This window comes from Phaenicophaeus curvirostris, chromosome 4, assembly GCF_032191515.1.
Source record: "Phaenicophaeus curvirostris isolate KB17595 chromosome 4, BPBGC_Pcur_1.0, whole genome shotgun sequence".
NCBI classification, from domain to species: Eukaryota; Metazoa; Chordata; class Aves; order Cuculiformes; family Cuculidae; genus Phaenicophaeus; species Phaenicophaeus curvirostris.
Window position 1 is genome coordinate 69,790,622 of NC_091395.1, and position 144,179 is coordinate 69,934,800.

The 144,179-nt window shown below is 44.3% G+C and overlaps 1 protein-coding gene across 1 annotated transcript; it reads right to left on the reverse strand.

Moving 5' to 3' along the window:
* Nucleotides 1–2,444: 2,444 nt before the first annotated feature.
* FGFR3 (fibroblast growth factor receptor 3) lies at nucleotides 2,445–46,587 on the reverse strand. Its single transcript, XM_069856581.1, has 17 exons — nucleotides 46,566–46,587; nucleotides 35,553–35,816; nucleotides 31,136–31,189; nucleotides 25,000–25,169; nucleotides 20,316–20,439; nucleotides 19,714–19,904; nucleotides 14,626–14,770; nucleotides 11,764–11,951; nucleotides 10,720–10,865; nucleotides 10,506–10,627; nucleotides 9,118–9,228; nucleotides 8,745–8,935; nucleotides 7,282–7,404; nucleotides 5,588–5,658; nucleotides 4,021–4,158; nucleotides 3,480–3,585; nucleotides 2,445–2,609 (listed from the first exon to the last, which is right to left on the reverse strand). Exons 1-17 carry the CDS (start codon nucleotides 46,585–46,587, stop codon nucleotides 2,445–2,447), a joined length of 2,331 nt encoding a protein of 776 aa, XP_069712682.1.
* Between the last annotated feature and the right edge of the window lie 97,592 nt (nucleotides 46,588–144,179).

The window sequence follows — 144,179 nt, forward strand, 5'->3', positions numbered from 1 at the left end:
GAAGTAACCTCAAACTATAAATTATTTATTTTAGGATAAGGATTTTGTGGCTCTAAGAGAAAAAAAAAAAAACTTAAAAATGAGATGCTGTCATCCTGCTGTTCTGAAACATTGATATGTAATACGCACCAGAGAAAAACTGAAAGAATTCAGGATGCAATTTGCCTTGCCTCTTTGTGGCAGTAGATAGAGACTTCTGGCCAAAAAAAAAAAGAAAAAAAAAAAACAACAACCCCACCCGCATCCCTCCCACCCCCAGCCCAAATCTCCCTCCCTGTCAGCTTGATCCACACTAATATTCTCTAGGTCACTCCTGTGCTTTTCAACAGCTATTTGACATTGAGGAACAAAACAGCACAGCATTTCAAACACAGAAAATCAGACATCACTGGCATTTTCCAATGTATTAAACACAAAAAGAAATACGCAGTCGTTGTACCTCTCCTGCAAACAGTGTCACTGTTCTGGCTATTTTGCTCACATGGTGTTTCTGAAGCCCAAAATACAACGGTACTGGCAAACGGGGAAAAAAAAAAATTATCCCGCATCATCCAAAGTCAACATTTCACTTTGCTGCATACTCGTTATTAAGTTGACCACAAAGAATACCTTCATTTGAAAATAGAAAAATAAACACCCACACCCCCTTAATGCACAGTGGTTAAACTGATGGAAGAATTCTTGGCCCTGTGTTTCTGAAATATGTAAAAATCATTTCTCTGCTGCTATTTGTTTGGTTTTAACCACTGGTGATGTACTGAAAAATAAAATTACCTCTGCTCACTGCAATCCAGGATAAACTAATATTTTTTAATGAATACATATATATATATATTTATAACATTAAATGTAATTTGTTAAAGGACTGTACACCTATACATTCTTTCAATATTTCCCATAAACAAAAAAGAAAAACTTGATTAATATATTTTTTTCTCCATTTTTAATAAGTTAAAAAAAAACACCCTTAAGCTTGGTGAAATTTAAAGTTTACAGTAATACTATGCTATTTAAACGGATGAACAGATATGTTAATATCTATAAATAACTTTACAAATATACATGTTAAGGTACAATTTTTAAAACAAAACTGTGAAGATATAAAACAAACAAACAAAATCTTTTCTTTCAACCAGATCAGTATATCCTAGATTGCAATGCTCATATTTTGAATATCTCTCTCTCTCTCTCTCTCAGTACTGCTTTTTGCTGCATTAGTATTATACATTCTTTTTTTTAATATATTTATTTATATATATACAGGATATATTTATAGATATATACACAGATTCTCTGGAATAAACCTTTTTGATATAAGTTAAAGGCTCTTGCCTACAGGTACCCGTAACTTCTTTCTCCGAGTCACTGCATGTAGATGGAGCCAAACCGCTGGCGTGTTGGGGTGGACGGAGGAGCTGCTCCCCTCCTTGGCAAACAACACTATGCAACCCCCAAAAAGCGACGTGTTTTTTTTTTTTTCTCCCCAGAATGGCTGTTCCCAAAGGTCAGGATGTAGCTTGAGACGCCACGTGGGCATCCAGTAGCCAGGTCCCCCGTAGCTCTCAGATGGGTGACGCTCTTTTCCCTTGGGACCCCACAGCTGCTGCAGGTGTCTGCTCATCCCCGGGGTCTGCTCCTCCCAGCCCAGGTCAAGGGCCAACAGCCGCTGCACCTGCCCAAATGCCATTTCAGATGACTTGACCGTCTCTTTATATATATATATATATATATTTTTTTTTTTTTCCATTCTCCATGATGATTTGCATTTTTGCTTATTTTTTTTCTCCTTCCAAAAAGGATTCCTTCTATTGTAGCTGGGTAATACAATCATGAAGCTATAAAAACGACGACAACAAAAATATAGATATTTTTATAAATATATGAATCCCTGCAGGCAACGTGGCTTTTCAGCTCCACCAAAAAGGTTCATGTACAGATTGCATAAGCAAAGAATTTCTAGATTCTTTACACTCCTTTTTTTGTTTGTGGTTTTTTTTTTTAAAAAAGGAAGATTTTGTATTTTCTCTTCTTCGTATTGCAGGCACAGAACGGCTACTCTGGCACTCGAAACGCAAGCACGGAGGCTGGAAGGTCAGCACCCTCCAGGTTCAACATTCTGCTTGGTAAAAAAAAAACAAACAACCCAAAAATGAAAAATAAACAAAAAAAATCATCTATGATAGATCATCTTGGCAAGAGATTAGTTCCTTCAGGCCAAACAGTGCTTCTTGACTTTTTATACAGCAAAAAGGAAAAAAAACAACAAAAAACCAAGTTAATTTTCTTTTTGTTTACCCTGAACAGCTCGACATCAACATAAATCTCCGGGCACCACCAAGCAGTTCCACTGGAAGATCCTTCACTATGGTTTTGTCCTCGGCATCCCACCCTTGCGCCTCCGTAGGCACACTGCCCGCCTGTCCAACTGTCTGTCTGAGGTGTCCTCAAGTCCGGATGACACCATTGCAGGAGGGGTGCTTGGGCAGGCAGGGTTCATCGGGCAGCAGGTCATGTGCAAAGACCGAGTCGTCCCCGGAGGAGCAGGTGCTGTGGGTGTCCTGGCCCGCTGGCGAGTACTGCTCGAAGGGCACAGAGAGGTCTAGGTACTCCTGCCAGGATGACAGATCATAGAATCACCAGGTTGGAAGAGACCCACCACTCTTATCAAATACTGAACCATGCCCCTCAATGCCTCGTACACCTGTCCCTTAAACACCTCCAGGGAAGGTGACTCAACCACCTCCCTGGGCAGCCTGTTCCAGTGCCCAATGATCCTTCCCGTGAAAAATTTTTTCCTAATGTTCAGCCTAAACCTCCCCTGACGGAGCTTGAGGCCATTCCCTCTTGTCCTGTCCCCTGTCACTTGGGAGAGGAGGCCACCACCCTCCTCTCTACAACCTCCTTTCAGGTAGTTGTAGAGAGCAATGAGGTCTCCCCTCAGCCTCCTCTTCTCCAGGCTAAACACCCCCAGCTCTCTCAGCCGCTCCTCATAAGGCCTGTTCTCCAGCCCCTTCACCAGCTTTGTTGCTCTTCTCTGGACTCGTTCCAGAGCCTCAACATCCTTCTTGTGGTGAGGGGCCCAGAAATGAACACAGGATTCGAGGAGCGGTCTCACCAGTGCCGAGTACAGAGGGAGAATAACCTCCCTGGACCAGTGGTCATACGGTTTCTGATACAAGCCAAGATGCCATTGGCCTTCTTGGCCACCTTGGGCCACTGCTGGCTCATGTTCAGTCGCTGTCAACCAACACCCCCAGGTCTTTCTCCTCCAGGCAGCTTTCTAGACAGACTTCTCCCAGTCTGTAGCACTGCACAGGGTTGTTGTGCCCCAAGTGCAGGACCCGGTATTTGGCCTTGTTAAACCTCATGTAAACCTCATGTAAACCTCTCAGCCCAGCGCTCCAGCCTGTCCATCAATGCCGGGTGCTCCCCGCTGGGGACCAAGTGACCCCTCCCCGTGCCCACCCCACCACACTCACGTCAGTGGACGTCACGGTGAGGACCCTGTCCAGGTCTTCCACCAGCTGCTTGAAGGTGGGCCGCTGCGAGGGGACGGCGTGCCAGCATTCCCGCATGATCATGTACCTGTGTGAGAGGAGAGGGGATTGTTACCCAGGGTGGGGCTAAGCAGTAACCACCTGTCTGCCCACCCCCTTCAAATTGCCTGAGAGAACAGCTATGGCAGCACAACTTCAGCCACGGTGGCCTTGGTGCACAGCCAGCTTGGAGGAGGAGGGTTCTGTGGAGCCACGCTCCTTGTTAATGATCAGCTCACGCATGTCCCTGCTCTTTAAGCGGGAGGAGCAATCATTCAAAAAATAACACACCAGAGTTTCACCCCCAACCGGCACCCAATAAATGAGGGTACGCGCGTTGTGTCACCCAGCTGAGCCAAAACGCATTGGGGAGGGTGAACCTACCCGCCGCCGGCCCCACAATTGCACAGCAGGGATGTCCCACCAGCCTGAACCACTGCCTGGAGTGGCATTTGGCCGCAGAGGGAAGGGGGAGTGCACTCACAAATCATGGGTGCAGTTTGCGGGTTTGTCCATCCGATGGCCTTCCTTCAAGAGTTTAAAGAGTTCCTCAACAGGAATTCCTGGATACGGAGACCCTCCCAAAGTGAAGATCTCCCATAGTAGCACTCCAAAAGACCAGCTGGAAACCAAAGAAAGATCTTTAAAATTCAATGAGGTTTTTTTCCACCCCTACATATCCCCTCCCTACCCCACTCAGCTTTATTTCTGTGCAGCCATGCATAGCTAACAAAGTCATCAATAGCATGACTAATTGCCTAGGCCATTTTTACTAGTTACTTGGAGATCTCTGCTGATCCAACTCAATAGCAAAGAAATCCCAGGCACCAAGTCTGAAATTGAAATGAGCATTTAATCAGATAGGTGACAGCCCATCTATTACCCCCAGCTCTTTGTTAGGTCTTCCACCAGCTCCACTGAATGGAACAAATCAAATTATTCATGCACAGCTTCACTGAATTGCAGGCTTGGAACCACAGGCCACTAATTGTGCAAGCTGATACCAAAACTTGCTTGTTGCAACACTCATCTCACTGGCCAAGCTGGGAGAAAAATACCTCAACAAAAATCAGCAGAGCACTAATGTTACACACTTCAGTCCTGCAGCTGTGCTCTGGTTAAAAGTCCTCTTTTTTCAGAAATATCTTTTGCCTTCTTCATTTTCTTTTTAAAAACAGGGATTATCTGTCCCTGTTTCGCTTTCACGCACGCTCGCTCTCCCGTTCTTTAGCTTTGATTTATCTGTCATGCCTGCTGCAGCATTACCAAAGCATGGAAACTATGATTTAAGATCAATAAAAGCCAAAGTATGTGAAAAATACAGAAATAGAAAAGATTCATTTGTCCAATTGCAAGTGGCAAGCCTTGGGGAGCAGGCAGGCTGGCTGCTGAATTACTGTAAAAATGCCATTATCAACTAAATATTGAAATAAAAAAGCCAGTGTGCATCTTGAGATACTGAAGCCCTTGCAAAGCTTAGGCGTGATACAGATTTTTGCTTAAGGAAGACTCTACTGTTTGCCTACCATGCAGAGGCACTAAAACAGACAAGACAGGATTAAGAAAAATAAAGGCAAATAAATGAAGCAGCAAAATTAATCCAAGAATATATTTGTTGAATATTCTTTGATCGACTCTCCTAACAGCAGACAGAATATTTCAAGATCATCCCACATACTCAACTGAAGCATAACTGTCTGGGGTACAGCGTGGAGGAAGCCAAGGGTATTTTTTTTTATGTGTGGAGGTTTTTTTTGACTGCAGGACAAACCACCTCATCTATAAACTGGACAAGAAATATCCGTGCCTGCCTTACAATAATTTTTCAGCAGCTCACTAGAGATCCTCGGATGAAAGCAGCCAGATAATGGCAAAATAAAACCACATGTGCAAAGCTGCAGCTTGGAATCAACTCATTTGCTTCATCCCCAGGCACCCCACAGCAGTGAATGAGCCCTGCTCCTGCTTAGCAGGGCATCTGACTTTAAGATACTCTAGATGTCAATTTCCCTGTAATTTTATTTTTTTAAAAAAATTGCAAGTGTGCTTACACATCGCTCTGGTGAGTATAGACCCGGTCAAACAAGGCTTCTGGAGCCATCCATTTCACAGGCAGCCGACCCTGTAATTAGGAAGACAATGGGAACATCCCATCAGCATATTCCCCCAGCCACAACGGCACCATCTGAATCTTCTTTTCTAATCCAGTTTGAAACATTTTCATTAACAACCACATCTGCCTTCCTGGTCACTGGGCAAAGCAGCAGTGGCCACATATAAACAGATTAGAGCATTTGATCCCTGGATCTTCGCTGACAATCTCTGCAGCAAAGGCTCTCTGTAAAGGACTGTATTTCACTGCCAAGGCAGGTTTAACATATCAGAGCATCTAAATCTTTGCATGGGAAATCTTTGCATCTAAATCTTTGCTCATAAATGAATCTAACAAATCTAGCTCTGCAGCAGAGCATGGGACACCACTTTGCATCTTTTTGGTTGGATGAAGCAATTTCAACTCCTGTTCGAAGGCTGCTTAGACTGAACTTCAAGGGAAACTTCCAAGAGTGAAGGCAAGGGTCTGATCTTTTAAGAATCAAATCCTGATCCTGCTGGAGGCTAAAGGAGGAAGCCTGATCCCAAATCTCCAGGGGAGCATCTTACATCAGGGTAATAAACATGGGCTGTCACATATGAGAAATATGAGACGATTAAGACTAGATCAATAATAATTCTTTGGGGCTTTGCTGGGCCCCTGGAGGAAATCAGAAAGCACTGTTTCGTGTTTGAGGCATAATCTGGCTATGGGAGGGCTTTGTCCTCTTCTGACCTGCTGTCTAACTGGTGGAGACAACTAGAGATGGGACATAGACAAGATGTACAAATAAGATTATGCTCTCAGCTGTCCAATACAGCTCAGATGGGAAATTAATCTCATGTGGAATTAAATTCCCAAGAATTTTTATTCATTTATGATTAATTTATGATTAAGAAATCCTGGCAATTAAGAAAGATTTCTGATGGGATATTGGAAACAATCAGTATAGGCATGGTGGGCTTCACAGGGCTGCCTGGACTTTTAGACCCCTTACAGTTGCCAGGCCCTCAGGTTCTGCAATACCCTCAACCTCTTCCACTGCCATCTCCGCACTTTGTTGTAGTTGTGGTTTTTGCTCAGAACTCAATGCCTGCTGAAGGGCTCTGAACTAAGACACAGGTCTTCTCTCCAGCCCCTCATTTGTAAATTCACCTCTACAGAAAATATAAATGACTTGGGGGACTCATCTTCTCACCCTTGGCAGTGTAGTGTAAGAGCTCAATTGTGAAAAAGAGAGAGCAATGCATGAAAGCCAAGTAGCTCCAGTTATACAAAAAGTGACACTCGTCTGTCAAGGGCTCTGCTGGGAAAGGAGTTGGCTCCTTGGGACCTTTATGAACAGTACTGGAGCAGACAGGAAAGGGCTCCACTCTCCTTTGGTAAAAAACTTGTTTTCTCTTAGTCTAAAGCCTCCTGGCCAGAGCTGAGACCTCACAACCAGCTGCTAGCAGCAGCAGTATCTGTCAGGAAGAAAACAGACAGACCGTAGACTCCTGGGAACTGCTTATGTATCAGGTGGGGCTACTGGCAGACTTCTTCCTCCTAAGCCCCTCCAGAAAGGGAGATGTGGAACACGGGCCACTTGCTGCAGGGATGGCCGAATTCCCAGCCAGGAGGAGAACTGCACGTGCTTGGCAGCTCTGTACTTACATTGGTGGTTTTCTTATAATAGTCGATGTTGTGAACGTCTCTAGCGAGGCCAAAATCAGCTATTTTCATCACATTGTCTTCAGTGACTAACACGTTCCTGGCTGCCAAGTCGCGATGAATGCACTGTGAAAGGTGAGCAAGTCAATAAATAAGAGCTTGTTAGCTGCTCGCGCCTGGACCCAACAGCACTGTGTAGTTTATGAGCTGCCACTTCATTGACTCCCAAGCTCATAAAGCTGTGGGCACTGCTTAACTTCTCGCTTTCTGTGTCACTGCCCCATCATGCATGCTCGGTGGGAGCCACCTCTTAGCAACACCTAATTGGCAGCCTCAGTGCTGACACAGCCACGCGTCTTTTCTCTCCAAACGGGATGCACAGATGAGAAAGCCAACCCTCCTCTTCTGTGGGTGCCTACTGGGACGTGAAGCTCCTTTCTGCCCTGCTTCCTCCAGGAAGAGGAGTCCAAGGTTGATGTTTGAAGGAAAATAATCCTCAAATTAAGACATTCCAAATACATCCAAAAGACATCACAGTTGTTAGCTGAAGAAGAAGTTAAATTAGCCTGCATTGTGCGGGGAGGGGGTTTACTACTGAACTACAGTCATAGGATCAACACATGTGACATCTGAAGCTGAACTTGTTCTTGTTGTACTGCTCCCAGCCCATAACAGGAGGTCACATCGACTGGCCCACAGCTTCCTGAACCCAAGCCTGATTCTCCACTTGCTGATGCGAGGGTAAATCAGGACGGACTAATGCCAGGGTAAATCAGGACAGACTAATGCCACGGTATGATGTAAGCAAATGCAGCAGCCAACACAGCGTCAGCAAAGTGCTCCCCAGGGAGCATCCTGGGCAGGTCCACCACCAGCTCTACTCCCATCGAGCCTACACGTGCTGGTGACAGCCACAAACACGTGAGCTACACCCAGGATCTCAGCTTCCTCATGGGTGCTCTGCATCTTTAGTGATCTCAGGAGGGAGATGGGAGTGACAGGGGTGCATGCAGCTCCTGACTGTTGACTAAAAGTAATGTCTCCCACAGGGGAAGCTCACAATTTGTTGTGATGTTCACCCTGACCACCACTGCACGAATCTCAGGATCGCACATCCGAAAGCAAACTATTTCCATAAATGATAGTTTGAATTGGTGGTGAGTGCCAAGGTTTGGGTTGCTTGTGCTTTTGTACATGTTTTGGGGATGCTGAAAGGCCTGCAGGTGACAGTGAGGGCTGTACAGCTGTGGGGCTCATGGATGCAGATGGTGTTCAAGAACTCCTGCATAGGACTGACGCTTTCTGCCAAACCCCATAATTCTTCATACTGAAAAATCTGGTCTCCAGAGGGAGAAGCCTGTAGCACTTTGCTTGAGTTGTCCTATATATACACACATAGGATGTTCCATGCCTTTGAATACACAGGTTTGACCAACAGTTCTACCAAATGAGGTTTCTCAACTCACTTTTTGAGATGCCAAGTATTCCATGCCACGGGCCACCTGGTAGGCACAGGAAACGAGGTCTTTAAATGTCAGCTGCTCCTCGGGTAGCTTGCAGGTGTCAAAGGAATAGTCCATGCCAGGTGGGCGACGTGCCCTGAGGTATTCTCGCAAGTTCCCCTTTGATGCATATTCCACCAACACATAGAGCGGTCCTGCAAGCAGAAGCACCATAAGCATCCAGTGGAGGAAAAGCACACGCTGTGCAGAGGCTAGAGGTTGACCACCAGAATCTCATCTGGGACACTCTGGGCAGCCAGTGAGTAATTACATAGAAGAGACAGTCAAACCTGAGCCTCTCACAGCCCTACAAGCTTCAGGCTGCTTTGCTACGTACCATCCTGTGTGCAGGCACCAAGGAGATTAATAATGTTCTTGTGCTTCCCAATCATTTTCATCATTTCCATCTCAGACACCAGATCAGAAAGGTCCTTGTCTGTGGCATCATCTGGAGAAAGGAAGAGAGGAAAGAAAAAACAATGTTAGGAAGAAAATAAGTGTTTTGGGAAGTAGTTAATATAATTGTGCAGCCATGTGGGGCTTTGATGGAAAAACAGTATTAAAATATCACAGCATTTGGTGCTATTTTACTTTAGGAAGAAGACTCAAAAAAATCCCAAAATCTACTACCACAAAATCAAGATACAATATCAGCTAAATGGAGGTAAATGTTCACAGAGAAATCAATGTCTTTCATCTTCTGTTTCATCCTTATAAATATTAAAGACAAGAAGTCATTTTTTGTACCTTAGATTATTTTCCTTTTTTCATTATTTCCCTCTCTTGTCTCCAGGGGCAAAGAATTAAGGATGGTGGAAGGTCAGAGCTGGGAGAGGGGCTACAGGAAGGAATGCATTTTTTTGCTTGGAAAGCTGCAATTTTTCCACAAAACTAGAAAAATTAGAAAAGTAGAAAACATTCTACAGAAGTAGAAAAATGGGGGAAATCCTCCCCAAATGAATGCTCTGGTTTGGAAAGATGGAAACATTCCTGATTCCAGAAACAACTTTAGAATGCATTGAAGGAAATGTAAACAAAAATAATCCTTTTCTGATAAGAAATATTCCTTTTTTTAAAGATATGAACTTATGTAACCTTAAACCCGCCTGCTCACTGTTGGAGAACCTGCCCTGCTGTCCCTCCCCTGAACTCCTTAGGGTAATTTCATCTGTGCGTTGTCATTGGTTATTGTGCATGGGGGAAGGATGGGAAACAGACCCACCTGAAGGTGCCAAGTGAATCCCCCATTTTGCCCTCTCTTTAACTTCTCAGGATTTTGGGATCAAGTTCCTTCAATGAAGATACTCCTCAAGAACAGGTTTGTCAATGGAATTTCTGGAAACTCCACCTGCACTTGCTACATTTTTTTGCTAAAACAGGCAGTGCTGGTTATGGGAGGAGTGAAGAGCGTATTCACCCACAGAGCTGGCTAGAAGTGAAGGTGGTTCCCCTTATTCTCAGAGATGCTATTACCCCTAGGCAGAGAACTGGGTTAATTCCCAGTCCCTCTTCCTGATGGGATCTGCACTTCTACATGCTCTCCAAGGAGACAGCCCTCACCTTCAGGCTATGTGGGTGAAGGGGAAGAAAGATTGTTCTTGCTGCTTTTTGTAGTATCTGCTAGTATAAATGATTTAAAAGAGAGGCAAAGAGAGACAAAGAGAGGACATCCCAGCGCTATATGCTGTGCAATATGGTGTTCTGCCCTCCATGGACTGTGCATACCTTTTAACATCTTCACAGCAACCGTGATGGCCTTGTTTGGCTTGTCTTTATCAATTCCAATTGCTTCTGCCATCACTACTTGGCCAAAACACCCCTCACCGAGTGGCTTCCCCAAGGTCAGGCTGGAGGGAGGAACAAGCAGGCATGTTAGCGTGTACCAAGGTGGTGATGCTACCAGCAGGCACAGGGACCCTGACCCGTGGGTTTGACTGACCGAGAGCGTGCCAATTCCCACTTGGGATCAGGAGGCAGTTCCAGCTCAGAGACGTTGGCTAGCATCGGCCCATCACTGGAGGAGAGACGTGTGATCCGGACTAGGGGTGTGTTGGAATTCATGGAAGAGTTGGATTCCAATGACACCTGCTTGGGTAGAGCAAATGAAGTGTTATTGCCAACTGTATTCCCGGGAAGAGCAGTGCCTGAGATGGATCACTCAGGGGGTTAGAGTTATCTTTGTCCACTGACGCCTTTCTGGTAATTTCTGAATGGGAAATTCCCCCTGCCCTCCATCTCTCCCCGCAACCTTGCAGAAAGGCACTGATCTAGCACCTGTGGTCAGGTTTTTAGCTGGCAGAAAGGAGGGACACGTCAACCAGTGCCCACCAGTAGGCAGGAGGTATAATCCATTCATTTGCTCTGTGTGCACCTCCATAGCATGTACAGGCTATGGAGTGACTTCTGCTGTTCTGGTACTATAAATGCCCACAAGGAGCGTGCAGCCAAAGCCATGAAATCTGTATTCTTCACTATGTGGTTTTACATATTGCTTCTTGCTCCTGCACCTCTCCAATTACATGTGGCAGAGCATCACCCAACTGCGTGGAGAATAACCTCCAAGAGAATTGGTTCAAGTGACCAGTGGCCTCTGTGAAAGCAGGACAAAGCACAATTAAACGTGCTCTTCTCCCCAAATCCACCTTTCACCAGGGAGCCTGGACTAAATTATTCCTCTGCAAGATGTGTTTTCTGTGGCATCCATGGCTGCACTGCCAGCCCCTCTTGGACAAGGGTGACAGAAACACAGCTGGTTGGGAGCTGCTTATGAACCACTCAGCTGCCACCAGCTACTGCTCAACTGAAACAGAAACAAATGAATAAATGGGAGTTAAACTCCTAGACTGCAGCCAACTTATGTCCCTCTTAGATGATGTTTTCCTGGTAGAACTTCTCACCTAGAGAGAAAATTTCAAGGTGGGGGGGGGTGGAAAGAGGGATGATCATAGCGGGGAATAGGAATCTTGTATCTACTTTCTGTTACCTGTCTCTTGAGTGGAAATTTGGAGACTTTCTGTACAGTGGGGGTGTTCATGGCTTTTTTGTTTGGCATTCTCATCCTGCAGAAAACCACAGTGACCACCACCAGGAAGACGAGAACAAAGCCAATGCCGTAACTGAGAATGCCAGCGTACACTGAGCCTGAATCATCCATTTCCATGAGCTCCTCTGCTGCAGGGTAACAAGAGATGGCAGTCAGGACGGGCTGGGCAGCTGCCTGCACACGACTACACACATGCAGCACAGAGAACGTGGGGAAGACTTGCTCATCTATGTCAATTTGCTGAGCAACTTCAATGGGGGGACTCTGCTAGGCCAGTGGTTTTCCACTTGTGGCTGTAGCTGAAACCTTAGTTCAGTTTGCCTTTTTGGGGGTAACTTTGCTGCCCTTTGATGCATCTCTGGGCTTTCCAAGACCCTTCAGCACACAGTTTGAAAACCACTGCTCTAGGCTGAAAGCATTTTCATGTGACTGTGCTGTCCCTCTGACCCAGATCTTGCTTTCCCCGCACATCCATACCACATAGTTGGAAGCCTCGGATGTGCAAAGGCTGCAGGACTAGGTTTGCTGTATTTTGCCAATTCAGCTTCTCCAGCAAGGACTTCCACCAGACCAGTGCCTGCCCTGAGGGACCAAGGGGCTTGAAGGTCACCAAGGGGTAAGACACCACACAGGGAAAAGCCTCACAAAAGCAATCTGCATAATTATTTCATGAAAACTTTGTTCTGTTGAGAAGTGGCTGGAAGGTCTGGCCCAGAGAGGTGGCTGAGGCAGGAGGGCAATGGCATAAGCCCATCAGCAGTGCCTATCTTCTAGCAAGACTTTTTTGGGACCAGCAAAGCTAAGCTGTGATTTTCCCCTTGTTCCTTTCAGGACAAGCACACAGATCAGAGGAAGGAGCCATGGTGGGACTTGTTTTCTGTCCCCGCAAAGGTGTGCTGGCATCAGAGGAACAGCCAGCAGTGGGAAACATTATACTGAAGTCATGCCTGTGGTGTTAGCTCTAACAGCTCGTGTACATCACTGCTGCCCCAAAGCAGCATCTTCAGCAAGCAGCAGGAGCTTTCCTCTGGCAGCAGCAGGTTCTGTGTCAGGTGCCTGTGTCCAGGGGCACATGGGGAAAGGGCAGCTGGTGACACTGTGGGCTGTACTAGCCCGTGTGCCAGCTGTGCAAGGTCTGATCCTGCCAAGCAGCCATCTCCTCCTGCAAGGACGGAATACCAGATCTCCTGGGATCAGGCACTACAGTCGCTGCCACAGCTCTGCAGTTTTGGGTCATACTGCCTTGTCCTCTGCTCCAGGTCTCTCCTCCCTTAGCACAGGCAGGGCTTGAAAAGCAAAGGTTCCCCAGAGAGCCTGTATCCTGCACCTTCCCTGTGGGCAGCGCTTCAGAGCCTGCTGCTGCACAGACGGCTCTCCTTCACCGCATCTGACTTCAGTATGAAGTTCCACTTCAGGTATTTTGATGGGTTTTCTCCTGCTTATTCTTTCCTTAAATCAGAGGTGTGAGTTCATACATTGTAAAAACAGGGTAACAGTTGGATGAGGCAGTATCAAGAGAGTCTCAAAATAACAGACACATTAGTTTTCAAACCGAAGGAAATTATTTCTGATCCAGTGGATGGCAGAAGCAGAAACAGATCAGAACGGCTATTATAGAGCTGGCAAATGAACAGAGAAAGACCAGCAGATCCCACTGGCAGCAGAGTCAGGCATGGAGGAGACCATCTTGAGCTCAAATAAAAGCGACTACATCTCAATCGCCTGTACAGATAAAGTCAAGATTAGAAATGCCAACGTTTCCAGTTCCTAAACACATTCTGAGATGGATGTGCTGTGAGATGGGCCCAAATGTGGTCTATGACGGGGTGAGCCAAACTACAGTGCATAGGATTTTGGGTGCCCTTTCAGTAATTGTCTATTGAGCACCTCCAGCTCTGTTTCTGCTCTCTCTGGAAGGTACAGCACCCATAAGATTCAGTATGAATATTGCTGGTACTTTTCTGGACCATGCTCAAGCCTGCTCTGTGTTTGGAGGCAGATTCTGCAGGTGAAGGGACAGCTCATTCCCCAGATTTAGAGAGCAGACCCCTCTGTTGCATATTCAGTGCTGGCTTCATTGTCAATGAGAGCTTTGCACATGAAAGTACCACAAAATTGAGGTCACTCTGGCCTCGGGTTTCAAGTCCACTGCAGCCTCCATCAATCGCAGCTGCAGCAAGCAGCATGCAATGCCCCTGGGAGCAAGGACTCCTGAGTTCTCTCAACAAGTGACTCTCCTTGACCTTCTGTTTGAGATCACTATTTTGGCCTGTTCATCCCTGAAGCAGAAATAATGCTACAGGCAAGAAAGGGTGTACACCCACCAACCACTTACGCATCTAGTTTTAGATTAAGATATGAGGTTAGACAGAACAGTTCTTTCACAGTCCATGTCTAATTTAGGTGACCTGGATCATCAGACAGGGAGGTTTCCTTCTCCTACCAGCAGTGTTAGAAGACAAATCTCCTCATTTTGGCACTTAAAGACAGTCTCCTAACAAAGAGGCTGTAAACACCTCCTTGTTATATAGATCAAAAAAAAGATACTGGGCAATTTGTATCACTACTGCAATAACAGCTTAAATCTTGAGATGCACTGTAAAAAGTGTCAGCTGTGAATACGCAACAGAGGTCTTCTACCATGCCCATTTGCCATTGGCAGAGCAAACTCCAGAAAACAGCCCTTCCTGGATAACAACCCCTCTTCCAAACAAGGGGTAGTCTATGGGAACTTGGCATTTCTAAAGCAAAACGTCAAGGCACCCTAGAGAGGAAAGGAGAGGCCAGCACAGAAGGAAATACCTGGTAGCACCGTCAGCCAAGCAGAGTGATGTGAGAACCCAATAGAATTCCCTGCGAGACAAGTATATTCCCCAGCATCCTCAAAAGTAACATTTCGCAAGTACAGAATCTCTAGCTCCTTATCCGTTGTGTTAACACCTGCCGTCTACAGGGAAAAAAAACACACACATATAGAAAGAAGGAAAACAGAGAATAAGCCACATTCCCAGCAAGTGTGAGGACACCACAGGCAATTTCAAAAGCAGAAAGGTGGGTTGGTTTTATTTTTTTCCAACGGCCCATCCTCCACATTTATTTATTCATTCCTTTATGCAACCTGCAGTCAAAAGCAAAAAAAAGTTCCCTTCACCAGGTTCTTACTCTGTCCCACTAAAAGAGCATGCAAGCAAAAGCATCCAAATGAAAAATTGTGCCCACAATATGACTGACTTTAGGTTAGTAGGATGAGTAACGGTCGGGGGGAAAGAAAAGTGGGAGGAGAGGAGAGGAGAGGGAAGACAGAAGGAAGGATAAAGGTAGGGAGATGTAGTGGGGAAAGATTCAAGTGCTGATCAGAGGAACACACAAACATTGTGATTCATTAGTGCACCAAAAAACCCCAGAATTTTATAATTTTTTAGAATTTTTCAGAGTGAGCACCTCAAAGCCATATATTCATTACACAGCCCTCGATGCTGTAATATAACTCTGGCCAATTACAAGAAGGTACCTAGAAGGAACTTTCCTGCAGTGGCACTGAACAACACAGCAGCCAAACCCTGCAGGCTTGAGACAAATCCCAGAGCCCATGAGGCTGCTGCTGCTCTCTGGTTAATATGTTTACTTGCATGAGCCAATGTTGGTATTTATTTCTCCATTACTTCTCCTAGGGACAGAAATCTGAGCACTGATTACATCAGTTTTAGGGGTGAAAAACTTGAAATAGCTTAGTTTTCCAAAGCCTTGAATGTCACAGGTCATTAACATGCAATTCTGTTATCAGCACTCAATTGCGAAGAAGGGAAAGGAAGAATATTGTGAAGAGTTGATAGTAAAATTTGACAGTCATTTTATTGTGGGAATTTTTCCATGGCAATTGCTGTATGGGCGTTACATTCTTGTAAAAAAAAAATTAGCAAGGAAATAAGATAAAGCCATTCAGCGCCAGTTGACAGGTTATAATACAAAATGAATAGTAATTTTAATCACTAGCTTCTAAAAAATGTTATAGCTCATTCTTGCAGTTGCCAGGACCTTGGGACAGAGTCTGTAGTTTACCTGGTTTTGGTTTGCGAATGTGGAGCCAAAATGGTTTTTCGGCTATGCCTACGAAATTGTTGGCTCTACACAGATATTCTCCTTCATCTTGTTCTGTCACATTGAACAGATTTAGGTTAGCATCGGCTTCAGCGTTTTTACTGATCCAAGACTGCAGGAATAGACAGAAACCTGAACTTCAGTAAACCAAACAATACCTCCATCACACCTATATTAGCTAGGATTGACTGTTCACAGCTACTTTCTTTTTAGCTGTGGCAACATCCCTGGCTCACTCTGTGGTGAGACACCTAACCTAGGACCTGGGTGAAGAAGAAAAGTTGCATTGGGCCCCGAAACCATGTGCAAGTGAATTCCCTTCCCTCTGTCAGCGGCACACACGTTACTTCTTTCTTAAAACAGGGCAAGTTCCCACTTCTCCATCTGACAGCAGTCAAAGGCCCTACAGTTTCTTAATAACTCTGCAGACAGGAGCACCAGAGAATGGGCTTAAGCAGAGATTTGTGTTTGCAACCCAGCTCAGCAAATACTGTTTCAATTATCAGATTCCAAAATAGAATTTGGAAACAAAATATAAGCAGTGGCGGTCTGAAAATCGCTGCTGACTTTGCCTTTCAGAAATTAGCTGTAATTTTTTCCACTGCTTATAGGAGCCTCTTCTTTACTAAATAAAGTGGTGCACATAAATCAAACAAACTTCAGACTGTTAAGTAGGGTTTTATTTCTCTTCTTCCACGCTGCCACAACAGCACATCAGTTTCTTCCCTAAACAGTTGGTTTTATTTTGGTTGAAAATGCACAACTGTTTTGAGTGGCTTCAGAAGTTGCCTAGGGAAAGTCTAGGAAAAATATCAGCTTCGGTTCTGGAAGTGAAAATAAAACAATTGGTCTTCTCAGAGTTTGTTCTTATGCTCTTCAGTCCAGCCTCAATGGCTTCGATTTCAAGGCCTGATCCTGCCAATATCCCACCACATCCCATTAAAATGAACCAGACCTGATAGGTTATTAGGAACTAAACCCAGCAGTGGCATCAGAGGAGCCCCAGCGTCCGTGCCTGGTGACAAACACCACCGGTTCTGACCAGATTTCATCTCTAAGGCTTATGTGCTGGCAAGTTTGTCTTCCTTGACTGGTGGGAAAATGTGCCTGCCTGCTGTTGCTCCCTTGTTTGTAATTAAACCGGGCATGTTTCAATGCAGAACGTATAATTTAGTCTTTGACAATGCTTGGGCACAGTGCTGCCAGCCCCACTCCTTAACTGGAATGCATGTAGTGCTCTTCTGCAAAGAAAAAGGGGTTTTCTTTGATCACAAATTAGCCCAGGCTTTCAGAAACTGATGCAGGTGATGGCTTGGCTTTGTCAGGCTGTTTAAAAACTGAGTTGAAAGTACGGCATTCAGTTTATCCATCTGGACCGGGGTGGATTTTGCCCATATAGATCCGAGGGAAAAAATTCATGTGCTGGGCACCTCTCTGTCCCCGTCGCTCCAATGGGGTTTGGGATACTCCATATACACAAACTGCTGCGTAGCAGCTCCTACACTCCGCAAAATCTTCTGAAAGCAGGAGGGAAGGGCAGGCTGATAAAAAAAGCCTTATCCCCCTGCAGGTACCACAGCACTGGGCTGGAATAAGCCTTTTCTAAAGCAGCTGTGGACAGGGAAGGGCTGTTAAGAGCACATTGCTACAGCAGCACGGCCAGGATGCTGGGTCAAAGAAACAGCACTGCATGGCATGAGGGGAACGAGTCCATAAAATCAATGGACTGGTCCCAAGATGACAGCGAGATCATCTCAGCAGATCTTTATTTTCAAAAAACAAGCACACACACAAGAAAAAAAAAAAATAAATCCCTGCAAAGCTGGGCCTGATACAGCTCCACAGAGGCCCAGTACGGGTGCACAAAAGATGCATCCCAAAATGGAAATGATCTGTGCCCCAGCGCCGATGCCGGCCTTAATACAATTCAAAGCATTCCTTATTAACCAGAAGTAGTAAATAGGCGTGTGCTGGTCCTATTCAGCAAAAAAATAAAACCAAACAAAACTTGTGCTTTCAAACGCCTGCCTGTGCTCCCCTTCGAGGAATGTGGAGCCTTTGCTGTCCACAGAAGAGAAGGTATTTGGCAATTCTAATTACCTAGCCACCCCGGTGCCGCTCCAACTTAATTTTAAAACACTATTTATATGGACTATTTATATGTTCTTTGCCACAGCAAAATGGGAGCTTGTGCTTGTGACACAAGGCACTGTTCGCAGCGGCTTTGCAAACTTCCAAAAGGTAGCACTTTATCCCACAGGGACCACACACAGAGCTTGGAGACTATACTAGATGGCATGTGACACAGCCAGCTATTCACAGCTTGGTACTGGGCTGTGAAACCAGGGGGAAATTAAAATATGCATAATTCAAACACATTTGGAGAGACAGAGAAAAAATAAAGTTTTATCAAATAGCGAGAAGCGCGCATTGCCAATCCTGAAGAACTGTCTCCAGCCATTTCTTCCAACCAATCTGTTATTTCAATCTGTGTAATTATTTCCAGGGTCTCTGGCTTTTATTATCATGTATGTAGCTGAGCTACAGTTTTGTAGATGCTGTCTGATAAATGGCTTTTTTTTAAAAAAACTTCATACAAAGAAAAGATGGGTGTACGCAGTAGGATGTGCATGAGGAATGTCCATGTACAGGACAACCTCAGCTTGGAACTGCAGGAACCAAATCTGTTTTCAGCTACAGCTTCAGGGCCAGAAATACTCCATTTGGCCCTATGTATTTTAATAAACATCAACAAAGGATGCCTTTAATCATTAAAAGAAAAAAAAAAAGGATTTTAGAAGTCCAATGTGCTTTTCACTCTCTATTCTCTACCTTTTATAATTGCATCAGTTCAGGGGAAAACCACACTCCCTGGCTTTGTTTTGTCTGTAATCTTAAAGTTCCCTTCCAGAAAGCATTTCAGCAAAGTAAGTGTTACTAAGTGAGTTTTTGCTCAATAAAAAAACAGCTTTCCTGAGCATGGATAATAGTAATGCTCACAAGTGTTAGTGGCTGCAACAAGACTATCTTGCCTTTCAGGTGTTGGTAGTTCAGCATTATTTAGTACGTGCATGCTGCAGTGTGTTTACTTGGAGAAGAAAAGAATGTGTTTTAATTGGGAGCCTTTTATTTTAATAAGCCCCAAAACCACCTCTGTTGAAGCTGTAAAAAAATGGTTATTTTTTACAACTTTAGGTCAAATGCAATCTGATAGCTTCTCTATTACGCTGCAGTTCTCACAGTTGCCTCAGCTCTTACAACTATTTTGCTTATCTGTGCCACTACAGTAGTTGTGTTATCTCTGGCAAACGCAAGAGTCTGCAGCATTGACTTGAGGACATTTTTGCTGTACCCCCTCCAAATGGCAGAGTACTCCACTTCGCGGGCTGAAAGCAAAGAACAATTCCAACAGCTGTCCCTGGCTTATTCTCATGATTTTTTTCTTATAGACACAAAAGCATTACAGCAAATGAGACCTCGAGCTCCCAAAAATCTTATTTAAATAATGATTACCCATCTAGGAACTGTGGCATTGAACACATTCTGTTGGGAGTTTCTGGTTCACATTGCATCGCTAGTCTAGAGCTTACTTATAAACATGTAAATAAAGTTTATGGCTTCCATTGAGGGTGAGCACTTTTACTCAGTCCCGACCTCTCTTGCCGTGAGTATGGCAGTGGATTTCTTTGAGATGCAACCCCACAATACAGCTGATGTCTCTGTAACACAAAGACCCAGATCAAGGCAGAGGAAGGACTGCCCTGAGGGTGAGAAGAAGGAGCGTGTACCAACCTTCAGCACAGTGACATAGGGCGTCCCATCGGGTCCATATTTGCTGCCGTTGACTTCCACATGTTTCAGCCACTGGATGTGAGGCTGGGCATCACTGTAGACTTTGCAGTGAAACTCAACATTGCTCCCTACCACCACAGTCTGGTTGGCAGGGAGCCCTGCTTGTAAGATGGGTCGGTGGGGCGACCTTTCTGAAAAATAGAAATGAGAGGGAAATCCTAATCTACCGGTCCTTCCTCCAGCAAGGATTCTCCTCTGAACCCTTCACCTCCTAGCTTGTCAACAGAAAGGGTGGAGACTGGGACTGCCCCCCTGGGTGTCCTGGCCACCACTCTACCCTGTGCTTCTCAAGCCAAACCGGGAAAACCCACCTGGGAATAGGGGAGGCATCTCAGTCCTGCAGTTCCTGGTCTCTGTAGACCAGCTAAGTAATTTATTGATTAAAGATCTAAGGCTGAATTGTTGGCCAAAAGGAAGCTTATTGTTGGTTTTAGAAGATGCGTGATCCAGCCCTTTGGGAAAGAAACCAAACTCCTGCTTCCCATATCCCGTCACACGCCTGCTCAACATCATCACAGATCAGTTCAACAGTGAAATCTCACCTAATACATCAAGTTGGTATGTGTGCCTAATATTGCCGTATTTGTTCTCCACAACACAAGTGTAGTTTCCTCGATCTGACGGCACAACACTCTCCATCACCAAACTCCACTGCTGGTGTCGTAACTAGAAGGAAAAACCAAACCATCAAGCTTGTGGTCAAGTACCATCACCACCAGACCACTCAAATCAGTGAACAATCAGTGAACTTCTACACACTTAGCCAGCGTGAATGGACCCCAGAGCAGGCCTGAACATCACAAGGACCCATTTCAAGGGTCATTAAAGACTTAATGTGAAAAGGAATCAAGACCCATGCCGGGAACAGTGCAACACAATGCAAAATGCCGAGACTGCAACAAGGACTTGTATATGCTTCCACAACAAAACCACTAATGAAACGAGCTGACAGCTGAGTTTCAGAAGGCATCAGCCAAGATAACTCCAATCCAACGGTCCCCTCTCCAGATCATTCTGGTCCAGAGACTCTGTCAGTTCAATATATTTTACTCTCATTTGCACAGCTTTACCAACTGGTAAATATAACCAATGAGGTGACTATAAACAATAAAAATCATACTTTTTTACCCCATCTTATAACACATTTTAAAAGATCTGTGCTACAGAAGCAACAGGGCATCAATCTGTCTGAATAGAAATATGTGCGCCCAACTGAGTTAATTCCCTGTAAAAACATGCCCAGCCTCAAGTCTGGTCCCTAGAACACTTGGTCAGCCCTTCTCTTTTGGCATCCAGTTTTATACTCGTTGGTTTTCTGGATATGCTCATATCCACAGCTGTTTGTTGTTCAGTAGCAGAAGAGAAAGCATAGCCCACCTCTCCAGTCTGACCACTGCCCTGTGCTCCTCGCTACCGCATTTGTTTCTAATGAGTATAAAGGAAATAATGGATATGGAAAGCAAATCTTGAATCAATACAAAAAGTAACCAATACTAACAAAGATGGCTTCAGGATGCATAGTGCATGAAAGCTCTCCAAATATCTGTGTATTAATTTGACGCCTTCTGCTGCCCAGAGCAGAACATTTAACTTTATTAAACATTTTGAAGGTAACTCCAAGGACACAGAAGCAGGAGATTACAATAATGCTGCACTACAGAATGTCAAGGGCTGACAGAAAAAACATGGGCATAATTGCTCCTGGAGGTTTCTTGCTGCAGCAGGTGAACTCAAATATGAAGTCATTTAACCTCTTCTGCTACAAATAAATTGCATCCACATGCTTTAAAAGGACAAGTCACAATTAAAGCCAGAATTTTGTAAAGAGAAGGGTTAAAGTCATAGGACTAGACAACTTAGTTGCAAGGTAAGCAACCAAAAGCCATTCTAATGAAGTCCCTTGTTTTGTAGATCTCTGCGTCCCTGGGAACAGCACTGCTGAGCACCCCACTTTTCAAAGACCACTGAATATAGCAATTATTTTCATTTCAGGTTATAGATAATAGGAAGTTATGGCCAGTCTACACACAAATCTCAGTTGTTGCAGATGTCTGGTCAGGTCTGGCTGTCCATTCAGAACAGCAGAGATGGAGATCAATGCAGAACCAACACTAGCCCTTTCGTAAAGCAACATCTCACTTGGCTCATCTCTTAACAGCACAGCAATTATAGGGTAGGAGGAGCTCTGAGAAGAGAGAAACTGGACCCCGAGTTCACAGCTGAACATACCAGACTGTCAAGAAAGTTTCAATGCAAATTTGTGCCTGCTCCGTGGTTCATTTACATACTGGCTTGTCTTATAGTTGTGTCTAAAGACTTCTTTTAATCCACTTTTCAGCATTGCAAAACATTTGCCTCTGGAACCCCTAGAAGCTACTCCAAGGAAATGGGACTCCAGATACATGGATGACTTCCTAGTCTGACCTGTATTATAAAACCAGTCCCCAGTTTGGTGTTTTACTTAGGATGCACTTTCAAAGACACTTTTAAGACACTTCTAAAGTTAGAACTTCATCAGGTTTATGATGGGGACTTTGGACTCTGAACAGAGAGGAGAACCTGGGGGGAACAGGCTCATGGGGCAGAACTTGTTTGGAAACTCTTATAGAAGCAGCAAGGTATTTTTTGTTAGAATGAGACTGGCGCCTAGATTTAAAGGATAATAAAAAGGGACATGGCCAAGTTAGGATAGTTGCCGTACTCGACAAAATACTAGAAACGTGAAGTGACTTAGTGCAGGCATTAATCAAGGGGGTGAGATACTGGAAATCCCTCTGACTTATTCAGTGTTGTCATTCTTGGCTCCTTGTGAAACAAACATTTGCAGACACACTTGGAACCTCAGTCAGTGTTTGCCAGACTGGTATGCAAGTCAGCGGGCTGGGGAAGGGATAATCCTCCATCTCCCCTCCCCCTCAATCTTCCCTTCTAGGGTCATTTAACACACACAAGCTTACGATATTAGAGATTCCAACAAGGATTTAACCATTAATGCTCTTCGGGAAATTTCATATGATAAGTCATATGAACTTTTTTTCTTTCCCAGTAACTATAACAAGACGAGGTTAGGCTGGACTCCATGTTTTCAACACTCTCCCTTCTCTCTTGCAGACTTTACACTGGGCAATCACATGGGATCAAAATGCCGTTTGCAAGAGGGAGAACTGGAAGAGTGGTCAGCTTTCATCTGCTGACCAGACCTTTCACAATCAGCATTTAAACTCTTCCACACGCTGAAAACAAATGAGAACATTCCTCGCTCAAGGATTTCTGGGTTAAGACCAGATCTCGAAATGAAGTAAGCCAATAAAACTTTGCCAGATCTGGATCTTGTCCATTCTTTTCAAGCTGCCTAATCCTGTTATGAAGCTAAGTTGTAACAGGGAATTTAAATCTTAAAATACATGAGATACCAATCAGGTTTTCAGTCTTTTTTTCTGGTTCAAATCTCAGCCGATATCTTTCAGTATATTTATACTGGATGAGATTTACATTAGGCCACTTACATCTAACAGCCACAAAGGAGCAAAGGCAAGCAAATAAGGGAAGGAAAATTACAGAGAAAGATGTCTTTATATCAAGGGACAAAGAACTACACCTAGACAGATAGAGAGCTTAAACCAATCTTGCTGTAATTGGCCTGACATTGCCTTCAATAGCTCTTTAAGCATCGGCTTGTTGCTGGAAGGTTCCCCTAGGGAAACAAAGCACAGCAATGCCAAAGACTGACTATCCTGTTGGATGAAATGTGTCAATTTTAACTCACAGAAAGATTAAAACCACTGGGAAGTGGGTTGGGGGATTGCTTTCAGTTTTAGATTGCATTCTGCAAGCATAATTTAGTGCAGCAAATGTCACATAGTTTTGTACAACGCCGTTGGAACAGCACACAAGCCTGAAAACACTTCATGATGATCCTTACAGCCTGCCAGTTAGTAAAAGATGCTTGTGCTTTGTGAATGTTACCTGCTGAAAGACTATTTACGCACAAGAGTTGTTAACCTCACTTCTTTTCCTTCCTTAACTTTTCAGAAGATCTAAACCTGAGCATGTCCTCAGCCTCCTAGAGCAGGGACAGGGCTGAGGAAGGAGCTTCAAAGGCTTCAGTGAAGCAACCATAAAAGGCTCGTTCAGTACCAGGTCTGAGCTAAAACGAAAGAAACAGCCCAAAACTGTGGGCAGGGAAGACTGTTTTGAATCCATTTCTGGAGCCCAGCACACTTTGCATGCCCCTTCCAAAACGCTACAGATGCGGTGGGCATCATTACAGAGCCACTCAGCAAACTGATGAAGGTGCCTTCCTAAAAATTGCCTTCCCTGTGTAGCAGCAGTGCAAAGATACGCTAGGGCTGGCAGAGAACAGGCCAATTGCTGCTCAGGAGTCCTTCCTGCTACACTGATTTTGTTACAATCAGCTGCTGCTGGTTTTATTCCCCTCAAGTAAAACCAGAAAGGACTCTGACCGTGACATCAAAGAGTCTAAGAAACAGCAACAACAAAATCAGGGAAGAGCTGATTTTCCTTTTAAAATCCTGCCAAAATTCATCACGTATAGTAGCACGGAAACTTCTGGCTAATTAAATCATTTGAGTGCAGTGTGTTTTTGTGACCCTTAGCTCTATCTGTAAACACAATCCAGAGCATTTTCAGGAACATCTCATGGTAGAAAGGAAGAAGGGAGAAGAAGCAGCCAAGGAGCAGATGCTATTACTCAGGCTACAAGGGAATCCAACACTTGACCGAGGGTCAATGATTTACACCACAAGAATGTTAATGACCACCAGCATGACGACGGTCCAGCTCTTTGGTGAGGTCCTTCCTACACCTTCAAAGGATGCCAAGTTGGTTTTCCTTGAAAGCTGGGAGGAGCTATGGTTTGGTCTGACTTGTCTCAAAGCACTGGGCTGATCTTCAGAAATTAGTAAGGAAGTTTCTGCTCCTCCATTCTCATCACTGTTCATAACGCAGCTATAAACCCAGCCTCATTTCTACCAGGTTCCCAAATGACCACTATATACAAACTCAGAGAATTGGCCCTCAAACCCAAGGAACAGCAGCCCTTTTAACACTTCGACGCTGAGCAATTGCTAAGGCTGCCAGAGACACCCCTATTCCCACACTGTTGGGACCATGCTCTTACATGTACCGATGTTAATCACTGTGAAAAATGATTTTCTGCAGCCAGAAAACTCCTGATAAAAACAGAGATCCAAACCAAGGCCTTACCTTGATGCCCCCTATCCTATGCTCTCCCTTGAACTCCTTGCCATTTTTCAGCCAATAAATGGAAGGAGTTGGGTTTCCACCCGCTGGACATCGGAAGCGAACGGTGTTGGCGGCAGGAACTGCCAGCAGCTTCTTCTCCATCTTATCTGGCCGGGTCCAGAAGGGGACACCTGAGAAAGGAAAAACCAAGTTGAACGGGCCCATTTCTGCCGCAGAAGATATCAGCTGGTGAGCAGATGCATTTGAGGAGGTTTTGGCATGTGTGGAGTGACAGTTAAATTGCTACCTGCTGCAGTTAAGATAAATGACACAGAAATGCTTTCCAGCTAAACGACTCTCATAGACAAGGTTTTGCATTTTAGGTTTGTGATGAAAGGTTCATGACCAGGTTCTTGTCTCGGTAATGTCAGTATAAATCTAGAGTAGCTGCTTTTAAATCAACAGGGAGAGTTACCCGAGATCAGGATGAGAATCTGGCCTCGGTGTGTAAAAAGACACAGATGTACCTTCAGGACAACAGCAGCCAAGAAGCATGAACAACAGTGAGATGTGGGAACTGTAAAAAAAATGTTGATAGGCCAGCTAGGGAGCACAGAAAAAGCATTAGCTGAGCGTTTTGCTTCTCCATGAGCACAAATGGTAGCACAGCCTCCTTAAGGGAAGGAAAGGGAAAAAAAAAGCCAGTGCCAAACTGGTTTATCATGTTTATGTTCTTTAAGTACAAGTGATTTCAGTTTTAAAGATTCATGTTACCTTTGAACAGGGATAAGTTTTAAAACACCAGTGTTAGCATGAGATACTTTTTATAATCTGCCTCAAGTACAGCACTGTTTCTTGGCCGTGTTACAAACATTACATATTAACTCCAAATTAAGGCAGCAGCAGCGAGCTCATTATACTGGGAACAAAGAAAATGTTTTTTAAAAAAGCCTCCTAAACTTTCATTTCTGCTTAAGGAAACACTGCAGAGCTGCACGTAGGGTATCTCCTCCACCATGCCAGGCAGCCACATCCAGCCCCTCAGCTCCGTGCTCCACACCAAGGCCAAAGGGAGGTCGGGGCAGACAGCATCTGTACTGCAAAATAGCAAAAAGGAGGCCAAGGAGGGTAACTGGCACCTCCCCCACATGGGAAAGAAGCACCCACAGACACAGAGCACCCAAACCCACTGGTTGCAGAGACCTGCGTACTTCTGGCCAAGACAAACTGAAGGTGCTGGTCCTTCAAGAACTGCCTTGGAGAACATCACGGCTGCCGGCCTCTTCCTCAATGGAAATGTGGCTCAGAAACGCCACCCAGGACTGCAGCCTCAGCTCAGTGCTACCTGGATGCCTCTGCAATCCCCTTCCCCTTAATGACAAAGGTGTACAAAGTTTTACCTCTTATTACATCCCTCTGAGATGCACCCAAGCTGTTCCCTTTCTCTAGCACTCCCCAATGTACTTTGGCCCAGTGTGTTTGGCTTCGTTAGACCCATCCTACTGCAATTCCAGGTAAGTCAGTGGTGACCTGACCTTGGTCTAAGTCCCCAGTGTTCCCCACTCAGGCTCGCTGCTGCATTTCAGCTCCAAGGATTTTGCAGGCAAGTTTATATAGCTCAACCATGGCAATCCATGCACCCACCTGCCAACACCCTCCACATGGTCCTCTCTCCCCACAGCTCCTTGCAAAGCTCATCAGGCCATGAGGAACTGGATGTCAGGAGCTACATCCAGGAGACCCTTCATCTGCTGGAAATGGTCCCACTGAGTACATCATTCTCCTATCTCAGCTGCTTTCAGACCTCTGCAGCCCGATGGCTGGACATAGGTGCCTCAGTAATGCCGTTCCAGGGAAGGAAATAACGTACTGAAAGCTTTTATCTGCCCTCAGACTGCCTTGCACAATGCTCCATGATGTCTATCAGTCAGCTCCACATATCAGACGGATCTGGTGCTCACCCATGCTGTGTATGCCTCATTTTTTAAACAATGAAACTGCTTAAGGCCCTTTTCTTGCCTAGATGGTACTCGAGCAAGAGTACAGCTGGCACAAACAAAAGCAGTTCCCATGCTCCTGCAAAATCCCAGCTACAAACTTTGCTGTAAACACACAGAACATCCAGGAGAGGCCTCGAATAGTACATGGTAATGTGCGCTAAAGCAGGACATCATGTAGCCATCTACTTTCCAGCATCTGAGCTTAGAAAACTGGTAGAACTGCACAAAAAAGGCGGAATATTCCAAAAAATTTTAGAAGCGTGGGTGCAACCCCTAAAGGAAGAGCAAGACCTGATGGTGAAGGAAGATGCTGCTACTGCATGTGTTGGGAAGGGAAGAGACCCAAGCAAAGGCTGAGCAAAAGCCTAGACAGCAGCAGGGGTGAATTTGGAGGACAGTCAGGTTGGTACTGGGAAGGCTGGAGAGAGCGCTGCAGAAACCGTGCAGGGAGACATCTGATCCTTGGTTTCTGAAGCATGGGCTATATTCTGTCCGAACTCTTCCTTTTGGCAATGCACCCTGATTTCCCAGGGACTTTGCAGGAGGGTAACGGGGCTGTGGAGGAAGAGTTCAAGGAAAGGCCAGGCATGGTTGATAAAGTCCCCCTTCCCTGCTGCTAAGAAGGGCAGCAGAATAACCTGCTGTTTGTTGTTTGATTATGTATCTGCCTACAATAAATCCCATTTTATCACTCACCCAGGCACAGAGGTGTAACTAGGTTGCACAGCCACCCCATCAGGACTGGGGTCCTCTTTGCACTGTACTTTTGGGGTGCTTTCCCCCTTCCACACCAGCTGTGTGTGCTGCGGGGCAACATTTCACCATGTTTTCTCACTCAAAAGATGAGTTTGAGTCTCCCAGGAAACCAATCAACCCCATGGCTGCAAATTTTGCCACTGAAGCCAAGGGGGATTTTGCCATCAGACATCAGGAATGAGCAAGATGGGGCCCAGGAAAGTTTCCAGTTGAAGATATTCTCCATATCCAGCAGAGGCAGGATCTGCTCCTCCTTCCTGCAACTAGCTTCTTATCTGAGAGTCTCCCATACATTTGGGTGCTTTTCCATGTGACTTGGCGCTCACCAGGGCTGGGCAGCCCTGGATTAACACACCAAGATTCAAACAGCCAGAGCACTGCTCTCAAGTCAAACTGGAACTGGAAGAAAGTGCCTACACATTGAAAATGGTGCCTTTGTTCTCACTTGCAGGAGCAGTGAATGAAACATCACTGCTTTCCATTTGCTGTGCCCCTAGAGTCCTTTCATTATAGCTTTTTAAGGGGGTGAAAATGTTGCTAATTCTTCTTTTCAAGCACGGCTCACAAAGCTCCAGAGAGTTTCTGGAGCAAGCAAGGAGGAAGGATGAAAGGCAAGAAAAATTTCTAGACCTGCTCTCTCTAAATCAATTACGAGCAACAATTCTGCATGCACAGGTGTGAAAAAAAAGGAACCCACAAACATTATCACTGGCCCTTTCCCATAACCGAATACTAAGCCTGATGGTCCGTTTTGTTTGTCAGAGACACTGGCCACCCATCTGACTGGAATGGCCAATTAAAAAAAACCGAGAGCGATACTTGGAATAATTAATACAGCCAAGTACTCATTTAGCAATTAGGAGCTGCCACAAAATTCTGTGGCAGACAGAATCAACCCTAATTGTGTAATTTCCCCAGCTGACGCCTCTGAGTACACAGCCAGATTTAATTGGAGATTATAGGGGCTCTTTGAAGGTGCTGGGGCTACACAGCAGGGGCTCCAAACAAACAGATACAGAGGGGTAGGAAGCACTGGGGCAGAAGAGCAGTGTGTGAAAAGGGAGTTTTGTTTTTGTTTCAGGGCCAGGAAAAACAGCTGTAAAGAACAGAGGTATTGGAAAGCCTCTTTCTGCAAAGGCGGATCGTGGCTTGTGACAAGGCTGCAACAAACGGGCTGATGATTTGAAGCTGCTGAAGTTCCTCTTTCTTCTTTTCTGCTGCCCATCCCTAAGGGATGCCCTGTTTCTGTACTGTCCTTGAAAGGGGATGCTTAACAGAGAGTGATCATAGCAGGGCACTACATCTGGAGGGCCTGTCTCTGAGCTCTCCAAGAGTTTTTGTACAAAATAAATATTAATTTCTTTTAGGACACATGTCTTGTTCTCTTGCTTCAGTATTTCCAGCTCCCGCTCTTTAACAGTTTTGGTCAAACCCCCAACGTTAACAAGACTGGCTTCAAACTCATGATGTTAGTGGAATCAGCTCTCCAAGATCTTTGACAACAAAAGTAAGCCAGAAAATTAACTTATTGTCATAAGGGGCTAGGAGACAAGGTTTTATTCAGTGACATGCGATATGACAACATGCAATGAGCCAGTCAGTCCTGGATGGATTGCCTCCTCTTAAATATATGAATAACTTATAAGTTATATTTTTCTTCTGCATGAAAGCATGTTTGTTGTCCTCACTCCTCTAACTACTGACTATGGTTACATCTGATGGCCAATTAGAGGCTCATACACCTCATTATTAGAGTATCTTTTTGCTGCAAGAGATGGGAGACACGGGTCTTTGGGCTGTTATAGTAGGACGTGGCACTGGCTGCACCCATGTGTCTGCAGCCCTTGTCCTGGCGGGATATTCCAGAAGCAGTGATGCCAGGGTTAACACCATGGCTTTCCAGACTCAAGAGAAGATCCGTGAAGGTTAAGTGGAGGATTTGACATCAAACAAAGTAACATAAAGCACATACATGTCATGACATGCCATGAGATTTCACCATGCTGGCATGTTACGCTAATCAACTGTTCCTAAAGCAGAAGAGAACCCAGCTTTTTATATCAAGACCTTCAAGCAAAGACAGTTGTTACCTTCAGGTCTAAAAAAAGAGACAGCCTTGAAATCAAGAAGACCCTGAATACAGGCTATAAATACACATAGCAAAATATGTGTGTTTTCCTTTTCATTGAAGAAAAATGTGTTTTTCTGTACCATAAACCAGCTGTTTTGTGATATCTGCTGCTAAGCGATGGAGTTTACTACTAACAACTAACAACATTAAAAAAAAAGTACAGAACAATTAACTGTGCTCACCAAGAGCTGCTCTGCAGCAAGAACCAGAAAATGTGACCCTCCCTATGCCTCTACCAGGCTTCAGAAGTCATCAGGAGCCCTGAGCACCTCTGCAAAGCTGCCTGTCACCTTGCAGGATCTGGCCCTTAATTAGAAGCTATCAGAAAATCATTAACTGCTGCCTACGTGTCACCTGGCACCATAACTCACCATTACTGTCCACATACTGCACGACACAGTACGAACTTACTACGGTGGGAGACCTGTTTTAAAGAGTTCTGCATGTCCAAAGTCAAGGGCAGAAGACATTTTCCAGTCATGTTGTACTTATGCCGATGTACATAGCTGACTGGGAATTCAAATGCAAGACATTTATTTATTAAAAGCACATACACAGGCAGCTCACTCTGCATATAAAAGGCATAATAAAACACAACACTAATGCCCCTGAAGCATGTAATGATCCTGATTAGTGCTACTGCACTTAAAAGAAACAAGCACCAAGATTGAAAGTGATTCAGTGTATAAACCCCACAAGCCTACATCCTGGGGCTCGCTTCCCCATGTGTGCAAAAGAAAAAGCTAGTAAAGCCAAAGGAGTTGCTCCTGCTTACAGCATCAGTAAATTTGGCCCTTGGCTAGCGTAAATTTTATGCTCTGCCACCAGCCAAGATGCTGGTAAGGACCAGAATCAAACTGACTAGAAAAATAAAACAGGTCAAGGTTTGTAGTGGTATAAAACTGGTGTGATGTCAGTGTAGTAAAAAATCCCATGCTGATAGAGTGGGTTTGTCTGGATTTTACATGCAAAGAGAACTTATAACTCAAGCTCATTAAGTCAGGTTTGCAGAATCAAGACTCCAAAAAACCCCCCATGCTACTGCTGCTCTAAGATTTTACAGCAGCGATATCACTCTAGCAGCTATTTATAAATTTCTCAGTAAACCACTGCCATGGTACCAGCTCCAGAGAGTTTGCCCTCCCATTCCTAAGGTCATTGATTTCAACATGACAGAAAGCTGCTGCTTCAACATCTGCATGAGTTGCTCCACTTGGGAGTTACATCTCTTTAGACAAAAAGGAGTCTGTATGCCAGAAAATCAAATTACCTGTATCTTCTGACTCATCATCGTCATCTTCATCATCACCCGATGAAGGGGAATCTAAGAGGAGCAGAAAGAAAGAAATGAAGTAGAAAGCAGATGGCATGCAGGGACACCACATTGGATGAGGTTGTTGGTGCAATGGTGGCTCCAGCGAGGGAGGACATTTGAGTGACAGGTCCTCCTTCCTTGCAGCTCCACCAGCTCATCCCCTACAAGCTGCTGGACCAGGGACAACCAGCCAGGAGCTTTCTGAACTGGCAGAGAGGTGCCGCGAGTTTGCCAGTGCTTTGCCACTAGGGATTGGGGGTCCAATGCCAAATACTTCTCTCTGTGTGAAGTGGTCTTCTTCCCATAAATACAATGGCAATTCCAAAAGGCAAAGTTTCTTTTTTTGCTTTTTTTTCCCCTCTAGCATTCACTCTGAAGACCTTTTATTTCACCAAGTCTCACAAGGACAGGTCAGCGTTTCTATAATTCACTTTCCCTGCATTCTTCTTTTAACTCAATACACCCGTCACACATCTCCCCTCATTAACACCTCGCTAAAACACTCAGACCAAAGCTGTTAAAACTTCCCCTTGCAATCAAACCTCTCTCTGGACAGACATTTTGACGGCTACTCCATGAACCAGTTCCTTTTAGTTATTTTCCTCCCACCTTGAGGCTGTAACTGAATACAAATTAACAGGTGAGAATTTTCCATCCGTTATCTCTCAAACCATCCTGGACTGTTTCTTCTAGTGGGGTCTAACATCTCACCTTCTCCACGCTGTCCACAATGAAATCACAGTCACTGTTACCCCCCATCAAATGACTACAGTAAAAGTAAATCCCATGATAAAAAAGCAGCTTAATATTTGCTCTATTTACAACATTTAGTACAATTCAGTGTATGGAAGATTTAGCATCACTGACTTCATATAATCTCCAGGAATTTCTGTTTTAAATAAAGGCAAAATGCTAACAATCTAGCAACCTTTGTATTCTGAGACAACAGTAAAAGAACTTGATCTTAAGCACTAGAAAACTAGAAACTATGAAGGTTTAACATGTGGCCAGAAATGTAAGTCAGTACAAGCCAGGCAGAATTTCCTTTGCTTCAAGATCCACTCGAGCTTTATGCTGTTTTCTGACCAGCTCAGTGGAGGTAAAAATGGAGCAAAACAGAAAAGCAAGAGGGAAAAAACAACAACAAAAAAAAACTAAGAAAAGGGGGAAAAAAGGTAGGGGAAGGTTAAGAACAAATACTACTTCTCTGCAGAATCTGGTAGAACTTTCTAGACATACTCAACATTTACAGAAGCAAGTAACACAGGAACCATCTCCCTGCTCCACGCTGCAGTCGTGCATCATGCTTTGCACCTTCTCTTTGGCAAAATCTTAGGAAGACTTCAAGCACGTATCTAACTGCAAATCCACAGCTGAGGTCCTGCTGGCAGCAGCAGGGAAATGCCAGGAGGCTTACTGAAAGTGAAGTGGATGTTTAGGTGCTTCAGCTGAACAAGCAGGTTTACTAACGTCCCAGCAAAGGCAGAAACCAAGGCAAATACCCACCAGCACTGACAGAGAAACCAGCACATTCTCAGCTTTGCACTCCAAGATTTGGTTACCCATATAATAACATGTGATTATAGTTTACTTCTGGTTTCCAGTGAAACAATTGTGACCATAAGTGCAGAATCGATTTTTAAACCAATTCAAGATCACTTCTGCAAGATTGTGGGAAGAGTCTTTGACCTTACTTGTGTGCTGTTTAGGTTTTAAGACAAATACCCCATGTTCAGAACTGCTGTCCTACTCAGGTTACCAAAACATAACCTTTTTCAAAAGATGACTAAAAATTTGTAAGCTGTTTGATAATCATTTACTAAAATAATAATCCTTTTCAGAAGCTGATGAGTACTGGTACCAGCAAGAACTGCTATATGGTATTCTCAGAAGGGCTTTAACTATGAATGGAAAGGGGCTTAATTTTTTTAGTCAGCTGTTTTTGAAGAGCTTAATCTTGAGCATTTTGAAAGCTCTTTTCACCAGTACCAGCCTACAGTCCGTGCTCGTCACAAGGGTGCTGCTTGGCCATTAAATCCAAAGGCTGTTCTGTGTGTGAAATGGCTGCAGAAATGAGGCTTCTGCCAGCAGGGATGGAGATCAGTTTGGGCATGCAGCCTCTATTTGCGATCCACATCAAGCGCTCAGGTTTTAAGAAGACAGTATGTTTCTTTTTGTAAACCAGCAAAACACTCAAGCCCATGTCTGTCAAGGGAGGCATATTAAAAAACACCAAACCCTGCTATTAACCAACCTCGTTTTCAACCCTGAAATGTCGGCTCCAGCATCTCCTTGCCCTAGTTTCATCCTCGAGCATCTTAGTGTGCACAGCACTAGCCACTGCAGAAGATCCAGTTTGTCACAGACCCGAAACTTACGGCCTCACATAGGAAAATCCTGATAGACTGCTAAAATCTGGAAGCTTTCCTCAAAATGGGACTTACATGTATGTCAATTATTTTGAATATACCTATCCTAGTTTTGCTCATGTAAGCACCCAGATCGGAGCAATTCCAGTTAGAACAGATTAAAACTGGTTTAACGCAGAGAACAACAACTCCAGCCTCGAACATGAGATATCCACATAAACACCTGATCAGATACCTGAGCTAATTGCTGGCATTACCTTTAAGAAGTGGGAACATAAACCACAAATCTCCGATAACAATCTCATCTCCACAGTGCCACGCTGAGCAATCAATACTAATTATTATGAAGAAATATCTGAGCGTAGAAGAGGCGCCACTATTGCCACATAAAGCAGGGCTTCAAAGTTTAAAACAAGTGCTGCTGACAGCTAAAACGGAGACTCCCACATTACCAGCACTTTGGTGGTAATGACAGTGGGCTAATAGAATCAAAGACTCATAATGCTGTCAGAAAGCAGGTTCAGGTTACTCGCTTGTTCTGAAGCTGTTATTAGCTATTATTAGCTAGGAGGAAAAACACAGGGGCTTAAACTTTTTAAAAGCAGAGGATTATCAGCCCTTCCACTATTAAAAACAATTTCTCACTTTAGGAACTTTTGTTGCTGGCAGCTGTTTCATTTGAGCATGTAACCAGCTGCCCTCTTCTGCCTCCCTGCTGCCCCTTGAACTCAAAAGCATTTTAATGTCACTTAAAAAAAAAAAAGAGAGTAACATTTCTAACAACCTGCAGTTCCTTGGATAGTTCCAATAATCATACCTAGTTAAAGAAAGCCTTTCAAGGGCCAGACAGTTCTTTAACCATTTAATTGATATGACCTTGAAGCATTCACAACAATCTCCAGTAACTTTCAATGAAAAGCAGATGTTGGTGAAGGCTTGCTGAATCGAGCTTTTATACTCATGATGGTTTGATTCTCTCACTTACAAAAAATCCTATTTCTGGCATGAGAAAGCCCTTCATGAAGTGGACATGATTTACAATGATAAACACCTCTGTGTTTGGTTTTCAGACAGAGCCCTTTACTTTTTGAGGGAAATCAACTTTTGGAGGCAAACTGCTCAGGGATACTTGAACAAACTCCTGCAGCACAAAGTTTTCAAAACTTTAGATCCATAGGGGGTTAAATCCTTCTGAAAATTCAGGCTTTTAATCTGTGTGACCAGGAGGCTTTCTATCTGCTGTAGCGATGGGTACCCATCTAGCAGTGCAGCAGCCTGAAATCATGGAGATGATCTGAGTGTTAGCAGTTTGCTATTTGGGAGTAACGTATTTTTCTGGTACTTTCTTTTTAGTAATCCAAGCTTGGACAGCTTCTAGCTGTTCTGCCCTGCTGTCCTGATGACAGAAAATATGGCCAAGCAAATGACAGCATGTGTTTTGCCAACACAGCACTTGTTTGCAATATATGAATCCCAACAAGTACCTTTGGTGAAGCACATATTTGTGATGCACACAGTTTAGAGGCAAGCTACTTCTGAAACAGACTAGTGATAACTGGCATGGAAAGAAGAGATCTATCAGCTACAACAGGGAAACAGTTTTCAGGAACCTCCAACTATTACATGCAATTTTGCCACCGATTTGTCACATAAAGTGGAAAAAGTCACTTAACCTCCCTGAGCCACAGTTCACCCACTCACAAAAGACTTCAAAGGCACATGTAGCATTGCATCTATTTGAGTGTTAAGGGGGATTTGGGGTTTAATCTGACTAGCACAGTTTCTAAGTCTCTCTCAGTATTAACATCAAGCTTTAATGTTTGGAATGGACACAGAAGCATTATTCCATTGGTTTGTTTTGTCAGTCTAATCACTGCCAGGAGTTACCAGGGAGGTAGACCTACCAAGCACAGATGAACACCACAAACCACCAGTCATGCTGAACAGATGAAAACGGGGGCGGGGGGGGGAAATCACCTAGACAGCTGTATTTCTGCACATACCTGTAACTCTGACTGTAAAGTTTCCCAGGACCTCGTTGGAATGCCTTGGCTTGCAACTGTACAGCCCCGAGTCATCATATGACACATTGATTATCTTCAACAGTTTTTGTCCAATATGAGTTCTGTTGGTAGGTGCAACCCCGATACCATCTTTAAACCAGAAAACAGACACAGAAGAGCCTTGGGTGTTACAGGTAAGTTCAATGGTATCTCCACTTCCAAACACCAACTCTTCCAGAAAGGCGGTCTCACTCCTCAAGTATTCTGCAAAGGGAGAAAGAAATGGAAATGAGTACATAATAGCAGGTGTCGGAGAACAAAAGAGCATTTAAAAAAGAAATGTATCTTATATATTCCTTACTGATGCTTTCATGTGCCCAGAGCTCCCCCCTTGCCAGAGATAAAGCTCGCCTGTCCCAGGCAGGCAGCAATGCAGCAACACAGCAGCACACAGTACAATCAGGTCTCTGGCTAATCTATGAGGATGCTTTCAGCCCTGTATCAATGAGACCTCATTGTAGAGAGGAGGGTGCTGGCCTCTTCTCCCAAGTGACAGGGGACAGGACAAGAGGGAATGGCCTCAAGCTCCGCCAGGGGAGATTTAGGCTGGACATCAGGAAAAAATTCTTCACGGAAAGGGTCATTGGGCACTGGAACAGGCTGCCCAGGGAGGTGGTTGAGTCACCTTCCCTGGAGGTGTTTAAGGCACAGGTGGATGAGGTGCTAAGGGACATGGTTTAGTGTTTGATAGGAATGGTTGGACTCGATGATCCGGTGGGTCTCGTCCAACCTGGTTATTCTATGATTCTATGAAAACAGGGCCACCCCATCAGGTGCACCGCAACATACAGCACAGACCTATATGCAGGGTCATTGCAACAACCCATTGTTGCGTGTGGAGGTGACCTGGCAGAAATACGTATGTGTGGAAAGTTCACAGTTTGGTCTCTGGATTTTGACTTCTTTATTCCTGCCAGTCTGCCCACAACCTCTGCAAGATCCAGCAACAAGGGGATACAAGGAGCAGAAATGGGGGTAAACCCTGCTTCTCAAGCGACTCTGGGTGGCCCAAAGGCAGCCTCTGTGGGCTGAACGAAACGAAGGAGAAGGCTGGACTGAATATGCAGGCTGGAATAGCTAAAATAGATGAAACCATCTCTAGCTTGCTGGAATTACTCCATGCAACAAAGAAGTGTAGAATCAAAGACTGACCACGAAACCTGAAATCCCTGTTTCATCAGTCTATTCACCAGCTGTGGCAGTTTGTTCCATGAGTGATGACAGCGAACCCTGCCACGTGCTGGAGAATTTTGTTTTACCGCAGGATAATGACACAAGGAAAGGTTCAAACTCAGAAGGCTCCCCATGGAGGAACATGGGGCATGTTGGAAGCGTGGTTCTCGTATCTGATGGTCCTCAGGCTCATTTTAGTGACAAATAAACTCACTCTTGACATTGAATGGTTTATTCATCTTTTATTCCACATTAATATAGAAGAATTAGCCCTCTGTAGCTGCCCTCAACCCAGCCAGATCAACAAAATGACTGCCATTCTCCTCACCTTGCCTATGCTAACAACTTTTCCACTTGGAATTGCCCTATCTGTATCTTCTGGCATACACCAGCTCTGAGACTGCACATTCCATGAGGCACAAGACCCTTTTTGCTTTTGCACAACCTGTATCATGGGGGATCCTATTGTACAACGAAGACACTTTGGTGCTTTGATTACATCATTAGGGAGTAAAACATAATTCACAACAGATCAATCTGAATTTAATCCTATGATCCAAACCCAGGTGGCCTGACTCGATCTCTGATGGTGATCAGATATGGATAAAGCTCCTACTTTTGCAGCTTCAACATATTTGAAGATTACAATTTGACTGTGAAACTAATTCAATTACAGCAGTTCTGAATACCTATGGATGTGGCATTGGCTTCAAGCTGCTCTTCTGTAATTAAGGGAAAGAGCTGGAACAGGTTATAGGAGAAAAATGCATTACATTTCTCTTCTTGTCATGCAAGTTCTTATTCTTGAGGAAATGTGAAAAAAAATATAAAAATGTCTAAGTAAATAGCCTTGCAGTGGCTAGGGGCCTGAAAATATGGTATTTCATGGGAGGTATCATCTCACAGGAGGCAAAGCCCACACTCATTTGGGTTACAAAGAACCTTTCCTCTGATACACTGGCAGCAATTCCAACTCAAATATTTTAGGTTTTGGCCAGAATTTTGTGGTATACGTGTAGTCAAAGGTTTAGGGTGTTGGGGATTTTTTTTCTTTTAATGAAAATATTTTCCCTGACAGCATATACTTTTAGTAAAAAGGAAAAAGACAGAACTTCAGCATTTCCTCCCTATCAGACCAGCACCTTTTGCAACATTTGAGCGTTCACCCATGGCCTCTTCCCAACTGGGAGCCATTCTTGGGGGAAATGAGGCTGAGAATATTTCTGCTTTAAGTGTTCCTTTCAGGGTTTTTTCTTCCTTCTTCTAGACTTACTCAATGGTACCAGCTTTGGCTTCCAATTAAAAATCCCTGTATACAGCTTTGCACTCGCAGGACTGGGTACTGATCTTTGTTGACTCTGATGGAAGCTCTCACTAACGTAATCTACTGGAAAACAAATCCCATGCAGCAGCACAATTCCTCCATACAAAATACACAGTTTTACCCAAGCTGTTTGCCAAATCATCAAGACTTGTATATTTTGGCTTTTATACCATAAACCTACCAAACAGGAACAAGTCCAGACTAAGCACAAGCCAAAACGTACTGCTTGGCCATTTAAAAGAAACCATTCTTTTTTGAAAGCTATGATGAACCTGGGTTAATGAAAAAGTGATGAGCTATTTTTATAAAGCATAATTAAGGAACGCTGAAACAAAAAGGAAATTTACTTTAGACTCAGTGCAGAACGATTTGGGTCTGAAGCTTCTTCTGTGGAAAGAAGCATCATCTCATTACTGACAACCTTATTTTGGCATCTCTGCCCTCAACCTTCCCATCCAGTCTCCAGCAGATATCCTGATTGCTGTTAAATGCCAAGCTCAGTCCTGGTAACTTTATTCCTACTGACTGGTACTAACATCTGGAAAGATGGAGTGGTGAATTAAAAAGAGAATGTTACTAATTGTTTTAATCTCACTTCTTTAAACAGTTTTTTAAATTTCCTTTCATATGCTTACAGCTTAAAAAATACACAGGACTCAGATTTGAGACTTCCACAAGTACTTAAATAGGCACTTAAGTGCTTAAGCACTCTGCCTAACTGTGACCTTAGAGAATGAAATTTTACTGCTATTATTCCTCAAATAGCTTTCAAAATACAATGACCAACCTGAGAGTGGAGACAGTCTCATTTCTGAGAACAGCTAGGAGTTTAAAACAGGGAACCAGAGCTCACATCTCTCACCAGGTGCCCAGAGCCCCAAACATCCTTTCCACCTTCCAGCTGCAAAGTGCTTTGCATTTCCAACACCTTCTCAACAAGGACAGTTCCTCCCTCACGAAGACATGAAGTTGCCCTTCCTGATGTCAAGCATCCAGGCATGAGATTGACTTACATTCTACATGTTGAACCACGTTGTATGAACAAAGTTTGGGGACCTGGGCAAGGGTTTGACTGCATTTTTCATCTTGTATCTTCCTTTGCTAAATCAGAGGGAAACCAGTAGAGAGAAGACGCCACTGAGCTGTCCCAACACAGTGGCATCTTGCACCTGGACATACACCTTTGATTGAGGCACTCGGAAAACTTCCCAATGCAAAGCAGCACTGTGGGGAGTGAGGTTTTCACATTTATTTGGGCTACAAATACACCTCCTGGATGTCAGTCCTGGGTCCTAAAAAAACTATCCTTGCCGTTAGCAAACAGCTATCCTCACATGTTATTTTAAAATTCCCTAACGCGTTTCTATTGCAAATCAGGTTGCACATGTCCTTGGCCTCTCCCAAAGGAAACTCCCATTTCGGATTCAACAGACATTAAGAGCATCTTTTCAAAATCCACAACAGACATAACTATAAATTACTAGGAAGTTAACTCCTTGTAGGGGTTACAAGAGCCCACTGTGCCACTTGCCAGCACAGCAGGGATTAATGAGTTTGCAACTTTAATGGGTTCTTAAAGAGGTGGAGGCAATCTAGGCTGTGGGCTCCCAGGATGACTAAAATTCAACCATTTATTAGTGTAGCCAAAGCAGTAATGTGCTGGGAACCATCACTTGAGACCATCACTTGCAGGACCATCTCTGCAGCTCTTGCAGCAAATCCGTTACGGAAAAAAGAAGCATTTTTTAAGCTATTCAGAGAAGAAAAAAGGCAGGAACTAGTTGGGAAGCACCTTCCACAACGAAAAGCAGCTGGTCCAGCAATACACTTATAAGGATAAAATACTTCATCTCCATAACTGCTTGGCTCATCCCAGTAATAATTCACTTTCTGTGCAGTTTGCAGCTCCAAGTCCTTAAGTGTGTCAGTATTTCCATCTGATGTCTGCTCTTCTTAGACATCAATACTTGTTTCTGGCTGAGCCTGGAAATGTTTTATTTCAGTTTTAATGCAGGCAGCTCTCAAGAACTGCAGGAGGATAAGCAGCGATTTATTTTTCAGGCATGAAAAGGACGAGGAAGTGGAGGGTGGTGGGGTATTCCTGGGCTGCTTATAGCCCCCCAAAAACTTCAAGACAACCTAGAGCCTGGCTGGTGCCCTGCTTAGTGTCAGGCACTACTTCCAGGTACTGTGGCAGAGAGCACCGGGGCTGACTCTGGAGAGGTGAAGGCTTAGTGGGTGGAGGAGACCTATGGTCCCGTGCCATCTTGCAGGGTGCAGGGTCCTGGCTCCAGGACACTATATCTGGTTATTTCTCTTCACTCATGTTTCTTCTCCTGGAATAGCTTCCCATGACTCTGCTTTTCCAAAAATTAAAGTGTTTGGGAGGCTCCCAAGGGACTCCTCAGGTGAGGTACATGTCTGCCTCATCCTTCTCTTCCAGTGAGCATCCCGCAGCTGGAGCACATCCACCAAGCGATCAAAACTCCACTGGACTTCCACCACAGAGGGCTCAAGGCACACTTCGGTACCACCAACAAAACATTCCTCACCCGACCTTGAACCCTGGCAATCCCAGCAAGGCTTTTTTGGGATTGCTCCATGGCCCAGTGGTGGAAGCTGCTCATTTTTAAGTGAATCATATTTTCCCCTTTTCAAGCTGGAAAAGCTGTATTTGGCATGTTAACAAGTAGAAAGATAGCAGCGCTCCACACATTTCTCTCTTCAGGTTAATTTGAAAACATTTCTTGTTCTATGTATTATATTGCACCAAATCCACTGTGATGGGATATATTGTAGGACCACAGGGGGACGATGGGCACAGTCAGTGAGCCAGCAGCTAACTCATGGAAGGATATGGAAACCTCCCCTGGCCCCTGCATCAGTGAGATGAACAAGGCCATGATGGCAAAGAACACAAACTATCTCCAGGCTCAGACCAGCGCTGAGTTCTCTAAGTGTCCCATCTGTGCCAACAGGGACCCACAGTGTTATTCACACCCCCCCCCAGCAGCGTTCTTCCCAATACCTGTGTCACTGTTTGTGGGACGGGGCCACTTCCACACCTTACTTCAGGACTTCTGCGCTGGCAAGAGCAAACCCCCACTGCCCAGAGGGATATAAACCACTTCTCTTGCTGAACGCTTTTCATTTGAGACCTGCCTTGATTTAAAGAACAGCCAGCAGAGGTGACAAGCAGCCCTAGTGCCACCCACCCCAGGAGCATCCTACCAAGACCCTGTTTCCTCCTGTTCCTTCCATCTCCCCAGAGGCTGATGGGCCTTCGGAGAATACCAAAAACCACCAAAGAAGCCCCAAGCCCTGCACCCATCAGCAGCCCTGTGAGAAGTGGGCATGATAAAACTGTGGGATTGACCAGTTCCCTCAAGTACCTGTCTTCTCAGGGAAGATAAGATTGAGGGAGCGTCCCCCACAGCAAAGCGAGCTCACCTAAAGTCACCACATACCCTCACTGCGCTGCGGGGAGCTGACACAGTATTTTTTATGGATGTATCTTTGGTGGTGCTTTATGCAAGGCAAAGCTTCCTCTCATTTACACAGCAGCCACGAGGGGGTGGGTGATGGACCCTCACGGCATGGTCACAGCCCTGCCATCCCAAAGGATATCACCAGCCTGGCAAAGCAAGATATACATAAAATAGAAGTTTTATGTGTTTTATATATATTATATTAAATATGTTTTTATATTTATATAGACCTATACATACAAATATACATATATATATTATATATAGTTGTGCATTTGATATTATATATTATATTATACATATAAAACAAAAAGTATTATATAAAATATACACCCTGTCCTCTCTTTTTCCTCCCTTCTCTCCCGCTCCAAGGTCAAGAGCCCCTCTTGGAGCACATTCTCAGTGTCAAGCTGCTGCCATCCTGCGAAGAAGGGGCTCTGGTAATCACAGCAACATGGGATGCTTTGCTGTAGTAACATTTCCCAAAGTGCTGTTAAGCTGGGTTATCTCCCACTTCAGCAAAAAAATGAAAAACCTGCTTGCTTCCGTAAAAGCCTAAACCATGGACAAGAAATAAGCCTTTAGGAAATATGGTTGGAAAAGGAGTTGCCCCCATCATTTGAAGGTACCAATTTATCTTTTCCCTGCTGTGTGTGGTTGCTGGGGGGTGTGGGGTTAGTTCTCCTGGAAAAGCTTAAAATACCTTTCTTAATAATAATAAAAGGTAAAATGTTTATACTGCATTACCACCACAGTGGTCTACACAACTCTTCACAGAGTGTTTCTTCCAGAGACGTTACCAAGTGTGCTGCACTGTATTACCAGCCACTGGGGTTTTTTTTTAGATCTGCGTTAGGAGGAAAGCAAACTTTTTTCCTAGAGAATTAGCAGAACAATAACCAGGTTTAGTTCTGTCATATGCAGCTTTCTTCATAATCAAGAGATTATGGAAACAATAATAAAAAAATCTCCAGTGTTTAGCTTGGCTATCTCTGACAGAGACTTTGGAAGAGCTTCTAGATTGGAAAAGCAGATGTTGCAAATCTTCCTTATCTATGGAGCAACTGTTGACTCTGTTGTGCAAATCCTAATTTACATCTGCATGAAAGGTTTCAGAGATTAAATGGCATTCAAGGAGGAATATTAGCTTTTCTCCCTCCCTCCAGCCCTCCTTTGAATGGATTTACTACTGGCAATTAGCTTTCTGTTCCACCGGCCAAGTAGAAAACAGGATTCATCAGGACTCTACAGTATCCTCCTTTTAATGGACTGTTTTCTCAGATCACCCAATTCAGATGCTGAGTTAGAAGAAGAAATAAATCATCACAAAGCTAAAATAGTTACAAAAACACTTTGGCCAGGAGGAATTCCCTGTGGCCCTCAGAAAGCCCTGAGGAGGGGAAAAAAAACCCAGAGAAAAAAAATCAAAGGGGTCTCCTGGTTACACCTAACAAAAATGGGAATGTAAACCCCAAGAGACACAAGGCTTTGGTTGCTGCTGAGGCCAGATCCTGTCCCAAGGAAGCCTTCAGCTGGAGCTTTGCTGGCTTAAAGGAACAGACAGTGATGAAGAGTTTTCCTTAAACTCCAGCCAGACTGTGCAATCAAACACAGTCTGGTTCCCCACTCAAAACACAAAAGAGGGAAGCAACCACCACCCGTATCTATCAGTCTCACAGTTCTGCACTCCATTCTTTTTTTAACAGAAATGAAGAACTGACACAAAATGCCCTCTGCTGAGGCCCAGCAACGTGGGGATGCTCAGGTCCCCAGGCTGTGCTGCTTCATGTATCTGTTCCATGAGTTCCTAGATCACGCCGAAACAACTCAAGGACACAGTTCCTGCTTTCCTGAGTGTCAAAGCCTTTGTGCTTTAACTCAATAGGGTAGGGCAGCAATGAGCTGTATCAGGTATTAGCAGCCCATGCTTGTGGAAGGGGTGACACCAGTCCCAGTCTTGCACATCAGTGAACACATCCTCACAGCTGACTTGTCCACACATCACCCAGCCCTCCTCACCCAACCGCTCTGGCAACAAGGTCAACCCAGACTGCTCCATACTCAAGGCAGAGGGACCTACTGGGCTGACCCTAGGTGGAGCACAAGACACTGTACCCATAGGTCAAGAAGGGGGGCCAACTTGGTCCCAGCTTTTGCAAAGCACCACAGGGGCATCTTGATTTGATGTCAACAGACACAGCCCTCACCACAAAATGGCTTTACATTCCTGCTCCCCGTGCCTGAGGAAGCCCAAGAAAACATCACCACTGCAGCAAGCAAGCAACCACCGCCACTCCTTCCAAAGCCAGTGGAGGCAGCTATGGAAATTGAGGAACAGACTTGGGATCCCAACATCCCTGTGGACTAGGTAAAGCTTGTCCTCAGCCTCCACTGGAGCAGGACAGTCCTGCTCAACCACAAATGCCTTGACCAAACCTATGCTCTTCAGCATCAGTGCACCAGGGGACAGGATGAGAGCTCCGTCAGGGGAGGTTTACGCTGAACATTAGGAAAAAAATTTTCATGGAAAGGGTCACGGGGCACTGGAACAGGCTGCCCAGAGAGGTGGTTGAGTCACCTTCCCTGGAGGTGTTTAAGGCATGGGTGGACAAGGCGCTGAGGGGCATGGTTTAGTGTTTGATAGGAATGGTTGGACTCGATGATCTGGTGGGTCTCTTCCAACCTGGTGATTCTATGATTCTGTGATATCCCTCCTGCCTTGCAGGACCAGGTCACCCAGTGGGGTTTTGTAGGTGACATACATCAAGAAATTAACGACGTTTGCAGATTGCACAAATGAATGCTCCACAAAGCATAATGAAAGGAGAGAAACTGAAACTTTGGAAATATTTTAAAGCTTTCTTATAAATGCTTAAAAGAATAAGCACACATTGCTGAATAAGTCTTCTACATTACTTTTTCTGGCGTCCTCCTCTACACCCTCATTTTTTTTTGTTTTCTAAACACCTTCAAAAATTCATTACTTCTGGCATTTTGACCTCTAGGGTGGGTTTTCAGCTATTCAGTGAATTCTAGCAAAGTGTCCACCACTTCTTAAGTGCTCCTGCAGATGAGTTTTTGAGCAATGCAGAAATTCACCAGGCCCAGAAGTTTAGTGTTTACCTCAAAGGAACTTTTTAAGAGATGCAAAAACTCATGATCCCTTTACAGTTCCCAGGCAGGCCTGACCCTGGCAGTTATTTGCGATGCTTTTCCTACACTTGTGACGAGTTTCTGAAGTGGGCTTTGAGATCACATGGCATCATGAAAAATTTCCTATAAAGCCCCAACCTTTCCCCTTGGGTTCACAGCTATGCAGCTCCCAAATCCCAGCTCCTCTGCATTTCCCTTGCACTTTTAATGTGCACTCCTCTAATCTTCATTTAATGCAGGCAGCTGGCTGCAAATACCCCGGAACAATGACTTTAATCCTAAGTATCCTGAAGCCCTCCTCCTTCATCCAAAACTGAAGGAAGAAAGAAAAAAAAAAAGGAACAGCCTCATGACAGCAAGATGGAGAAATCCAAGCCATCCACTGGGCCAAAGGAGCAGAAAGACACAATGAGCTAAATTTTGCCTGGTTCACTAATTAAAAACGGAAGCAATCCCACTCCGGAGCCAAGGCAGGGAGGTGGGGAGAGTTTTCATGCTATTCAAAAAATCAGCTTCCAACTGGGACCATATTCACTCCACATTAATTGTCATTCCAACTACGAGTGTCCTAGTTTCAAAATGAAAGCTACTCTCCAGTGTAGCTAGTGAAAACTAACACCAGTTTCGAGGCATTAAACAAAATTTATTGATTGCATTTTCCCACCCACTAAAACTTTAATAAGCATTAAACCTCAAACTCCTGGCCCCGTTTCCTCCCTCTACCTTCTCTCTCCATAAAAAGGGTCAGGCTCCTCTATATGGAGATTAGGACTTAATGTTTGGTATTTGTTTATGAGGCTATCAATTGCCTCTATTTCAGAGGGGAGGAAGGACCTCGGAAAAAAAAAAAAACCCTCTTGTACACGGATTAAGAGAGGGCAAAGGTTTAGGATAGTTCGGGTGGGTTTTTTCCAACTGATTGTGGGTTTTAGATATACGATGGATCACGTTCACATGAATGAAAATAAGTAAATATTCCCCTTTTTGCAAATTTCCCTTGAGTTACATAAAACAGTATTTTGTAAAGATCCCTGTTTCTCCATAATAAGGCGCAGCACTTGAAGTCTTCTCTGCTAGTTGTTTTCAGCTGTGTAAAAGGAAAAAAAAATAATTTAGGGGCCGCTCTGTCTGCATACTTAGTAAAGAAAACAAAGGCCAAACATCTGAAATGCAAAGGTCGGTGATTAAGCCCAGAAATCCATATCTAGGCACCAAAATGAATAGCCAGATTTTAAGAGTGCTTAAGCAATTTAAATGCAGAGCCTGACCTGGCTCAGCATCTTTCAAAACCAAGCCTGTTATTTCAGTGCCTCAAGCAAGATTTAGGTGCCAGGTACCCAAGTCGGAGAAGTTTAACAGTAATCTTCTTTCAGAAAGTCTGATCCACTTTAGTAGCAAATGACAAACGAAGATTTTGTTACTTAGAAAGCCCATCTAATAAGAGCTGCACCACTCTGTCCTTGTGGTAAATTCAACTTTTATCCTTCAGCATTATTAGAAAGAGTTGGGAGAGATGGCAAAAGAAAAGTAGATGTCAAAAATTCTTTTATTTCTCCTCTTTAAAGAAGGCTGCTAAAGGGATTAGACAGCTTTGAGTTCACCGCTCTGTTAAATCAACCTTACAATATTTTTTCAGCTTGTTTGACTTGCTGTTTTTGTATACATTTGTGTTTTCACCTTTCTGCATTCAAATCCCACACTTTGTGTTTGTTCTATGCTTCTCACAGGAAACTTGGTCCATTCTTTATTTGTATTAAGTCTACAGAGTTATAGAAAACAGACTTGGAAAACATTCCCTAAATTAGCAGGACTTACCGGCTTCCACGCATACGCGCATACACACGGGGCATCACATACCATCCAACCCCAATGTGGAGGTTTATCATTTCCAGCAGCAAGAGCAGGGCATCAGGTTCACCAGAACGGACCTTTTAATGGTCTGCTGTAACGGTATCTATTACAGCCGGTTTTGGACTGCATATAATAAATTAAGGGCGAGTTCAAGGAAGTCATGCATGTCTTGGTTCCCACTCCCTTCAAGCGGTTTTAATGCCCCCACATAATCATCTTCTATGAACTGTACTAGGTTAGACACTTTGATACACAGCTATCTGAAGGAAATGTAGACCCTCTGCAGAGGGTCTTTTCTTGTGTCCTGCAGCAATACGTGACTGGTCCTACCTGCATGAGCCAGAGATCTTCCACAGGCACTTTTGGACATCTGCCCCATCCTCTGCAGTCTGATTTTTCCCAGCTTTGTTTTTCCCTTCCTTCCCCCATTAGAAACAATTCTAAAATTTCTATACCTCCGCAAATGAGCATCAAAATGTTTGAGTGCGATGGATGCTGTTGTGACAGTTGTTAAACCAAGCAAGTTGAGAAGGAAAACGTGAATGATAAAAACGAAGCCTAGCAGCCACCCAAGGGCTGGATTTGTGTGAAAATCAGGCACTGAAGCTAAGCTTCAGTCACACTCCCTTGGAAGGGATGGGTGGATGAACCACCACCTTGTAGTACAACTGAAGATGTGGAGTTGGACAACCTCCACACATACTTACACCCACTTATCCACATTGATGTAAACACCTATATGTGGAGCAACAGCTGCCCACAGCAGCAAGATTGAGTTTTGAATTACCGAAAACCTAAGGTCTGGCTCCTCCACTCCCATTCCAAGAACGGGTGGCTAATTCAGGGTCATCTCCTTTCCTCCCTGCCCTGATAACCTACGTGTTGCTCCCCTGGCTGCTACTTCTCATAGACAAAACAGCCAGGCTCAAGCACTGAGTGAAGTTATTCCTGCAAAGACTGCACTTCTTTTCCACACCTCATTTGCTACGCTCTGGGAGGAGGAGGGAAGAGGAGGGGAAAAGCTCCACTTCAAACATCTACATTTTGAAAGCACCTGAGGTTTCAGGCCCTTTTTGCCAGGACTAGGCTCCTCACGGGAAGGATTTACATCGTGTAGGGTCACTAGATCCAGGATCAGGCTGGCAGACCAGTTTCTCAGGCAGCAACCCTCTGCTGAAACAGGAGCAGTGGATAAAAACCTGCCCCTTTTTGCCCCTGCACTGAAGGAGAAGGAGCAAAGGGAAAGCCCTGCTGTCCCCCCCAGTCACCTCTGTGGTTCCCATCCCTCTATTTCCCAATTAAGAGGCACATTGCCTTATCAAATCCCAAGATGCCAGCATATCTACACCTAAAACTGGGGCAGTAATCTCATTTATTCACTAAATAATACACAGGCTGGAGTTCCAGTATGACCCAATAAACACTTTCTAGGAGTTATTTTCCTGTCTGTCTGGGCAGATCTCAAAGCATTTCTGTGGCAGGAGGTTTCAGGTTTGGCTCTCCTTTGCCTCCTTGTCCAAATAATGGCAATACCAATCGAGCCACTTGCCAAAAGAAAATTAACTGTACCCTTTAATCCATACTCTGGAGGTTCTAATTTGCTCACACAGTGTTCTCTGCTCTACTTGAAATGAGGGTAAGAGAAGGTGCTGCTGCCAAGGTGCCCCACTCCGAGGTACCCAAGGCTGAAGGAAAGGTTTGGTATCTGTAACATAGTATCTACACTGTATTTATTTAATCTCCACTGTATTCACTGTGTTCATATTGTAACCTGGCTAGGATAGGAGCTGGGGGAGCAGGAGGGTGGCTTTACCCAGTAGCTTCAAGACATCAAAGATTTCAGCAGTCACTTACACCCCTCGCTACCAAGACTGGGAATCGGGAACCTGGAAAGCCTGAAGCTTATTTCAGTGCTTAATTACCGATTTCAAGTGCCTGACACCAGGCCCTCGCTCATTACACTTTTGACACTGATGCCGTTGGGTCAAGCTGGAATAAATGCTTTACACTTGCTCATCACTCACTATGTTCAGAAGTGTTTAACTCAGAAGAAGGTGGGTGATGGATTTGTAGCAACTTCGGGTAGGGATGCAGAGAGGACACCATCTGTTGTTTCCTACTTCTTTTTTTTTCCCTTCCTTTCTGTAATTAATCAGTTTTTAAATTGGGAGGCAGAATTTCCTTGCAGTTTCCTCTTCCAATCGTCCCTGAGAAGCAAAGGCTAAAGACACAGGGTGGCTGCAAGGTCTGAGTGCTGCCTGCGGAGCGTGAAGCAGCATTAGGGCTGGTCAGTGGGAGCGCTGGGCTCCCAGCTCTGCGGTTTGTCCCACCCAGGGGGCCTCCCAGTGCCCAACCCACCGCACGCTGCAAGAAAGAGGCTTTCTGAGTTTTCCCTGGGAAAAAAAAATGCTTTCACAGAAAGCTGCGAGAACATGAGAACATGCATAACACATCGTCTGTAAAAATGAATGTATTTTTTATTTTGTTTCTTTCCAACTGCATTCACTCTCAGCTTGCCTCTTACACAGTGAATACCAGCTAATTTATGCACCTCCATTTACCACCATCCCTAGTCTATTAACATAACTATTTAAACTGGACATGTTTTCTTAAACATTCTTCTTCTTTCATAAACTGCCAAGTGACAGTTGTTTACTGTCAACAAGCTGGGGTACTCTAAGACAGGGAGAAATATGCCCTTTCAAAAGGCAGACGTATCGGCCACCAAAGGAAGATTAAAATCTGGTGTTTTTCTCTTCTCCCTCCCCAGAAATGCTTTATTTGTACAGATACACATGATACAGATCAGGAGAGATGCTACTATGCCTAATTCCAACCATTCTTTAATTAAAAACAGGCTTATGGAGGATTTATCGTTGGTTGCACATGCTAGTTGTCAGGGCACACTCTCAAGTCCCTAATCTTCCCATTGCAACTGGTTTTTCCTCTTCACTTTTAGGTCTGATACCTCCAGCTCCCAAAGCTATCTTGAGGAATCAGCATGCTCATCTTGCACAGATCTTGCTACCGGCTAGAAACAATAAACTTGCCTGGGGGAATCTTATAGAGAGAAGTTAAAATTTCGAAACATAAAAACATGGGTTAGCTCAAGACCTACAGTCTCCAAACAAGCTGCTGAAATAATTTTGCTGGGCGGCAATTCCTTCTGCTTGAATCTCGTACACGAAAAACACCAAACCCTCAACCCTCAGAGAAAACTCTTTTCCCCTTGGTCTGCTTGATGTGAAGTACCAGGAAAGCTCCTCCACGGGCTCCTGTCCCTGGCAGCCCCAGCTCCGTCTTGCTCGCCTGTGGAGCCCGGCGGGGGATTATTAACACTTTCTCCGGTGCATTGTGCATCTCACAGATCACTGCGCTGGGGGCTAATGCCGGCCGACACTGATACGATGGCAACAAGGATGGGGCATGAGGGCTTGGTGTCCAGCTCTGCGGCTCAGCTCTACGTGGGACTCACGCCAGAGGCACTGGGGGCCCAGGCGGTGGCCGTCACCGTGGCCTCCAGCGCTCGTGTTTCGGATGCGACGCTGTCGCTAGCTTGCATCAAAGCTCGAGTTATCAAAAAACCACCATGGGAAGCTAAGGTCTGTGTTACAGGAGGCTGAGAGGAGAGGTCACAGGGAGCCTGCACCAGGGATCACCCCCATGAAGCAGCATCAGGCATCTCCCCACCCCCAAACCAGGGAGCTCTTTCACTCACTGAGTTTCCTCTGCTTGTTAAAATGTTTGGGTCATTAGAAAACTTTCCAAACAATCCCTGCTTATGCTAAATAGCTGCTCCCACCACGATCTGTGAAGGGCTTCAGCCTGCTCCCCTGGAAATCAATGGGGGCTTTTTTGCCTAGGATTCAATAGGCACAAGATCAGGACCTCATTATTATTTTTACAGGACTATAAGCAGCAGAGAACTGCAGAACCCCCAAACAAAGCAACAACCCTCCAAACCGGGAGCCAAACTTGCCCTGAAGGATTTCTACAAGCTCTGCCAAGCATCAAAGTAAAATTAAAAACTCAGTTCTTGCGAGCTTTTCAGTTCCTTGACAGGGAAAGTGTAAAGCTGGTAAGGGCTGGTCTCATCATTTGTATCCGGGAACGTTTCCCATAGCTCCCTGTCCCCAAAATAAAAGCCTCCATAGATGCATATTTTACCTTCCCCAGGGGGAGTGAGTAAGAGAGGATGAGTTGTCAGTTTGGGATAATTGCCCTGCAGTACACCATGAAGCCCAGAGCAGAAACACCTTCAGTGCTTCCCACGCTCTCCTCTGTCCCATGCCACAACACAAAACCCCATTTAAGTCCCGCTGCAGAACCACCACCAGCAACACAAGTGACCTGACGGCTCCTGGGACATGGGTCCTGCTACACGAACCCCATCAGGTGCAACCTACGCTTTGTCCGAGCAGCCTCAGAAAAGCTCTTGTCCTTAGCACCCTCCTTGGAGTTCTACGACAATAAAGTGCTCCACTTCTTGCCCGCTACTTTGCATTGCTCCTCTCTCTTGGCATCAGTGAGAACTCACCTACGCGCCACATAACCACCCCTAAGCAATACCCAGCTATTTTGCTGACTTCTCTACACCCAACTTGCCCCAGGTCAATTCCAAAGTGCTTCAACTCAATCTCACTCCCTCGCTGCTGGGTACTAGCCCAATCCTTATAATCGAGCCGTGCTCTCCAGAGCTTTACTGATTTAACTACATCAGCTGAAATAGTTCAGTGAGATCCTCCCGAACAGCACATGGCGGTTTGGTGCAATAAAGGCACCACTGTGAAACACTCCATTTCTCCGGGCAAAAGCATTAAATGAAGGTAAGACAACAAAATGCTACCAGCTGTCAAACAGCAGGAGCTGTGAAGCCACACTTGAGGGTCTATGACATGCCACGGTGCATCATCATCGCCTATTACTCCCTTTCCCTGAAAAAAGTACACTCAAACTAAGGGATGAACTAATGGCTTGGGTGACAAGGAAAAGAAGGGGGAGGAAAACAAAAAACAAAGCAACACGCTGTTCTGTGTCAGCTTGACATTTGCAGGTAGCTCCACAGTTCACAGCAAAATGGTGGGGTGCAAACACTGACACTGGGGTCTTTGTGCTGCAGTGTTCCTAGGGAAGAGTGCCTTCAGCACACTTCGCAGCCTGCGGAGCTTCGCTTGCTTGCAAAGCTAGAGCTACACTGCGCCCTTTCCTCACCCGAAAACTTGGAATCCTTCTCCCTTCTGAGTCATTAATACTTTTAACCCCTCACAACCTGCAGAAATGGCACAGCCCCAAAATCTCGCAGATGCTAAACATGTAAGCACACGGTAATTGTTTTGCACACAGTTCTGTGAGATAAAGAAATCTGCTTCCAAGTTTTAATATAACCTTTTTATTTAACCAACTCCTAATCTTCCTCCGCTTTCTGGATTTGAGAAAGCCAGACCAGCACACAAGACCAATTCCTCCCACCTCCACCCAGTAAATATCCACTTTTTAGATGAATACATCTGAAACTGAAGTAGTTCCTGGAGAAATGTTTTCTTACCTGACTGTGCTTCTATTCTTAAAAAAAAAAAAGGGCTTTGCTAGATTGCGTAACCTGAGTGTCGCAGCAAAAAAGTAAATTGATTTAACTACCTGGCTAGTCCATATACACCTGAAAGTGGCAACCTCCCAGAAAGCCTATCAGAATAATAGGACAGGTTGATGTCTGATTACCTTTCACATTTTAACTACTAAGTTTACCAAAGGTTTTCCTCAGCTCATTATCTCACAGTTCGTGTTTGCTTTTGATATTGCAGAAACTTCCTGGTCATTCAAGCCAAGAAGCAGATACTTCAGGGGTAAGCACACCAGGAATACTGCATTCATCACGGGAATAAAAGCCCTTCTTCACACATCCAGGGTTTTAAATCATACCTACAGCACTTGGCAACCTGAGCTGTGAGTGTATCGGGAAAGGGGCACTGGGACAGTCAGCTCTACTTCAGAGAAAAAGGACATTTTTTTCATAAGATCACCAGATAAACAGCCCAAAGAGAGGCAAACAGTAAACTGATAAGCTAAGTAGTAGGCCAAAGGAAAAAAAGTCAGGGTGTAACAAGGTATTTTAAGGCGCTTTCAGCATCGTATCTGTCTTCACACATGGCTTTACCCTGAAGTTTGCGAAGGGTGCTATCAGATTTACTCCTCACAGCCCTGACTGCTTGCACGCATTATGAGTGGCTCTGCTGAGCCGCAGTCCCATATGCTGCTAGGAAAGGAAAGAAAAAAAAAGGGAGTATGGCAAATTTTTACCAAGCCACCATCCTCTCTGGCATCCGGCCTGGTATGTGGAGAAGAATAAAGTTTATAAATGAACAGGTATTAAAAGACATGAAACGACAAACACTGAAACAGCTCCGTCCAACCATGCTACTGAATGGGGTGGAGGGTGTTGAGTCAGCAGGTGATCTGCATGGTTTTTCCTTTTTTTTTTTGAAGGGTCAGGGGAAAAAAAAGAATGAACAGGTAGGCAGAGCCAGAGAAACCCTGAGGACACAGGAAAAGTTACAAGCACGTATTACACTGGGGAAAAGCCTATTCAAATGGGGAAACAGAATGAAATAAAGTCAGCTTTACCAATCACCTGTGTATCAGGACCAGCCCAGATGGGAAAAAAGTCACCCAACTAGCACAGTAATTTCACCAGTATTTTTAGCAATAATATCTGAATTCATAACACTCCTGCTCATTCTACTCCGTGTATACAAAAAACTATCAACAGCTAAACTATGAGGAGAATACAGCCACTTCTGCATCTATCTCAAAGCCTCAGGACTAATGCCCTGGAATCTAAACACCGCAATGACCAGTCAGAAAAAACTACCATCAGCCCATGCCCTAACCCCAGCTGAAAGCAAGGTTCAGTTAATGCCTTCAGTCACAGCTCTGTGTGCCAGCTGACAGCCACTGTCACAAACGTCTTGGTCAAACAGTTTTGTAAACTGAAAATGTTATTAACTGTTCAGAAACTGGAGTGATTCCCTATTTTTTAGGGTCTCTGAACTGAAACAGCAGACATATGCAGTAAGTTTTCAGGGAGGACAGCTTTCTAAGCATACAGTTCGGTATGAAAGCTCACTTTTAATGATCACACTTTAAGAGGAAAAAACTTTCCCAGCCTTACAGAGGAGAAAAAAGTCCTCCCATAGCTTCATGCAAATTTTCAGCTTTGTCCAGGCAGTAGACTGGGTCTCACAGGATGGAAACAGTCCACATGCAGCAATCAAGACTTCTTCAGTGTTAGGCCAACTTCAAAAACCATGCTCAGGCAGGTTTCAGGACAGGTACGCTTCCCGAACAGCACTGAAGATTTGTAGGAGGGAGTCGTAAAAAGTTAACATGCTGGTCAGAGTGGCTTAGTTTAATTGCATGATTTAATTAGCAGATCAACACTTCGCTATACAATTTTCAGATTTACTTTCGTCAGATTCCCTACTCAGTGGTTGTTAATAAAGTCTTAATTAAAAGAAAAAAACTCAGATTTAATTGGAGTGACCCTCGTCAATATGCGTAGAAGACATGATGTTATACAGCTAGTATCGAATACATTAATGAGTCCGTCTCTGCACTGGAACAGACTTTTTAGTTCGCTATTTGCTAAGTAAGAAATAGATTTGAAAAAAAGCCATATTTCATCATCCTTTACTCATGCCTTCTTACTTTATTGCTCTGTAAAATACGCCAGTCTCAACATTGAAGACTTAATTAGCTTTTTCAGCTGCTACTGTTAATGAGAAGAAATGGATCAACTTGTAATCTTCAAACTGTATCACTCATGGCTGCCCATTGCATCTAAAGGGTTTCAGGTCACAGGCACAAAGTAGGCAATATCATCAATATAAACCCACTGGTTTTACAGGGTTTTAACGCGTGAACCCTGAGGTGAGCTCCAGGAACAGTTGGTGCTATTTGGTATTCACTTCAATACCCTTAAAATTTCAGGGTGAACTTTGAAATGCTCCGATACACAAAGTGCGTCTATGTGGACTGCCATACCCTACACCTTGGACCTTCCAGTGGGCGCACGCCGGAGGGCTATGAGAGCCTGATTGCCATCAGCTGCATGAAGAAAAACATCTCAACCAGTGCTCCACCAGTCCTTTCCAAGCAGAAAATTCACAGGAACTGGCATGTGCCTTCCCATTCAACTTAGGCAAATGCCTAAAACGGCCTCTTTTCTACTCTTTTGGCTGGCAAACTGCCTGTCCAGTAGCTCTAGGTGACAATTCGTCTCCAGCGCCGCACAAGGAAGCTTCAATTCTTGCTCCTAACAGACTGGGAGAGCTCTCCTCTTCCCGCACAAACCTTCTCAAACTTTAGCATCTCTCCATAAAACTCTTTCGATGCACATGGACAACTTTAGCCGATAACTAGTACAATATAAATCTTAAGAAGCCCAGAAGTTCATAGAAATTCCCTTTTTCACGTATACCATATGCAGACAGACACATACAAATCAGCTAAAGGAGACAGACTGGTTATAAGAAGTTTTTAAAAGTGAAACACTGCCGTTTCAGTTGGTCTGCTCTCTAAGAAAACAGTCAGCATTACTTGACATTCACAAATCGTACGAAGTAATATCTTTATCTGAATACTAATGCAAATTGGACGGGCTTTTTTATATTGATGTCTATTCTGTGGCTCCTGAATAGAGTGACCGCATGCTCAGGGCTGCAAAGGAGTTCACTGACCTCCCTAATCATCTCTGTCATAGCCCCTGAATGACATACACATTCAATCCTGCCTCGCCTCTCTACTTTCATTCATAAAAAAAAAAAAAAAAAAAGGAGGAGGGGGGAAATTTGACATTGTTCTTCCTGCAGCGGCCCCGAGAATGGGAGAGAAGAGAAACTCAGCCCAGATGAGGCCCCTGGTGTTTTTAGTTTAGCTTCTATTCAGCAACAGCCCCGCCATCTGCCTCCTTCCTGCCAACAGCCGAACACCTCCCTGCGGAGATGTTAAAACCTGCACCCCCTCCACCTCCACTAATAGCGAGTATTCATATTAGCAAACATACACATACCTCGAGAATGCCTCCCTTCAATGTGTGTTTTATGTAGCTGAGTATAGGCACAAAGCAGTAGCTGTTATAGCCTTCACAGCCCCGTGTGGAGAATTAGATCACTGGGGAAAAATCCTTCCAAGCCCCTTTATGGAAAATAAGGCCTTAGACTGTAAATGCAAAGCCTAGCAAACAACAACCCTCAGTAATGAGCCAATACCCCATGGCCCATTTGACTAGGAGAAAGAATTTGCTTTTTACCATTCAATTCAAAAAGACTGAAAAAGTAAAATGTGTTTTTACTTGGCTCCGAAGGTTTATATCCTTTACAGTTTCTTTTGCACAACCTTTTCCCCTCCAGGCTGGACGGGCAGCGGGTGTCCCTGTGCTGGTGTGGCCACTGGCTTCAGTGTGGAGCTGGGTGAGCAGCACCGGCTTCACGCACGTGGTTGGTGGTGGGAGAGCCACCGGCATCGCAAAGCTCCCCTGGGATCCTCTAGCAGCTCACAGCATCAGGACAACCCGTGGAGACCACGCTGCGTGTTGGGGTGAGCTGGGAGTTGGGGTGAACCGGAGCCCTCTGTGCAGAGCGGAATCCTGTTCCCAGGGAGCACGGGGTGAGGGGGCTTTGACATCGAGACTTACTTTGGAGAGAGCTGACAGAGAGCCTGTCCCGAGGATTTCCATGGGAGCCCTGAAATCCCAACCTATCGCTCAGCTCACAGACATCACCAGAGGGATGTTCCCCTCCACACGTGCCACTTGTTACAATGCGAACAGCATCCCAACGCCTTAACTTGCAAAGGTGTCTTAGAGTGTAGGAAGAGTTTAGCACCACTAGATCATCTCATCAACCCCAAGTTACGGACTGAAGATGCAAGTGGAAACCCAGAGGACCTCAGAGGCAGCCAACGAGGTTGCTCCCCACCTCTGGTTCTTCAACTGTCCCTGATATGACAGCGCTGAGTATTTCAGCCTAAACCAGGGAGAATTGGTGGCACTTTGCTTCTGCCACCTCCCACGCTGTGACCAGCACAGGCTCCTCGCTTCCTCCCCGCACACCAACCTCATCTGTACTGACCAAGCCGCTGAGATGTTGCCCCATAAATCAATTCTTTTGACTGTGAAAAATGAGCCAAACGAGTTACACTAAGAATCTGGTGTTTTATTAGGACTTTCTTGAAAACAAAACCAACCCCCGGTGTGATTTATAGCTTTAACCAAAAGGGGTATGAAAGTAATGCCCCCACCCCCCAGCCTCCACGAAGCCCATTTATTCCCCTGTCACTTTTTTGGCAAACAGGCTTCAAACCCTTTCCTGAACAATGGAAACTTTCTGCCGGGTACATGCAATCCCGAAGCCGTGGAGCTGTGAGGGGGCTCCCTTCCATTAAAGAGCTTTGAAAAATAAACAGGGACTCAGGTAGCAGCTGAGGCGTATCAGAGAGACACGAGGTTTCGAACCTGCCATATACTACTTAAAAAAAAAATAATAAAAAAAAACCACAAAAACCCCAAACAAACCAGCTTTTGTCCAACGTGTTAACTCTTTTTCACTTGCAACTGCAGCGCTGCCACTCGAGGAGAGATCTTTGCCGGCTTCCCAAAAATCCCGTTCCCTTCTCCGCACACCCGCAGTTATTTAGCTGCGACCCAGCGTGAGCTGTGGAAACTCCAGTTTTGCTCCCAGCGTATGGATGCACAATCATAGAATGGTTTGGGCTGGAAGGAACCTTAAAGATCATCTAGTTCCAAACCCCCTGCCACGGTTATATAAACGACTCTTCCTCCACTTCTCCCACCCGAACCCGCGTTCCCCGAGCATTCCCGATGTGCGCTCAAGATGCGCGCTGCGCACGGACGGGGGCCTCGTCCCCCCGCGCTTAACTGCAGTTGGAAACGCAGCCCCGGCTCCGACTCCGCGTGTTCCAGGCGCTGCCACCGCTGGCAGAGGACTCGTGGGGCACAGGGACCGTTTCATCACCCCGAGCCGGCTGCCACCGCTGGGAACCGCTCCGAATCGCAACCACCGGGTCGGGAAAAGCCCTCTGAGCCCAAGCCCAACGGTGGCTGCACACCGTGAACCGCACCGCTAAGCTCTTCACCTACTCGCCTTTTAAATACTCCCAGGGATGGGGGCTCAAACGCCTCCCTGGGCAGTTCCAGTGCCTGAGGACGCTTCGGTGAAGAATTTTTTTTTTTTCCTGATCACAGAATCACTAGGTTGAAAAGGACCCACTGGATCATCGAGTCCAACAGTTCCTATTTATCACTAAACCATGCCCCTCAGCACCTCGTCCACCCGTCTTTTCAACACCTCCAGGGAAGGTGACTCAACCACCTCCCTGGGCAGCCTGTTCCAGTGCCCAATGACCCTTTCCGTGAAAAATTTTTTTCTGATGTCAAGCCTGAACCTCCCCTGTCGGAGCTTGAGGCCATTCCCTCTTGTCCTGTCCCCTGTCACTTGGGAGAAGAGGCCAGCTCCCTCCTCTCCACAATCTCCTCTCAGGTAGTTATAGAGAGCAATGAGGTCTCCCCTCAGCCTCCTCTCCCCCAGGCTAAACACCCCCAGCTCTCTCTCGCAAGGCTGGTTCTCCAGCCCCTTCACCAGCTCTGTCGCTGTTTTCTGGAGCCTCAACGCCCTCCTCGCGGCGAGGGGCCCCGTGTCCGATCCGAACCTCCCGCGGCGCAGCTGCCGCTCGGGAGAAGAGACCAAACACCCACCTCCCTCCGAGCTCCCTTCGGGCAGTCAGGGGAAGCGATAAAGCCTTCTCCTCGCTCGCCCGCCCCGGTTCCCCCGCGGGGCTCACGCCGCGAAGCCGCCTCCCCGCGAGAGGAGGGGGTTCCGCTCCCCCGCGCCCCCAGGTGCGCGCCCCGCTTCCAGCCTTACCTGCGGGCTGCCCGCCGCTCCTCGCCGCCGCCTCGCCGCCGCCCCGCCGCCCCGCCGGCATCCCGCCGACGGCCGCCGCCAGCCACAGGCACCAGACGGAGCCCCACGCCGCCCGCATGCCTGCCGAGCGGCGCCGGGGCCCCGCGGCCACCGCCGCGCCGCCCGCCTCAGTCATCCCCCGGCCGCATCCCGCCGCCGCGCCGCGCTGCGGGGACACGGACAGCGGAGGTCAGCGCCGGGAGGGACACCGGGGGGGGGACAAGGGGTGCTGGGGGGGGGGGGGGGGAAGGCGAGGGGAGGGGGGGAAAGTGATGGGGGGGAGTGATGGGGAAGGGGGAAAAAGGTGATGGGGGGAATGATGGGGAAGGGAAAGTGATGTAGAGGGGGGAAAAAGTGAAGTAGAGGGGGGAAAAAGTGAAGTAGAGGGGGAAAAAGTGAATGGGGGGGGAAAAAGTGAAGTGGAGGGGGGAAAAAAGTGAAGTGGAGGGGGGGAAAATGTGAAGTGGAGGGGGGGAAAAAGTGATGGCGGGGGGGGAAAAAGTGATGGCGAGGGGGGGAAAAGTGATGTCGAGGGGGGAAAGTGATGTCGAGGGGGGAAAGTGATGTCGAGGGGGGAAAGTGATGTCGAGGGGGGAAAGTGATGTCGAGGGGGGGAAAGTGATGTCGAGGGGGGGAAAAGTGAAGTGATGGGGGGAAGGTGATGTCGACGGGGAAAAAAGTGATGGAGGGCAAAGTGATTTGGAAGGCGGAAAAAAATTTGTGCTGGGAGGAAAAGTGATGTCGAGGGGGGAAAAGTGATGGGGAAGGTGATGGGGGGGGTGAAAAACGATGTGGAGGGGGAAAAGCGATGAGGAGCGGGGAGAGCGGTGTGGAGAGGGGGAAAAACGATGTGGAGGGGGGAAAAGCGATGTGGAGGGGGGGAAAGCGATGTGGAGGGGGGGGAAAGCGATGTGGAGGGGGGGAAAAGCGATGTGGATGGGGAGAAATGATGCGGAGGGGGGAAGAAATTGATGTCGAGGGGGGAAGAAATTGATGTCGAGGGGGGAGTGATGAAGGGGGGAAAAAGTGATGGGGGGAAAAAGTGATGAAGGAGGGGGGAAAAAGTGATGTCGAGGGGGGGAAAAGAGAGCCGAGGGTCCGCCGCAGCCCGGGTGCCGAGCGCCTACCTGCGCAGGCACCGCGCACGGAGGGAAGGAGCCGGGAGCCGCTGCCGCCGCGGCGCTGCCGCCGTCTGCCCCGCGCCCCGCGGCCGCCGCGAGGTCCCCGCCCGCCCCCGCCCCGCCCCGCCCCGCCCCGCGGCCGCCGCCGAGCAACCAGCGCGGCGAGGCGGAGCCGCGCTGCCGAGAAGGTGGAGTGTGGTCGGTTTGAGCTGAAGGGGAGTTTTGTCTGCACGGTGTATTGTCACCGAGTCGTAGAACGGTTTGTGGTGGAAGGGACCTTAAAGCCCATCCAGTTACAGCCCCGCTGCCACGGGCAGGGACACCCCCCACCGGCCCAAGGCCCCATCCAGCCTGGCCGTGAGCACCCCCAGGGATGGGGCAGCCACAGCTTCCCGGGGCAACCTGGGCCAGCGCCTCCCCGCCCTCATCGTGAAGAAATTCCTCCTTATGGCTAGTCTAAATCTGCCCCTCTCCGGTTTATACCCATTGCCCCGCGTCCCATCACGACAAGACTTTGAAAGTTAGACAGAATGCCCCTCTGACAGCGTGTTTTCTTTCAAACGGTGTTTTCCCGCACACTGGTCATTCTTTAGGAATGATAATACTTTGTGTGACCCCTCACCACAAGAAGGATGTTGAGGCTCTGGAGCGAGTCCAGAGAAGAGCAACAAAGCTGGGGAAGGGGCTGGAGAACAGGCCTTATGAGGAGCGGCTGAGAGAGCTGGGGGTGTTTATTCTGGAGAAGAGGAGGCTGAGGGGAGACCTCATTGCTCTCTACGACTACCTGAAAGGAGGTTGTAGAGAGGAGGGAGCTGGCCTCTTCTCCCAAGTGACAGAGGACAGGACAAGAGGGAATGGCCTCAAGCTCCGCCAGGGGAGGGTCAGACTGGACATTAGGAAAAAAATTCTTCACAGAAAGGGTCATTGGGCACTGGAACAGGCTGCCCAGGGATGGGGTTGAGTCCACATCCCTGGAGGTGTTTAAACGACAGGTGGATGACTTGCTGAGGGACATGGTTTAGTTATTGATGGGAATAGTTGGACTCAATGATCCAGTGGGTCCTTTCCAACGTAGTGATTCTATGATTCTATGATGTGTGCTGGATGTATCTTCTTCTGTAATCACCTCTGTTTGCAGTATTTCCCTATGTCAAATGCAAGGTCAGGCAGAGAGCTGGAGCCAGCTCCAAATTAGCAAGAGTTTTGACTATTACAAAGTTTCATATTAATGTTAAAATTAGATCTTGGAAAATAATAGAATATGCATAAGATTTCTGGCAAACTTTATACGTGTGCATGTAAGTGGGAAATATATTCTGTGCCCAGCTCTTGTCTCGCTGCACACGACTGATGGAGATCACTCCGTCACGTTGCCCAGGCCTGATAAAGGATGCCTACTTTCTAAAACTCCAAAACAAGTCTTTGAGTCTATATGCCAGCATTTTCAGTATCAATAGGAGATTAAAGCCAGCTCAAATGCCACGGCAGTGCTCCCATTGTGGCTTCAGAGTCCTGTGTGTTTTCTTTTTCTGGCCCTGTAACAGCGCATTTTCTGAAAAGAGGTGGTGGGAAAGGGACTGCAGGGGGATCTGTGAGTTGGGGGCAGCACAAGAACTGCATCCAAAGCTTTGGCTCAGCCTGAGGATTCGCAGAGAGAAAGGGCAATGCACCCACTCCCCTGGCAGAGTCCCTGTGCTGCACGCTGGGGTGAAGAAGCTTTGAGCATCCTGAGTCACACACCAAACACCCAGAATTTTTATTGATGGGAGAAAAACCAGCATCCATGAACTCTGCATGTTTGCTGCCACTAACTGGGTTAGCTGCTTTGATAAAATCTGATTAAACACTGCTTGTATCTAGTTATGAATATGATGATCTAGTTGCTATCATAGATACAGACTGGGATATTGTGGTTGTCTCAGACATCACTGACAGGGCTGAGTTGCCTAAGTGACACGCATCAGTTATTGCTGGCAAGTGATCCGAGCTGCTTTGCACAGAGAAGTCACAGCTTTGCTTTAATCCCTCTTGACGTAGCAGCTCATTCACCAAAAATAGATGCAAATATTATTGGAGCTGAAAATGCTCTGCGTAGGGGACTAAAAAACCCAACCTGTCTAGGAGTCAAGCTGAGGTTGTCTGGGTCAGAGAAAAAGCCAGGCAGTGTGGAGGTTTAGTTTCAGCAAGGGCTTAGAGCGAGGATTGCTTGCGGCCGCTGTGGAGGGCTCGGAGTTAGCCCTGTTGTCGCTGGGACCGGGATCTGTCTTGACACCTTTATCAGGCACAGAGGCTCTGACATCTCAATACTGTTGCATTGTGTAGGGAAGCATTGAGATGAAGCTGCAGCGAGGAAATCCTACATGTCAGTGGAGACCCTCGCCTGTGACACCATCAGTTTAACTGAAAACAATAGGGGTAAAAGCAGACATATAAATAAAATGTGGTTATTTCACCGTCACAGAGATTGCTTGGCAGCCTGTCAAACTGCACGATGTTTGCTCTCACAACTGCTATGCTAGAGGTGCCAGAAAATCGATAAAAATAAAACCAACCGCAGCAGCATAATTATAACACTGCATGAGGAGTTGCTGCCATCGTTATTTTGAAGATGACATTTTGCAAAAGCGGACCAAATTCTGATCTCATGTAAAGTCATCAGGGTAAGAGCAACACCCGTTATTGTTACTATTCTGATCCCCATTTTCTAAGGGGAGAGAGCAAAGGAGGATCCAGAGGTTTCCTAAGCCTGCAGCTAAAATAGAAGTATAAGTGAGAATTCAGGGTGGTTTCTCGTATTGTGACTGCACTTCAAAAGCACCGCAGTGACTGTTCCTCTACATCAGGTGTAGGGGATGCTTTCATGACGCTCCTGGAGCAGGGTAGTAGAATGAAATGGCCAGTCTGAGTTCAGGGAGTTTTAAGGTTGCTGGGAGTTGTAAAGGTCTGCATCTCAGATCAAGTCAGCTCAGCCCTTTAATAGTTTTGAACTGGTTTTCATTTAGAAGAAAACTAAAAGCTTATAACATTTGGAAGCCCTTTACAACAGGAAATCAAAGGGGTATTGCGATAGTCCTGTATGAAGGACTTCAAGGTTTGGAGTTTTCCCTGGAGTGGGATATTTTTAGGTTTCCCATTTATTAACCTCTGGAGCAGCACACTCACGTGGGGCTGGGGAGAACAGACCCGATTAAGCGCAGATTTTCTGATGCTGCTTTGTCACTGTGGTGGCCACTGTAGCAGAGCTTGGGATGTAGTGCTGTGCAGCGAAAACTACGGCTCTGGACTGTGTCTCAGCCACTTTCTTACTATAAAAAAATCTGTGTATGTAGACTAGTAAAGCCTGCGCAACACAATTGCGTTTGTTTTAGAACTACTACACCATAAGCTGCATATTAACCCCAAAGTTTTCCTTCCCCCTCAAGCTAGGAGCCTGCACTCCCCTTCATGCAGAGATAGTGTCGTTTTGTTCTCCTTTTACCCTTTATAAACATTCCTTTCGCAAAGCTTTGTATTTGTTTATCCCCTTAACATCCAGAGCTGTCAGTGATGAAAATCAAAACCCTTTTGGCAGCTCAGGGATGGTGAGTGGCTGCCCTTTTAGGAGTGAAGGGCTGAAATACAAGGTGGTCAGTGGCGCTCTCAGTGTCTGAGCCTGTCACTGTTAGACTCCCACAGCACCTCTGTCTGCCTGGACCCCACTGGGGACTTGGCAACCATCAGCAGCTGTCCTGGGAAGAGATCTGGGGGGCCTTGGCTAAAACCCCTCTCTGGTGTCAGCACGGCTAAAACCCCACTCTCCCTTCATGTCTCTCCACAGCCCTGCCTGGGTGGGAGACTGCTAATCTCACTCTCAGAAAGTGCAACCTGTTGGTAGTCTCAAAATAAGTTAAACACGGGCTGCTGTCAGCAAAATTGGCTCCAGGTGTGAACGCTTTAAGCAGACCCTTCTGCTTTTCTGGATGGGAGATGGGACAGGACAGGCCGTGAGACACCTCTCCAAAAGCCCTTGGGGCTGAGGCTCCTTGTGAGTCGCCTTCTGGAACAGTGCTGGAGGACGGAGAGAAATGAGATCAGGTCTGGTGGCATGAGCTGCTTGCCTTACCCCTGCAATCACTCCCGTGCGCTCTTGCAAGGCACTCACCAGCACCTCTTGTATTTAGCAAAGCAGACAGTGGAGCTCAAGGACCACCCTGAACTAATGCAATGCTGGGCTCAAGAAGGATCTTGCAAAAATGATATTGCAGGCTGGTACCCTCATGTATCCCTGTCAGTGTATCTTCATAGAACTTCGAATCATAGAATCACCAGGTTGGAAGAGACCCACCGGATCATCGAGTCCAACCATGATTGCTTCCTTAGTGGGCAGAAAGTCATTCCTGGATCAGTTCTGAATTGGAGGAAAGTGATGAAATAGGACAAACTTCAGTACAAGTTTTAATATGCTGGGCAAGTTTGATCAGAGGTTTGGTCACATGAGTCTCCGAATAGTATCAAGTTAGGTACACTTAATAGATATCACCAAACATCTCTTATCAAAACCAGGATTTATTAGCCAACTTGTGAGCCAGACAGAGAATTGCAGCCGTACGGTGCTGTGACTAGCTGTTCCTTCAGCCTGATGGACTGTTATGAGCTCACAAGACTGAATTGAAATATTGGTTCAGAGATCAATGTCGGTGTTTGTAAGTAGAAGCCCAGGCTGCCTATGCCTAGCATCCAATGGTTAAATAGTGCCGGTGGATACAGACGCTGTGGTACATTTTTCAGAGCTCATGTCACTGTCCATTTATATCAATAAGGTACATTGGAATGGCTAAACCGTTTTTTATTAGCTAACCAGCCCAAAGAACCGTGATTCCAGGCGTGTTTATTGAATTTCAAGCTGAAAGTCGTTGTTGCTAAGATTAAGGATCCAAATGGCTGCCAGGGTAAACACTGCGAGAGGTTAAGCCACCCTGTCAAGGTTCTCTCTGTGCCTGCACCCTCTGCGAGCTGGTTGCAACACAACCTCGTCCTGTGAAATTTGTTTCCGACTGAACAGCATGGACAGAGGAGGAACAGAGGGTCCTGCAAGGGGTGAGTTGTTTGATTTGAAGTGAATTAAGAAGGAATGAGTGAGCTGGAGAGCCACACCGAGTCTCTTCTGCAAGAGCTGTGTATGAGGAGATGCTGGCAGAGGTAAAATAATTCGGCAGCCTGGAGAGCAAAGCAGACAATTGGAGAAATCACCGAGTGGGTTAAACAAACAAACAAACAAACAAACAAAAACAACCAAGCAAGCAAAAAACCAAAACCAAAACAAAAAAAACGAACCTGGAGAGTGCCTGTGGAGGGTGTGAGAAGCAAAGATTTAAAATCAGACCTTGAAATACTGCTGACTCAGCACAGCCGCTATGTGCACAGCTGGGGGACTGTGCTGAGGTCACAAGAAGCTCTCCGAGGTGCCACTGACCACCAGCACAGGCTGGGTGTTCCCTGTCCTTGAAGTAAACGAAGACAACGGTCTGGAGCTTGCAGAGAAGACAGTGATCACATTTGCTAATCAGACACGTTCATGCCCTCACCACGTAGGACATTTCCAGCAAACATGGGCTGGAGTATTGCACTTGCAGGTGTAGCAGGACACCTTTTGTGCAGTGTTTGGAACAAAGCCACAAGCTTTTTAATCACTCAACAGCCTGTGCCGACTGATGCCTCTGAGGAGAAACCACACGATGCCAAGATGAGTTTTTGGGAGCCCAGTGGCCTTCTCTCTCCTGGATGCGTCCAGAGACCCCTAAAGGTCATGGGCTGCCTGCTGCTGCCTGTGCACCCTGGCTGCCCACCTGCAGCAGAGGGGTACAGAAACACCCCTTGTCTCCAGCCCTTCAGAGATGTCACCCATGAGGCTCTTTCCCAAGTCATGGCCCTGCTGTATGGGCTGGTGGCCAGATTCTTATCATCCTTTCTCCAGGGACTTTTCCCCTGTTCTGCCCCACTCCAAGGTAGGGAAAGGGATGTGTAATGAGCAGCATGGGAGCTTTCAGAACAGACTAAACTAAATATAAAAATGTCCTAAAATAAATACGAGCTGAGGCCTCGCATCTATTAGGGTTGGCAGAATTTTAGTCAATATTAGAGCATTATTACTGAGACTTTTAGGCCAGCTCTTTCTCAGTGGCACATTGTCTTATTTCAAGTAAAGGCTCTCATACAGGGACAGATCAGCCCTTCTTAATTCTGCTTTAATACAACCTGCGTGCTCCCACAAGACAGTGCTGACACAGTGCTGCATCTGACTCCAGCCCAGCCACATCTAGAGACTGATTCCTATGGCTATCTCCTTGGAATTCCTGTGGTAGTTTTATCTTTCCAAGGAGCGTGGCACAAGCTCTGCTCTGAGTATATTCCAGTGCAGAGAGAGTGGGTGGATCAGACGCATATTGTGCATTAAATATACAGGAGGTGTTACAGGATTGGGTGGGTTTCTAGCTTTTACTGGCCTTTGAAATAAGAAGCAACATGTATATGCATTCCAGATCCCATGTGCATGTCCAGCAGCTTTGCAGTGGAAAAGCAATTGAGGGTCTCAGGATGCTGTATAAACACAGATAACTCTATACAGGATTGTTAAGTGTTATTATCCCTGTGGTACAATCTGTCACTCCAAAGCCCAAGAAGGTGGATTTCTTTTCAAAATACCAACTCCTGCAGCTTGTTTTTGGGATCATATCCAGCTCTATCGTAATAAAATGACAACTACCTCGGGGATCTTGTGCTTTTACAGAAATATGATTCCCCTCACGCAGCATGCTACATGTGCAGATCAAACATCATGAAGAATGCAACCTGTGGTTGGGAAGGTTTGGCCTCCTTCAACCCTGAAAGGCCTCTGCGTAGTAATTGTGGCATAAATCATTTCATTCATCATTAAGAGAACAACATTTGTGGTGTGGAAAGCAGCAGTTATGTAAGAAATTGGAGAGGAGGCAGGTAGATATTGACTTTAAGATGTTGCGTGGAGCCATGCTTTTAATCAACAAGAGAAACATCTGAATGTTAATAGAACTAACAATGAAACTGGAGTCGTGTTTTGACAAGTATTTCCAAACATTCCAGGAACACTGTGATGCTCTAGCAGCCTCTTTTCTTGGGAGGGAATTGATTACTCCAGTTATAGTGCAGTCTGCAGTGCACAAACAGCCTTGCCAGTGCCTGTAAAGCTGAGATGCTGCGGTGGGCAGGGGTAGGCAGTGGTCTTGGCTGCACTGGTGGAGGTGGGCAAATTGCTATTTTGAGTAAATAAGAGAGATTTCTTCCTAAACCGAAATAACATCCTGCAGGCTTCTTGGAATGGAAGTGAGCTCAATGTTGAGAGCTCTTCCTACAATAGAAATTATCTTCTTTATTATCCTTTTGTATGAAGAAATTGCACACGATGCATTTTTTCCAGATGTTCTCCCTCCTTTGTTGTGTTTTGCCCTGTTTTGGTTTTTGTTTTGTTTTGTTTTGGGTTTTTTTTGTGTGTGTATACTTCTCACACAAGTCAGCTCTATCTATTCTGAAAGGAAACCCTGAGTCATTTAAAATGTGACCAGAAAAATGCGGGGGGGGCAGACGCATTGTTGAGAATCAGCCCTGTAAGGTCTGCATGGCTTTGCTGTTATTTTCACAGCTAATTTTGCTGCCGGTCAATAGATCAGATGAATCATTAATAAGCATTTGGAAACACTGGATGCCAGGTACAGCTGATCTTGAGCACCTTGTAAAAGATTCACTGACTGGTCAAAGGTTTTTATTTATGGAGAAGGCCCAAGGTTTACCCCAGATTTGCCATTAACTGTTTGACTCTAGAAACTCCCAACCCAATTTGAGCATCTCCTGCCTCTGCAACGCTGTCACCCATGTCTACTTAGTTTGAGAAACCCACATAACTTTAAGTGAAGTTAGCAAAGCACCTGAGCCAGGAGCCTGATGGACCTGGTCAGTTCTTATGGTCCATGGAGAGAGATAAATGCCTCAAAAATACAAATTTCTGAATATAAATTGCTTCTGACAGTGCCTGTCTCTCTACACTGATAATGGAGGGATCCTGGGTCCTCAGCTGCTGAAGGAAGGGAGTTTTCACCTCATTTTAGCCAGCTGCAGTGTTGCTTTCTTTGAGTGGAGAGGAACTAAAAGGCTTCGCTGTGGGGGTGTAAGGAGAAACAGAATCACCCTTGGCCCATGAGGACTGTCTGGAAGTGCTGGAAGTGGTCCAAGGTGGGAGATCCATGGTGACTGAAGGCTTTGTTTCACCAAGCTACCACCTTGCCTGATGTCAGGGTCTGCACCCTCCATTTCACTCACATGCACTATTTCACATTTGTGCATCACCTTTAAATCTGAAAGATACAATCATAGACTATCTCAAGTTGGAAGGGACCCTTAAAGATCAAGTCAAACTCTTAAGGTCATGATTTCTTTGTAAATCACATATATATCTTCAGTACTAGTGAAAGGTAAATACATACTTCTGAAGGCATTTTTTTACAGGGAAACTTCAGTCTTCCTTTTAAAAAAGCAGGCAGAGTAGCCAGTGGCTTTCAGTCAGAGATTTTCAATGTTTTTCATTTGCAGACATCCACATTTTCTCCAGCAGAGCTTCAGCCCCTTGTGTAGTTAAATTGAAGCCTACTAACAATAGACTTATCTTCCTTGTTATGTTTTGTAGACCATTCAGAAGTCACTGTACCCATGGACTACAGTGAAACCGATTGGTAACTATTATATACTCATTCTTTTGTAACTAAATATGATTTTTTTCTCCATATATTTATACAGACTGTATATATCAACCCCTATATTGTGTGGAAATTGCGGACCTGCTAGCTAGCAGGGACAGAGGTTTGCTCCAAGACTGAATCTAGATATTTTTTAGGTATTTTCAGTTATTTAGTGATACCCCAATGCAAAGTGTGACTATGACAGTAACTGTTAACTGACATAAATGGACAAAATCAAGTTACTCCTCTTAATAATTTGTTTCCAAAACTGATGCAATGAGGTGAGAAAAGAGCCTAAACAAATCAAGAAACTAGCAATAATTGCTAAAAGGCTTAATGCAGTTTATCCAGAAATTGATTCTTAACTGCTTCTTAATTGCTCATGGTGGGCTCATGGGAGACTGCATGCAGGCAATGCAGATCTTAAGAATCTCTCTAGCCTAGCACTGGAGCAAACTTCTTTTTCTGGAAGGAAAACTGCACAAAGCTGGGCACTTCAGAAACAACAACAAGCAGGCAACTGCAGTACCCGCTCTGATTCATTCAAGTCACTTGATTGTGACAACAAATTTGAGACCTTCTCCAAAATTCAAGCATAGTATTAATCGTACGCCACCGTAAGACAAAAGGTTTGCATATTGCCAGGAATATATTAGCTCTTCTTCAAACTGAGAACACAAGTAAGAACTTGGTTGAAAAGGGCATATTTTCTCTGTGGCTGTTGATGCCTCAAACCATGGAAATATGAAAATATTTGTAATAGTTTGTATCTTACTACACAGTGGAAGGGGGATAATCCACTGTCAGGCTGATTTCTCTGCAGGCAGTTGTGCAGCTAGACAACAAGAAATATCTGTACATGTAAAAGGAGTACCAAAATCAAACAACATGAACTTTGAAAATATATTCCTTTCTGCAGCTGACAGTCCTGAAGTTAACCTGGGAGTCAGACAGCAGTCTGTCTGCAAACCAGCAGAAAATTAAAATGACTATTTAGTTCCATCCAACTGACTGGCTCGCAGGGTAATAAGAAAGACAAGGACACTACAGAAAAGTTATCATTTTTTCTTGAAGGCTGTGTGACAAATTTCCAGTCACTTATTTGCCAAAATAGTTTCATAAATACTGGAGACGTGATTTTATCCAGCCTGAATTCACAGAGGTGCTAAAGCATGTTCTCACAGGTAGCCACGGTTAATCTGTGCAATCTTGAAATGTCTTCCAACTTTTAGAAGCTTACATTAAGTAAAGATTATCCAATTATAGTATTCTTTAAAGATAAGAAAGATAAGATTGATGGAGAGACATGCTAGATGACTAAAGTATGCTACTTATATTTCATACTTTTTTTTTCGGTATGCTGTGAGACGATTTTAAAATTAAAACACTGATTTTGACTAGGCAGGACCATATGACATAACATGGTAATTGAGGCATAAACACCACAAATGATGACAATATTTCTGCTATATCGTGGCACTATGGATTACATCCAAATTAATACATTAGCTTTCAAAATGCTTCACTTCATATTTGGATTTCAGCCAATATATTACCTGTGGCCTGACTCAGCCACTTGAAAATAAATGTTAATTTTTCAGGAAATCGTAAGCATTACTGGAAGGTCTGAAGTCTGACGAACAGCTGCTTATGGATCATTGTGTGGGAGGCATATTGTGTTCAGAGAAATATAAAGAACATCTTGAGTTTGGTGTTAGGAAGTGGAATTGTGCTAACTTTAAATTTGAGTTCTCTTGGTCTCTTACAATGTGCAAAATACATATATTTGCTTGTACCTCACTGCAATTTTGAAAAATATTCATGTTATAAGCAGGTTTGGACAGATTTAAGAAACCCGAGGAATATTGATCCTGATAAAGCCAAATGTTTAGTTAATACCTATTTGAACAGTCCAACAGTTTCATGGAATGACTTGAAAAATAAATAGTAATGTGTCAAACTTGTAATAAATCATAGTAAACCACCCAGCTGAAAGCAAAAGCAAAGCCTGCCTGCAAGTGAAACTATAGGATATATCTAAAGGAAACTGTTTCATACAGGGATGCTTAAACTCTGGAGCATCGTAGAATCATAGAATCACCAGGTTGGAAAAGATCTCTTGGATCATCAAGTCCAACCATTCCTATCTGCCACTAAGCCGTGTCCCTGAGTGCCTCATCTACACATCCTTTAAACACCTCCAGGGAAGGGGACTCAACCAACTCCCTGGGCAGCCTGTTCCAGTGCCCAATGACCCTTTCCATGAAAATTTTTTTCCTGATATCCAGTCTGAACCTTAAGGCCATTGCCCCTTGTCCTGTCCGCTGTTACTTGGGAGAAGAGCCCAGCTCCCTCCTCTCCACAACTTCCTTTCAGGTAGCTGTAGAGAGCAATGAGTTCTCCCCTCAGCCTCCTCTTCTCCAGGCTGAACAACCCCAGCTCTCTCAGCCGCTCCTCATAAGACCTGCTCTCCAGCCCCTTCACCAGCTTTGTTGCTCTTCTCTGGACTCGCTCCAGAGCCTCAACATCCTTCTTGTGGTGAGGGGCCCAGAACTGAACACAGTATTTGAGGAGCGGTCTCACCAGGGCCGAGTACAGAGGGAGGATAACCTCCCTGGCCCTGCTGGTCACGCCATTTCTGATCCAAGCCAAGATGGCATTGGCCTTCTTGGCCACCTGGGCCACTGCTGGCTCATGTTCAGCTGGCTGTCAACCAACATCCCCAGGTCCATTATTTCCATACGTGGAAGGCTGCCATAGAATCATAGAATGGTTTGGGCTAGAACCTTCCAGTGCATCAGGTTGCTCATCCATCCTGGTCTCAAATACCCCCACAGATAGGGGCATCCATGACTTCTCTGGGCAGCCTGTTCCAGTGCCCCTCCACCCTCACAGCAAAAAAAGTTTCTTCCTATTGTCTAAATCTGCCCTCTTTCAGCTTAAAATCGTTCCCCTTCATGCAATTCCCCGCACTCCCTGATAAAGAGCTTCCCCCTTTCTTTCCTTTAGGCCCCATTTATGTACTCGAAGGTTGCTGTGAGTTCTCCTTATGGTCTCCTTTTCTCCAGGACAATAGTTTGCCATCTGGATTCCTTGCTTTTCCCCCTTCTTTTCTTCCAGTTGTATGGCTTCCCTTACTGATCAACATTGAACTGAGGAGGGTGTTTCCTTTAGTGATCTCACATGGTGTTACACTGTGTGTCTTGCAGGTGGGTGAAGGGTTTTCGGGTCTCCGAGTTTGCATCTGAAGAGTCTCAGCAATGGCTGGTGCCCATTCAGGAGATGCAGGTCTGTCCCACCTCCATCCAGTCCCTGGCTGCTGGAGGACACCGAAATGTTAACCATATGCTGGGGCCTGAGAGTGAATAAGGAAAATTTCCCAAATCAAACAGTCTCTTGCACTGCTTTTAACATGGCAACTGTTTATTTTTTTTTTTGCTCGATGTTGGAAAACTTCAAAAGATCTTTGAGTTTAACTGAACGGGGTCAGTGAATTTTTCAGGGCAAAATTCATTCGGCCAAAAGACTGTGATACATGTTTGGGTGGGGAGGGAAAAGAGAAAGTTTTGGACTTTAACTGCTTCCTTGTTAAAGATATTTGATAGAGGAAAGCTTAAAAATGTTATTTTCCTTTGGTAATTGTGTGCAATAACCCCTTGTCCTTATTCTGGCTTCTTTTATTCTGTTGCACTCAGCTGTTTTCACAGCCTGTGTCCAAAATACTTCAACCTTACCTGGTGTTTGCAATGACTCACATGAAAGGGAATAAAGCTGCCATGTCACTTTTATGCCTACAGACTTCTCTTTATTTATACAAAGCCCCTATATTTGGGAGCAAGCTGTGCTCTGATACCACAAGGCACTGCTGGACAGTCGAAGTTAGAAGACAAAGATGTTTGGGGAAAAAATATGCTGGTGGGCATTACTTGCCCAATGTCAGCGGGGAGCACAGGGGCATCCTAAGGACTGAGAGAGGATCTGAGGAAAGAGGTGCCAGATATCCATGCTGAGGTCTTGTTGTGGTTCAGCCCCAGCTGACAAGAAGCATCATGCAGCCGCTTGCTCACTTGCCCACCCTGCCACAGTGGGTTGAGGAGAGTGCAAAAAACCAACCTTGTAGGTTGAGATAAAAACGGTTTAATAGGAGAGCAAAAGGGAGAGATGATAACAATAATAACAATAATAAGTCTTTGACTTAACATAAACACTACTTAGCAACAACTAAAACATCAGCCTGTTAATCAACATTATTCACATACTAAATCCAAAATGCAGCACTGTACCAGCTACTAGGAAGAAATTTAAGTCTATCCTGGCCGAATCCAGGACAGGTCTGCAGAAGAAGCAGGTGTCCTCCAAAAAAGGAGAGGTCTTGCCTTGCCAAAATCAGCTGGTGTTACTTTTAGGCTACTTGCTTTAGTACTTACTGTTTTCTGTGTTTCCCACCTTGGTCTGTATTATAGTTCTTACCTTCTGAGGATGCTAAAGCCTTAAAGGGCAAAGCCTGAGGACAGCAGCCCTGTTAATAGTTTATGAAAGCTAACCTTCTCATCATTGAAGCCTTGTGCACAGCCCTTTCACTAAAGCAGAAAATACAAGAAATGAGCTCCAGGCAATTGGGGCCAGAATTGGTGGAAAGTTAGTTTTCAGTTCTCACCTCTTCATGTTCACAATGAGTTTAGAAATTGCCTGCACCAACTCTATTTTTAATTCCAGATGAAAGACATGGCAGGCGGAGGAACTGAGTTGAGGGTGAGTTTCTCAGAAATGAGAGAAGGTGCAAGAAAACAGGGAGAAGCTGAGTGGGCAGAGGGAGAGAGGGTCTCTGCTTACACATGCCTTACAAGGCATCATTTCCACCCACCAATGCAATACTACACCCTGGCTGTGCAACATGCCAAGGGAGTACCAGAGCTTAGCAGAAAGGCAGGGATTGTGTCCAGAGCCAGTGCAAATGTGAGGAGAACAGTACAGGCATCAAACTGCTACAGGGCAACACCTCCATGCTGGGCTGGAGTCAGCCTTGCAAAGCAGCCAGCATTCTCCTCTGCAGCATCAGGTGCCCTTTGCCTACAGATCTTCCTCCTGAAGTGAAAAGGAGAGTTCAAACAGTGTCTCTGCCTCCCTGCTATGACTTCCTTGGAATGCTGTGAGTTTTCTCAGTGAGGGGAGGGTTTGGTCTTGTTTGTTTTCAGTTATTTTTCTCTGCAGCCCTTTCTCAGGATTCTGTTAGCATTGCAAATTTCCATTTCACAATCAGCATTCTTCCAGCAAGACGGACAAAGGCATTCAAAACTAACTGCATTTATCACTAATACTTGAGCTGAATGAAAGACAGGGTTGGATCCTCTACAGAGGGGTTATTGCCACAACTCCATCTACCCTGGAGGAGCCGTGCTGATTTACCACAGTTGAGGATCTGCCCACTGGAATTTTGTTTGGTGAGGCTTTGGTGATTCTCTGATCAAAGGCAGACTCTGCAGAGGCCAGATTCAAAAGGCTGAAGAATGGTCTTGGGGCATGCTCTGCTCTTCCTTAGGAGAAGGTGGGAGAGTCCTGGCTCAGCCTGTTGCACAGCAATGCTGTTGCAGATAACAACCATCTGCATACTTGGCAGTCTGTCTTCAGTTGCACGTCCACCCCTGAGGCAATCACTGTCCCTCGGATGGCCTGTTAGACCAGGTTTAGGCAGTACTGATAAGATTAAAGAGGTGAAAGAAAAGGTATAGCATCTGCCCTTGAAAGCCCGTTTACTCAAGGGCCATCAGGAAGAGCAGTGCTGGGTAAGCCCTTTGCTCCCACCTCTGCACCTGGACGGCCATGTCCACCACGAAGGATACGTGAGCAGGACCAGACAGGTTGCTTGAACAGCTGGGAGCATGGCTGCATCCATGCAGACATGTCCTCAGGGTCCAGCAAGTTTTGAACTCTCACATCATAGGCTCAGGTGTCAAACTAGTTGCAAATGAGCAGCTAGTGTTAATATTTTCAGAAAGTAGGCTGGGGTTTGGTTTGTGTTTACCCAGCTAAGCTTCAGTTACTTATGTTTAACTCTGAAGGCACTGAAGAACAGTAGTGGAAACAATCTGAAAAATGAATTATTTCCTTTTGTCTTAAGTGCTTCTACTTAGCCATTGCAAGACTTTGAAAGATCTGAATTTGGATGCTTGCTTCATTGTCAGGCACTTAAAGCAACTTCTTGGTCATCCCTGTCTAGCTTGAGCTGCTCTTTACATGTCATCTTAGTTGCTTAAAGCCCATAAGTGTTCCCTCCCAGCTTTCTTGGATGAGTGACTTGTAGCCATCCCCATCTGTGTTGTCTTCTAGTTGTCTGGTGTCAGGAGATCATCTGCAGATACTCTGATTCCGTTTTTAGCAAGTATCTGCTCTGTGCCTCGTCCTTACTGAGTGACGCTCAAGAACTAAATCCAATGAAGTCTCAGAGTCCACTCTGCCATCTCTATTTTGGCTGTAACACAGAGCAGATGATTGAACCAAACTGTACACATTCAGCAGCAGATGTTTCATAATCATGGCAAAACCCATCCATTGAACAGATAAAGTATGTGGTTAGTTACTGCACTGAGCTGCCGGGTTAGACTGCTGGTGATGCAATGTTTAAAGCTTCTTCAAGGTATGTCTATAGGTTGTTTCCACTATAGATGAGCCTTTGATCAAGTTCTGCACTGTCCGCAATAAATTAATTTTATTGAATACATCATTCTTACTAAGGGTTTGCATCCAAAGTCATTTGGCTGGCTCTCTGAACCTTCAGAGGGTTTTTCTGGTGTTCTACCCATTTATTAACATAGAATAACACATGAACTGGAGCCTGAGTGATGGTACTTTAAGCTGTAGATTTTTGAGGCTCAGATCTGGGTTAACACTGCTGTGCTGACTGTGGATGTGATTTCCTTCCAGACTTTCCTACTGAGCTGCACATTGCTGCCAAGATATGTAAATCGCCTCACTTAGATTCTTTACTTTCTAATATCACATTGAGTTAGGCATTACCTGGCTTCATGTTAGGTTTAGGGTTTTTTTAGTAGCTAATTATTTAACCTCCCTTTTTTCTGATCTGGACAATGTTTTGAGCTCTGCTTATATGTCAGTACAGCTTTCATCTAAAAATCTCAACCTCTAGTAAAATCTAAGTGATGTTGAGTACTGCCGTTGAGCCACTTAAGGCCTGTGTTGCATCTATGTAAACTTTTTCTCCCACTGAAGTTCCAGGCAATGCCAAAGAGAAGTGAAGAAGAACATCCTTGTATGATGTCAGGTATAAAGGTACTTAACTACATGCTCTCTACCTTAATATAAAACATTAATGGTGCTTATTCATTTTACTGGCATAGAGAAACAGCGTGATTCACCATGACGACATTAGCTGAGGCAAATAAAGTGTATTTAACAAGGTCCTCAAAGCCTGTGACCTCTGTAGATATGCTACAGTCAGTACTGCTGGTCAAATTTTACAAGCATCGTTCATCGAGAGAAGCATCTCTTTCCTTAAATAGACCAGCTTTCTTTAGGGAAAGAGGCTGGAAGATCTCTCTTCCATGGAAAAAAACCCCTAGTGAAGTACCACAAAGCCTCAAATAAGAATCAGTTCAAGCAATCTGAATCTGACCTTGAGAGATTGCTCTTTTCCAAACAGTGTTGCAAACTCATTAGATTTTCTTAACCAAAGGAAGGTGAATATTTGATTACAAAGCTTTTCCTCAGTTGCTTAATTAAGACAATTAATCATTTATTTCGTCAGCAGTTTCTGTTTTCTTTGTCAGTGGCCTGTGGCTGAAGGACAACAAAGCTCCTGTTGGCTCAAAGCATCTCAGTGCTGGGAACCCTCGTAGTTTACTGTGCATCTAGCTTTTTTCAGCATTTCCAATAATTTGACTGACTTCTGATAGGAACTGCTGACCTTCCCTCTTCCCATAGCAACTGATATTTACAGCAGCCTGTTTCCTTCGAGTGCACTGGTACTTTCCAGTTCATGGTTGGGCATGGTTTAGTGTTTGATAGGAATGGTTGGACTCCATGATCCGGTGGGTCTCTTCCAACCTGATTATTCTATGATTCTATGATTCTATGATTTGGGTGTCCCTGGACTACATCTGGGCCACTGTAGTTTGCTTCCTCAGAAGAAAATAAAAATGCAAGTTCCAGGTTGCACAGATCTTTTAAAGGCTTTTGAGACTCTCCAGGCCATGGATCTGCTTGGAACATTTGCCCATCTACTATTTGTTTTCGGTTGTGGAAGTTGTAAGCATAACTTCTGGTCTTCCAGAACTGGTTCTGAAATCTCTGTTTTGAGCTCAGTATTATGTCTGGCTTTGAGCATCTTAGAAACTTCTCATCTAACAGAAATGAAGGAAAAATATTTCTGTAGGAGAAGGTATTCAATAACACAACATCTATCAGCCCATGGCTGTCAAACCCCATACCAGAGCTCTGTCTGTAGCAATGTCTAAAGCTGTACCCCATCACGGCTGCAGGTTTAGTTTTTTAAATCAAGGGGACATGGGTAAGCGTGTCTCTAAGTATATAAACTGCAGTCTTATATCCAAAAATGCATTTGAAGGGTGGGATGCATCTCACTCAGTTTTGACTGACTACAGATTTGTCTTCAGATAGTCACTTTATAGGTGTAGGCACCTCCTCCAAAAGGAGCAGGACGGCTGTCCTCGGCAGGATGAGCCACAGAGCTCCTGGGACTTGATGAAGGGGATTTTTGACATCCAGGGAATGTCCCTGACTGAAACATTTCTGGCTTTAGGTCAAGAAGTTGATTCAATAGAAGTCTAAACTTCTGTCCTTATGGTGTTTGGGAGACATCCTGATTTACTTAATTTAAACAAAGGCAGATATCCGGTTAAAATCCCTGGAGCTGCAGCCAGTAAGTGCTTTATTTCAGCACTGTGCTTGCAATGACGGCTACCCACCATAAAACCAGGGGAATAAATGTATAAAGAAAATAAACGGATGTAATACTTGAATTAGATGCAGATTTGAAATATGTGAAGAAAGATGGAGCAAGTAGAAGCAGTTGACAATGAATAAACAGACAGAACCTGGTGACAGCATGCTTAAGCCTGGCTGCTGCATTGGGGTTTTTTTTAATCTTGTATACTTGATTTTTTGTTTTCTCACTGAGTAGGTGAGAAAGGGATTTGCTCTGCCAGCCACCTTGGGAAGAGTCTGTGAAAGAATGATGCTGGCACAGTGAGAGGAGAGCATGAGGAGCTGTGAAAGGAGCTGCAGAAGAAGACCTTGCTGTTTTCAATGGAGCACTGATGAAGTTCGGGTATGGGCAGGTTAGGGACAGTGATGAGGTGTATTTGAGATACATTAACACCTTCTCAAGTTACTCCTGCAAATCTTGCATACCTGCTGGCCAGTCAGATACTTCAAAGTCTCCAGCACCACTATGTAAGTATTTCACTAACATGAATGAATCTGTCAGCATGCATTATCATGATTTTGGGTAGGTGGGAAGAGGTTAGATGTCTTGCATGGTCTCATACAGGAGGTCTGGCATAAAAGCACCATCTCCTCAAATCTGTGTCTTAAAAAAGCAAGTTCATAAAACTGTAAAAAAATCAGGTTGTGAAAGACCTTGAGAAGTCATCAAATCCTTCCTCTAACCCGTCCACTGCTTAATACAAATAGCCTCTCTTGGCCCTCTCCTTTACATGGCTCTGAGTGAGGAAGGCAATGGGTGCTGATTCCTATGGCCTTTCTGCATGCAAAGTGTGCTTTGAGCACAGTGGCTGGGCGTCTGCAGAGTGGCAAGGAAGATGCAACTTCTGTGATGGTGCTGGTACTTTGTTTGGTGTTTCAAAAGGTCCTGTGACTCTAGGCCTGTTTTATGGATGAAGACCACTTCAGTTCACAGCTTCCTTTAACCTGATGCTAACAGAGAGGGGAACATGCCATGGGACAAGTCCTTCCAGCTTTCAGAAATGGAACAGGTTTGATAGTAGAGTAGGTGGAGGAGAATGGTTTCTGGGTTTATTTTTCTGTCTCCTTCTAGTGGCTGGTTTGGGTTTTTTTATGAGGCAATTCATCAGTAAGGAAATCACATGTGAGCAAAGCAGTCTGACTGCAGCCCAAAATCGCACACTTTGTCGTTGCTGTTGTTGGGACCAAGGAGATCATCAGAGAGTTGTTTGGTCTGGGTGGATGGCAGGTCAGACTCATTGTCCCGTGCTTGGGCACTTTGTAATGACTCTACCACTGCTAGACTGGAGCCATGTTTTATTTTTTTCCTTTGCTTCGGGGTAATGATACTTGCTGGAGTCATCCTGGCTCTGAGGTTAGACTCATCTGGTATAAAAAAGGCGAGTTCAGAACAGGCCACCCTCAGACTCTAAACAAGAATGCTGTCGCTTGGTTTATGAATTCAAGATGTCAGTTTTTACATCCCGAGATCTATTTTCTGCTATGGTTTCTATTCAAGAAGGGCTGTGTCTGTGTAATGAGTAGCAGCTGATGAGGTCTTACAGTTCAGCATTACGCAACCAAAATGAATAGCATGTATGCAGGAGCCCCTGGCATGGCACAGCAAGGAGTACAACCTGGGGCCAGTCCCATTTTTGGGGCCTCCACATCATCCCTGTGCCTGTCAGACATCTTCCATCTATCTGGATAGGGATGGATTTTGCTCCCTGTCCTCTTGAAGTGCAGGCAAATCGTGAAACCTGGTCCTGATTTTCCTTCCCAAACCCCTAAAATCTCCTGGTCAGGATGCTACAGTGCCTGTCAGTACAGAGCTATGCTTTAGCAGTGACTACGCCTCATCCTCCAGGCAAGGTAGGTCTTCTGGGTGCATATAGTATCTTTTATTAGATCTTTTATTTTAGTCTAATAAGAGATCTCACCTCTCCCCACATTTGGTTCATGTCCTGAGGGTGCTGCAAGTACCCCAACACCTAACCACCCTAACTGGGAATAAAAAGCCTAGACCCCACAGCAACTCTCCTCGCAGCCAACTCAATGTGGTCTCCCTTCATCCCCTTGATCTTCCTAATTCTCCCAAGAGCAGGGTGCCAGGATGCTGATGAGCTGATCTAGGTAAACAATGGTATTTCAGCTTCCAAGAATGATAAATAAATGGCTTTGGGTCAAATCAAAACTAATTATTTGCATTTTCTCGGCAAATTAGGGGAAAAAAAGGAAAATATTCCTGTAGCATCAACCCCAAATAGTTTCTTCAGTGTAAACCCAAAATGTTTTATTGCATTTATTAACCTATTCATTTAACCTTATTTTGTTTTAATTTATATCCATCTGTAAAACAAAAAGATTGTTTTGAGGCATGAATGTTAAAATGTTGAAATGAAACATTTTGTTATTTCAGAAAAAACCAACCCATTTTGTTTAGAAGATGTTGAAACAATGTGTTTCGAAATTTTTTTCAGAATTCCCCTCCCATTCTTTTTTCTTTCTTTTTTATTTTTCCTTTTTTCTCCCCCTCTGGCTGAAACTATTAGCTCAAATAACCCTGAATTTGCAAAAAAAAAAAAAAAATCATCTTCCAAATTATTTGATTCCTCACATACTTGCTGTTAGTCAAAAGCGCAAATAAAAACAAATTTTAAAAGTGCCCTGTGGTATCCATGAGGACCAGTTCTGGATGCTGCTGTGATATGGATGAGGGGGGGGAAGAGCAGCCAGGTATCTCTGAGATGGACTTTCTGTTGGCCCTGGACATGGGCAGCAGATAGTTTTTCCCTCTGTTTTTCCCCTCTGCTGTGGGAGGTGAGTGCCAAATTGATGTTGCCTTCTTGACACCCTTTTTAGCAGTCCAAGCCTCCAGCAAACTTGGTGGGGAAGGCAATTCACTCACTGGCTCAAAGCAAGGAGCTCCCCAGGGATGTAGGAAGGGTGATGCAGTCAGTTAGATTGTTGCTTGGTATCACTGCGGAGTTCTTGAAGAATAGCAACTCTGGCACGTTTGTTGGTGTGTGCAATGCATTTACGTGTCAAGTTTTTTTGTCTGTTTGCAGGAGTCAGGGTCAGAGGTATTTGTGGTTCAATATAAACGGTGAGACGCATGCTGCTGGTGGCAGATGTAGGACAAGCGAGGTTGTGATAATTATGTTTATTCCATTTCCACGAGCCTTCTGGCCTTCAAACCCTGCAGTGCAATCTGCTTGGAGCTGATCTGGCCATTTGGCCTTGCTGTGTGGCCAAATGCATCTTTCGGGTAAAAGGCCCTGGGATGTCATCAGGCTGGAAAGTGCAGCTCAGGATTCTCAAGAGCAACACAGAAAGTTCACCATGTGTTATGTCCCGAGGGATGCAACCCTGGGTTATATGTCCCTAAACAGGGCAACCTCTCCTGAAAACACCCAAAATGGAGAGAGAAGGGGAAGGGGAAGGGGAAGGGGAAGGCAGAGAGAAGAGAAGAGAAGAGAAGAGAAGAGAAGAGAAGAGAAGAGAAGAGAAGAGAAGAGAAGAGAAGAGAAGAGAAGAGAAGAGAAGAGAAGAGAAGAGAAGAGAAGAGAAGAGAAGAGAAGAGAAGAGAAGAGAAGAGAAGAGAAGAGAAGAGAAGAGAAGAGAAGAGAAGAGAAGAGAAGAGAAGAGAAGAGAAGAGAAGAGAAGAGGAAGAGAGGAGAAGCATGACCCTTCTCTCTCACAGCATATGGGCTATGAGAGAGGAAAGCCAGCTTTGAAGATTACTGCTTTCACTCATACCCAGCTGCTGATAAGACCTTTCTGTCTTCTCCTCTGTACTGGTATTGCCCCTGCTCTGTTCTTGCCCACAAAAAGAATGTCATGAAATAAAAGAGAGAGAGAATTAAAAAAAAAAATCTTTTTTTCTGTCTTTGAATAAAGCAACAAAGTAGCTAACAAATTGATTCTTTGAAACTGTTGGGGTGGAAGGAGTCAACTGGAAATAATTTTACTATATAGCCTTAAGACCTTTTCCTTGGCAAACAAATCCTACATTTTCGTTTGCATTTATATACACTAAGCTGACTTTTTATTTCAGTAAGTTTGGGCACGTAAGAACAGATTACTCCGTGGGGCAAAGGGCAGTGTCAGGGGTGGTGTGGTTTAAGCACAGTTAGGTTTTTTACTCTGGTACGAGACAGAGCTTAGTGGGGTTGGGGGTGATGGGCAGGGATGAGATTATGTTGTATGTTGTGCTGCTGCATGTGCCTCACACATGTAGAAAATCGAGACGTCTGTGTGTAGGGAGACCCCAACCGTCTGCAGCTCCCCTAGGGAAATTTTGAGGTTGCATCCTTGTTGCTGCCAGATTTTCACTTTTCATCTCTGTCTTCATAGACAACAGTATTTTCTGCCACAATAACAGCAAAGTTCAGCTACAAACCCTGGTGCACCCCTGTCATAGGGGTATTTGGCTGCTGTGATGGCTATGGGCTCACAACATGACTGTGGGGACAGAGAACGGTCCTGAGAGCAGAATTACAGCTTCACAGAGTCATTTAATGGGCAGCAAGTGGGAAGACACATGGCTCAGCCACAACACAGGTCTGCGAGCCCCGTTCATACCACCTTCACTGGCAATTTGGGCCTCTGGACCTTGGCCAGAAGCCCTGCCATCCCACCTTCTGCCAAAATTAAGTGATTGAACCAAAATCATGCAGGAAGTTTGCGGCAAGGGGTCGAACCCAGAAGCTTTTTCCTTCCCTCCCCTCCTTTCCTAACCACAGTACTAGTTCTTTTTCTTTCATCTGCTGACTCTCACACAGAACAGTAGTGCACATGTGCATGCAGGGGGTGTAGAATATGAACACGGGAGGACACAAGGAAGAAATACTGTTTTGGGAGCATTTTACACCCACTTCGCACCACTTGGAACAACTGCATGCAGGGCAGAGCAATGGAGAAACAGGCTCCCTTGCCATGGGATTATTATATTACATATCCAATAAAACAAGCCCTTCATTTTACTCATTAAAATCAGGCATGCTTGTTTGTTGTAGTTCGACTGTACAGTATTTCTTCTGTTTGTGGATTTAGCTGTAAAACTGAAAGAAAACTTTTCTTAAGGTTAATTTTCCTTTTAATTGCTCATAGTGGAGTCCTTCTGACTCCAGAGCATTTCTATAATTACTGGACCCCATTCTCTCCTGCTTTACCTCTCTTATAGGGTTGAAGCACTATTTGCTTTCCCTGCATCCAGAATCCTCCTTGAGATGAAGCTGTAGGAAATGTAACCACAAATTAAGTCTGTCAGCTCTCATACTCATATGTTTGTTATTCCTGTTGCCAAGTTGAAAATTGCCTTTTCTCTTTTTTTTTCTCCCCAGAAATAAAATAAAATTTAAAAAAGATCCAGTCAAGCCAACTTTCTTGCCATCTGGGTCTGCAGTTGGACTAAAACCCTGTGCTGTGGTTGCCGTGAGAAGATGGGGACTCCTAAGCAGTGGTGTGAGAATCCTGCCTTGGCCACCAAGACGCTACATGGCTGATCACAGCAGGCAGGACTTTGTGACAGAGCAAAGTGATGCTTGGCACACTGGCCTCCCCAGGCTCCCCTTCGCAGTACAGCTGCTTCTCTGGCCAGCTCCAGCCCATAACCCCTGGTTGCATTGTCAAACCATCTGGGTGGTGTTTCACAGTTTTTTGTAGTTCAGTAACACCAAGCTGGTTTCCAGCAACCGTTGGAGGAGATGTGTCTTCTTCAGGACAGGCAGAGGACGTCATAGGGAGGCAATATTGGGATGATTTTAGTCTACACCTGGATTAAGCCTGCTTGCAGGACCTGCAACCTAATTCTGATCATCCCAAACTGCATTGAACCACATTTCTTTTATTTTCCCCTGAAAAATTCCCAGATTCACTGAACCAAATTCTCCTGAAGTTCAGTTACTGCTTCCAGCAAGGTGGCAGAGGGTGCCTCAGGATTGATGGATTCCTGCCATGGCTTAGATCAGCCATGAGTAAGGATGACAAGCAGTCACTTGAGTGAAATGATCAGCCCAGACCAGCTCCTCCCTCTACACTGATCTGCCCTTAGAATTACTGGAAATGAGCAGGTTTGCCACAATGGCATAGCAGGTGGGCCAATAATGAAATGTCATGAGGACAAACTCTCTAAGAGCAATTAGAGGCACCTCAGCATCTTGTCATGTTATGACAGCATCTAGGGATGCCAGTCTGGACCCCTGTGGTATTAAATCCTGGAGGAACTGTGGACAATGTCTTTCCAAGAAAGCACAACGAGCCTCTATGGGCAGCTTTCTGTAGGGAGGCAATGAATGGGACAGGCAAGTTACAGCTGAGTGTTTCATCTGCATTTGCCCCAGACAGAAAAGGCCAAGATGTGGCTGACCACGGTGAAAAGGACGTGGTGGCTATGCTATGTGGATTGGAGGTAGCTATCTCTGGTTGCCCTGCGATGGGGACACCCAGGGCTGTGCAGAGACACTGCTCAGGCTACATATTAGAGACCTTGGGCAGCAACATCTGCAAAACCCATCTCGCACCCAACCAGGGAGGGAATGTGGCTCCTCTAGGGGTGCATCACTGAAAGAGGTGTCTGACAGTTTCCATTTTTCGCCTTGGTTGGCTGTGCTTCTGGTCTCAGCTGAGGATCTCGAACCTCTATGCTTATACTTTCACCATATATCTCCAAGCTTGTGACAGCTTGGTTTGTGCTCCAAGATAATGCTTATTTACTGGCAGTATGTGCAGCAGTTTCTGAGGTAGGCAAGTTATTTACAGAGTTCCTATTTCCTAATAGTCGTATAATGTAACCCACTGTTGATGGTTTGTTTGAAAAGTCACCTTTCATATATGAACATGTTCCAGTCAGTTATTATTTGTTTTTCTAACTCTTGTTATCAATAGAATTTATTATTAACACCCCTCTCCACTTCATTAGAAAATGTTGTTCTGGAATATTTGTGTGTCTGCAAATGATAAATATTGAGATTTCTGCTTTTCATATTTGTGAAAGGGCAATTCATTTATTCAACCACTCAACTTTTGACCTGATCTTTGGAGTAGTTACTTCTGCTGGTTGAATTATTCATTGTGAATAAATTATCCCATGAATTTATGCCCCTCTGCTTTTTTTTTTTTCCCCTGTTTATGAAACGCATGCTGAGTGATCCTGATTTCTGAGAACAGAACCGTCATTTGCGAGAATTTGCTGAATAGTTGCATACCTGATGCTTTCCGCAGTGGCTGCGGTCTGATCGTGTCTTTCCCCGACTGCTTTCCTGGAACAGCCATGTGTTTCTCTAGACCTGTAACGGAGAAGATTAAATCCAAGACCCTCTTCTTAGGAGGAATAAGACCACCCTACCTGCATACAGCTGGTTGAAGGGTCTGGGATTGCAACCCCAAGCCAGTGGAGCACACCCACCACCTCTTTTCTTGCTGTTGGTCTACCTCTGCATTTAGCTCAGTGTATATAATCGAAGTACTAGGGATGGAGGAAGAAAGAAAAAGAGCACAAACTCCAAATATAAATCCATTCTGCAGGCAGCCACACTTTCAAGCGAGGTCCTAAGGAATGTTTTTCGTCACTCCCAGTGAAACTCTAGGACTTTCATCTCTAAACGCTTGCAGAGCTGTGGATGAAAGGCTCCTGCCTGGAAACACTTGAAGCTCAGCTTTTGATCTCTGCATTGCCTGCACACTTGGCTGAGAAGTGCTGCTGCAGCCCTGTGTCCTCTTCTGAAAGACAACAAGTGTTTTCTTCCTCTCTCCTCATTTAATATTGCTGCAGTCACTTTATCCAAGGGATGGACGTTCCTATTTTCGGAGGGTCAAATATTATGACAGCTTTGGATATCAATGTCCTCACAGCATCTCCACCAGTTGTCTTCCAAAATAACTTAACTGGTCCTTTTTAAGAAATAAGCTTTCCTGGATGGTTCAGCTTTGATTCTTGCTGGGTTTCAGGGAGGGTTTTTCTCCAAGGGGTGGGGAGAGGAGCTATATTTATTTTTTCAGGGGAAAGCTCTGGCTGTTGCAAGAGGGCTCTTAAATGAAACACAGAGCGTTGCCAACTCCTGTGGGAGACAAACAACCTCAGGGAAGCAGAGCTATCACTTGCTGTTGGAAATGTGAGGGCTGAGGATTAAAAAAGTGAGGTAACAAGGATTTGCAAGGAAAATCATGTGTGGGTGTATAAGTTTCACTGCTAGGAATGATCTGGCAAGCAGGGTCTGTTACCCATCTTAGAGGTCTCGCAGGTAAAATTAGGCAGAGAGGAGCCAATTTTCCAGTGTTGTACAGTATCCTTTCCTGCTACAGAAATAGAATGTAAAATGCTGCCATGCCAGGAGTCTGCGCTCAGAGTGTTGGTATTGATTTACACCCACTTAGCACTCAATTTGTGCTGGTATAAAGGTCTACATAAGGCAGTGGCAAATCAGGATAACTTTATCGTAGTCCTGAATCCAGGAACAGTGTAATTAAGAGTAACGGCCGTGGAGGACTGGCTGTTTTGTATGTGTATGTATACATGTTTTATTTTGTATGTATACTTTGTCCTCCATGAAAAGGAAGTTATTACCAGGAAGGATCAGCAGATGCTCAGCACACGCTGGCACAGGGCATCTCCCCAGCACAGCGCTTCTCTCTAGCACAGGGGTGCTCTCCCACCTCCAACTGCCAAACAGATTCATCAGCCCATGCTCTGCTGTGATTTAAATCCTCCATAAAAGAGCCTCTTGGACCAAAAGCAACTTGATGTGGCAAGCTGATTTAAACTAGAAGGAAGAGTGTATTTTAAAAACATTTCAGCTAATGCATCCTAAAGCCTCCCATAGAGGGGATAAGTTATATTTTTACTCCTGCTGTGTTACTGAGGGAAAACTCCCAGGGGTTGTTCTGATTGGCTGCTGTTGATATACAGCTTTTACCTGTCTTAATTAGGACTTTCGGCAATTTTTGCTAGTATAGTATATGCATTTTAAAGCCCTGTTTAGTCAGAACCTATGTCTCAGTAGCGGAAGGGAATAAAACTGATTATAGGTTAGCCAGGACATTAGAGAAAGCACTGCAGTGCCGTGACATGAATCTCTGAATACATTTTACGAAGTGGTTAAAGAAAAAAGGAGTAACTCCGGTCTTGCATTAGTCATGCCATTTCTGGGATATGCTGGAAGCATATCTGAATACTCCTCCAGGGCTCCTAGCTTTCCCTCATTGAGGTACAACAGTCATGTGTTTTCTCTGCCCTCCTGAGCCTCTCCCAGCTTTTCTTTTTATTCTTACATTGGAGCTTCTCTCAGGCTTCCCAGAAGCTGCTGTAAAAGCATGGGATGTTCATCAATATCTAGAACAGCCAGAGAGCGACATACTATAAAGTCTGCATAGGTGTACGGCTCCAACCATGAACACCTGGTGTAGGGTTTGTGGAAAGGGCTGTGCCCATCCCGTGTCTTCCATCTGATACTGAACCCAAATTCCGGCCCACCTTTGGTTCCTTCTTTGCTGCAGATTCCTCAGCACAGCCCTGGGCAGCCCAGTTCTTCTCCTGCAGGTTCTTGAGGACAGCAGTGCTGTGCCTCCCTTGGGGGCTGCAAGGATGCCCCAGGAGCACTTAGATGCTGCATGACACCCCTGTAACTCCTTACACTCTCTGTGTGCTGAAGGCCTGTGATGTTTTTTCAAAGATAAAATATCATTCCAGAAATTAATCACATCAAATGTTGTGGAGTTTTGCTTAAACTCTCCTTTCAGATTTGTAAGCCTGACAAATACAATTTTTTTTCACAGCTTGCTGGCCATCTGCTGATCCTCTATAAATATAGCTGATGGACTGCTTTGTCTTAAAAAGGAAGAAGTCACACATTTACACACACAACCCCTAAGAGTGCGATGCAAATGAAAGGTATTAAGAAATATTGTAGTTGGCCAGGATGCATGGATCACGTAGAAGAGCAGCATTTCTAGAGGTATGTGTGTGTTTATCTTACTCTGCCAAAGGCTGAGCAATACTTCCAAGACAGCCCCTCTCACCCATCAAAGACCATGCTGATGACTTTGCTTAGGTGTCTCTCCTGGTGGGATTCAGCATCTTTTACTGGAGTGATTTCACCCAACACAGCTTTCGCCTTTCCAATGGGAAAGAAAGGCTCCATGTGGCTGGAAGTCTGTGCCCCAGGTTAAAAAAAAAGAGAAAGGAGGGGAAGGGAGGGAGGGAGGGAGGGAGGGAGGGAGGAAGGAAGGAAGGAAGGAAACCCTCAACATGTTTTATCAGTGTGTGATCACATGGGAGATATCTCATCTCTGCAGAGAAGAATATTCCAACATACTGCATTTAAAAATGGCCCATCAGCTGGAAGCAGCCCTATCATACTGTAGACACAGAGAGATTGAACACCTCTCCTGTGAGGACAAGCTGGGGTTCTTCAGCCTGGAGAAGAGAAGGCTCTGGGGAGACCTTATTGTGGCTTTTTAATATTTAAAGGAGCTTATAAGAGAGATGGACTTTTTAGTAGGGTTTGCTGTGACAGGACAAGGAGTAATGGTTTTAAATTAAAAGAGAGTAGACTCACACTAAATATAAGGAAGAAATTTTTATGATGAGGGTGACAAAACACTAAATCAGGTTGCCCAGAGGCGGTAGATACCTCATCCCTGGAAGAAGGGTTGGATGGGGCTCTGAGGAAGCTGATGTAGTTGAAGATGTCCCTGCTCATTGCTGGGAGGTTGGAACTAGATCATCTTTAAAGGTGCCTTCCAACCCAAACTATTCTATGACTTTGATTCCATGATAGCCCTGTATCCCTCCTCCTCCTCACCCCAGGCTGCACACAGAGTGCGTTTCCCCTGGGCAGGAAGCCAGCTCTTACACAGAGATGTGTGTTCCTTTTACATGGCTCGCAACTAGGAGCTGCAATTTTTGGATATAAACACCTCCTCCACTGCTTCTGGCCATTAGACCTTTGAATGCATTTGCTCTTTCTTTAAAAAAAAAAGAAGAGAGTTCTTGGCATATTACTTTCCCTCCCTGGCTTTTGGGCAATCTCTGCAGGCAGCCACAGGAGGTCATGTCCCCATAGCATGAAGATGCAGCGCTTGGATTGTTTTGTAGCCTGGGAAGCCATGGCCAGACCCTCCCGGAGGATGAGAAGGAACAAACATTTTTTAACTCTGGGGAGCTGGGGCTGCAAATGCAGCCTGATGGCACTGGGCTGGAGTGTTTCGAGGCAGGTCCTCTCCCCAGAACTTGACTGAGCCAAGTGGGCTGAGTGATGGGTTTCTCCTCTGAGGCCAACAAGGTGAAAAAAAATCTTCCATTGCTACAAAGCAGGCTAAGGAGAACGGCTCCCTGGCAGCTCCTCCAGCCTGGGACCAGCAGCCTCTGCAGGTCTTTCATGCCCCTATGTGAAGGTCAATGCCTGTGTCCCTGACTAGGGAGGATCTCTTGCCCCCGACCTACCCTCTCTGCGTAAGTCCCTAAATTGTGTGAGTGGTTGGGCAGATGCTCGTGGCTCCTATGGCACCCAACAGCATCCCCAAACCCCGCAGACAGGGCCCTGTGTGCTCATGGAGAGGGAGACGTGGCCCATTGTGCGTTGACAAGGACTGGAAGACAGTAAACAAATAAATCAAAATAATTGAAATTACACCATGGGAAATAACTCCCTGGGGCTTGCAAGCAGACAACTTCTTCCCAAGGAAAGTTACTGGGGATGCTGCCTTGGAGATGTCAATGTAATGAAAACAAAAACAAAACCCACCCCAAAACAGGGAGTGTTTAACTAACGGGTCCCTTTTAAGTGTAGGATATTGACATTATGTTTGAATAGGGGCACTGTAGGAGCCCAAACTTGCCATATATGTATTTCCAAACCTACCACCTTCTCTAGAAACATCAAGGGAATACATTTGAATGGAAATAAATTCAGCTAACGCCTATTGATGCAAATGGGTAATTTCAAGTGCATTAAAGAATGCGACCAGAGACGCTTCAGCAAACAATCCAGGTCATGTCTTAATTAAGGTATTTCCTTTCTTCTTTCTTTTTTCCTCCCCTCCATTTGTAGGCATAACAACAAAGAATCCTCTCGGTCCCTGAGAAGACAAAACTACACCTAAACCCCAAACGCAGGCTGAAAACGAGCTTTGATAAACATATACGGACACGCATTTAATTGTGCCCGTGCGCTTTCACTCTGCGAAGGTGACAGCTGAGCCAATCAGCTAACTAATTAACATACACTGCAAACGAGATTCCTCTTTTCTCAGGACCGGGACAGATGGCCTGTGCCACTCAGCCAGCTTCCTGCGCCTAATCCCCTGCCCCTATTTGCTCCAGTGGCTGCAGATATTTGCATTCACTCAACAATGACCCATTGAAACAAATCACTCCCTTTTTATTTGCCACCTCCAAGAAAGCACCATTGCCAATGTGGAAATGCTACCACAAAGGAACCAATTATTGTTTACAGAAAAATATCAGGAAAAGGAAAAAAAATAGGATTGCTGAAAAAAAAAGTAAAGAAAAGAACACCTCTGAAAAGGATCTAGTTCATAAGGGCTGCAGTGAGGGTGCCTGGAGCAGGTTTTTGTATTTTTTTTTTTTTTGCCTGCTCTGTTGCCATTGAATCTGACAGTGTGCTTTGCTTGTTAACAGGTTTTATGCTTTATTTTGGACAATTGTTTCATGCCTTGCCCAACAATACAGATTCAGATTTGTTTTCTAACAGTCCTTTTTCCACTGGCCCACTTGTTGCCAAGAATAAAAACTGTTGTAAGGTAAGATTTATTTTCAACAATATCTTTTATCTGAACACATCCCTAGATGCTCTGTGGAAATCCAGAGTGCCACCTTCCCTGGTGTTTCAGAAATCAGGCTGCAATGGGTTTTTTATGCATCCCATGGAAAGAGAGGTTTTAAAAATACTGTTGAGTGTACTGTGATGCTTTGGGGTGTGTTTGCCAAGATGCAGAGGCTTTACTGTGACTGCCAGCAGAGTTGTTATCCAAGCTCTGGAAGGAGGCATCTCCCGGAGACCTTCAGCAGTGTGGAGAAAAGAGTGGGCAATAATGGGGAGGAGAATACTAAAACCAACCAGGGATTTGGGAGATCAAAGAGAAAAATCTTTTGGAAAAATCGTCTGAACTTCATTAATGCAGCCAACAGAAAAGATGCAAAAAGGGCTTTTTCAGTCAATTGTTACACTTTGCATCCAAACCAAGACGGCAGGACTGGTAGGTCCCAGTGACACAACTGTAACATGTCTCAGTGTTGGCAAAAACTATTACTAGCTGCTTGGATCAGGTATGAAAAGATTGCTTTTGCATTCAAAATATCTGATTCTATCCTTCTCTGTGTGCGTAAGTTTTTTGTATAACTTCTATCACCTTTAAGCTGTACTCCATCTCAGTTGGCTCAGATTATCGTAGGCATTGATTCAAGTCTTGACCGATGTGGCCATCATTAAAGGTGATGGAAGTTATACAAAAACTTCAATGGCTAGATATGAAAACATCTGCTCTTAGGGGATGATGCAGTTGGTTATAAGGATTTATGTTTGGCTTCTGGTGCCTTGGGTCAGCCTTTCTGGGAAAGGACCAAGGTTTCCAATGTCCATCTGCCCTGATACAGTGGTTGACATGGTGAGATCTCAATCCATCACGGATTGACGCCAGCATTAAAATAGTAAGTTGTAATCATACTCAAGAAGGAGCATGGAGTGACAAACCAAATAGCTTCTTCTCCCTCTTGCTGTCCCAGTTCAGTATAAACACTTGTGCTAGTTCTGAAGGATTACAAAATTCTGAAAGTACCACACTTATAGATAGGAAAATAGTAATCAAGATGCAATTCTAGATGAAGGATTGGCAAGGAAACTTCCTGGAAAATGATTCCAGATCCATCAAAAGAATTGAATGCATCAATGTTTCCATCTAGATTGAGAAAATACGTATGTCTTGTGCCCACCCACTCAACTACTTCACTGGTAAAATGAGGATTTGCACAGATGTACACAGCCTGTCCTTGTGAGTAGGTGGGACCAGGGACCAGGGCAACCTTGGCCCCTTGAAGGTTCATTAGGAATGCCTTCGTAACAGAAAGCAGAACCCCCAGAGATCCAAAACCTCAGCTACATTTACTTGTTTTCCCAAGATTTATATTTTCTCTCTATCTATTGCCAGATTCACATAAAGAGGCCAAAGCAGAATAGCAGAGACTCCTCCATATATCTCCAGTTCAACCAGAATGATGACAGGCAATCAACCAACATCTTAGCAAGCTGTGATGAAACTTCCTGCTTGGCTGTGGAGCCTTTCTCCTTTCACATCAACAGCCATGCTACAGGGTCCTCATTTGACCTGAAATTCCACAACCTCAGTCCTCAAAAGTTGGGTGGTGTAATTAAAACCAACAGAAAACAAGAATGCAATTTTGCATGCTGGATCTCAGCCTGAAATTTGGTTTGACCACTCCTAATACCTTCTCCTCATCCATCCAGCACAGGAATGGTTACAGGAGCGTTGATAAGAAACCCATTTTGGTGGTGGTGGGCCCATTTGCTATTCCTTCTTATCCTTCCAGCAGATCCAGCCCCTTCACAAAGGCAGGAATCCATCCCTGCTTTTTTTCCCTGAAGCAGTCTCCTCCTCTAAGCATCGAAATGAATATGCAAGATGGAAAGATTGCTGGTAAAAAGCTGTGCTCTCCTTTGCATCTTAAATGACCACTGATCTCTCCGAGAAAAATAACTTCTCAGAGGACCTCGTTGGTTTGCATGCAATTAAAAGCAACCCAACAACAACAACAACAAAATCCCCTGGTTTTGGGTTTTTTTTTTGAGACAAAGTTATTTTTCATAGCAGAGCCTTAAAAGTCCTTATAAATGTAAGATGCCAGTGGTTTCTCATGCAAACAAAAGCTCCCGGGGCTTAGCTCTGTGCCGAGAGCGAGGAAGCTCCAGGGTAGGAATGAGAGAACATTCAAACTCCTCTCTGACAGCTTTATAGCCCAGATACAATGGGCAGAGCCTCTGTACTGATGAGTCTAATTTAGGCAGCTCTGGCACCCGCCCCCCATGGCTCCCCTGCACTTTAGTGCTGTCTTCTCCAATTCTTCTCCCCAGCCCTACAGAACAAATCTCCCGATCAGTCACCGCAGCCCCGGGGCCCCGCACACCTTTGTGATCCTCCCTGCAAAAAAAGCCGCTGTTTAGCAAAACAAAAGGAGCCTCATAATCTGCTTATTGTGCCTCATTAGGGCTGCGGGCGCCCTCTTCTAATGGGAAAGTTATAGGATCAAGCAGCCAGTGCACTTCAAGGTTACCGTTCTGGGTAATAAAGACATTTTCACCCCCCCACCCCCAGTTCATGTCCAAGCATGACAAGACATAGCGGCTCTTTCCCAAGAAGCCGCTTGACATCTTCATTGTTCTACCTTCAACACTACTTTTTAATTTTTTTTTTTTTCCTGGACACCACAAAACCAAGTGTGGACTTTCCAGAGATGGTTTGATGCTGACCTTAATTCTGCAGAAGAGAGCCCGCTCGGGCAGCATCTCTGTGCATTTTCAAAGGAGGGTCCTGGGCAGATGCTATCAGGGATAGTTTATATAAATCTGAGCCTGGCTTAATTCAGAAAATACCTAGTTTCTACAGCAGCTGTGACACACACAATGTTATCGCGCTCCTGGTATGCGGGCTCTTCGATAACACCACAGTCCCTAGGTGATAGGGTCGTATCAACCTTTGATGCTGAAACGCATGCGAATTTGTTTTAGAGTTGGAAGTGCAGGGCTTCTGGGGGCTGTTCAAAGGAGACCTTGTGCAGATAGTGTTTCTCACTGAAGCTGCAGTTTCTTATTTCCAAAGCAGAGGAGCTCTGGTGGATATTACAGAAGTCGCTTAGAAACATAGAGATAGCTTAAAAACAGCCATTATATCTCAGTTTAAACGGATTTATGGAACTTAAAACAAAAACTTGGCTTGTTTAAAGATCTGTTGTGTTTAAAGTCAAAGATCTGATGTGTTCACTAAATACAGCAGCCAGAGTCGTGCTGCAGAAAACATGTGTGAAATACTAAGCATTTTACTTCATGTGTAATTTAACTCTAACGGACTATATTGTGTTATCAGTTTTGAATTGAGAGTCCTTGATGAAGTCTTCAGGGAAAGGGCTTAAAAACCAGTGACATAGTAAGGACACAAAGATTTCAAAGCCCTTTAGCAACCTAAAAAGACTTCAGTTGCAAGCACTTTATTTAGGCAACAGGCAGACATTTTCATCATCAGAACTCAGACTAATCACACAGATGTTTCAAATTACATTAAAAAGCAGATCTCCCTCATAGGAAGCACATCTACCCTTTCATAATAGTGTTATTAGTCTATTAGAACTAATAATCTATTAGTTCATAACAATGCTGCATTTCAATTTAATATCAGAATTGCAAACCAGGGTGGGGGCGTGGGGGAAACAGGGTGAACTAGGGTTGGGAATTCCGGGAGGTGTAAGGTCATTCCCTGCTTTGCTTGAGATAAAGTTCCCTCTTCCAAACTGCCCTGTTCTTCCCCTGATCTCCCAGTGCACATAGAAGGTCACTATGGCCTCTTTAAGACAATGAGTGGTTGGCTTTTGGTCTACTTGAATATAAATTCAATTTCATAACCTCATCTGAAGAAGGACTATCTTCCTGGAGGTAAAATAAAATAAAGTATTAGACTATGACACTATTGACGTATCCAATACGGTGATATTGAGGTGGATTTTACATTTGTTTTGTCCATAATTTTTCAAAGCAACCCATGCACATATGGCCACTGGACGTATGTTTCTGTTATGAATTAGAGTACCAAAAAGCTTTTCTGTGAGTCGCGAAGAGCCCAGGTGTCTGATGTGCCTGGGAGTTCTGCTGCCAGGTGACACATAACTCAGCTCTTCTAACACCGTGCAAATGTTTGCTCTCTAAGTTGTCTGATTTAAAAACACAGGCAGTGCTTACATGTATGAAGTGCCTCAAGCCTTAGAGCAAAATACTGTAGCCAGCAGATATGGTCTTCTCAAGAATGCAAGGCGGAATGAAGTGCAGTTGTTTTTTGGAAGTATTTACTGAAACAGTCCAGCTGGTAGAGCAATAGCTGGTGAGGAGCTGCCAGGAAGCGTAACCTGGGAAGATGCTGCCCTTTGGGACAAAGCAGATATATTTTGCAGGACTCTAGGCAATGACAAGTCTTGGAAAGTTGTAGCTAATGTTTCACCCAGCAGCCTGTAAGGAGACCAAATTTCTTGGAAGTAAAACATTTCTCGTGGGTGTCTCCTAAACAAACTGGCCGTATTCACCGAGCCATCCTTTTCTAAGAAAGCAAATACTCGATGAATCCCAACCAAAAATGAAGCCAAGCTACCCTGGCACTGAAAGAGCGAGGCATGGGCTGGACCTGGAGTTATGCCATTTTCCTTAATCTGTTTGTAGGGAGGTTACAAATATCCAGTTTCACTCGTGTATCAGCAGCTTTGAGGCCTCTTTGTAAGCAGAGCTAAAGTCAAGTGCATCTGTAATGCCTGTTATTGTGGCAGACACCACAGAGAGAGCATTAGAAGCTCCCTCCTCACCCAGAGAACACAAACCAGGGTGTGTTTATAGCCCAATAATTGCTTGTTTGTGTAAAGTAATGATGTCCCTGTTTGGCTTTTAGGCCAATTAGTGGAATAAAGGTGGTAAAAACACCAACATAATTAGTCTAATGACTATAAAACACTGACACTAAGTGTAAAATCTCTAGCCTTTTTGACACCCCGGTTTTATAGTGCAATATAAGGAGGGCAGTAACATTGGGATGTGGAGGAGTTCCTCTGCTTTTGTAGCTGACTTTGAATGCCCCTGTACGATTAGATGTGTTTGGATCGCCTGGGGTGGCTCATTGAGGTCTCAAATTAAAAGAAAGTTACTTCTGCTAATTATTTCTTGCACTGCTTTTTCCCTTTGCTAATTAAAAGTAGCAAAGAGATTTGTTTATATTATTTTCCCCCTAGAAGTTCAAAAAAGACAAAACCAAACCCAAGCTCAACCCAGACCCCAGGCTGAAGAAGATACTGCTCCTTGCATCTGAGGTTTCACTACTTTATCAGTATGTTAGCAGCTGAGATTGCTGGGGACTTGCTGTGAGGAGTCAAAGGCACAAAAAAATCAGTCCTTTAGTGTCAGCCACAATGCTAGGGCTGTGCTTGGTCGTTGAACAGAACGGGAGTTATCTGGACATACAGCTCCCCCTGAAAACATGAAGAGCTTCATTGTGGCATTGCTGCTCTGTTCCTGGTGCAGTAAAAAAGGAACCACCAAGATTGGGAAGGCCAAGACTCAACCTAGGATAATTATTCACCCAGAGGCTTTCTTCAAAAAAGCAATGTAGTTCCTTTTGAGTGTTTCTCCTGCTGGCGTAAAAGTCCCTTTAGTGAACTGATGGTTCTTTCAGTGCAGGAGCTAAGCCTGTGCCAGGAAGGCTGTGCTACACCACTGGTGTGCGTTTCACTTAGGGTAGCAAACCTACTATTGTTAAATCCATCCTTCTCCAACGAGCTGATTTCTGGTGGTAAAATCCACTTTTCATAGAATCATAGAATAACCAGGTTGGAAGAGACCCACCGGATCATCGAGTCCAACCATTCCTATCAAACACTAAACCATGCCCCTTAGCACCTCGTCCACCCGTGCCTTAAACACTTCCAGGGAAGGTGAATCAACCACCTCCCTGGGCAGCCTGTTCCAGTGCCCAATGACCCTTTCTGTGAAGAATTTTCCTAATGTCCAGCCTAAACCTCCCCTGGTGGAGCTTGAGGCAATTTCCTCTCGTCCTGTCCCCCGTCACTTGGGAGAAGAGGCCAGCACCCTCCTCTCTACAACCTCCTTTTGGTGCACAAGAACAGCACAACTGGGAGACCTCGCAGCATTGCCCAACGTCATGGTGTGCTCAGGGCAATGAGGGTGTCCCATGCACGTGCCACAAGAGTTCGGTCCAATGGCTGAGATTGGACAGACTTCATCACAATGCGCATTTCACAGCATAGCAGGGGACTTCCTGATATGTTGTTCAGTGTACTGGCTGATCACAGGCCAGGACAGTCTGCAGTTGTCTCAGTTTTTCCCTGCGAATGTGAGGAATGAAGAGGCATTGCAACTCTAAAGTTGCCCCTAGTGTCCTGGACATAATTACTCTTATGACCCTTGCTTTTGCCTCACTTCCACACTACATCTGCCCTTTGATTCCTGTCGCAGCTCCCTTGAAGAAGCAGGTTCTTGTGCACCTTTAGGGCCACGGCGGAGGACACTAGTTGGTTCCATTTCAGCCCTACACGAGTAAAGCAATGGCTCATCTAAACCTGGTTTTTAGGTCTGCCCACAGAGGACTCTAAGGGCATGGGAACATCTGCAAACAGCAGAGAACTTAAAAGCCAGCCTTAATTCCCAAATGTCAGTTACTGCATCCGTTGCTGGTTCTGCCGCCCAACAAACCTGCCAGCAAGGTTCAGTTTCCTTCTGACGGATCAGGAAAAGTGATCTGTAATAGCTTTTGCACTGGGCCCCTCACCACAAGAAGGATGTTGAGGCTCTGGAGCGAGTCCAGAGAAGAGCAACAAAGCTGGTGAAGGGGCTGGAGAGCAGGTCTTATGAGGAGCGGCTGAGAGAGCTGGGGGTGTTTAGCCTGGAGAAGAGGAGGCTGAGGGGTGACCTCATTGCTCTCTACAACTCCCTGAAAGGAGGTTGTAGAGAGGAGGGTGCTGGCCTCTTCTCCCAAGTGACAGGGGACAGAACAAGAGGGAATGGCCTCAAGCTCCGCCAGGGGAGGTTTAGGCTGGACATTAGGAAAAAATTTTTCACGGAAAGGGTCATTGGTCACTGGCAGAGGCTGCCCAGGGAGGTGGTTGATTCACCTTCCCTGGAGGTGTTTAAGGCACGGGTGGACGAGGTGCTAAGGGGCATGGTTTAGTGTTTGATAGGAATGGTTGGACTCGATGATCCGGTGGGTCTCTTCCAACCTGGTGATTCTATGATTCTATGAGCGCTCACACTGTCTGTTCCCTTCAGCTCACCAGAGTCAGAGCCGTGCGGACAGGGAGATGAGCAGGAGAGTCCCCCATCATGCCCCACTCTGAGGGTCCACACTGACAGATCAGCAGGGAACTTTCATGCAGCAAATGATGCAGTGGTGCTTAAGAGGTATTTTCTTTCCTAAGGATACAGCTAATAAAAAAAAATAAGGATGGTAGCTTTTTAACCTTAAGTCTGATTTTCTTCCCAACATTTGGGACTCCAGGCAGATCTCCACAATTCCCTGAATTCAGGCAGGTTTTGCTGGTTATTTTTAGTGTTTTTTTCAGTGGTTTCAACAGATGTAAAAAACATATCTTATTGAATTAAAGATGACAGTAGAGAAACTATCTCAATCCTAGGAAGCTCGTCTTCGGGGGTTTGAAGAATTTATCTTTTAGCAAGAGGTTTCCCTTTCTTCCAGCCTCTGCTGAAGCTCAGCCTTCATGCTCTGGACTGCTCTCTTTCCATGAGTTATCTGAAAAAGGTTCTGCCTTCCTTCACCCTTCTCAGATCAAAGGGAACATTATCAGTTTACAAAGCATCACCACTTACTTCCTGTCTCCCAGCATCTGTCTTACAAACCTCTTCTCCAAGGGCAAGGGGTTGGGACCCAAAGTGCTGGGCAGAGAGAAGGGCATCCGCACTGTGAATCAGAAAAACATTTATAAGCTTCCTAGTTCCAGGAAAAGCTGTTGAGTCTGATGATTTGGGCCACCGAACATTTCTGGTGGAACACCACTGCATGCAGAGAGTTCCTGGAGGTATCAATTTGACCCCCTGTCCTTGATTTGCACTGTGGGGAAGAAAGGAATAAAAGGCATAAAAATGTAAGTTAAAGACAGAGTGTCACCCTTTGCTTTGAATTTCCTGCCTTTTGTTAGGCTAAGAGCTCAATGCTATTTAAATGCAAGTTTTCTATAGGAGAATCCTCCCCCAGCCAGGCTTTGGTGGAAAGGCTTGCAATGCTCATTCCTTCCATGAGAGCAGGTCTGGGGACAGTTCATCTGAAATCTCCTGCCATCAGAGAGCTCAGTCCATCTTCAGGTTATGCTGTATCCTTCAGCACTGGGGAGCAAATTGATGAGAGGCACCTCTGCCTCTGCCAGTGACTGATTTTGTCCTGCAGTAGCATTACCTGACCATCTTCTACCACCTTTTACCTGTCAGTTCAGTGGTTATGACAGTGCTGGTATTGTGGGGACATTACAAATCCATAACATTTCCCAGTGCCTGAATATGCCTTGTGGTTTCTACTTAGGTTGGAACAACTTCTTCAGAAAGACTCTTGCTAATGATGCATCTTTTCTTCTTGCCAAGATGGCCAGATGGCTCTTAGTTAAAGAAATAAAATTCAGGCATTTTTTTACTACACTCTCATTACAGCATGTTGCTGATAAAGCACTTGCTTCTTAAATATTTTTTCCCTTCTATCTATCCTATCCCTCTCTTGCCCCTAAACAGATTCTCAATTAAGTATGGGAACAGATTCTCAGTTAGGAATAGGCAAACCTTGCAAGCTCATTTTTGTGTAGTTGGTCAGTGTTCTTCTGTCTCAGCTAATATTTCTGACTGTTTTTCAATTAAATAAAAGCATCTGCTCACTGGAAAAATGGTTCAGAGTAACTGGAGCTGTAAACCAGTTTTTTTTTGTTGGTAAAATATGTGTTAAAGAAAAGTATTTTTTCTATTTTTTTTATTTTTTTTTTTTCAGAAAATAACAGGTTTTTGACTATAATTTTTCCAGAGGTTACTGAGTACTGAAATTTCCTGCTGATTGAGTAAGGTATGAGATAAGAAGTCTCTCTAAAAGTCAAAGAAGTGAAACTAAGTGAGGATGCAGTTATTCAAGAGTAGGCATGCCTGCTTCTAAATCCTGTGTTCATCGGCTCTACCACTGTGCTACACCTGGTGAATATACAGATCGTCCTTCACCTTTTATACTTTGGTGGAAATCCAGAATAGCTCCATCAGATCAACAGAGCTGTACCCGAAGAGGCCACACAATCCTATGGTTGAAGTGTTTACCTGAGTAAATCATTGTGAATTGTGCTGTGACTTGGAAATGTAATGGAAACATCAAATGTGTTCTAGGCCGTGTTATTCCAGAAATACCCAAATGGCCTCCATAATAATTGCTGGTTCATTCTAGTTGTGGCCCCAAACAGAACCTGGGGAGTACAGAGAAATTAATTCATCTTCAGCACTGCTGAGCTCATGCGAACCCCAAGACAAACTTGGTTACCTTGGAAGTTAAGGCAAAAAAAATATAAAATAATTGATCTGCTCAAGTGAAGCCACCCTTCCTGTCATATTTTCATATTTAAAAAGACAACTCTGGCCTAAAGCCTTGGACAGCAAAACCCGAGTCACCCCTGGAGCCCTGCAGAGGTGGGACAGCTTGTTCCCTGGTGCGGGGATCTGCGACTGGGTTTAAGCACCGGATTAGCCGCAGAATAGCTAAGCTTCTATAAGGCTTGGGAAAACATGCTGCCCTTCCATGCTTAGTAGGTTTGCCAGGCTCTCCTGTCACTTAAAATGAATGGGGAGAGAAATCATTATTTAATTATCTGGGAAGCCCTTTAAAAGACTAATCAGCAAGGAATTTCACTCCAGTAGTAACAGCTGGCTCTCACACTATGAGTCACAAAGAGAGATATTAAAAGGCTGTGTTTTTCTCAGTTAGCGAACTTATTAGCTCTGCTCTCCTCTTTTATAAAAATGTTGCATTGTTCTCTAACAATGGTCCCCAGCCCTTGAGAAACACAACAGTATGTTGAAGGGGACAGTGTGCTGCCTTATTTTAAGTTAGGGTTTACCTAGTCTAGGTTTTTGTGCTTCAAACCCCAGTTTTAGTTTTTTGAGTTCAGGTGAGCCTCTTCCCCGCAGCAGGTAAAGGGGTCTGAAATGAGGAGTGTTAAGCAGAGGAAGCACCAGGGAGGGGAACAGTGATTCTTGCTGTGACAGCCAGCGATTTGCTTCTCCACTGCCCTTGCAGCCAGAGAAAAGCACATCCAAGCTGGCTTCCCCTCAGAGAGGCGGCGATTTACCTTTGTGCAGCAGAGTGGATCAAGCTCAGAGTATTGGACAAGTTGAAATGGATCTTTCCAAAAGAGAGAGGGAGGTCAAGGATAGAAATGGAAAAGTTGCCCTCTCTGGGACTGCCATTTTTCGTGGATGCTACTTCTTCAGTTGTGATTTGTCACCGAGCTGGGAAGACCAGACCCAGCTCATCTATAAGGTCCTACAGGAGAACCTCTCTGTACCAGTTCCCCTCATGTCAGTGCCTGACAGTGGATTCGGGTGTGATAACAGCCACGGGGCACTCATTAAAGTTCAGCGCAAAGAAACAGATTTAATTTCAAGTAGCAGCTTAAGTAAAATTAAATGAGGGAGGCAATGTCTCAGCCAGTATAATTCCCAACTACTTGCCACCATCTCTGGGTTTACACTGTGTGGGCATCCGTTTTGCTCTTTTCTGCAATGTGCAGCTATGTAACAAGCATTTAAAAACTTAGCAGACCCCATCAGCCCCTCAAGGCCTGTTAACCAGACCCTTGTCCTTATCACAGCTCTGCAGAGGGAAAGCCACCTTACTCCTCTGGGCTTGTCATCTCTCCGACAGTTTAAATATGTAGCTCTCCAAACACAACTGGTTCAACAGCACAATCTAATCGCTGTGGGAGCAGGGGGATGGGAGCAGATTCCTCTAGCAAACAAGGGCACAAATGCCTGGAGAGTTGCTGGTTGTGGGGGAGAGCAGCCGGGCAGGGGTCAGGAGTCTGCTTGGCTCTAGTGGGGAGCAGAGGTGTTTGGGGATGTGTGTGTGTATCTCTGTGGGTGGGAAAGAGGGGAGGAAGCACAGAAAGGGAATTTACAATTTACTGAAAACCCATTTCACATATGCGCAGTGATTTGCTGCTTTCAGTTTTTCCTAGGGAATCTTTTTCTCTCTGTGTGTATATAAATTTCAGTCCCGTCCCTGTCCTCCAGAGATCAAACATTTGACTGTGAAAGATATTTACAGGGTCAAATTAAATTCCTAGTATTTGAGCAAGTGTCTCAGCACAAAAGAGCAGAGGCATCTCTGTCCAAGTGGCACTGGGCTCTCTGCCGCAGGGGAGAATATGCAATAATATTTACCTTGCACAGACAAAAAAGGTACGAACACAACCATCCTCTCCTCTTCTGAGGCCCTTGCTGAAGACAGACGGCTCAGCAGTCTGGCAGTAATGGATAAATCTCAAAGGGCAATATTTCAGCTTATATAAGGGGATGGGGCTCCCTGCCAAGAGAGCTTCTACAATTTACATCAGGAAGGATTTGGCTGGAGATAAATCAGGTAGTCATTGCCCTGAGGAGCTGCGGTACCAGCAGTGCTCACCTGTCTGCCCAGTGTCAGAGCCAAGCCTGTTTCCCCTCCAGCAGCTCCAGCAGCTCCAGGTATTAATTGCACATTTGGGATGCCCTGGAAGAGCTAAGAACTGAAGGTGATGAGAGGCAATGGCAAACTCAGGCATGCATAAACACTGGAAAGATAGGTGTTCAACTGGAGCTTTTTCCATTGTAGAGGAGAAGGAAGGTCTCCTGCCACAGGGGCTGCAGGAATCTGAACAAAGATCTCTTGAGGGGATTCACCCAAGAGATCTATGTTCAGCTCCCTGCTTTGCCACTGTCCTTTTGTGCCATTAGTCTCTTGCTTTTGGTCTGCAGCCACACAGCACCCCACTCTAGGCTCGAAATCCAGAAGTGAGCAGAATTTTCTATGCTTGTCCTCTCTATGCAAGAAGTTGGAAGGGAAAGGACAATAAGCAGCAAGCTTGATGTGGCTCCAGCTCCCCTTGCTCACATCCCTGCACAGCTGCCATGGGGGAATCATTTTTGGATTGTGGGCTTGCTCCAGGACTCTTGTTCCAGGATGAAGCTGGGAGAACAGGTAAGTCAGAGCTCTCTGCATCAGAACCTGTCCTAGGGCTGCTTTAATGGAGCTGCTCCCACACAGCTTTTCCTTACGGTCCTGATTCCAGCTACAGCTGAGCCTCACCAGTTTGGTAGCAGATGCACATTTTCAGCTCCAGGCTGTCTGCATCTGTTCAGGAGACGGATTTGCTCCTGAGTTTTCACTCATTCATCTGCCAGTTTTGGTAACATACAAGCTAGTAGCGCACAAGCCACAGCACTCTGGTGCAAACACAACCCATGTTCCCCCCTCTTTCCTTCCACTAGCTGGACTCTCGCACCTTGCCTGGGACTGCTGGATCAAGATGAAGCTCCACAAAGCTGAGGGCAGGGCCAGCTCATGGGGAGGCCCTCAGCAGCTGGAGATGGAGCTTCCTTTGCCTCTACCCTGCATTCCTATTAGCTTTGTTGCTTAAATAAAAAGCATGTTGCTCCTGATCGCTTGCATTTTTTTTGATATACAGTGGGCTCACAGCATGCAGAGTAGTTACACACAAGGGGAATTCACCAGCCTCCCAAGGAAGACCAATAAACCTTTGTAATCAGTGGACTGGGAAAAAGTGCTCCTCTAAGTTGCTTTTGGTATGTGTATTATAGAAGTACATAATGGTATCCACTTAGGAGACAGCCCTGCTGTAGATCCCATCCCTAGATCTTGTAGACTGTTTTAAAAAGCAAAGAGGAAAAGGTATTTCAAGTTTTGTAGCCCGAAACTTGATGCACAGGGGATTAGGAGTTCCATCTACCTTTGGTTATCTCTTGCCTCTGGACAGACTGGAAATATCTCAAACACCTGAAGGAGACCAACGAGTCAGATAGAAGAGTTTGGGTCATCTATGTCCTTCTGGAGGCTGCAGGGACACTGGAGGCCATGTCCAGTGGCACTAGCTGCCCACATGTAAGCAACTGAATTGAGCCACAGTAGGACCTCTGAAATCAAGTCACTGTCAGAGGGAAAGATGGAGCCAAGACCTCTTGCAACAAAGGCTCATGCCTGTTTCTGTAAAGAGCACTCACATTATTGGGTACTGTACAATGCCAAAGGGTTTCTGGCCTAGCCTGCTATGAAAGTTCCTTAACAGATAAGAAAATATGCCTTTATATTTGCCATTTGATTGTGAAAGGAGACATTTTAACCAGCATTTGTCAGCCTGTCTGATACATAAATAGTATTTCATTCTGTTGCACTGCTCTCGTTGGTGTCCTACAGTCTGCTCACTCACAAACAACAGTGATTATCTTTCTATAGGGATACTGTGGCTTTCTTTTCCCTAATTTAGGCAAAATGCCTACTAAAGTTCTGTCAGAATCCATGGGTCCCAGACCAGGTGGGCATCCTGGGGTAAAAGTAAGGAAAGAGGGCAGACAAAGGAATTTGTCAGAAGCAAAATTCAGGAACATGAGGACAAAGTGGCCCATGTAAGGGGCCCAGGAGACAGCCACTGTGTAGAAGCTTCCCTAAGAGCTAGTGACTCCAAGGGTGTGAGTCCAGTCAGGCAGCCCAGGTGCCACTGCAGGATGAAGAGGCAGCTGCAGCAAAAAGGTTGAAGATTATGGTATTTGAGAGATACACAAGAAAGAGGAAGCCCTGGAGAGTTGCTTTCAGTGAGCCTTTCCTCTCTCCCCATCTGCTTTTGATCTGCACAGTGAATCCATGCATCTCCCCATCCTGTCCCAGCTTCTCTGTGTATCTCCTCTCTGTCACTGGCACCTACAAACCCTATGTACAACAGGACAGGTGGATGAAAAGTTCTTCTTGGATCTGCAAAAGGTCAGCTGACGTTTTTTCCACCCTAGGTAAGTAGATGTGTTGATGTTGGAAGGCACTTTGGGAGTATGGTGTCCTTGAATAGGTTTTGGTCAGTAATTAGCTGGAGCAAGCGGTGCCTCCTGGATAGATGATGTGTTCTAGGCTATGACCTCACTGACTGTCCTAAACTGGTTTTGCTGATCGGGATCCATCCAGGACTATGCGAGTGCTTTGTCCGTCCTGAGTTCTGCAGCGTGGGGGGAATGTTTGTACAATGAGTTGCTGCATACCCTTCAATTCAGATACACAAAGTCTGCAACATCTTAAGTTAAAATGAGGTAAGCTCCAAATGGCATTGTGGTTTGCAGTTTCCAGGTACAATAAATACAGATTTATGACGTTCAGCTACACTGGTACTGCCTACAAGTTTCTCTCTGCTTTTCTTTCTGATATTTGCAGTGTTTCCAGGGCTGTTCCTGTGCTGCTGATGCTGAGGATGAATCGAGTTCACACTATAAAGTGTTGTAAGCAGTGGGCACTGGCAGTTCAGTATTTTAGCACAGAGTTATAAACCTTCCACAGATGGAGGGATTTCCAAATTCCAAGTATGTGGCTGGTGGCCCCCATTTCTGCAAAAACAAAGCCAAACACCAAAGGCACCTGTTTAGGAGCATTCAAAGCACACTGCAAAATCTAAGGCTGTGGCTTGATGCTATTTCTACTACTTCTGCAACAGCTCAGTTAAAAGGCATTTTTGCAGAGGAAAATGTGACACTTAAAAGGTAACATATTCTTTTCACCTTCCAGTTTCCAATTCAGTTTGTAACTTAGCCCCAAGAAGTGATCAGAGGCAGCTTTCCTTTCAGCCTAAAATCTCTTTTTCATGCACTGGATGTCAGCGCTCCCGAAAAGATTAAATAAGGCAGAGGTAATGTAGATTTAAAGGATTTTCCAGATGAAGTGCCAGAGCACTTTGAACTGAAGAAGAAAGGGGTTGCTGTGAGGGGACTGGTTGGTATGGGGGGAAGGCGCCATGGAGCACTGCCCTGCACAGTGTGTGCAAGTAAACATGCCGTGTCCATGGAGTAGTGGGGTCTGGAAGAGCATCATTAACTTTGCACTGTGTGATGCTTGTAGTGTGCTGGCATAAGAAATATGTAATGGGGCTGCAGGTCCAGTAGTGGCCCTGGGGAATGACCCTTCCTAAGAGGTATGAAGCCTGCTCTTCAGGATCAGGGAGCTGGAGGGACATAGCTCAGCCACCCTGATGGTGCCACATTGCGTAGGATGAGTATGCAACCATGAACAGTGCTGATGGGCATCGGGGACCTCCACCCCCTTACTCTTTGCCCAGAGATCCAGCTTTGCACCAAGAGCAAAACCTCTCCAAGGGGAGATGAGCATGGGAGGGGGAGCTGCAAGGACAACACATGGGGTCCCTGTGTCCATTTATGTTTGCCTCAGCTCGGGAAAGGGCATCCGACATCACTGGCATCAAGTGTAGCTGCCACCACCAGAAAAAGGGGCATCGGGGCAACTGCTCTTGCTTGTCCTTCAAGAGAGAAATTCCACTCTGCTTCAGCACTGAGGATGTCTGGGCAAGAACGTGAACTGCTGCAAAGGATAAATTACTTTTGTTATCTCCAGATGGATCAGATCTCCAACAGTATCTGATACCAGCCCTTCAGGAGGAAAGTTCAAGGAGATTTGTGGAAGCACTTGCTTTCAGACGGTGCAGAATTACCTTCTGGCCATGGGCAGTGGGTGGAGGGAGAAGTAGGGGGAGGAACAAGATTTAATAAAAAAAAAAATTAAAAAAAATCCCCTTTGCATTTCAGTAGCAGCTCTTCCAATGTTCCCAGACCAAATTAACTCATGAAAAATTCCTGGCAGGTCGGTATGAATTCCACAGATAGGTGAAAAGAGATTTGGAGGTAGAGTGAATAAACAGCTTCAAGTCATGCAAAATGGCACTGGAGTAGGTAGAAAAAGAACTTGGGAGCCCAGCTTTGTCTTTCCTCTCTGGCTGTGTTTTCCTTGTGGCATTTGTCCTTCAGGAACACCAGCTGTACTGCTTTGTATCTCTACTTGGGGCACCTTTGCTTAAAGAGCTGCAGAGTAGCATGGAGAGTCATTGGGAGTCTGAAGCAATTTAGGTATTTAACGCCATTGAGCAGATACTCATCTCTGCCTGTTCAGACCTGTTCAGCCTTTGGGATACACGGATTTGTATGTGGGGGGCAGTATGGGATTATTTGGGCACAGAAGGCAACATCAGAAATGCAAGTCTTGACAACAACTCATGGTCTGATTTTCAGGTTCTCTGTACCTGCAGTTGGCTTCCTTCTTTCAGAGCCCTCTGTGACCCTCCTGCACAAACTTTCAGGGGCTGCTGACCTGGTGAGGTCTGGTGAAAGCCATTTAATTTGAAATCTGACCATGGTTTGAATGCTGAGCTCGCGGGAAGTTTGAAACTTGATGCATAGCCACTGAGTGTATGACAACTCATGCCCATAACCTGCTTCTGTAGATACATACAATATGCCTGTGGAGATATCCTTGGGTTCTTCTCACCTATTTTGGGTGTCCATTTATTATTTTTTTCTTTTCTTAAGGGAGCATCCTGTTCTGCCATTTTAGTGGCACTCTCTGTGCAATATTTCTAAGCAGGCAGATGTTCACGATTTCATTGTGTTTTTAGAGCTCCTAGCACATTGGTCCTAGTCCTCAGTGGAGTAAACAGGATAAAGGCAGGAACAGTAATAAGTACCTCAATGCTGAGCCCGGGTCTGCAACACATGTTCAGTCCTAAAGCCACCACTGGATAGCTATTCCACATGCCTTCCCCACCATGGGGCAAAATAATCCTCCCTTGCTCCCTATAATAAAATTTAGACCAATAGTAAAAATCTAAATCTGCATTGTAAGATGCAGGAGAGCTCAAGGGATGCAATAGGAAGTTCTAGGGAGGTCCTCAGCCATGCAATAGGGAAAAAATTATTAAATGAAATTCCCCCTTGACTCTATGAAAAGGGTCAGAGCCTTTACTGCAAACAAAAGGGAAAAGCCCCATGGCTCTTGCCAGTCTCAGCCTGTGGAGACTCATTCCTGGTCCCAAATCTGGTGCCAAGTATAGTGTCTGAGTATGCGAACCAAGATGATCAACACCCTGGGAGTGTTTAACACCTCCAGGAGAACCAGCCCAATATCTGCTTCCCTTTTACAGCTCTTGTCTGTCTCGGTTGCCTCTGAGAAAAATGAGTAAACCTCAGCAAAAAAGGAGAACAAAAAGCTTCTCCCAGGTTCTGCAGGCACCCATGAACAGTCCTGGGTGACAATCAGTCCCATGTGGAGAGGGACATGATCCTGTCTGGTCACCCAACAGCCCTTCTTGGACACACAGACAAACGTGTCTCACTCATAGATTTTTCAGCATTTTGAGGAACAGGACCTTGATTTTTAGAGTGCTGAGTATCAGCTCCCACTGAAACCTCAATCCCAAACCCCCGAGAATCACCATTCCCTTCAGAAGTGTAAAGCAGGCAGCCTCAGACAGGCAATTCAGAGGGCAGAGGCAGAGTGCTTTTCAGCTGTAGCCTTAAAAAAGGCAACACAGGTTGGATTTTACCACTCACGTGGGACATTGAATGTGTCCCTGGGTAGCCAGGACCAGATGGTCACATCCTGCTTTCTCTGTGTCTTCTCCCCGGACCCTTCATAAACACAGATGTTCCTTCTCCTCTGACAAAAATCATTCATGAAAAATTCAATGGGACGTTTCTTCCCTTTCTTTCTCCCTCTCATTTTTGTTGTGTTCTTGACAAGCTTGAACTCCATAGGTGGGGGAAAGAAAAGAGCAGCTCAGCCCCTGGCTCTCCCTGCATCTTGCAGCGGTGCCCATTTTACATGGTACAAAGGTCATTTAGCATAGCATGAAGCCCTCAGCAAGTTGCACAAGGCAATTTCATCTGATCCGTGATGGAATTCCACTCAGCCAAAGTCCTTATTATTATGCATTTTTTACACATTAGGATTTTCCTTTTGTTGGCAGGCAGATCTCTTCATGAGGTGTTAAAAAGTGCAGAGGGTCTCTCTGCTCCACTTCGGGTAGCTAATCCTGCTTTTAAGGCTGGGATAACTGTTTCATTGCAGGATAGCCTCAGCTTTACAGCCACTGATGTTTACTGACAAGGATCTCAGAAACCAGCACAAACCTGATGTGGAAGAAAACCTACCTCTGCTTCTTGCAGGGCAGCCGCATCCCAGCAAGGGCTGTGAGACTAATTTCTTCTCTATCTCCTTTTTTTTTTTTCTTTAAGTTCTACCCCCTAATTTTCTAAATGTTTTCCAAGCTGGCAAACGCATGATGAGTCATTTGCACCTGTGAAAAACAATCCTCCCAATTTGATGGATGATATGGCAAACCTTAAAAAATAAAGGTTAACCGGTAAAGTTAAATAAATAGATTCTCCCCCAGCACTGAATGGAACGATGTCACAGGCAGAGCAAGCATCTGCTTCATGCCAATCACAGCCACAGGTCTCTTAGGTTGTCAGAGTAGCTGCTTTACTAAGTTTTGTGGTCCTTCAAGTACTAATTAGATTATACCTGAATTTAAAAAAAAATACAAAGCCTTTGTTCATAGCCCTTATAAAATAATATCAAGGCCTATTATAATGCTTCTGGCTGGGAAAATAATCAAACCCAGTCCTTCACTAAGTGGGATATTTCAGTGGTTTTAAACTGTTTTGACTTTATCAGAAAAGATGAATTCAAACAGGAACAGGTGCAGAGAAAGCAACTAGGATGGAGCATAATCAGGGCCTGGAAAGCCTGTTTTATGAGAGGGGACTAAAAGAAATTGGCTCGTTAAGCCTAGTGAAATGAAGGGAGCATGATTGCTGCCTATAAATACATCAGGGAAGTAAATATGAAGGAGGGGAAAAGAGCTATTAAAGCAAAAGGCAGGGTTTGGCACAAGAACAAATGGATATAAACTGGTCACTAATAAACACAGGAAATTAGAAGATGTTTTCCAGCCACCTGAGCAGTGCGGCTCTAAACCAAGCTCCTAGCAGCAGTGAAGGGAGCGAGGGCTGGGCTCAGCTCATGCAGTCTTGGGCAGTTTCTAGCAGGGATGGCAGGTCCTGAGAACAAGGTACCAGTTCAGAAGGCCAGGAGACCCCTGCTAGTCCCACCTTCATCTCCCAATGTGAATATTTTGCAATAAGTGAGGGCTGAAGGAAAATGATGGAAAATTGTAACAATGCTGACAGTTTCTTGGGGAAATGCTGCTTCTGAGGAAAATAATTTTTCGGAGAACAGAAATAACTGGTGAGAAAATTTGAGCCAGCAAGATGAGAACAGATAATATAATGTGTGGCAGCAGCGAAATGATTCTCCTGGCTGATATAAGAAGCAGATAGCAGAACTGAGAACAGCCCTAAACCTTATTTCTTGATGACAATATGAAATGTAGCAAAACCCAGAAAAGCTAAATAGAACAGAACCCGGTAAGAGTGGAAAAAGGGCAGCCTTAGTCGTTAGCGATAAACAGTGTTTTGTAAGTTATGAAAGAATAAATTGAATTTAGCTTTGTCTTCCTCCAACCCTCACATGATGAAAATTTAAACATGGGCAAAGACTTACCTTCAACACACTGCCTAAGGAACACAGGTTAGGGGTAAATTAGCACAGCTATTTAATTCCTCTGAGGAAAGTGCCTTTTTTGCCCTTTTGATTTAGACAAACTGAAAAGTTGAAGTGAATTCAGAAGTCTGGCACAGTCTCTCCAGCTGAAGCTGGCCTGCTGCATATGAAATCCTTAAACAGGCTTTGGCTCTACAGAAACACACTGTTTTTGTTTTGTGAGTAAACCCCAAGTGTTATTTAGAGTCATTCTTTCACAAACTCAGATGCAGAGCAGAGTGTTTTGGTCAAGCTGATTTTCTTCCTGCCTGAGCAAAAGGCTTTCGGTTAATGGGTTTTAAAGTGATCTGATGTTCGGATGTCGTCTTGTGAATGATGAGAGGAAAAAAGAAGGTCTCTGGTTCTGGTTTTATTTACAGACCAGGAAAACCTCTCATACTCCATGGTGACATGGTGGTACAGAAGGAAATATCTGGAAGGAGGTCTTGGTTCTCTTCTCAGTAGCTCCTCTACCAAGTTACTGGTGGCTCTGTAAGAGCACTACACTTCCTTCAAGACATTGTTTCTGTCCTGTTTTTCTGCCTTCTCAGGTACCTGTCCAACTCTTTCTTACTATTAAGAACATACTGGTCCCCCTTCAGTAATAATAAAGACAAAGGAAGGTAATACAAATAGTTATCAAATGACCAAAGGGACTAAACAAAGAATGACGCCTCTAAATAGACAAGCAACCCCTGGTACTGTGACCGCAGCATGTCAACGCAAGCATACATCAATATCGGTCAATACTGTACCATAATCCAATGCCTTATGTACTTTGGCCACCCAAAAGCGCCCCAGGCACCCACCCTGGTTACATGATGCACCATGCGCTCTTGTTCCCCTCCTATGATTCAGTTGTTAACTCAGATAATGCCATGGAGAAATTACTTAGAGCCAAGATTAGTAACCAGGTAATAACCTAGCCCTAATGGTTTACACGCAATATCAAAGGTGGTTAGAAAGGCATGAGCAAGAAATCTGCTGTGTTAAAACACAGGTGCATGACAGCCCATCGCTAAGAGACATTTGCTAAGAGATGTTTGCTGTATATGTGAGCAGGGATAATGTAGAAGGGACAAATTCATTACCTGAGTACTAATTTTACATTAGTATTTGCCTTCAGTGGATTCACTCCTGAAATTATTTTTTTGCCCGGTCCATATGCACATACTATAATTTGTCCCTGTTTGCATTTATGAAACTCAGATCTGCAGTGCAACTTGAGAAAAAAATAGACAGAATATAGTAACGTGGTAATGATCTTAGACTCCTAATGTGCAAAGAAGCGAAATGAAAAAAAACTCTAATATGCTTAGAGATTGGGTAGCTATCAGGACATAAACTGGACATAACTGGTGTTAGAGATCTGCAAGCCAGGTAAAACCTCACTGAGGTTTTCAGGATGAGGAGTTCAATAAAGGTGGTGCAAGAAAAGTGGCATGACAGTAGCTTGGTACCACTGATCTCCTGAACAATGCCTTGGATTGAAAAAATCTCAGTATGTACTATAAAGAAGAGAATAACTGCCTGATTAGTGAGCTTCCTGGTGAATGGGTGCACTGATAAAATGCTGTATGAATCAATTAATGATTAGGCTGTTGCAGGTACACTTATTGATTTGACTTGTAAAGTACCTTTCCTTTTTGTCCCAGAAATGCCCTTGTTGGTTTTGTTCATCCTTTAAAATGAAATTCTTTTAGAGAACGGAAACCCACAAACTAGTCTTGAACTTAGGGTGGTAACTGCATACTACTTTGAGTTTCTAAGACAATTAGCTTCCTAAGTAAAAAAAAAAGGCAACATCTAGAAATAGGACCAAATGTGCAATTTTATTCTGAAAGATGGACTGGATGGGAAGGAAGGAGAAGGAAGAAAAGAGAAAGCTGGAGGGAAGGAAAACATGTGGGGGATGGATTCTGAGTGTCAAATTGAGATCCAGTCCTAGAGCCTGGCTGACCAAAGAGCCAGCCCAGCTCAGAATAACTTATTTTCATGGTCTAAAGTGTGTATGTGTTGAGATGAGGCTTTTGGGTAAGTGACAGACTCAGAGCCCAGTGATAAAATGCAGATCAAGCACAAGTTTGCATTTCAAGTGTCCTTGGGTCTGGGTCTATTTAGATGTGCAGTTTGGCATCACTTTGCTAATAATGTGATGCCTGAACAATCATTAAACAGCTCTATACACCCTGTTCTATATGGACCTCTCCTACCAACAACTTTTTTGTCCTGTACTGAAGAAGGAGGGTCTTCCTTTTTCAGCCTTTGTCCCACACAGACATTTCTTTTAACTTGTGCTTGAGGCAGGAACCCATTGCAAAAATGTATGTATTACCAACACCAGCCTGGCTAGGGACCTGTTGGTAGATAAATGATGATACAAATATACTGAAGTGAATCTGAACACTCATTTGATGTGGTGTTACAGCAAAGAACTCGGGCCCTTGGCTTTGAGTTGAGGATTGCGGAAGTTTCATTGGCTTCACCCTAGCCTATTTGCAGAACACTCCCTGGTAATCCGTTATGGGCTACTTTCCACCCTTCATAACAAGCCTCCTGGGGTGGAGGATCCTCACTGCACCGGTCTGGGCATAAGCCTGGCTCCACGCCTGGAAAATCACACCTTGCAAAGCTTCAGGGTGAGCACGTCTGACAGAGCTACGGCTACATTGAGCTCTGTTGTTAGTCTATGGCCAGTTTGCTGACACACTTGCCATGAAGGTGTGACTGCTCTTATTTTTGGGCTGGGAACCTGTGTAGGCTGTTTAAGCTAAAAGTCAGATGGAGGAGCAGGGTGTTCCTGTTTTGAGGTCCCTTCACAGGAGGTGCCAGCCTTACACAGGGTAAGCGTTGTGTAGCTACTGCAGTACTAGGTCTTACCGCTTCATATTTCAGGCAGTTCTCTCTGTACCCAAACTACAGCATCAGAAATGAGTGTCTTCTGATTTGAATCTGACCCGAAAGTCAAACCAGACGGTGTCTTTGGATCACCAGAGCTCAGAGGGCTTCTGCTCTGAGATTCAAGTTTTGCTTTTTCTGATAGATATATCTATTCCTCACATACACTTAATAATTTCTGCCAGATGTTAAAGACCCTTTGTGTCATCTGAAACTTACTGAAAACAAAGTGCAACCTGGCTAATAAATACGTGCATGCATAGTACTGCATCATGACTGCCTGCTCCTGGATGATTACTGCAGGTATTCCAAATTTCATGCTGGTGAAATGTATTTAAACATGAATATCAATTTGAGACTTCAGTTCTGATCACACTAGATGACTCTTAACAACCATGACCAACCTCTCCTCAAATCATTACCATTCGTATAGCCACAAAAGGCAAACTTGATGAGAGAATGAGAAGCTAGTAGGGTCTCAGGCTAAGCACACAACAGTGGGATAGCTATAAATGAACCTTTTCAACCATAAATTACATGTGGCCAGTAATTCCCTTTTCTCCCGCTCTCCCTCCCTCCCCATCCTCTCCCTCCACTCTGAAAACCCTGGAACAAAGGCTTGCCTCTCTGAAGGATGCCTTTCTGGAGGATTAAGCAGCTTTTGTTGACAAAATACAAATTACAACTCCTTTGCCTGGTGTCCCGCCTTCTCAGCTGGGCTCCAGTCCCCGAGGGACAAGGCTCTATTACCCCTGTGTAGATGAAGAGCTCAGAATAGGCAGATGTAATTATTAACACCATTCAATGGGGTGTCTTTCTGAATTATCAATTAAAAATGTCTACTGTTTTTTCCTCGCACTAAATAGAAAGCTGATGGCAGTTAATCTATTGTGCAGCACAGCTTTATATGCATATTTAAACAGCGTGCTTCTTCACTTTTTTATTCTGAGGGCAGTGTGGGGTGAGAGGGGCTACCATGAGGTAGCACAAAGACCCCTGTCATTTGATTAAGAGAAGAGTATTTGGAAAAATATTGTCGCCTTCCACCCTTGCAAACAGGTCCCGTGGAGATAGTCAAACAGCCCAGAGATGCCTGATATTGTGGAAGATGACAAATGAGTGTTCCCTGATCATACACCAACATGCATCCAAACAGCTCTTTTGACGTGCTGCTATTAAAATGCAAAGTTCATGGGCAATAGACACAAGAGCATAAAGTGAAAACAGAAATTAAGCAATGTGATTAAAACCAACAGCCATGCTAAGCTAGGCTGCCAAGAGCTGTCAGCTTTTGGCTGAGGGAGAAGGCTGATGCACCATTTTTTTTTGTGAAGGGACTACAAGGACAACAGGAGCTCGTGGGTAGAGTTTTGTTAACTCTCCTGCTGACCTGCAAGTACATCTCCAGCTCTCACAAGAATAAGCTTCCTTGCAAATTTCCCAAGGCAGCTTGCTTCAACTCCACAGAGAGCTTCAAAATTTCCATCAGTGGTACTGGGGTGTTGAGCTACCACTTCTATTTGCAGCTCCAAGCCCCAGTCCTAACATTTTCAAAATGACTAATTTTGTTCTCAGATTCTTGTCCATGTGTGTGAAGGATAATTTTTTTTTTTAATTGTGAGCAACTTCTCTCCACGTAGAATTTGGCCTATTGCTTGCACAAAGCAAACTTCTGATTTACGGGCAAATTAAATGCTTTTTCTGATATATTGAATGGGCTGTATATGGTGTTCTTTTCATAGCTGGGATTCCTATAAAATCCACAAATAGAGTGAGAGGTGTTTTTAAGCACTGGAAAAGTGGCATTATACACAGCACAAATGTTGGTTCAGTAGTTTCAAAGTGATGCCAACTATAAAAGCACCTGAAGGAAAACCAAGCAAAAATTGGGACTATTTCTGAGCTTGGGGAAGTTGAGTTAAAAATGCTATATTCAACAGAAAAAATAATAGCTGCTAGGGAACTGGAAAGCATTCGGGGCTGGACATGTGCCTTCAGCAGTTTAGGAGCTTATTTTATTAGCACTTAAGATCTAGAAGTAGCATTGAACTCTTGACATGTTGGATCACTTCCATCTATTGCCTAATACAACCCTTATTCTCTTTTCCTAGCTCTTCGGAGTCATGATTACCTAATATCATGCAATACCTGGGATGTCATTTTTTTTTCCCCTTGTTCTTTTTAATGATTCAACTCCCCTTGCCCTCAAAAGCTGGCTGACCATAATGGACCCTAATGCACATGCAGGCGTTTCCAAGCTGCGCTGCCTCTGCTCAAAAGCCTTTCTCCAAGATGAATGGCATTTGAACTTTGTCCAATTTTTCTTATGTGGTATGTGCCCTTTATTTACTCCATCATGTATATCTCACTCCATTTAAAATCTTCACAGTTTGTTTTCAGTGCTATCTGGCTGGCCTTCAGTCTGGGTTTAACAAATGTTAGATGTTATATTCACTTGCATATTTCAGGTTTTGTCATGAACCAGAAGGGGATTAAAAAAAAGAATAGAAAAAAAATGCCTACACCATGATTTAAATAACATGTTCGGATCCTTGATTTTTTTATTTTAAATGCCTTCATCTCTTGGCCTTATAAGGTGTAGACTGTCTCATGCTGAACTCTAGCTGGGTGGCCTCAGTCAGCTAACAGCCCTGCAAGCTCATCCCATTAAAGTCTTTATGTTTACTTCTTATTTCAAAAAAAACAACCTGGATTTTGAGGCAGGAAAAATTGAGGGAAGAAATCCTAGGTCTATTTCAGAGTGAAAGTGTCTGAAATTTGGTTACTGATCGCTTGCAAAATTGGAGCTTTCTTCACTGGCAGCTAAAAGGGTCTTTTTTTGCCACTGGTGAGGGCTGTTCCTTTCACTGTGAAATCTAAAGAACCAGTTAGTTTCACGAGCAAGACATTAAAAGACAGATTACAGACAACCAGAGCAATTTCATATCTGAGAACCATCACTTACAGTACCTCTTCACTAGATTTCTGGTCCCTCTCCCATCAGGAGAGTGAGTGTCCCCACAAATAACACTGATATACTTTCTGAAATTCTTTCACTGGTTGGGGAAACTGAGGCACAGAGCCTTGCTTTCTATTGCACAGAAAGCTGCTGGACACTAAGCAGACTCATGAGGAACTATGAACTGCAGAAGGGCTTGAGGCCCATCTCCACCAATAAGTAGCCTGTCTGATGCTGGGAACACATTTTTGCCATGTTGCAAAGGGGATGCCTCTGGTACTGTGTAGACATTGTGAGACTGTGATCCTCCTCCCAGGATTCTGCAGTCTACAAATCAGAAAGGAAGGACAAGAAACTGAAGAAAACAGACCTTGAGGCTAATGTTGCCAATGCAAAGTTGATTTGCCATGAAAAGGGGAATGAAATAATGAAAATAAATAAATGTAGGTTCCTGGTAGACTGTTTGATTACTGATCTGGGCTCATGCTCTTCCCTCTGTGCCATCATGTCACTTCATTTCCCAGTAACATTGCCTACATGCTCTCTGGGGCAGGGATTGGTTCCTGAGGGAGTCACTGAGGAAAGGAACCCACACCAAGGTGGTCGCCAGGATCTCTTTGCTTGCGGAGAAAACTATGACACTTATAATGTGCTAGGGTAATCCCTTCAGAGTTGGACACAGCCCCAGCTACCTGTGATTTCCCTAGGGTGGTCACCATATGCCCTATTTCCCTCTTGTCCACCAGATAAATAGGGTAATAAAAGGAAGACTGAGCATGAGTTGACTTGATGAAGTCTCCAAGTACATTCCAGAGATACTGGGCACTACAAGCGCCTTTCAAATTCAGCCAGAGAGGAGAACAACAAGAACCAGTAAGAAGAAGCTCAGCCTGGAAGTTAAGGGCAGTCAAATTCACAGGGGAAATAAAGCATGTGAAATATAATTAAAACAGCAAGGCTGATTAACTCTTAGTACAAACCATGGAGAGGAAGCAAGACATTTTCTAATCGATACTATATGTCTTTCTAGAAGTCATGCTTTGATCAAAATGCAAGTGATTTGGCTCAACAGAAGTAAATTAGGGTGAAATCCCTTTAGGGGAGTGGGGGTAGGAGTGATTTCCAGAAGACATCCCCAGCTGAGGAAATGGCTCTTCTCTAATTTTACAAACTCCTGAGCTCGTTATTGTGGAGTTTTGTTTTTATAAACTCAGTCCTATCCTTTGCGTGGCAAGAAGTGTCAGCACTTGCCCAGTGGTTCACAGGAGGACTTCTACCCTTTTGTGTCTCATAAATTATGCCTCTGTTCACAGGGAGAAAGAAAAGATGGGAGGAGAGAGTGCTGGAGTGACTCATTCTGCAAAGCTGGGGTGAAGTCCCAGTAACCGTCTGGTGGAAGGGTGCACTCTGCCAACGCACACAGCCACGAAGAACTGCTTAGCAAGCTCTTATGAGGTGAAATAGCAAAGCAGCAAATGCAAATGAGGGAGCTGGATAAACAAAAACATCCCCTGAATGAAAATCTGGGAAAATGGATTCAGGCTGCTCCATCCCAGGGCTGTTGAGCGCATTCCTCCTCGGCATCAGGGTCTGGCATCGCTGCTGGTGCATAGGCAGCTCCAGCCTGCACTTGAAGAGGCTTCACTGCCACGCTGTAGCTGGGAGGAATGTATTCATGTACCAGCTCAAAGACAGTGCAAGTCCCAGCACTTTTGCATCCTGGAGTGAATATCGATGTGTTGTTCATAGCTATATTACAAGCCATGACTTCATGCCTCTGCCCTGTAGAGGAGCTGCCCAGCACTCACTCATTTAACACCTAAGTTAACAGACAGTTAACAAGTTAAAGCTTGAGGCTCTTGGGGACAAAGATAGGAGCTGAGCAAAGGTCTTACCCTCCATTGCCAGACTCATCCACTTTGTCCCATGGTTTTCAGAAAGCATGAGCTGAATTTGCTGCCTCGTGAACCTGGTGCTGGGTTTTTCTTTAGGTGTTAGGCTGCGTACTGATATTTATGCTGCGTACAGACTGATCAATCTCTTTCTGTGATTGCTGCAGCAGAGTTAATTTTTCAGCTTGTGTTTGTAGATGAGGTGATGCCCATTTCCTCTGTACAGAGGTGCCAAGCACAGGCAGCTCTCCAGCTTGTTAGTTGTTCACTGATGGAGGAAAGCATAACCTGAATCATAGTCCTTGGTACCACACAGCATCCTGCGAGTACTTGTGTAAGTGTACATACCTGTGTCATCCTGTGCTGCTGTGGACAGATGCTACCTGCACCATAACTCAGGGAGCATGTATTTATGGTGGGGGAAATGAAAGACTGCAGGTTTAAACCTGGTTAGTGATTCATATGAGCGGCAAAAGCAAACACGTTTCTGTTCCATATACACCACAAAGGTTCATCTTTCATGTGTAAGGATGTGGTGTTAGCCTTCAGTTTATCATTGCCACTTTAGTGTGAACTCTTCCTTTAAGACCTGGGCTTGGGACTTGGCTGCAGGGGTTATTTGTCTGGGTGCTTCTGGATGCTCTGAAAACACAAGAACTTGGCTTCCTAGTCACCTTCCAGCAGCAAGACTCAAAGATGTAAAACATTGATCCTTATCCAAGAGCAGGATGGCTCTGAGGGCAACACAATGAACAGACAAATTTATTACTTGGGAGGACCAGTTTTTATTCGGGCTGCATTATTCAGGATTGAAGGTCATCTGCTGCAGTTTGAGGATCCTTCCCTTTGTTAGGAAGGGGAGTTTGCTGCAACCCCAGTCCTGTTGGGAACTTGCTCCTCATGATCATGTTTGCATAACAGCTTTAGGATTCAGATTTTGTAGTTGCTTGAGGTGAACGTAGGTTGTGCGTTTCTTGATAGCAGCCATTGCATATCAGATTTGCAAGCCAGGAGCATCATTGCCTTACACCATTATAGTGTTATAAACAATTGAGGATGGACTCACTTCTCAGTGCTCCCAGAACTTGCTGCTCTTAATACACAGACATTTTTTTAATATGTGCAGACAGATCTGTGTTTATACACTCCCTCCTGCAACAGAAGTACGTCTATAAACCAGTGTCCTGCCAGTGCACCTAACTCCAGACAAGATTTTCCCCAGATCGTCTGAATGTTTTGGAGTACCACTAATTTCCCAGTCCCATGGTCTAACCCCTGAGCCTGGCCTTCAGATCCGAGAGACTTGCTCGGAAATTGTAACATATCACTGTAGAAGTCACGCCTTTAAGATCTGAATTGACATCTGGCTCAGTTTCACACATACAAATATTTATTTGTAATGTTAATGCCTACAAGTTCCATATTACGTTTTTAACAGAAAACTGAATTTTCATACACATCTCTCTATTCCAGCTGGCGGATCTTCAGCAAAAAAACCATAACATTTTGAGACTTGTAGTACAAGCGTGACATTCCTGGCTGCACAAATCCGGGTAAGTGTCTGACTAAACCAAAATCACTAGCCCCTGTGAATTTTTTATGGTTGTTTTCCTATGGGCAACTACACAACAATTCACTTCTTAATCTGGCCTCTTCTCCCAAGTGACAGGGGACAGGACAAGGGGGAACGGCCTCAAGCTCCGCCAGGGGAGATTTAGGCTGGACATTAGGAAAAAAATTTTTCACAGAAAGGGTCATTGGGCACTGGAACAGGCTGCCCAGGGAGGTGGTTGAGTCACCTTCCCTGGAGGTGTTTAAGGCACGGGTGGATGAGGTGCTAAGGGGCATGGTTTAGTCTTTGATAGGAATGGTTGGACTTGATGATCCAGTGGGTCTCTTCCAACCTGGTGATTCTATGATTCTATGATTCTATGAAAACAAAAATGTAAGCAGCTGTTGCAAAGAAGAGGCTGAGAATATGAGCCATGATGCTTCACACTTTTGAATAAAATTAGTCAAAGTCCATTGCTAATTTCTTAACCATCTCATGATTTTTTAAGAAGATCTCAGGGTTTTGAAAATTTTGTCTATGGTTTTTCTAATACAGAGTGAGCAACTTGTGAATCTTGAAAATATCCTGGTTTCACAGCACCCAAACCAGCACATTAAGTACATTTTCTTGCTGTTGCACTAAGTGGTTTCCTTTACGTACACATATGTTTTTTCAGAATCAGACCATTCATGTCAAAGAGATTGGAGACAGAAAACAACTTTCAGCATGGGTGATGGAAAAATCACTATGCTGACACTGCCAGTGTTTGCCACTTCTGTTTCCAAGTGACTGAGACTTTCCAGAGACAGACAGTACCCTCACACTGCAGAGAAACAGCGTCTTTATCCAGGCAGCTTACGTGGTAAACTGAAAAGAATAGTTACATTGCCTAGAAGGCTGCAGATCAAGTGACACAAGCCTTGACTATGCAGCTCCTCTCCCATCTACCCTCTCATCCAGGATGTGAAATGATTTTTTTCATCCTCATAAACAATTTGCTACTTTACCAGCACTCGTGTGTACAACTAAACATGAGCAACCTTGTAATCATCAAGTTTCACATTTGGGAACCCTACTCCTCCATTAGATTTAGCTTTTAATTTTGAGGGCAGACTGTTTTGTTTATGATTTAACCAAGGAAATTTCCAAACTCTTTAGCGTCCTGAATTCTTCCTAAGAGGCACTTTGCATGATATTCACAGAAGCAAATTGCCCAGGGTTAGGGAAGCATTACTAGTGTAGCTGCATATGCATATTTTCATTGGAAAAGAAGTCTATCTGCTTTCTGTTGTGACTGTTAAATCTCACATGATAAAATATTTATAATCTATTGGCCAGAGAGGCATTTGCCATGTGTGATCTCATGCTATTCTTTAATAGTTTGGGCAATATGACTGAGCGAAATTTTGTCTAATCCTCTATTGGCAGAGCAGTACAAGGAAGAGAGAGGTGTTGGTTCAGCCTCCTGTGATTCCTCCAAAGCATCTTAGCATTGCAAAGGACATAGGGCTTTTCAAAATCCAAAGCTGACTGTCACAATCCTGTGGAAGTGAAGCCATGTGGCTTCAGCAGGTCTTTCGTCTTTCCAATGTCTGTAGGGTGAGTTAAGGTTACACCTCAGAAACCAAGTTTTGCGTGGAAATGTAGGACAGCTTTGGCTGTTGGGATGCCCTTAGTTTGGGCTTATACTAGGTATCATGGTTGGGAAAGCAAGAGTCTTTACAGTTTAGCTTTCCAACAGAAAATAGAATCAGATGGTACATGTTTGGTGTAAATTGCAGTAGCAGCAAAGACCCCACAGCAAGAGCTTTGGTGAAGCGTATGCACCAGTCACATCTTTGGCTGAGCAGACAGTCCCAAATTCACCTTCTTTGTGGATAAAACAGAAAGAATAATTTATAACATACATGGATCTGTGCTCAACCTAAAAGAAGGAACATCCTTTTTCCTGAAAATAATGCAGCCTCATCACTCACAGATTTACTGTTACTATAGTACAGCATAAATGATGCATTATAAGAATACAAGAATGCTAAGAATTATTGTACAAAGACTGTAGTAGCCCACTATCCTGTTTATGAGCCTTGGCCAGTAACAGATGCCTAAGAAAGTGCATAGGAAGAAGGTAAGCATACAAGATTCAACAATTTGTGGCTCAGAAGCTTCCTCAGCTCGCTTGCATCTTTACAAATACGTAATGCTAGAACAGTCAGAAATAGATAGTTAGAGGGGGAAAATAGACTTCCAGTTGCTAAAAAAGCCAGAACTGATTTGACCCTGATGAGTCATGAGGTGAAGAAAATAGGTATAAAGTCGAGGAAAACCATGGTGGTTTGTGGGTGTAGTGGAGGATCTGCAGCAAGGACAGAGCATTAACTACACTACTCAGAAGGGGAGATGACACTAAGGGAAGAATTGCAGCCCAACAGGACATCTCCTGTGGCCTCAGAGAGGGTGTAAGATCTAAGTGAATCAGTGGAAAAATTGTGTTGTATTTAATTTGAGTTTGACAGTCCTCCTCCTTTTCAATTCGCAGAGTACCGTATGAAGAACCATGCCCATTCAGATGAATGCAGTTTAGTTCCTTCTTGGAGTTGGTGGTCTTCCGTGGTAAGATTTTCAGGTTTAAACTCCAGCATGTTGGCCCATATTTTTAACTGCATCTGTTGGGCCAGGCCTCCAGTCCTTGTCTTTAAACAATGTTACCGAGAGCTGGTGAAAAGCATTGATCCTTCCTGGTTGTCCATAGCTCTAGCCATATATGATCAGATGAGCCAAAATAAACACAAACCAGGCAACTTTTCCAAGAATGAAAACACCTCATTTGTTGAACCTTCAGGTCTCAAAGGCGCTTTGTCCATTTATACTTCAAACTTTCTGGAAAGAAAGGCCCATTCTTCCAGAAGATCATGGATGTAAAATTCCAGATGGATTGTTGCAGTCTTTGAAAATTAGGGAAAAAGTTGCCTGAGACTGGCAAGCTACTGTAATATGAATACTGTTTTGGACTACTGTCTCTCCTCAAAATACTCCCCAATACAGCAACAGCAGGCAATATGATGTATTTGGTAGCTGGAATAAACCTGCAAAGTGGTGATGTGTTCAGGATTTAAATGATACAAATTGCTTTTCAGTTTAATAAAAACACTGAACACATTATGGTACATTAAAATAAAACATTTTACTGAGTACTAAATGAGGAAGTATTCAGCTGGTTCTGGCTGCAGAATTAGAGGCTGCATTTAGGAAACCTGAGCTTTTTTACACAGCCCCTCACCACAAGAAGGATGTTGAGGCTCTGGAGGGAGTCCAGAGAAGAGCAACAAAGCTGGTGAAGGGGCTGGAGAACAGGCCTTATGAGGAACGGCTGAGAGAGCTGGGGTTGTTTAGCCTGGAGAAGAGGAGGCTGAGGGGAGACCTCATTGCTCTCTACAACTACCTGAAAGGAGGTTGTGGAGAGGAGGGTGCTGGCCTCTTCTCCCAAGTGACGGGGGACAGGACAAGAGGGAATGGCCTCAAGCTCCACCAGGGGAGGTTTAGGCTGGACATTAGGAAAAAAATTTTTCACGGAAAGGGTCATTGAGCACTGGAACAGGCTGCCCAGGGGGGTGGTTGAGTCACCTTCCCTGGAGGTGTTTAAGGCACAGGTGGACGAGGCGCTGAGGGGCATGGTTTAGTGTTTGATAGGAATGGTTGGACTTGATGATCTGGTGGGTCTCTTCCAACCTGGTTATTCTATGATTCTATATTTGGCAAAAGACTGTCTAAACCCTCATTAGTAAGGTTGCTGATTTGGCAGCGATTAAACATATCTGTTTATGAATAAATCCTCACATTATCATCCTCTACTCTTGTTCTGTGCCTTTTTCTATTTAGTATTTCTTTCTGGAGCCGTCCCACTGCTGCTCTCCTGTGATGATCCGCTGGCTCTTCTAAATGTCGGACTTCCTGCAGTTGACAAACAGCTCTTTCCAGCAGTCATGAGCTACACGAAGCATTGAATCCAGCCATACTAAGGTGACCATCTCCTTTCCCTTTTCATTGATTTAGGATTTCAGGCGACAGTCAAGCCAAGACTAGCTTCTGACACTTGTTGGGGGGAGGAAGCTTTCCCCAAGGCTGATGTATAACATTTACTTGGGCTTTTTTTTTTTTCCACAACAGGCTGTTGTGCTGAATGTTTCTGCTGAAGTTTGACATTTGAGTTCTGTGTTCAGGGGTATAAAATGAGCTATTATTTTCTTTGTCTGCCTGTGAGAGCACTGCATCAGGAAACTCACCCACACATGAAACCTGGACCTCTTTGGTGGCAGCTTCCCGTGGGTTCAGTCTTCGCTCTGCTTCCCTTTACTCTGGTCCCACAAGCAGAAAGCTGGTAGAGGTGAAATTTATCCATAAAAAAGCCTCTGAGAGGGATATTGTCCCTTGTTGAACAACACTCTAAGACTCAAATATATGCAATTTAGGAGCACTGTTTACTGTTCCACTCCATGTGAAATTTATAAGACTGTAAGGATTATTGATCTAGAAGCTAAATCTAGTCCATGCCAGCTAAGGGGAATTAGCAGTCACTAATGTGTGAATGTGGGAGGGGGGGAAAGCAGAGGTCATTTTGACCCACTCTACACCAAAAGCTTGGAGTCTGTTCAGAAAAAATCCTGCCTACCAAGACCCACTAAAAACAGTGCTTTGATCTCTGTACAATGCACTGGGTTAGAGGGAGGGAGTTCTTAAACAAAGCCTTTTAAAAATTTCCTCTAGAGTGAATAATTTTAAGGGTGGTGGAGGATGGTGGCAACAATTTAAGGAAATCTTCATTTGCTATTTGCCTAAGCATTTTGCTAAAACATAAAAAAAGCATGAAGAAGGATGTTTTGGAGGGTGGGTACAGGTATGAAACTGTTTACAGCATGCTGAGGTCTATGTGTGGTGTGGATGATACACAGCCATATGTGCATGGCTTTATATGGCCTTTGCCTCAAAGTGTTTCATCCTGTAGACCTTGCTTTCTCCAGGAAAATTAAAGCATTCAGAAGATGACCTCAGCTAAAACCAAGAATGGTTCTTTTTAAAAATGTGCTTGCCTACTGTAAACCTCACATTAACTACAAAGAGAGGCAGAGACAGGAATGTAGATCACATCCCCTGCCCATGGCATCATTTATTAAGCACTGGGAGAGCAGAGCAGAGCTCTCTGGTGCCCTGAGCCCCAGGTTTGTGCTTATATGATATTCTCCTAATGTTGTAAGGAGCTTTGCCTTGCAGCCTGGACTGCAGGACAACACAGCAGACCTGGGTTATCCTCACATCTCATCCTTTCTTTTTGTAATTCCTTTTTATATGCTGTCTCACCCCATCTCTTACCCATTTCAACTACTCCCATTTCACCATTCAGTTGAAAGTAAGATTTTCCTTTCTTTTCTTCCTGTCTTTTGCTAGCATCCAGTAATTCTGACAGTCACAGATTAAATTAAGCATAGCTATGGGACTGTGGGACTGCTGCCTGTCCAGTGTTTTCAGCTGCTGCAGACAGGGTGGCACTAAAAGGCACGGGTTTAAGGCCCGGGTGGATGAGGTGCTAAGGGGCATGGTTTAGTGTTTGATAGGAATGGTTGGACTCGATGATCCGGTGGGTCTCTTCCAACCTGGTTATTCTGTGATTCTATGAAAACACCATTCTCCTGATCTGGCAAGATTTTACAGTAGGATAAAGTCTGGGACAGCGCTGATGTTGGCAAAATCAGTCCATATGGGGTTAACAGCATTTTCCATGCAGAAGATTAAAATCAATATGCTGAAAGAGAGTGGGAAGCTTTCCAGAACCAGTGCACAGAGTTCAGATTAAGGTTTTAGCTGAAGAGTCTTGCGTGCAACTGAAATGACATTATTTGTAGCAGATTACCAGAAACAAACTTGGGACAGGATCAAGCATGTGGAGATACATGGCATCCATGTCAAGTCCTTTCAGATAGGCCTGTGGAAAACATTGTTTGTGTGTAATGAGAATGCTCCCAGGGAAATTTAGGTCTTAGAAACCCACCTACAGCTCATGAAAGGCGTTGGATTTCTGTGAGAAAATCTTGGTGCGAGGAGCGGACTGATGGTGGTGTTAATGGGGAACAGCATGACATCTTTCCTTCCACCCAGCCGCTCAGAAAGGGAACAACATAATCTGGCATTTGTATTTCAGGACATGAGAAGGCTGTGAATGTAAACCTCATTGGGTATTGCTTGCTGAGCATTTGTAGCATTTTAAAAATAAATCTGAATGTAACTGGTTTACTGTGTTCTTAAGATGTGACACCTTTTGAAAAGTCCCTGCTTTCAGAGTGTGGTCGAACATGGTATTTCTACTAAGTCAAGAATCAGAAGAGGACGTGCAGTTGGATGGTAGAGGTGATGGTAATCAAAGTCATGGAGGACATGCCTTGGTCCTCCCCACCTGCCTCACTCTGATTCAAAGCATTTGGCACTGGAGACCTCAATTTCCCCTCCAGCCACAAAGAAAAAGTGGCATTTCCAGGGTCATGTCCATGATATCTCAATAGGCCTCTGAGTGTTATCTCCTTAGGTCAATTTGCTGAGATGCTTGAAGTTAGCTGAGATTCATATGAGTCTTTGCTGATGGAAGGAATGTTCGTAAGGGCAAAGTTCCGCTATCTGGAGGTGCCCATGTATGCAGTTGTTATGTTAAGTGAGAAAGGAGGTAAATACCAGAATAAGTGTTAGAAATAAGTTGCTGGGAGACATCATAAAGTGTTTCTCCAAACTCACAACTCAAAAGCATTGTGGCTTTCAGAGGAACTGGCAACTGTGAAAAGGGAAATACTGTTTCCTGCTACTATATAGAAAGGGATGAGGCACTCACTGCTGCAGGTAGCTACTTAGCCATATTTCAAAAAGTACATTCCTAGGAATAGCAAAGATTCCCAGGTGAAAGTTACATACCATAATAGCATGTATGTTTGAAGGGATAGTACACCTTCTGCTTCAGAGCTGAAGTCATTCCTCAGCTATTTCAGTGCAGGATGGGAGAGACAAGATTATTTCAAATTTGCCTGCAGTCACAATTTAATGCAGTTATCTCAAGTATTTGCCACTGGCTAACGTCAGACTCAAGATACTGGATTAGATCAGCTTTGGGTCTTTTCTAAAATGTCAGCTTCTGTATTATGAGGATGGAGAAAGACAATCTGTAGATCTATAGATGTGATATACAGAAGATAAATACAATTTTCATGTCTTTCCCTTATGCGTCACTGACTTCTCTAATGTGGCATAAAGAACAAAGTGAATCCAAACCTAAATTCAGTGGTTTAAAGTCCATCTGCCTCTTCTGTCTGAGAGGGGCTATAGAAAAGTTGCAATTGCTGTTAGGATCTTGTGCTTCTGTTAAGAGGTGATTTTACCAAGGTGACACATTTCAAAGCCAGACACCATCTCACTTGAAGTGGAATTTCATCCACCCTGCAAAAGTGTGCTCTGACCTCTCTAGTCCCCTTCGTCAACTGTATCAAATCCGTATCACTCGTATTTCCCGAGGAAGAGGCATTCTCATACCTTCTACAAAGCTCTAATAGAGACACACCATTTTCCCTAGAAGCTTTGGTCCATTAAAGTTTGTCACTTCTTGAAAGTGCCCCAAATCACTGACCTTTATTTATATACTCAGAGCAGCTACCCACCACCCCAAGAGAGACAAATTAAAGGTCCTAGTCCCACAGAGCTTACAGTCCCTGTCTTAATGATTTCCTTAGGCTTTGGATGAGGGACTCAGTCAGCACCAAAATAAGAAGTTAAAGAAACAAATACTAACAGGTTAAAACAACAACAATCCACAAGAACACAAACAGAACCTGACTCTGTTTTTTTTGAAGTGCAAGGGACTCAAATAATTTATAATGGCTGGAGTTCTTTTGATCTCTGCACTACCCATTCAAATTTTTCTGTACAGTTGCTCAACCATGCAGGGCATAAGGTTAAAGGAAGAGGATTTCCATGGTCAGATGGAGTATCAAGGTTTTTTTCCTTTGAGCCTTAATTCTTTTTACACAAATGTGATGACAGCAAGTATACAAAAATGCACAAACTCATGTGCTTCCCTCTCCAGTCTTTGATAGATGACATATGTACATATTTCCCAGCTGTTACTTAAATAAAGCTGCATGTATACAATATGTCAGAGACAACACACCAGCCTCCTTCCAAACCATAGGAAGCTCAAGGTTCAAATAGAGCCTTATGGTTTTTTTATGGGGCACCTGTTTGCCCAGTCCAGTTCCAGTACAGTCTAACACCCTACTGAGAAGTGGGCTTTGCAACTCTCTTTTATTCCCAGGGGAAATCCAACCTACGCAGTAATACTGATTGCTCTCATGATGGTTTTGGGACCTATCTTTATAATGGGACAAAGCAAAATTGTGAATGCACAATCACCTTAACCCAGACAGGCTAGGGCACACCAAAATTGCTCTTGTAGAATGAGATAGTGAGCAGCACAAAGCTTTCCTGCTGACAATTACTGGGTCTAGCAGCCAGGCAGGGAGTTTTATAACTCAGTGTGCACCCCAGCCTTCTGCCTAATTAGAGATGGGACTGTTCATCATTTCTTACAAGGACAGAACAAGTAACCTGGCTGTCTACACATAGCTTATGTACCTAACAAGACATATCCACCTAAAACTGCAAGTTGATATCTTTGTGGCTAAGAAACATAGCTGAGACTTCTTAGATGTCCCAGTATTACCATGGATGATCCTAGACAAGTCACTGTGTATTTCCTTGCCTCATCTCCATAATTCTTTCTTACTTTAAAACAGTGAAACGCTACTCTGCCTTGCTATTTAGCACATCAGGTTTTCAGAGCACTGTCTCTTTCTGTTTGTATACCAGGTCCCTGTGTTTACCTCAGGCCCCAAGAGGTGATCATTGTTTTATCTACATTAAATCAAGATGCCCTCTCTTCCATGAATACCAGCAGCTCTAATTCATTAATCAATTAACCTGGGAGACCCAGGAATGCGGCAGCAAAGACAGCACGAAGATCCTGGCCTTCTACAGATGAAAGAGTTAATGAAAAACAACAACTGTTTTGAACATACCAGCCATGATAAATGGGTGTAGGAAAACACAGGTCTTGACACTCTCTGTCAGCACACAAAAAGGGTCTTGCAGTATTTTCTTATTCACAGACCTGGCTAATCTGCTACTCCACGCTGACTTTGAGTACTTGAAAATCCCTGTTCACTGTGAGAACATGTGTATTGAGGCTTAGACAGGTGAAACATCTCCTATCTGTCAGCAAAGCCTGCAGACTGAGAGGGGAGGACTTTGTGAGTGATTTGCAGAGAGTTTCTGGCTCAAATAATGTTAAGCTGCAAACGTCTGCAAGTCTTTGCTGCTGAAAAAAAAAGTAACTGCAGGTAAGGGGAAAGACTGGGAACTGCACATGGAACAGATCTTGAGTCGTGTCACGTCAAAACAAGAGCTGACATAATCCAGCAATAAGCACTGTCAATCTGATAGCGAGTCACCTGTGAGTGGAGCATTTCTGCTTTGCATAGTGCAGCCTTCTGCAACATGGACCGTCCCTGTGTTGGGTACAGACAACAAAAACCAAAAAGGGATTCTTTTGCCAGAAATTTCAAACGTGGCCCAAATCAAACCCTATCAGGGAGGAGTTTTCCACATTCATCATCTGCCTTATCAATGCTGTCCTGAGCAAAACCTAGATGCAGGCTTTGTGAATGCCAGAGCACATGAACAATGGTTGAAGCCGGGAGGGTGATGATAAGAAGAGAGTGCAAAGCACATGTTTCAAGTTCTACCTTTTTAAGCAAGTGTTGAGGCCAGGGAAGCTGAGCTTGGGCTGAGTGCCAGCATTCCCTGCAATTTAATCCCAGCCCTCAGAGGAACAAGCTGTTATCCTCGCTCCATGCCAGTGTCTCCCCCTTATCTCACATTCAAAATTCTTTAACCACTTCAAAACAAAATATCTCCAAGAAACACTCCAGAAAATGTGTTTTCTTTTGTCTCCTGAAAACACTGATGAGAAGAAAAGCTCTTTTGTGTTTTGTGTAAGAAGCCTTTCAACGTCTGGGCTCTAAGTGCTCTCTTCTGTTCATTCACTTTCCCTGAAGTCTCGAGTAAGAGGAAAAGTCCTTTCCCTGTGGAAGGCTGAAAACCTGCGAGCCCTACATTGAAGAAGAGGAAGCTTAGGCAATGGGCAGAGCACCGGGCATGCAAAATACATTAAAGCAACACCATGGGGCTAAGGAAGGCCCCCAAAAACACTGAACTGGAGCAGGGACACACCTCAATATCCCTTCTTTAAGACTTCCAAACAGCAATTTGGATGTTGAGGTGGCTCCTTGCCTTGCAGGGTGATGTTATCTTCTTTCCAGCTGTAATGATGGCATTTGTCTTGTCTGTCTTGCAGTCCAAAGGGATACTGCTGAGCTAAAACACTGGGGAGCAATTAAAGGGGTTCGTGTGCAGGAGCACTCAGAAAACCTGACGGAGGAGTGATGAGGGACTTGGAAAGCTGCAAAGGCTCAGGGAGTTAAGGGTGGACTAGAAAAGTGGGGTTTTGAAGAGGATCTCAAGGAGAGGGAGTGAAGCCAGCTCCAGGAGGGCCTCAGAGTTGCCTCTGTGTTGTTTTTATAGTGTTTCTTCTTGCAAAAACACTGGAGGATTCAGACTCACAGCAATCAGCGAGAGCTTTTCCTTGGCCCTCAGGGTGGGGATGAATTAATATCCAAACAAGTCTGTACTGCAGGCACAGCCGTTCAAAGGATAATATGAACAAAGAGAGGGCTAGCCCACTACTGCAAACGTGGTATGTGCCATACAGATGACGTAAAGTACAAAAATGATAAAGCACATATTACCAATGATAGCACAAAGCTGTAACACACCCTGGCCAGTCCTCTCTGGATAAGGACCAGTCTGCTGCAAGAAGACTTTGCTTCATCTGCCTGTGCTCTAAGACAGAGGTGCCCAAACTGCCACATCTTTGCTCTAACGAAGGGGCTTTTGGCAACATAAGAGCACGGGTCCTTGTCCCTCCTCAGAGGCTTGTGTCTCCCTGGTTTGGCTGCCTTGAGTAGTCTCATGAGTGCTCTCAACCCACCCAGTTGTGTGCATGTTCTCTTGGTGTCCTATCACATTAGAGACAACAAAGAAGACCAAGTGAATTATTATCTGTGCAATTTCTCAGCAAATTCTTTTCTTAACTATACTGTCTTTAAGAATGATCTGAAGGGCAAAACTGCATTTTTTAACTGTTAGAGCTTTGATACTGTTATGCTTTTAAAAAAAAAATATGTGTATAGCACTGGCAAAGCGCTGCAAAGTCATAACTGAGCTTACAAGGTCTTTGCTTTAGAAAATACACACAAGATGGTGAAGTTGCTAAAGTTTAATAACATCTTTTGAGCACGATTTGTTTTTACACTTCCCCCTACAATGATTTTAAAGTCATGGATTCACACCGTGGAAGCAGCCCCTATTGTGCTCTGTCAGGGGAGCGCTTATCTCGCTGAAGGAGACTTCACGGTGAGTGTTTACGAACAAACCACACAAAACTTGGCTAAATCTTAATGGGCCTATTGACGCAGTATCGAGAGAGAAGTAGACCTGGACCCCACAGCATGTTCAAATTACATGGCTTTAAGTGAATTTAGAGCTCGTCAAAGGGCCTGATTTGACAGCCCAGGAGACTAAAATCCTCTGTTTACCTCCAGAACAGATATCACATGGACAACTCACAAGTCCCCCTCTGTGCTAATCCACAGAGGATAGGAGTTGTTATGGCTCCCAGCTATGCAGTCTGGCTCTGAACCTCAGCCTGCAACAACCTGGGCTTTTAGCTCTGAAGGTACCCAGCTCAATCCCCATGTGTCAGCCAAGACAGAGGCCATAACAAACTTCCCTAACGTGTTCCAGTCCTACCCCAGAGAGCTCTTTCTAAGTGCTGAACAACGTTACTCTGTACCCAATAAGTCAAATACCACTATGGCACTAGTACAGAGAGGAAGCATTAAAAAAAATTCAAGGATAAGATAGCAATGTGCAGAAATAAAGAGAAAAAGGAATGAAAGAAAGAAAAAATAAAATGAAAAATCAGGAAATGTTGGTCTGCCTTACACTTCCTAAAGCAAAATTATGAAAGTGGCTGCATTTGGGAGACCTTTTGGTTGCTACATTTAGGAGATCTCTGCAAGTTTACTTTCATTCACAGAAAAAGACCAAACTTCCAAGATCCCTTCAGTGACAGAATATTCCCCCCTTCTCCTTCAATGAAAATCTCTATAATGACTTTCTTACCCCAGGGTTTGGTTCTTCTGGAAAAAGACTGACTAATTCTGTGTTGACTGGGAAAATTAGAAAATTACCAGCCACCTCTTTCATTTAGAGAGCCATTTTTGGCAATTCAGGCTAGAATGAGGAGGGCTACTAGGAAAAACTCTTGCTTCGAGGAAAGAAGGTAAATATAAGGCAGGGGGCATGCAGGGAGGTCACAGCCTCTTTGGGCTAACAGGTATCCAGCTAGTCACAAGCAGGCAATGCCCAGACAGCAGCCCTACATTTTACCGTGTTATTATTGATGTTCAGGTCCAGTTGTGGTGTTGTTAGATCAAAGGAAGGATGCCTGCAGATGTCAACAGAACTTGTGTTGGATACGTAAAGAAACCTGCTGCATCCTGTGTTTTCCAATCTGCCACTGCTTGTGCAAGTCCAAATGTAGCTCTTTACTGCCTATTGAATGGTGATGTGAGACCTTCATAAGGTCTGTGTGAAGGTCCCTTATGTTGAACGGCTGGTGTTGCCGTCCCTAATGAGATGTGGCGAGATGCCCTCTCAAATGGGGGAAAATGTTTCTTTGTGTTGGCACTTCATTTCAGTTCACAAGCAGCCAATGGAATTTTCCTTTGGCTTTTTAAAAAGTCCAAACTCACTTTTGGTCAGAAATGAAACATGGAAAATTTCAGCAAAGGTGGCTCAATTTTTTTGGGAAGTTCCAAGTGGATTAAAGAACAAAAATGTGTGGACATGGTTGGTAAAGCAGAGCATACATATGTGGATGGGGGAGAGTTGTATTACCCCCATGGATCGATGAGGCAGTTTCATAGTGACAAAAGTGCAGGGCCCTTCACTGTTAGCTGAAGAGTGACAATCACTTTGTGTAGGTCTGAGAAAGCGAATCATTCAGCAGTTCCAGTTTCTAAGATCTGGAAGGAAATAGCTGCTGTACACTCTACACCTGAGCATCAGCCAGTTTCTATTTGCTCACTGTAGTGGTGAGTTCACGGCTGTCGGTGGAGCTTCACCAACATAAGGAAAAGCAAACACAACGTGCTGTGACAAAGCTGTGCATTGATTCAAGCCCTATGTACTCCTATGACAAGAATAAACATGAAGGATGGAATATTTTCACTTCCTGGTCTCCACCCCAGTTTAGCTTTTTCTTTGGGACTTTTATTGTTTTCCCTGTATTTGAATTGCAATTAGGAAGAGATAAAAATACGCTCACAGGAAAGCAAAGCAAAGCAAAGAAAAAGCACTTCTAACTTCTTTCATTGCACAGGTCTGATTCTGGTCTCATGGAGTTAATCTGGAGTAACTCTACTCAAATGAATTAATTCATTCTGGAAAGTCAGGAGTGAGAGTAGTCCTGTATGTTTTGTTTTGCTGGGAAGCAGTAGTAGAGATTCAGAGCAAGCACTACACCCGTTTGTTTAATGAAAACCCTCTTTCTTACACAGTAATCTTTCTTACACACCTCTCTCTTAATTGCTTTTGAAATGCAGAGTATTGCTGAACTGCAGTGGTAATTTTATATCCTGGCCCTGTTTGGCCTTGAATGCATCAGTAACAGGTAAGAAGGGAAGGCTGAATAGTAATTCACTGTTTGGTAAAATAATTACTGCTCTGGCTCAACATTTCAATTAATCCTTTCAGCGCTTTGGGAAAACGCTTATGTCTATGAGTCTTAACCACATCTTCAGTGGAAGGGTCCTTGCTATTAACCCTCAGTGATTTTGTGTAGAGTCCCTTATGCAAGTTGAAGTAGTGAGTGAGAAATGAAATGAAGAGAAGAAAAAAACGTAATTCGATAAATGTGGAAAATGGAGAAAAAGACACGTTTAAGGTCACATCCTGAAAGTGGAGAACAACATGTTGCTTCATACCGCTGTGGCAGGGAAAAAAGCAGGTAAAAGTGCTGTTTTAAAGGCTAAAAGTTTCCCCACCTGGTCTCACACTTGAATCTCACAGGGCTGATCTTGGTCGTGAAATTCACAAAATACTGCTTCTATTCCCTTGCCTTGGGGCTCCCCAGTGGTCATGGTCTGGTGGAACAGATGTTGAGGTGTGAAGAACCACAGCCTGGTGACTGGTGTGCAAGAAATACAAAAGCAAAGCCCTTGAACCCCTAGTCTACACCAGCTGGTGGTAGCATGCATGGGCTTGATCCATGCAAAGGGCACTATGCAAGGGTATTAGTCCTAAACTGCTCTCAAATGGGCTCATACCATGCAAATCAACTGCTTTCCTTGGCACAGAGGTCTTTCTCTTGAGTGCTGCTTTACTTCTTCCTGTGTCAGGGCATGAGCAGTGCTCCCAGGTCCCCACATTGCACCGGAGCAATTGAAGTGCTTGTGTGTTCTGTTCACAAGCCATGCAAGGCAATAAGGCAATTGCCTTTCAGAAAGCAAGAAGTTTCTCAGCACTGCAGAAAGCCTGAAATTGAGAACTATGTATCTCAGCTGTTAGCAAACTAAAAAAAATCCGGAGACTAATTACTATTTTTAAAAATCTCATAATTTTTTAGGCTTGGCTGACACATCACTTCTGAGGGTTAGTCATATTACACAAATGAACTTCTCTGGTAATAATTAGCTCCATTCAAAATAATTAATAAAGGCAGAGCATGGGAATGAAACCATTGCAGTGAAATAAACAGCAGTAGTGAAGCACTGAGCCCCACATCACCCTGAAGTGAGGGGAAAGAGTTGGAAATAATCTAGGGATTTTATTACGTCTGTGCTGTGACCTTTTTGGAGAATACTTGCTCTGGAGAAGCTGGAACATATGTTAAGTTCCCATTGAAAAGTGACATTTGAATCATTAATTTTTTGAAAATAGTCTGAAATTAATTTAAGAAGAAATTAGAAAGAAAATGTTGTTTTAAAATATGGGTCTTTTGATCAGAAACAGAAACTTCAGCACAATCTGGCTTCAGCGACTTCACAGCAAACTTGAAGGCATGAAAGAGAATTGCTTGTTTATGCTCTGTCAATAGTTTCTGACAACAGCACCTTGTTTATAGGACAGCCCATCCCTTCTTAGGTGGGTGAGATGAATCCAGGACAGACTGTCCATGTGGACACTTCACCTTCTTGCCTGGTAGGGAAGAATCTTTCCGTAACTGGTCTTTGTCAGGAAGATAACAATTTTGCCAGAAACGGACATGGTTCTGAAATTGTGATGCTTTGCTGAGACACAGCAAGACCAATTTGGCTATAGAATCTCTGTGTGACTTAATACCGAGGGTCTGACCCTGTCAACCTCAGTTCATCATAGGTAAGGTAGAGGAAGGAAGTCCCCCACTTCACAGAGTTGCTAGAAGCATCAGTTTGTTGCCTGAGAAATGCAAATAGACAACATCCATGGATATGGGCCAACCCGTAAACCCAGTATCACACCTTGAACAAGGAATATTTGCAACAAAAAAATCATGAGTCACCCTTGGGCTGAAGTATGTTCTGAAACATTTGCTGGGTGATTTTAAGGAGAGAAAAGAACTAAATCAGCAGGGTGTTCACAGTTAATTTATTTTCTTTTTTTTAATATTGGAGGACCGTCCTTCTACCACAAAATTTTCTGAGTCGATTGTTTGCTGCAAACTGTTTGCTCGGCTAATCCCAATACAAGGCAACTTTCATATTGCGTTCACAAGAGCGTCAGCCTTGTTCAGAGCCCGTCAGCACAAGGGATTTCTGTTTGTGAACAAAAGTCTTTACACATTCTGGCTCAGAACGTGTGTGCTGTCCTTTCGAAGCCAAAAAGACTCTCCCTCCGTGCCAGTTTGTGTTTCCAAAGTTGCTCTGTGTCCTCGTCATCAGCCAAGCTGTGCTGAGCTACTGATGTACGTTTTTGGAATTACAAGGAGAGCTCGTCTAGAGGGGGAATGAGGACAAACTCCACAACATCTTGGCCAAATCCTTCCCAGCCAGTACGTGCCTGGGTCCACAAGGAAGATGCTGCTGTGTGCAGGCACAGAAGGATCTCGGTTGCGTTGTGTTTAAGATGTTGATAGTCTTCTCTTCTTCTGTCTCACAGTTTAACATTTATTCTGGTGGAAATGAGAGCAGGAATTAGCTCGGCTGCTGCCCAGAAACCTTCCTTAACCCTCTGTGTGTGCTCCTCTCTGGGAAGTCACAATGCTGTTTCCAAAGGAGCATGGCATTCTGGCACATAATTCCACAGAGGCAGGGAGACGTGAAGTCGCCTGGGGTTAGAGACACAAGTGAGGCCCCACAGGTCTGATGCATCGATGAGGTGATAGCACACAAACTCCTGGATCAGGCTCACTGAGGCAGAGGAGCAGCAGACCTCACACTGGCACTGGCCACATGGCATGAATTTTGGAGACGCGTTTGGTAATTTGCATAAGTGTTGAGCTGACTGGTAATTTAGTATTTCACATAAAGATGTATGTGTTGGTATAAAACATCTCACTCATAGGAGGAGCACTATATATTTTATGGAGCGAACACTGTAGTTTTCCTGCAGCAGTCAATGAATCTAAATTCTGCTATTCCTTCGTCACTACCACTGAAATCTTTCTGCTGAGTGTTATTCCTTGTCCTTAAAAATTCTGCCATCTAGGAGAGCTGAACACAGGAGGAACCTTGTGAAGTATGACATATGTGAGAGCTAAGTAGGAAAATACCAGGAACAGTTCTAAAAATATTTGGAACTGAGGAGCCTTAGTGAAACTTCTTTTACACAAGAGAGCACTGAATATCAGGACAGTATGGCATGTATATTTTTTTCACCAGCAATCTTTTATCAGATAATTAATAAAGAAGTGGACAGCGTTACTGCCATTCTGTCCTCCACCTCATATATATGCCCACAGTCTCTGCTCATATACACGTGTTAACCTCAGACTGAAACTACCACAAACAGTGATGTGAAGATAAATCAAATCAGTTTTTCAGTGATTTATTATTCACATACAGAAATGAGAATGCTCCTAGGATCCCTCAAAAACTTTCTTTATTCACATGCACTGTTTTAGAAATTACCAACACAGTAAAGCTATAGAAATAGTGAATTACCTCATTCTTTTTCCTCTGTTCTTCCTATTATGTTTGAGAAATTCTGGGCTTCTTTGTAGAAACCAGTAGCATTTTAAAATAAGCATAATCTCTGCAATTTAGAGTATTGCTTACACCAAAATTTTACAAGATATAAGGAGCTTCTGGATTTTCCCAGTGCAGGTGTTTTGGAGATGGTAAAAAGTAACTTATTTCTGTAGCCTAGAATAGAACAAAGCAGGTCTTGCATTTTTTTTTAATGGAAGCCCTAGAAGGAAAAAAGGATTTATCTATATACCAGCAAGTTACTTGGTGAAGAAGAAACATAGCAGATTTGCAGAAAAGCCACTTGCCTATAAACTGTATGAAATATGTACTATCATCACAAGTGCCAGTCTGACCAGGATACTCCAGATACTACTCCAAAACCTGAAGATCTTTGAAAAATGGTAAAATATCGCTTTTCTTCTGTGCAGCTGAAATATTCTGAGGGAAATACTGAGCACGCCAGTAGAGTACACTAGCAAAGTTAAACAAAACTTGCAGAAAATATTGTACTTGACTGCAACACTGTGAAACGTGACCAGGGTCAGATGAAGAACCCTGTAATGTCTGCTGACTGAAATCATCTTGGTCTCTTACCGAACCAGAGAAGGAATGTGGGAAGGCTGGTTCAAGTCTCTGCTCCTCCACAAACTACCTGTACAGCCCTGGGCAAATGCCTTCTCTGCTTTGTGCCATGGGTGTTCATGTATCAATGGAACCAAAAATACACTTAAAAATGTTTTTCCACATGAGGGGATAACCATACTGTGGACTCTGAGGTACTTTGAAGAGAATGAAGAATTGATTGTTTTCAGACTGACATCCTAAAACGGGAAGGCAATTTTTTTTTAGGACAACACAAACCTGCTTTTTCAGAATATTTAGCAAATTACCTTATTTAGTTTTGGGACATTTCTAATGAAGTCAGAGGGTGAGTTCACAAAATCAGTGTGACATGGCAGTGATTAGAATCACTACCTACACAATTTGACACCCAGGTACAAATCTCACTGTTGCTTAATGTGGAGCTAGTTTGAGACTGATGGTTTTGTGCCCTCACTGCCCATTCCTACTGGGACAGCAGAACTTTCTGTGTGTGTGGACAGCGGAAGCTGCTCAACAGCAGGGAAGTCCTCATGGTGCTACCCCCATTTCACAAAAGCTTTACTACTTCTGGGGTTTATTCTTGCACTATAGCAAGTGCCTTACCTTTTGAAATGTAGGCAAGAAAGAAGATTTAGCACCTTGCCAGTCTGGCTTCAGACACTGCTGGGTTACAAGAAGGTTCTTGTCCTCATCTCAAGTCTTCCCATCCCCAGTGACTTTTCTCCCATGCAATATGAAAGTTATCACAATGTCCTCCTGTGAAGTTAGAAAGTTAAAAAGGTTTCATATGATCCTACATGTTTCTGCCAAAGGAGTTTTTTAATAATTCCATGCCAGTTGCCCTTTCTACTATTGCCAGGTTGTCCCTGTTTCCTGCACAATGTGACAAGAGAAGAGTTGATGATAGTTTTTAATGGCAGCTCAGAATTTTCCTCCCAAAGAAAACATCTCCTCACTGAACATGAAAAAGGGGAAAAAAGCACCAAAATGATATCAGTAACAGTGAAAATACCAACAGGCTGTTAGATTCTGTGAATTGTAATGATGAAGTGTTAATCCACAAGAATGAAGGCATTTGCCCACGCTACTTATTTAATGGTGAGGATGCAAACATCCAGCTTTTCCTGCTGGGTTTCCTTTGGGAAGGTCTGAGCACAGGATTCCCTCAGCTGATTCAGAGTCTGTGTACAGGTAGTTGAGTAGAGGGCCTCCTTGGTGAGTGATACACCAGAAGACCACCCTGATTGGCATTGATATCTCATGTAGGGCTGTACTCTTCCTGCTGATGCCAATCCTTACTCTGCTCCCAAAGATACATCCATGAAGCTATGTAACTATGAAGGTCATCAGACACTAAGGTGCCAGCATCCACTGGTGGAGTCAGTCCTGACCTGAGAGCTTTAGGTGTGCAAACAGCCCCAGAGATGAAAGGGATTCTAAAGTGGTACTTTAATGGTACAGTTTTTTTCCCCTTAAAAAAGTAGCAAGTAACAAATAAAAGCTGCAGAAAACCTTAGAAAACCTCACAGTGTGGCTGGTGATAAACAGAGAGAGCAGAGGTGGAAAAGTTTTTCAGGAAACTGAGGAAGAGAATAAAAGTTCAAAGAATGAAAAACACTGTGCTCAGGTGTGACATTTCAACATTAATACCACTGCCACAAATTTTTTTTGTCATCTCTAAGAATTCAGCAAGAGGTTAGTGATGCCCACATGAATTATAATAAAGTAGCTACATGCAAGTAGTTGTTTTTATTATATATTCACCTGAATTTAATTTTCTCCTCTTCCACAATCATCCAGTAGACTGTTCTCTAGGGGGACGTTTACCTTATGGCTTTGAATGTACCGGAATTTCAGTAGGGTTTTTTTTTGTTTTTTAAGTCTATTGAAAATACCATTTCATTATAAAACACAAGATTTCCTATATTCTCCAGTCATGGTGAGGTCTGTAGCCATTCTGGAGTGATAATGATCTCTAGGGACATTATAAACACTGGTACTTTCCAGAATAAACTTTTTTTCTTTTACCAGATACTTCTTTGGTGACCAAGCTGTTAATTTAGGAATTTATTCACCAGAAATCACACTTGTAAAAGTGTCTGTGCCTTTCTGTCAGCTACACCTCTTGCTGAGGTGGGTGTAAAGGAAAACTAAACTAGGTGTATGGATGAACCAATGCAACAAGAAATGCTACATTTTGGACTTTGTAGTTAATGTCCCCTTAGATGCTAATGGTTAACCCTCATCAGGCTCTTCGCATTCAGTTACACTTGGTGAAGATAAAACATAGCAGTAAAAGAAACTGTCATCACAGTGGTAGTACTGATTTTGGAGAACTGGATTCAGTTACCTGAACCAGCCTAAAATGACTGTGGTAGGACAGTATGACCAAGCCTACCACAAAGTTCAAGGTGTTTAAGTTCTCTTTGAATACTGGTGTCATGATAGGTCTGTGATCTCATATGTCATGACTATAGGCTGCTTCCAGATACATGTATTCACTCACATTTTTCTCAGGAAAATGGAAATGGCAGATACTCCCTTCCAGGCAATAAAAATTCCATTTTGACAAGCTGAATAAATAGTGATATCCATAGTGTTAGCTAATCTTATTCTGTAGATCCAAAAATGCAGCCTGTGTCTCAAATTAGCCAATACCCTATGAGAACAGGAAAAAAAAGCTAATGAGAAATGGAAATCCAGCATTCTCAAATTCTTTTCTTAGCAGTTGCAGAGAAATCAATCCCTTTAGCTACCAGATGATCAAGAAGATATCATTCTTGATGTAGCAATGAAAAACAATGTCTCGGAGACTTCCATGATCCCAGTTCCTCAAAGCCAGCTATTGAAAGTTTTAATCTGAGTCAGTCTCACAATGTTCTGGTGAGGAAAAAAATACAGTAGGTACCTTGATTTTGCAGCTGAGCAATAAAAACACCAGAGACTCAAGTCCACAAGAGGAAATTAGAGCCTATGTGCTGTCCTTCTCTGAAATTCAGATTCTTGCCAGTTGTCCACGGCCTGTCCTGGAGGTGGCTTTGGACACCTCAATTCCTCCTTTAGCATGCAGGAAAAATAAGTTTTTGCAGATATCTAATCCCATCATGACTTGTGAACTACTATTAACTAGCTGGTTCTTATTTGACCTATTAACCTACTTCTACTTATTAGACTTCCTTACATTATCTGTGGGTTTGCAGAACCAGGAGCATATGTGGACTATTTACATGAAAGATCAAGAAACCAATTAGCAAGGGAGGCTTTTCTGTTAGACTGAAATTTGCTCTCAGTTAATAGGGAAAAAAATCTTTCTGATAAATTACTACAATTTAACTGGAAAACAAATTAATTACTATTTTTTTCTGATAAGATGATAATTGGAATCCTTTCTACATTTCATAAGGCTTCCCCTACAAGCCACAATTTGTTTTACTTTATCACACCTTGAAAACACTTCATATTTTTGGAAATGGCTCAATGACTTCCTTATTGACATTGTACAGCATTTCCAGAATCTACTGGTGCATTTTTGGGCTCTTTTCTGAGAGCAGGATGTTCATTTAGGCTGGAAATGAGGTAAAGCAAGTTTGTCTGGATATATTAATGACTAATTTTTCTCATAGAGGAAACAATAGCAGAATAACTGAATGCTCTGCAGTACTCTTTCCGTATTTCTTGAATTATGCCTGGACTACAATGGTTTGTAGGACTCCCACTTTGTCCTGGATTCCAGAAATGAGTTTTTTCTAGCACCATTTCTAATCTCTTTGGAAGGCAGATGGACTGGAAGACTTACATGAAAGCCTCAATAACAAATTCAAGATTTTGGGAGGGTTTGCATGTTTATTCAGGAATTTCGTACTTGACTTAAACCTAAAATCAGGAGGCAGTGAGTGCTCTTCTCATTGAGAGAGGTCAGTTAATCCTGAGCATAGCCCTGAAATTCCATGGTTCAACTATTGATTTTCCTATTAACCTTGTTATAGTTATTCTTTGTCTCTTGCCAGAACCACAGCAGATGAAGAAAGTAAAATTTCATCATCCTAGCAGTTCAGTGAGTACAATTCTTGCATTTACCAAGTACCAGATAACTGACACCAAGGCAAACAAACAGGCAAATATGAGTGTGTTGCCATATCTTTCAGCTCCCTCCTTACACATCTCCCCAGGGTGGAAAACTTATGAAAGCTAAAGTGTTCTCACAAGGTTTTCTTTTTAGCTCGATTAATAACTCTTTAGAGGGCTCCTTCACCACAGGCTCCTTTGGACACCAGTGTTTTGTTGAACTTGTACACCCTTCCTCTGAAATGGGGATTACTTGATAGCCATTTATAACACTCAGTGCATTGATGTATGAAAGTGCAGAGCACCAGTCACAGGTTTCTGGAAGTGTATCCTCAGTCATATCACAAACAACCCCCTAGATAAATATCTATCAGGTTTCTATCTTATAAACTTCAATTATAAATTTAGATTGTGAAATGCTGCATTAAAGCTTATAATTCTAGGCAGAGCCTCCTGCCATTACAGCACTGAACTGTGTCATTTTTAGCTCAGTCGATCTACCTTAGAGCAGAAATGACAGACGCAGATTGATGGAGGCTACCTTGAATTTCTACATCAGTAGGTAATGTTGATACTATGCATATTGCACGACACCTCCTCCAGGCAGCAGTATTTTGACTTGAAGACAAAGTGTTTAAAATATTCAAATGTGCAGCTTTAAAGTATTTCTTCTTAGGGACTTTTTTCTTATGTGTTTCTTTCTTTTGTGATGCATTTCTACCTCCTGCAGATGAAATTCATTGTTCTTCAGATGTATCTACTCAATGTTTGTTGGGGCTGTTTTGCTGAAATCTCCTAGGTATAAAAATAGTGCCCTTAAAAAGAGAAGAAAGTAGCTACTTCTATCATATACACTGCACTAATAAGTGTGAAATAAGAGCCAAAAGGATGAGGAGAGGTGGCACATGAGTGGGAGAGGGCATTAATGCCTTTATTTTTTGTCAGCTTCCTTATTTTCATAGTAACAGAGTCTTATAAATGCTTTTACCTTTTTGTTGTTATGCAGAATGTAAAGCAGCAATCCTTGTGGGGCCACATCCCAGGAACAGTATCGAAGCTGGAAATCCACTGAACTGGATGAGAGAGTTTCTCCAGAAGATAAGGAAGTTGCTGATGTGAAGTGGGAGGGATTAATTTGTTGCGTGTGCCCAAGCTTGATCAAAAAAGGATAAGTGCAAAGGTCCTTTCTGTCCCAAACCATTCTACAAGTCTCTGATTCTATGATCATTGTAAGTAAGCTTGCAGAATTCTACCGCACTGTGTTTTGCAACTCACCCCTTAAAAAAAAGCCTGACTTCAATGATGTGACATTATCCTCAGAAAAGAGAAAAAAACCCAAACAAATCTTTTTCAGGCTCCTTGGAGAAAACTTAAGCTGAATATGCCCTTACAGTCAGAGGAGATGTTCTCCTGTAATATGATGCACTCTCAGAACATACTGGGTCCCTGGACAAAAAGTCAGAAATAGGTTATCTGGATGGGGAATCCAGAGGAGACGGCAATGCTTGGCTTACCTGCTGCCACCGAGCCAGAAAGCCTTGTGGACCGTGGACTGTGGGAATGGGTCTCTATTTTGGCAGTTGTTGGTTGTGTTGGTTCCTTAAGGCTGTTGATAGCTGAAGTATAAGGAGAGATTGGCTTGGCATATAGTACCAGAACTGAGGAAGCAAAAACTCTCAACAGGGGATTAAAATCTCCTTTGAATGTTTTCTTCTTGAGAAAATGGCTCACAGGTGCAGCAAGTTAATGACAGCAGACCTTGAGATGGCATCCTGGACCAATCCCTCAAACACTGCACAGACCTTCTTTAGGCCTTACATTCAGGGAAAAGAAACTTCTCTAGGCTTACCTAACAGTGAGCCAGTTGAGCAGGAGTTGGAAATGGCATTAAAACCCAATAATGAATAAAACATTAGAAGAGCTTCTTTAAAAAAGATACCTGTTGCTTTTGATAATGAAATAAAGAGCTGCAGTGCTATTATCTCTGAAGGAAAGGCATTTTGTACAGTAGTAACGGCAAATGCAAGGAATTAATGCAGGTTGTAAAGCAGCTTTATTTAGGGAGGTGAAACAGGCAGTTCTTAAAGGAGCACTGCTACATAGATTGTGAAGAAATCTTCCTTCCTGCTGCAAGAAGGAAGCACAGGATTGCATCCTGAAAATCAGAAGCATTCTGAAGGAGAAATTCATAGTAAAATGAACTGAAACTTTTCTTCAGAGAAATACTTGAAACTGCTCCCTTCTTCTCCTTCTTCCCAAGCTGCTTACATGCTTAAAGAAGTGTGTTTGACCAGCACCTTATTTGGACTATTTTCTCCTTCCCTAAAGAAAATGTGTTATTTCTATAAACAATATGCCACTTAATACCAACAGAAGTCTCCTTAGCAGATAGGACATAGTTGCAAGGCTTCAAACCCATGCTAGGTTTTGGATCTAGGAAGAAAACCCTGCTAGACTCAAGTATTTACTTATTTAGTGATTCTTTCCAAGGTCATATTTTTAAGCTGTTAGGGGAAACCATCCTGAAAGTAAACTGAGTGACTGGGAAGTTGAAGTACAGAAGCTTGCTGTGACCAAGTTAGTAATGCTCTCTTTAAACAGTGGCTCTACTGAAGAATTGAACTTAAGTGCCTCGGCACAGTAAAGCCTATGTGTTGTCTTTGGGAAGCATTTCCAGCTTAATAGGTACGAAATTTCCTTTATGCCTGATGCAGCAGCACATTTTGTTTCATAAATTTCCTTTTCCACCCATTTAAGCAATTAACTTGGAATGAATGAGATGCCAGATGAATATTACTGCCTTAAGAATCAATAGCTGTTTCTGAGGTGGCTCTGGAGAAAAGAGGGGTCTATATTAGCCAGCCGTGCATTTTGATGTCTTGCCAAATCCATGCTACCTCAGCAATTACCTCAGAAGCACCGTACCCACGCCTCTATGCGTCCCATTTCAGAAGCAATTTTGTGTCCTTTTATTTTCCTCCTTCTCTGGCT

What these genes read in the sequence shown, in the direction of transcription:
- FGFR3 (XM_069856581.1), bottom strand. Translation starts at nt 46,587, where the DNA reads ATGCGCGTATGCGTGGAAGCCG. An exon ending in ATAGGATAGGGGGCATCAAG is followed by an intron (nt 20,440 to 24,999) that starts GTAAGGCCTTGG and finishes TTTTCCTTCTAG; the next exon opens with TTACGACACCAGCAGTGGAG. An exon ending in ATACCAACTTGATGTATTAG is followed by an intron (nt 19,905 to 20,315) that starts GTGAGATTTCAC and finishes TCTATTTTTCAG; the next exon opens with AAAGGTCGCCCCACCGACCC.